This window comes from Silene latifolia, chromosome 4, assembly GCF_048544455.1.
Source record: "Silene latifolia isolate original U9 population chromosome 4, ASM4854445v1, whole genome shotgun sequence".
Taxonomy (NCBI): domain Eukaryota; kingdom Viridiplantae; phylum Streptophyta; class Magnoliopsida; order Caryophyllales; family Caryophyllaceae; genus Silene; species Silene latifolia.
This window is the reverse complement of record NC_133529.1, coordinates 13,483,554-13,592,689: the sequence shown is the minus strand read 5'-3', so window position 1 is coordinate 13,592,689 and position 109,136 is coordinate 13,483,554. Positions and strand designations below refer to the sequence as shown.

General features: G+C 39.5%; 5 protein-coding genes and 4 long non-coding RNA genes across 14 annotated transcripts in view; 5 read left to right on the top strand and 4 right to left on the bottom strand.

Annotated features, from left to right (window-relative positions):
- Positions 1-24,512: 24,512 nt before the first annotated feature.
- LOC141653028 (uncharacterized) lies at positions 24,513-34,119 on the top strand. The gene is made up of 6 exons (XR_012547304.1): positions 24,513-24,828; positions 30,085-30,222; positions 30,444-30,578; positions 30,969-31,047; positions 33,480-33,569; positions 33,641-34,119. It is a non-coding gene; the product is annotated as an uncharacterized LOC141653028 (long non-coding RNA).
- Positions 34,120-41,266: 7,147 nt separating this feature from the next.
- On the top strand, positions 41,267-50,340 carry LOC141653019 (uncharacterized). 6 transcript variants are annotated; one of them, XR_012547297.1, is made up of 6 exons: positions 41,267-41,582; positions 42,436-42,609; positions 46,419-46,620; positions 46,851-47,012; positions 48,309-48,396; positions 49,579-50,340. It is a non-coding gene; the product is annotated as an uncharacterized LOC141653019 (long non-coding RNA). The 6 variants fall into 6 exon arrangements; XR_012547296.1 differs by having other exon boundaries at positions 46,851-46,970; positions 49,587-50,337; XR_012547292.1 differs by having other exon boundaries at positions 46,851-46,970; positions 49,579-50,337.
- LOC141653018 (receptor-like protein 6) lies at positions 43,205-46,412 on the bottom strand. Its single transcript, XM_074460663.1, has one exon. It carries the CDS (start codon positions 46,324-46,326, stop codon positions 43,306-43,308), a length of 3,021 nt encoding a protein of 1,006 aa, XP_074316764.1. The 5' UTR covers positions 46,327-46,412; the 3' UTR covers positions 43,205-43,305.
- Positions 50,341-54,776: 4,436 nt separating the features above from the next.
- On the top strand, positions 54,777-55,397 carry LOC141651098 (uncharacterized). The gene has a single exon (XM_074458824.1). The coding sequence runs from the start codon at positions 54,777-54,779 to the stop codon at positions 55,395-55,397; it is 621 nt and encodes a 206-aa protein (XP_074314925.1).
- Positions 55,398-66,704: 11,307 nt separating this feature from the next.
- Positions 66,705-69,797, bottom strand: LOC141651097 (receptor-like protein 6). Its single transcript, XM_074458823.1, has one exon. The coding sequence runs from the start codon at positions 69,795-69,797 to the stop codon at positions 66,768-66,770; it is 3,030 nt and encodes a 1,009-aa protein (XP_074314924.1). The 3' UTR covers positions 66,705-66,767.
- A 1,982-nt stretch (positions 69,798-71,779) lies between these two features.
- On the bottom strand, positions 71,780-72,999 carry LOC141653017 (U11/U12 small nuclear ribonucleoprotein 31 kDa protein-like). Its single transcript, XM_074460662.1, has one exon. The coding sequence runs from the start codon at positions 72,699-72,701 to the stop codon at positions 71,943-71,945; it is 759 nt and encodes a 252-aa protein (XP_074316763.1). The 5' UTR covers positions 72,702-72,999; the 3' UTR covers positions 71,780-71,942.
- A 2,688-nt stretch (positions 73,000-75,687) lies between these two features.
- LOC141651096 (receptor-like protein 6) lies at positions 75,688-80,458 on the bottom strand. The gene is made up of 2 exons (XM_074458822.1): positions 77,878-80,458; positions 75,688-77,827 (listed from the first exon to the last, which is right to left on the bottom strand). The coding sequence occupies exons 1-2, from the start codon at positions 78,435-78,437 to the stop codon at positions 75,688-75,690; spliced, it is 2,700 nt and encodes an 899-aa protein (XP_074314923.1). The 5' UTR covers positions 78,438-80,458.
- A 4,763-nt stretch (positions 80,459-85,221) lies between these two features.
- On the top strand, positions 85,222-90,275 carry LOC141653027 (uncharacterized). The gene is made up of 2 exons (XR_012547303.1): positions 85,222-85,737; positions 89,758-90,275. It is a non-coding gene; the product is annotated as an uncharacterized LOC141653027 (long non-coding RNA).
- Positions 90,276-104,800: 14,525 nt separating this feature from the next.
- LOC141653026 (uncharacterized) overlaps positions 104,801-109,136 on the top strand; it is a 5,784-nt gene continuing 1,448 nt past the window's right edge. Inside the window, exons 1-3 of the long non-coding RNA XR_012547302.1 lie at positions 104,801-105,029; positions 105,617-105,807; positions 105,923-109,136. The exon at positions 105,923-109,136 is cut by the window's right edge and continues 540 nt beyond it. This is a non-coding gene — a long non-coding RNA (uncharacterized LOC141653026). The remainder of the gene's footprint in view (positions 105,030-105,616; positions 105,808-105,922) is intronic.

Genomic DNA, 109,136 nt, shown 5'->3' with positions numbered 1-109,136 from the left:
CGCCGGTTACTCATCGAAGAAGGTGTCTTTGCTACATTGCGATGGCGAGCAACAACAGACATAGGGAGATGATATCTGTAACCTTTTGTCTTTTGGCTTATCCTTGTAATTTCTTGTAATTCGTTGAACATTTTTAATAAGAGTTCGTTTCTTCTGCCTCCGGCCTGGCCGAGGTTTTCACCTCACTTCTTTTTCTTGCGCTAGTATTTGAGCGTCTCAATTGTACTTTAGCGTCTATGTCTTCGTCTGGGTTGTCTCCTTACGTCATTAACTGAGTGTCTCTTTTGTTTCCGCCTCGGCTTGGCCGAGACGGTCTAGAGTGCGTATCTCAATGTGTTAACGCTTCGAGGCATTTTGAACGCTTTGCGAGTATCACCGCGCTGGTCGTTGCCATCGAGGTGTCTCGCTTCCGGTGGTGATTGCCGCTCTTGTCGGTGTGTGTGATCGTGAGCCAAAGATTCTTCTTGTTATGGATCGCCGTGGCGTCTACCACTTGGAGTGATCATGCGACGGCGTCAAACCTCTTGGGGTGACCGTCGTGGCGTCTACTACTTGGGGTGATCGACGGCGCCCATTTCTTCATGGAGATCTGCCGTGGCGTCTACCACTTGGAGTGACTGCGACGGCGTCAAACCTCTTGGGGTGATCGCCGTGGCGTCTACTACTGGGGGTGATCGACGGCGCTATTTCTTCATGGAGATCGCCGTGGCGTCTACCACTTGGAGTGACTGCGACGGCGTCAAACCTCTTGGGGTGACTGCCGTGGCGTCTACTACTTGGGGTGACTGCGATGGCGCCCACTTCTTCATGGAGACTGCCGTGGCGTCTACCACTTGGAGTGACTGCGACGGCGTCAAAACCTCTTGGGGTGACTGTCGTGGCGTCTACTACTTGGGGTGACTGCGACGGCGCCTATTTCTTCATGGAGGCTGCCGCTCTTGTCGGTATGACAGTGTGAGCCGACATCTCGCATCGATAAAGACTACCGCTCTTGTCGGTATGACAAAGTGTGAGTCAAGCGTCTGCCGCTTCCTAGTGACTAGGGGAAAAATGAACATTTTGATGGAAGACTTGGACGATTTTTCATTAGGTAAAAACATGCGTCGGGGTGCCCACAGCTGTTTTGGACACCTCCGCCGCTACATAGAGTATTCCCGAGATTACCAGCGTCCTAATGGCCTATCAAAGGCACACCGTCCTAGTCAGCCGCTAGTTATATCCATGAGGTCGCCTTCCTGTTGTAAGGATAGACTTTTCCCTTTCTCTGATTTCTTTGCCACTTTGAGGGATTGCATGTCGCATCCTCCGGCGGCTATCCGGACGTTGACCACCTCGTCATTCTCGTCTTTGGAGACGAGCTTATGCGCTTCCCCGGTCCGAGACATACATCGTGTTAGGGCCCGGATGGACATCACCGTCGGCCCCTCACTCGGGTGACTCGGCCTATGAGAACGTTGTAGGCGGACGAGCCGTCGATGACCACGAACTCGGCTAGGACATTTTTAGCCGCATTCTTTTCGCCGAATGTCACCGGAGTCCGATTGATCCCAGTGGTACCAGGCCGGCCCCGAGAAGTCGTATAGTGGGTTGGTGCGCGCGGGGCTCAAGTCCTCGACTTTCGGCCGAGGCCGAGGAAGCACTCCCGAACATGATGTTCGTGTACGCGCCCGTGTCAATCGTGCACCTCTTGACTAGGTGGTTGGATATGTCCAAATTGACTACAAGTGGGTCGTTGTGAGGAGCGATGACTCCTTCGTAGTCCTTCCTTCCAATGGTTATATCGGGGATGTTGGAAGCGAGGATCGCTGTGTTGGGCACAAAGTTGATGGCCCGATATAGCTCGTTCAGTGCCGTTTGTGCCCATGAGCGACCCTCCGTTCTCGTTGCCCCGATGACAACATGGATCACTCCTATCCGTTCGAAGACGGATTTCTTACCCGAACCGTCGGCGTCGGTCTTTTTTGGCCTTTGGCAACGTACTTGCCGAGGCTCCCTTCCGATCGCTCTTCAATGGCATTCTTCGATGATGGCGATCGTTGGTTAGATGGCGGTGTGGCCGTGGTACTCACAAGATCGCTCGTGTCACCGTCACTTTTTGGCTTGGGGTCTCTCCCACTTCGGCCCTCGTTTTTGCTCAGGGCGAAGACCTCGGCGGCCGATACGACGAGAGGGGTTTTATCACTATACCGCCTCTCGTGGTACGTTCCCGAACTCCACCCGCGCCCGTCGAGTCCCGTTTCTGGCGGGCAGACTTGTCCGACCGTGACCTATTATTCTCACGGCGTCGTCATCATCGACCGTGACCCGTTCTCGTCACGGCGTCTTTCATCCGGTTGTCCTCCCGGCGCTCTTCTTCTCTCGTGTGCTCGGCCTCGCTGGGCCTACCCAGTCTTGTGATAGTCTTCTACCTTGATGGCCTGGTCGGCCATCCTCCTGGCGGCATCCAAGCTCGGGCCTCCGCACTTGATGAGCTCATTTTTTAAGTCTCCCCTCGGGAGGCCCTTCATCGCCGCGAAGGCCGCCGCCGGGATTAATTTCTCGAATCTGCCGGACCTTTCCATCGAACCTCTTCACATAGCTTCGTAGAGACTCGCCCCCCTCCTATTTGATAGTTAGGAGGTCCGATGTCTCCACGGCCCTTCTCTTGTTGCAAGAGTACTGGGCTAGAAAGGCGTCCCTTAGGTCGGCGTAATAGTATACCGAGCCGTCGGGAAGCCCTTTGTACCAACTTTGAGCCATCCCATGCAAAGTTGTTGGGAAAACTCGGCACTGCACCTCATCGGGCCGTTCCCATACCGACATGTAAGACTCGAAAGCCTCGGCGTGGTCTACCGGATCACTATCTCCTTTGTATGATAGGGGTGGCAACTTGAGCTTGGTTGGCACCGGACTTCTAGGACGTAGGCGTTGAGGGGTCACGACCACGTGTCGAACGACACGCGGCGATCGGCTCCTCGCATTCCTAATCCGGCTCCTCTCCTCGTAGCGGGAAGGACTCCTTCTTCGACTCGGACTTCTTCTCCAACTCGCCGAGCCTCGGACTCCTCTCCGGCTCCTTTGGGGTAAGCCTCGTTCGTCTTTGCCGCGGGGACGCCGTCCTCCCATGAGCGCGGAAGGACTTAGGTCTACCACGCCCACTTTGGGCTCCCCGCGACTTGGTCGGGTCGGCTTCTCCTAGTGCTCCGTTCAAATTTCTCGGAGTCACATTTTGGGCCCTGGTCTCTTGGACGGTTTCCGTCGCTCTTGTCGGCGTGACGGTGTGAAGGGCGTATTACTAATTAGGTCCAGGACCATTTTCGCTTTCTATGTCAACCACATGTCCCATGATGGTGACCTGGTTGGTGGGCAGCGGCGTGTCCGGTATTATTGGCATCCCGAACTCCGGTTGGATTACTCCGCCGGTGGAGGGCCGCACGACTCCGGTTGTTGAAGGTATCATCTTGGTAGAATGGGGTTTCGTCGGTCACGACTGCGTCTTGTTGTTTCGACATCTTCTTAGCTTTTTGGGTGGGTTTTTGTTGTTTTTTTTTTTGTTTGGGAATGAATGTGACTAGCTTCTAGTAGCGTTCCCCACGAGACGCGCCAATTGTTCCGGTGTAATTCCGGAGCGTATATTCGTTGCCACCCGTTGCTTGTAGAATGATGTCCTTGTTTGAATCTTTCTTGTCTTTATCGTTCCTCTCGGCCTCTCCTGCAACAATGAACGAACTGAGGGCTTGGCTTTGTGCCAAGCGTACTCACTCCGACGCTCAAGTCAGTAACTTAGGGGATAAGTTGTTCCTTGGCTAAATGTATATTGTAGAGAGAGAGGGAAGATTATACCAGATGAATAGTGTTTCTTAGGTTAAGTTGTGGATCCTTTCCTCAATGAAGGTTGAGGAGTATTTATAGACTTTCACCTTTTGTCACGTAGTGGCCAAGTGGCCAAGTGGCTAGCAGGTGGAAAGACTGATCTACCCCTCGGCCGAGGGACCTATGGCAGGCCGGCGGGCCCTGTTGACTCACCGCCGAGGGGTCTTGGATGTGAGTACGCGGGTATGTGTCCCGGCGGCAGGTTGCCATGCCGAGACCCAGGCCGACAGTAGATGGATGCGCATCGGCTAGGCTGCATAAGTCGTTGACTTGCTGTGGATATCTTTGACCTTGCTCAATATGTTGACTTGGTCAGCGGTGCAGAATATGCCCCATCAGTATTATAAAAAAAAACGTACGAATATTAATAAATAGTACTCCCTCCATTTAATCCCAAATACATTTTCATTTACACACTTGCCAAGTCACAAATTACAACGTAATATCTTTAAGTTTACATTATAAAAAATTTAAAAAATTGATACTCTCATTGTACTTTATAGGTGAATCAAATAAGATCCCGCATGACCATATTTTGTCTTACATATTGCAAGAAATCGTAAAGATTCTATTGTGTAAAAAAGAAATGTTGTATTTGGTCTTGAATCGAGGGAGTATAGTATTTGCTCATTATTATTAACCCGGTTTAGATGTCGAATTATGTGCGAAAAAGGTGGTGTATTTCTAAGTATGTTATTTGTCCCACATTGAAAAATATGTTCGTTTGGTGAATATATTACGTATAAATGTAACACCCCCATATTCAAAGGAGCCTTAACTAGGCCTTCCTTAGCATATAAGGGCGTTACCATCTCGGTTGCCCGAGGAAAGTAAATATCAAACGTCAATAAAAGAACTATTAAGTTATATTACAAGTGATTCAAACCAAAATACGGTACAAAGGTACAACTCAAAGACTACTCGCTACGACCATCATATCTCGTGAAGACTCATCCCTGCCCGGACCTCAGCTATCAACAACATCAACACCTGCTAAGACCGACTGCTCACCATAAGGGATCACGGCAGACACATAACAAACAAACAACCACACAAGGTCAGTACTGAGATAAAACAAGACAATGGCAACTGAAATCAACAATACAAACAATACTATTTGTCCCAACCATAATCACAACAATCCAACCAACTCTGTCACTGACTGTCCACTGGACCAGCCCTGCCAGTGGGGGACCGCAGCCGTACCCACCAAATCCCCGCTCATCAAATCGAGCGATAACCCTGTCCATTAATGTGCACATCCCCTTCCGTGGCGGGTTCCACGAAGGGCGAAACTAGGGCGTGAAGCCACTCCCGCAAGTGACCCCACTCAGCCGAGAACGCATCTCGAGAACCATCAACAACGATCACAACCATCACAATACAACAATTATAACAAACAACCAAACACAACACAGCCACAATATCCGACACACTAGACCATCTACAGAAACTGAGTAGGCGAACCTACCTTTAAGCAACCGCAACCAATCCACACCGACGTATAACATATCCAAATGACCAAGCAAAGCCTATAACCACCATACAAATATCTATTACTAACAAGCAAACCCTAACTATAGAGACAAAGGCACGGATGATGACTATGACATACCTATTAGGGAGAAACTCAGCAAAAGACCTCTACCTGACTCAAGAGACGCTCTCCCAAGGCACAAGGATCTTCACAAAGGTTTCCATGGAGGTTTTGAGGTGAAGGGAAGGGAAAGAGGCGACTGAAAGATAGGAGGAAAGTGGCGGAAGTGATTTGCGGATTTAACAAATCGCGATATAAAACCCTCGCTGAAAACCCGGCACTCGATCGAGTACCCAACATACTCGATCGAGTAACCCCCTACTCGATCGAGTAACCTAGCTACTCGATCGAGTAGCCTCTACTCTATCGAGTACCACTCCTAATACGCACCCCAAGATGGTTTTGGCATACCTTTCTAAGATTACTCCCGCTCCCAAGGACAGTCAATGGTGGTCAAAGGGTCCCTAAAAGGGCGGGTATTACAGTCTTCCCCCCTTAAAAAGAACTTCGTCCCCGAAGTTCAACTCACCTCTCCCGCTCATGACTCGGAACCAACATAATCTCACCAATCTTCCCGGTCAAACCATTACTCCTTGTAAACACCACTCCCCCCCCCCCCCCCCCCCCCATGTCATCATCATCACCGTCCACATCTATACCTATCGATTCTTGCCACTATCATGCAAGCTTTATCACAGTCAACCGTTATTTTATATATATAAAACATCCAACTCGCAATGCGAATCGCCACACACGATCTCCCAACATACAATAATTACTATCCAACCATCAATCTAGAACATGTCTCATATCAACTTTCATGTGGTACAACTAATGCCACCATGTTACTTGGCAACGCGACTCAAATACGATCACACTCACTTTTTAAAGAACTAAAGAAAGTAAGTCGTTATACTTCAAAAAAAAAAAATTTTTTTTTTTTTTGCAACCCATGAACACATGATACCAACAACATTATAACCAACTACCAACAACATTATAAACGAGCAAAACATTATTCAAAACAACCTTTTTATTTCGCGACATTACTCTTCCCCTCTAAAAAGGAACTTCGTCCCCGAAGTTCACCACCCAAATTTCAACGCATATTATTTATTATTTGCATCTTAATCATTAAAGAAAACCATATTATTTGTTGTGGACATTACTCGCTAATTATACACTCGTTAAGTTAGAAATCATACGCAAGTCACCGGAATAACTAGTTACCGTTGACAACACACGTTAAAATGGTATGCACAAACATAGGCGAAGTTACAATTCCGATAAATAGATCGTAAGGAGGCGTATGCAATATTAAAGTAACCCGAAATTATTACCGCTTCACTAATTGTGACAAATACGCTTATAACACTTCAATTATGACTTGTAACATATGAAATCAACGGTTCAAGGGTGTTACTACGCACTCACAACTACTTTAAACATTAAACTCGCAATTATAAAACAATTGAACATTTTTAATTTTCGAAAACCCCCTGTAACAGTGCTGCTCGATCGAGTATGAAACGGTACTCGATCGAGTGCCATGCTACTCGATCGAGTGTCTTGGCTACTCGATCGAGTAGCCCGAGTCCAGAATGCTTTCTTTCTTCCTTTCCTGCAGCTACTCGATAGAGTGTGGGGTACTCTGTCGAGTATCTGCAGGTCAAGTACCTTACATGACCCGTCATAGACCAACATATATAAACATGACTGTCACATAAATTGAGTCGGGATGACGCCCCGACTCTCAATCATCCTGCAAACGGTTAAAGTAGTTAATCCGGCCTTATGGCCTAACGATACAAGTTCATAAATAAAGTTTCAACTAAAACAACCGAAAATCTAACCACGCTACCAACAACAACTACTACTAACAATCATGAATGAAGGTAGAAACAAGGAGTATCACTCCTGCTGCTGCTGCTGCTGCTCCAACATCACCTCATCATCACCACCACCACCTCCAGCCATACCCGCACCTGATGAACCCACTCCCGCATCACCTCCTGCTCCTGCTCCCGGGCCCACGTACCATGGGGTCAAGCCACCGTAAGGGAAGGACCGAGGTGCCCCCACGTCGACCGATCCACCCCGTAGAATGGAAAACCCCGAGTAGTTCCCAACTCCACTCCACCAAACTGGATGCGGTCCCTCGGTCCCTATCCCCCGAGCGTACGCCATCTCGTGCATGTTCCGGAGTGTCAAGGTAGATGACACTCTCTCCGCCGAGAAATGCTAATCGGATCGCGTCTCCGGGGTGTCGAGGTAAGGGTAGCATGGGAAAGATCTGCTGCTTCTTGTGGTGCTACGGTGTGTGGCCTAGTCTCCGAGGCCCTCTCCCTCACTCGACGGGATCCCCTCACCACTCTGGGTCTCTCCACCACCTGAACTCCCGCATTCTCACCCTTCGTCGGCTCCGGCATCTCCTCGAGAATGGCGCCGTCGATGAGATAGGTCTGTAGCTGGCGGGGTCTATCATCATCCTCCTCCTCCTCGTCATCGGAGTCCACCGCCACTACTGTCGGCTCCAAGGGCTCCGTGGGTGGGAGGTGCTCAGGAGCTGGAATCTTCATCCAACTCATCCCATACACCCTCCATGCTAGGCTACCGTCAGCCAAGGTCCTCAACCATTTCAGGTCGAGATAGTATTCACGATCCATGGTAGGCACTGGGGTAGCTAGAGGCACGTACGCCGAAGAAGCCTCAAAGGAGGTTAGCTTTTCAACTAACCGAGTGGCAATAGCACCACAACTCAGGTACCGGGAAGGGGAAGAAGCCATCAAGGCAAGGGCAGCACAAACTATAGAAGGAGCATTAAAGACCACCTTCCTGGCCCGCTCCGGGTTGAGGTACGACATCAAAAGTAAAACCTCATGATTATTCAATTTACTGATATCCTTTCGGTCATAGAGGAGGTTCGAGAGAGAACGGAGAAAGACCCTCAAGGTAATATGCTGAACATCATTAATCAGCATGTTGCTCGAGGTGGGAGCTTGTTTCCCAGTCAAGCAAGGCATTAGGCGGCAGACGCCGCACTCAGCTGGAATGTCGGTGATGGAGTCCTTGGGAGGCTTGGCCAACCCAAGGTGAGAGGCAAACAGATCCATAGTCAACAGAAAACTGGTATTCATCAATCTAAACTCAACAGTCTGACCCGCTGGGTCATAGTTAAAAGAGCTCATGAACTCCAAGGTAAGAAAAGGGTAAGTATGCTTCCTCAGCCTATACAAACCCGTAAAACCCAGGGTCTCGAATATGTGACGGACATCCGTCTCTATCTCCAACTCCTCTAACACACTGGTGTATGTCTATACACTTTGTAGGTCTCATTTTGCGTTTTTGTAAGGCTACAAAACGCTCCCTTTGCTTGAAGTCAACAAAAACAACTGTAGGGTATTCGGGGACTGCGGGTACCACAGGTCCACTCCCCCCCCATCTCGGGTGGGTTACCCTCCCCGCTTACTTTGACGGAGTCCAAGGTTCGATCTCGGATCTCGCTTAAGGCATAAGTTCAAACAATTTGTATAAAACATGTAGGCATATACTTCATACAATTTGAGTTCTATATACTTAGCAAGTTCACTAACTCATCAACCAGTTCAATATTTGAAGCACATAAATCATGCCATTAAACTTAGATGCTCAGCTAGGTACACGCATTTCATCAATAGCTTCCTCCATTTTAACATATAGTCTCGGTTTGTAGCCACTTATAAACCGCAATTATGAAAATTTGGCATGTGAACATATATACTCAGCAATTCGAATATCCTAGCATGCTTCTAAAGGTCGTTCCATTTACATTGCTAATTACATGTTACTAATTCAAGAGAAAGAATAATTTATGGCATATCATCATCACTTTCATATTATGTTCAACAACTCAACTAGAATTTTCAGACGGTCTTTACAGCTGAGGCAATCTTGGCATATTTTCATCAAGCATCGTTTCTATTACCATACTGAAGTTTAACTTATACTTATAATGTCATTCACAACACCAATTTTTCAATTATAAATCACGAATTTCCATTTAAGGCACTTTTAAGACGGAGTTTTAAGGTAACTTTCTAAGGGTAAAATCATCAAAATCTATCCTCCAACATGATATAAACATTACTTAAGACTCAATTCTACCATCTAATCATTGTAAAACAACCAAAAATCGATTTCAATTTTGGAAACCCTAGAAATTTCGGGTTCAACCCTTGCAATTCCTAATCTAATCTACAGCAATTAGTCACCAACAAACATGGAAAGGAGGCATGTGAATCATATTTCAACCATCAAAAACAACAACTTACTAATGTGAACCGAAAATTTCAGATTTATTTCATCATTCTAACACATTCAAAGCAACAAATCACATAAATTAAGGAGAATAGCATACCTTGATTGATTAGCAAAGTAGAGAAACGAATTAAACAAGAAAATCAACCCCCAAGATTCACTACTAACCCAAGAGAAAGAGAGGTTTTGAGAGGAATTAGGATTAGCTAAGTCGAAATATAGAGGAAAGATGAGAAGAATGGGAAAGAAATAGGAAGAATAGGGGTTTTATGAAACCCGTAGGAATTACTGCACAGTAACCTACTCGATCGAGTGCCTGGGGTACTCGATCGAGTACCACCCTACTCGATCGAGTAGGAGCTAAATCGTCGAGTAACTGCAGGAATTTTCCCACATCCCGACATCATAGCTTCCTAATCAGATCGAGTGAGGTTCACTCGGTCAAGTAAGCACTCGCACTCGGTCAAGTATAGTTAAGTACTCGATCATAAGTACGAAGTGATTTGAAGATTCCTGCAAAAACAACACCGCGTGTCGATTCCAACTAAGTTCGGAATTCGGCACTCATTATCAAGTTCATTCACGCATTACTATTATTAACAAAGCCTACCATATTGTCAAACAAATGAAGTTTATTCCACTTACACTACACCCATTACCCTACTCGGTTTACCTGCTACCGAATCTTCCATAAACATAATCACGTCATCGTATTACATTTAAGCTTACTTTATATATTACTACCAAATTGAAACATTTAAATTAACATTAGTTCATTCTTTCATTTGACATGTCGCATAAATGCATACTTTTAAACAACTTATTCGATCATGTCTTACATTCTATCATAAGCAATTCACCTTGCACGAATCAAATATTACGCAGCGGAAAAATTTCAACTAAATAGCAAAGCTTATACATATTGCCATATACCGTGATTCGGATTATTACTCATCTATACTATAATTATCGTTATAGTCATCGCGGTAGGATTTATAATCTCACGTACAACTTCCGTCATCATTAATTTTATGGCAAACACCTACGTGTTCACTATTCATATTACACATTCGATTTCACACTTTCACGCATCTCCATGACGTATAATTTCGTCACATATCTCATAGCTATTACGTAAGCTCACCAACCATCCAAAGAACCCCACTAATCTCATTGACAATTACCATACACGGTCTAATATATCACTAATACACCCCTATCAATTCTAACAAAGACTTAACCGGAGGTAGCTCCGGCACAATTAACATACATAGCACACATAGACACACGGACTCCACATTCCCATCCCATGTGACTGGCTTAAGTGTCATGGGGCCAAGATTTTGAAATGAGGGCGCCTACTCACCCAAAATCTAGCATCAGCCGGGGCTCCCATTACACATACACCAGGTTCATTTTATTAGACTCCCTACGTTCATTATGTTCATTTGTTACAGGTTCCAAAATCGTCGCTCTGATACCACTTTGTAACACCCCCATATTCAAAGGAGCCTTAACTAGGCCTTCCTTAGCATATAAGGGCGTTACCATCTCGGTTGCCCGAGGAAAGTAAATATCAAACGTCAATAAAAGAACTATTAAGTTATATTACAAGTGATTCAAACCAAAATACGGTACAAAGGTACAACTCAAAGACTACTCGCTACGACCATCATATCTCGTGAAGACTCATCCCTGCCCGGACCTCAGCTATCAACAACATCAACACCTGCTAAGACCGACTGCTCACCATAAGGGATCACGGCAGACACATAACAAACAAACAACCACACAAGGTCAGTACTGAGATAAAACAAGACAATGGCAACTGAAATCAACAATACAAACAATACTATTTGTCCCAACCATAATCACAACAATCCAACCAACTCTGTCACTGACTGTCCACTGGACCAGCCCTGCCAGTGGGGGACCGCAGCCGTACCCACCAAATCCCCGCTCATCAAATCGAGCGATAACCCTGTCCATTAATGTGCACATCCCCTTCCGTGGCGGGTTCCACGAAGGGCGAAACTAGGGCGTGAAGCCACTCCCGCAAGTGACCCCACTCAGCCGAGAACGCATCTCGAGAACCATCAACAACGATCACAACCATCACAATACAACAATTATAACAAACAACCAAACACAACACAGCCACAATATCCGACACACTAGACCATCAACAGAAACTGAGTAGGTGAACCTACCTTTAAGCAACCGCAACCAATCCACGCCGACAGATAACATATCCAGCGACCAAGCAAAGCCTATAACCACCATACAAATATCTATTACTAACAAGCAAACCCTAACTATAGAGACAAAGGCACGGATGATGACTATGACATACCTATTAGGGAGAAACTCAGCAAAAGACCGCTACCCGACTCAAGAGACGCTCTCCCAAGGCACAAGGATCTTCACAAAGGTTTCCATGGAGGTTTTGAGGTGAAGGGAAGGGAAAGAGGCGACTGAAAGATAGGAGGAAAGTGGCGGAAGTGATTTGCGGATTTAACAAATCGCGATATAAAACCCTCGCTGAAAACCCGGCACTCGATCGAGTACCCAACATACTCGATCGAGTAACCCCCTACTCGATCGAGTAACCTAGCTACTCGATCGAGTAGCCTCTACTCTATCGAGTACCACTCCTAATACGCACCCCAAGATGGTTTTGGCATACCTTTCTAAGATTACTCCCGCTCCTAAGGACAGTCAATGGTGGTCAAAGGGTCCCTAAAAGGGCGGGTATTACAATAAATAATAGAATTGTCCCACATCGAAAGTTTAGCATAAGGTGGATGATCATATGATTATAAATAGAAGGCATCCTTAGAACCTAAATACCTACCCAAAACCTTCTGAGTCTCTTAAGCATTGTCTTGGAGAGCTCTTAAGAGTTTATATCATTATTTCCACGATATGATATATATTTTTTATATTATGTCCAAGTGATGTTTATAATTTTAATATAAAAACTTATACATCTCATTTAGCAAAAAAGCAACATATATTTTTTTTTTTTTTGAAAAAATTAAATAATTTGATTCGTGGTAAATAAATGTTAGCATTAGAATATAGTATCATATTATTTGCACATATTTTAATTACGATAAGAAGTTAAAAAAAGTACTATACAAATATTAATAAATAGTATAGTATTTGCTTATTATTATTAAACTGGGTTAGATGTCGAATTAGGTGCGAAAAAGATGGTATATTTCTAAGTATATTGTTTATCCCACATTGAAAAATAATGTAGATGTGGTAAATATACTACATATAAATAGTTGATCAATTGTCCCACATTAGAAGATTATCACGAGGTGAGGTATCACATGATTATATATAAATATGAGTCATATTTGAAACTTAGGGGTATAAACCTAAAATCTTTTGAATCGCTTAAAAATTATCTTAAAGAGTTCTTATAAGAGTTGTATTAATGGCAAACCTTAGTTACAACAATACCATACAAATATTAATCACGTAGATATTTATAAAAGCGATTATATGTTACTATATTAGTGATATTATAATGTTTATTTTAAGACAATCGATAGTATAATAACTTTATTTAAGACAAAATCATAATTAAAAAATAAAATGGGTGCTAAATATACATAAATTGGTTATTAATGTGTCATATAATGATAATCTCTGCAATAAAATAGAAAATTTATGAATTATAATACATTCAAGTGCTGCATAAAAAGATCTTGAATCCACAAACAAATCAATAATGAGCTTTTTTACTTTGATAAATAGTAGAATTAAATCTTTTTAACTTTCAAATATAGGTAATTATTATGCCTCATTACATTTGAGTAACTAAACAAAATCATAATTTAAACTGATGGGGCATATTCTGCACCGCTGACCAAGTCAACATATTGAGCAAGGTCAAAGATATCCACAGCAAGTCAACGACTTAGACAGTCTAGCCGATGCAGCCCATCGGCTGTCACACTGGTCTCGGACGGCAACCGGCCGGGGCACATATCCGCGTACTCATATCCAAGACCCCTCGGCCGGCCTGCCATAGGTCCATCGGCCGAGGGTAGAACGGTCTTTCCACCTGCTAGCCACTTGGCCACTTGGCCACTACGTGACAAAAGGTGAAAGTCTATAAATACTCCTCAACCCTCATTGAGGAAAGGATCCACAACTTAACCTAAATACACTATTCATCTGGTAATATCTTCCTTATTTCTCTACAATACCTACTTAGCCAAGTAACACAACTTAATCCTTTAAGTTTACTGACTTGAGCGTCGGAGTGAGTACGCTTGGCACAAAGCCAAGCCCTCAGTTCGTTCATTGTTGCAGGAGAGGCCGAGAGGAACGATTAAGGCAAGAAGGATTCAACTCAAGACATCATTCTACAAGCCACGGGTGGTAACAATACTTGCTCTGGAATTACACCCGGAACAATTGGCGCCGTCTGTGGGAAAGCATACTAAAAGCTAATCAAATCCCTTAAAAACACAAAAACAAAACCCACCCAAAAAGTTAAGAAGATGTCAAAACAGCAAGAGGTATTCGTGACTGACGAAACCGAACTCTACCAGGATGATACCGTCCACAAATCCGGAGTCGTGCAACCCTCCGCCGGTCAAGTAATTCAACCGGAGTACGGAATGCCAATAACACCAGATGCGCCGCTGCCCGCCAACCAGGTCACCATCATGGGACATGTGGTTGACGTGGCAAAACTAAAGCAACTCCTGGACCTCATTGGTAGTACGTCGGCTCACACTGTCACACCGACAAGAGCGGCGGAACCCGTCCAGGAGACCAGGGCCCAAAATGTGACTCCAAGAGACTTGAATGGAGCACTGGAAGAAGTTGGCCCTGTCAAGACACCGGAGGAGCCCAGAATGCTAGTGGTAGACCTAAGTCCTGACCGCACTCGCGGGAGGACAGCGTCGCCGCAGCACCCACGAGGCCCGCCCCGGAGGAATGAAAGAAGTCCGACTCATCAGAGTCGGAGAAGAAGAAGCCCGACTCGCCAGAGCCAGGGAAGAAGCCCTTCCCGCCACGGGGAGAGGAGCTAGACTAGGGATGTGAGGAGCCGATCGTCGCGTGCCGTTCGACACGTGGTCAGACAGCCCCTCAGCGACTACGTCCTAGAAATCCCGGTGCCAACTAAGCTAAAGTTGCCACCCATATCGTACTCAGGAGAAGGCGACCCAACCGACCACGCTGAGGCTTTCGAGTCTCACATGTCGGTATGAGAACAGCCTGATAAGGTCTGGTGCCGTGTCTTCCCAACGACCTTGCATGGGATGGCACAAAGTTGGTATAAAGGACTGCCCGACGGGTCGATATACGGGTATGGCGACCTGAGAGAAAGATTTTTGGCCCAATATTCCTGCAATAAGAGGAGGGCCGTCGAGACATCGGACCTCCTGACTATCAAGCAGGAGGGAGGCGAGACTCTCCGAAGCTACGTGAAGAGGTTCGACGCCAAGGTGCAGCAGGTTCGGGATCTGAACAGCGAACTGGCCGCCTTCGCGCTGATGAAAGTACTCCCAAGAGGGGACCTAAAAAATGAGCTCATCAAGTGCGGCGGCCAAAGACTAGACTCCGCCAGGAAAATGGTCGATCAAGCCATTAAGGTGGAGGACTACCACAAGACTGGTAGGCCCAGAGGCCGGCACTCGAAAGAGGAGCCGCCGGGAGGACGACCCGGATGAAAGACGCCGCGACAACAACGGGTCACGGTCCGATGAACGACGCCGTGACAATAATAGGTCACGGTCTGATAAATCTGCCAGGAAACAGGACTCGACGGGCGCCGGGTGGAGTTCGGGGACGTACCACCAGAGGCGGTATAATGATAAAACCCCTCTCGTCGTATCAGCCGCCGAGGTCTTCGCCCTGAGCAAAAACGAGGGCCAGAAGTGGGAAAGGCCCCCCAAGCCGAAGGGAGACGGTGACACGAGCCAGTACTGTGAGTACCACGGCCACACCGGTCCACCTTATCGACAATCCGCCGCATCTGAAGAATGCCATTGAAGAGCTGATCCGGAAGGGGAGCCTCGGCAAGTACGTTGCCAAAGGCCAAAAGACCGACGCCGGTAGTTCAGATAGGAAATCCGTCTTCGAACGGATAGGAGTGATCCATGTTGTCATCGGGGGTAACGAGAACGGAGGGTCCGCTCATGGGTACAAACGACACCTGAACGAGCTATATCAGGCCATCAACTTTGTGCCCAACACAGCGATCCCCGCTTCCAACATCCCCGATATGACTATTGGAAGGAAGGACTACGAGGGAGTCATCTCTCCTCACAGCGACCCACTTGTAGTCAATTTGGACATATCCAACCACCTGGTCAAGAGGTGCCTGATTGACACAGGTGCCTACACGAACATCATGTTCAGGGAGTGCTTCCTCAGCCTCGGTCTGAAAGTCAAGGACTTAAGCCCCTGCACCAGTCCACTGTACAGCTTCTCTGGGGCCGGCCTAGTACCACTCGGGTCAATCAGACTGCCGATGATGTTCGGCCAAGGGAATGCGGCCAAGAATGTCCTAGCTGAGTTCGTGGTCATTGACGGCTCGTCCGCCTACAACGTTCTCATAGGGCGAGTCACTCTGAGCGAGGCCGACGCAATAATGTCCATCCGGGCCTTAACACTGATGTATGTCTCGGACCGGGGGGAAGCGCATAAGCTCGTCTCCAAGGACGAAAAGGACGAGGTGGTCAACGTCCAGATAGTTGCCAGAGGATGCAACATGCAATCCCTCAAAGTGGCAAAGAAGTCAGAGAAAGGAAAAAGTCCATCCTTACAACAGGAGGGCGACCTCATGGATGCAACTAGCGGCTGACTGGGAAGGTGTGCCTTTGATGAGCCATTAGGACGCCGGTAATCTCGGGAAAACTATGTATAGCGGCGGAGGTGTCCAAGATAGCTGTGGGCACCCCAACGCATGTTTATACCTAATGAAAAATCGTCCAAGTTTTCCATCAAAGTGTCCATTTTCCCCCATAAGTCGCCAGCAATAAATAGACGCCGGCTCACACTGTCACGCCGACAAGAGCGGCAGTCATCATCAAGTAACAAACGCCAGCTCACACTGTCACACCGACAAGAGCGGTAGTCTCTATCAAGAAGCAGGCGCCGTCGCAGTCACCCCAAGTAGTAGACGCCACGGCAGTCACCCAAAGAGGTTTGACGCCGTCGCAGTCACTCCAAGTGGTAGACGCCACGGCAGTCTCCATCAAGAAGCAGGCGCCGTCGCAGTCACCCCAAGTAGTAGACGCCACGGCAGTCACCCAAAGAGGTTTGACGCCGTCGCAGTCACTCCAAGTGGTAGACGCCACGGCAGTCTCCATCAAGAAGCAGGCGCCGTCGCAGTCACCCCAAGTAGTAGACGCCACGGCAGTCACCCCAAGAGGCTCGACGCCGTCGCAGTCACTCCAAGTGGTAGACGCAACGGCAGTCGCTAACAGGAAGCAAACGCCGGCTCACACTGTCGCACCGACAAGAGCGGCGGTCACCATTGGGAGATAGACGCCACAGCGATCAAAATGCCTTAGAAGCGTTAAACACAGTTGAGATACGCGCTTTAGACTGCCTCGACCAAGCCGAGGCGGAAACAAAAGAGACACTCAATTAATAACGTAAGACAACTAAGACGAAGACAAGAAAAGACCTCGGCCAAGCCAGAGGCAAAGTGAAAACGTTAAATACAGTTGAGATGCTCAACTATTAGCACGAAAAGACAACTCAGAAAAAGGAATGAGGTAAAGACCTCGGCCAAGCCGGAAGCAAAATAAACGAGCTCTTATTGAAAAAGATAAGTTACAAGTGAAGAGGATACAGACGACGGCCGTCCCCATAGGGATAAGCCAAAACACAACCTACCAAAGTTGTACAAAATACAGGGAAAAGAAAAGCAAAAATTACAAATATGTCATTTAGAGCGCCAAAAGATGGCAGGGAGGAAGGGCTTAATAATTGGCTCCCGAACAGCTGAAGCTATCCGAGACGCCGGGTGAGTCTGGGGACAACCGCCCGTCTCCCTATGCTTGTTGCTGCTCACCATCAGCAGCGGCGGCCGCATCATCTTTAATGGGCGACCCGGCAGCTTCCTTAGCAGCCTCAGCTTCCGCGGCCTCAGCCTCAGCCTCAGCAACATCAGCTGCCCTCATCCTCTCGGCTTCCTCCTTGGCCGCCTTAGCCTTTTCAGCAAGGGTTGCTCTCTCCGCGGCCGCCTCTTTCTCTATCTTCACCCTCACCGCCTTCTTGGCCTTCTCCGCCACGGCCGCCTCCTTAGCTTCGAGCTTGTCGTCAAACAGCTCGTTAAATTTGTCCCACGGGAAGGAACCATCAAGAGGGAAGAGCTCCCCAATCACTTCCCTGGCAGCTCCTTCGGCCAGATCCCGGAATTCGGCACACATGTTAGGAAGCATGACGGTTTGGAGCATCTTAATGTCCTCCTCCTTTTGTCTAATGATGGCCTCCTTGCTCCGAACCACCTTCCCCTGGACCTGATGCATGTCCCGGAATTCGTTCCTCTGCTGGAAATAAAGGTCAGCGTGCCTCTGAACAAGGTCACACTTCTCCAGCAGCTTAGCAGCTTCAGCCGCCGCAGCCTCCGCCTTAGCCCTCTCAGCAAGGACCTCCTTTTCAGCATCCTCCCTGAGTTTTCTCTCAGCCAAGAGCGCCTTCTCAGCATCTCCCCTAAGCCTCTGCTCATTCAGGAGATCCAGCTTCACCTTCACAGCCACCTTCTTAGTGGCAGCGAGCTCAAAAGCGGATTGGGCCGCGGCCTTCTCCTGCTCTAGAATATGAGCACCGGCCAGCCCGTTCCACTTCGCCAGCCTCTTGATCAACCTCGCGCCTTCCGCCACAAGCTGGGAAGGGGAAGCCTTCTGGGATGAAGAGTTAGTGGTAACGTTTTGACCACCAGCCTGCAGTTGGGAAAAGGAAGCCTTCTGGGATGAAGAATCAATAGTGACGTTTTGATCACCAGCCTGCACAGGGTTCTCCACTTGCTGCTCAATAAAAGCGACGGCCGACAACGGTTGATCTACAAAATACAGTTAATGCATCAGTGTCCACATGCATAGACGTACCAAAAAGCCTCTCATCAGAAACGCCTAATGAACCGGCTAAACCTGAACCACAGGATAGATGTACCTTGCTTGGCTTTCTTGATTGGAGGGAGCATTTCCTCGCCGGCAGCAGTTTCAGCAGCAGCAGCAGAAGCATGAGCGGCAGGGGTAGGCTTTTTCCTCTTACGGACAAGGGGAGATCCCTCCGCATCGGAGTCCCCATCGGTAATATCAACGACTTCCACCGTCTCCTTCTGGACTGAAGGGATGAGAGGTGGAACTGCTGTCGACGTCGTCGCCGCCGAAGACTTTGTTTTCCGCGTTCGACGCGACATGTTACCAACAACCTCCGCCTGGGCCGCCACGACGTTCAAGCCTTTCAGCTGCTGATCCATGAGATCATTCGGCGACATCCTGCGGTCATGGGTTAGAGCCTTGGGATGCAAGTTAGCAACGGTTTTATCTTTGTGCAGCCCCATTCTCCGGAGGATATCCTCAGACAGGTCCGGTCCGAAGTGGTCTGCGAAAGAAACAAATCAAGAGTTAAGAAATAAATCGAAGTTCGAGAAACAGGAACATTGAAAGCGGTGATGGGCCTCATACCGACCCCACTCACCATGTGCTAGGGCCGGTATGAGGCCGACATAGCAGAGCGGCTCATCCTGAAGAATGATCTGCGTTGGGGGAATCCATCTTCTCGGCACCCCACCCTTGTCCGCCTCAAAAAGCCTCATCGCCAGCTTCTCATCCTCCTTAAGATAAACCCTGCTGACATCCATCTTGGGTTTTTTGTATGAGACCCATCTGTCACGCTCCGCCTTAGTCTCGCACCGCAAATTAACGTGGTGCTGGAAGGAGCAAGGCAGCGGATAGTCATCCGGCACTTTAACGTACACCCACCGATCTCTCCAGTCCTTGCAAGAAGTAAGTTTGTCAACAGAGACATAACCCTGCTCCATTTGCACACTGTACCATCCGACGCGGCCAGATATTGATGGCCGGAGATGATGAAGCCGGCGGAATAAATTCACCGTTGGGGCCTCTCCCTTGAAGAGACACAGCCAGACAAAACCGACTATGGTCCTCATAGCCAACGGGTGCAATTGGGCAACGGCAACGTTCATGGCTCTAATGATAGCCATAACGTACTCATTCAGCGGAAACCGGAGCCCGTACTCCAAGTGCCGCATGTATACGCCGATGTAGCCCGGTGGTGGGCAACAGACGGCCTGACCCTCCTCAGGGATAACAATTTTGTATCCCCTGCCAAAAAAGAAATGGCCCTCGAAAAATGTCTCGCCGGAACAACTGGCGAGCTTATGGGTCCAAGCACGGTCAAGGTGGACCTTACAGGCGTCGCCGTGATCCATAACGTACTGCCTCCCCTCATTAGGACGAGCCTTTTCAGCATCATCACCAAAGTCATCATCAACATCATCGTCGTCCTCCCATTCCTCCAAAATTTGAGGATCAACTTCAGGAGAAGGAGACCTAGGGCCCCCCGACGTCGGTTTACTAGTACCGGCATCAGCAGAAGACATGTTTACAGCAAAAACTTACAAAGTTAAAAAGTTGGAAAGTTTGTTTGTGTACCTTGAAGAAAAACACTCGCCGAAGTAACAACTCTGAAAATTGGAAGACAAGCTTTTGAAAGTTAGAGAGAAGAAAATTTTGGGGAATGAAATTGGTGGCCAATTTCACGGAATAACTGCCCTATTTATAGGGGAAAGCCCATGAAGAAGGACCAATCAGGGCACAGCCCATGAAACGTCAGCCAATCAGCGGACAGACACGTGTCGGGCATGCAACCACGGAATGTCAATCGTTGTAACAGTTGAACGTCAATCAACACAACAGTGACCAAACGTCTTCAACACGCCCATTCACATCTCTTCGCCTATTCATCTTCCTCAACAAGTTCCTAAGCATCTGCTCTCCGCCAGCCACATGATCAACCAAGCTAGGTAGCACCGGCCGGGGGCAATCAGAAACAACCGGCACTCTCAACCCTGGTCCCGGCCAGCGTCACTTCCTTTTCCACATCGGATGCCCTTTACACATCCATGTGGAGGGGGGATATGGTACGGCCTAAGCAGAACCAGGCCGAGGTAAAAGAAGCCGACGCAGCAGAAGGAGCCGATGCAGAAAAGTTTTTGCAAAATTACTTGCGCAGAATACACGCTCAAAATACATCGGAGCCCATACCACGGCATAGGCTACGCTTGGGGCAAATTGATGGGGCATATTCTGCACCGCTGACCAAGTCAACATATTGAGCAAGGTCAAAGATATCCACAGCAAGTCAACGACTTAGACAGTCTAGCCGATGCAGCCCATCGGCTGTCACACTGGTCTCGGACGGCAACCAGACCAGCGGGGCACATATCCGCGTACTCACATCCAAGACCCTCGGCCGGCCTGCCATAGGTCCATCGGCCGAGGGTAGAACGGTCTTTCCACCTGCTAGCCACTTGGCCACTTGGCCACTACGTGACAAAAGGTGAAAGTCTATAAATACTCCTCAACCCTCATTGAGGAAAGGATCCACAACTTAACCTAAATACACTATTCATCTGGTAATATCTTCCTTATTTCTCTACAATACCTACTTAGCCAAGTAACACAACTTAATCCTTTAAGTTTACTGACTTGAGCGTCGGAGTGAGTACGCTTGGCACAAAGCCAAGCCCTCAGTTCGTTCATTGTTGCAGGAGAGGCCGAGAGGAACGATTAAGGCAAGAAGGATTCAACTCAAGACATCATTCTACAAGCCACGGGTGGTAACAATACTTGCTCTGGAATTACACCCGGAACATAAACCATTAATCAAAATCGCACCAGAAAAAGAAAATATTTTCCATTTGTTTATACATTTTATTGCTCCCTCAATTACATCTTAAAAGCCGTGTTAGAAAAAAAATGTAATTTAAATCATATCATTTGTACATATTTTAATTATGACAAAAAATGGAAAAAAAACGTACGAATATAAATAGGTAGTATAATTTTTTCTCATTATTAAATCGAAATAGGAAGATGGTGTACTTTTTCGTGTGTTATTTGTCCCACATTGAAAAATAATGTAGGTGCGGTAAATATACTACATATAAATAGTTGAATTGTCCCACATCAGAAAATTATCATAAGGTGGGGTGATCTTAAAAATTAATTTAGGAAAGTATCATAAATAATATTTTTTGATGTAAAAAATAAAGTGGAGAATCATTTAATTATTATAATATTTATTTTCTATATTATATTCAATTGATGTTTATAATTTTTATATAAAAACTTTTACATTTCATTTGGCAAAAAAATATCGTTAAGAAAATTATGAATTAACATAATTTGATTCGTGGTAAAAATGATATCATTAGCGTATAGATTTCATATAATTTGTACATATAAAATTATGTACTTCTCAGTATGTTATATTTCCCACATTGAAAAATAATGTAGGATTATATAAAAATAATAGAATTGTCCCACATCAAAAGATTAACAATAAGATGTAGTGGTCTTATGATTATAAATATGAGGCATCCTTGGAACTTAGGTATCAACCTAGCATCTTTTGCGTCTCTTAAATAAGATGTTTTGACTTTTGATCATATTTAAATAAATGATTAGACATAAGATGTAATAAATATTAAGACCTTATAACCAATTTTTTTTACTAAGTTAATTATCCCGTTGCAACGCACGGGCATCCAAACTAGTAAGTACTATATTGGTCTGGTGGTTGAGAGGTCAATTATTTAATCATGAGGTCAAGCAAAAAATCAATATTTGTGCCTGCTGTGGGAATTGAACCTGGGATCCGCAAGTCACTAGCAAAGATTCTTACCAACTCTGCCACAATTGCTATGTGTATAAAATGAATGCTTAAAAATATAAATTTATGAAATATCATGGTGGGCACTTGTCCACCCGGACCCCCCTAGATCCGCCCTTGAGGGCAAAGGCAAGGGAGGGTAAGTATTTTACAGAAAACAAAAGTTGAAATTGAAAATTAATCAATGTGGTAACTCATTAATAAATTTCTTATATAATAGTGGTATTTCATTAATTGTTCATATTTCTCATTGTACATTAGTTTGAGGGAAAAAAAGTTGGAGTTGAAAATTAAACAATGTGCTAAAATGTATTTTACAGAAAATTTTCTTATACCACAAAAGTAATATGATTTCAATTTATAAATTCTCTCAATTTTTCTCTTTTGTCACACAAGTAATAATAGTGATTTACAGTTTTTTTTATACATAGTATCCTTCAAATCATTCTCAAATAATAACATTTAAGAGATTTAACAATTTATAATTTTTTATAAATTTTATTTATATTTTAATTAAAAATATTATAGTTTAAATTTTATTTAAAATAATATAATTTGATGAAGAATTTAATATATTTTAATTAAAAATATTGTAGTTTAAATTTTATTAAAAATAATATAATTTGATGAAGAATTTAATTTTAATGAAAATATAATAATTTAATGAAATAAATCATAATTATTAGTTTCCTTATTTTGTGAATGTTTAATTATAATTAGCTTCCTTATTTAAAAAGATACTTTTTGGAGAGAAAAAGTATGAGAATTCCTATTCTTTATTAGTAGATGGAGGATGTATGACGATGAAAGAGTATAAGTACGTAAATAAGCGCAAAAAATTATTAGAATCACGGTTTATAAAAATTGTGCCCCTCCAAATTAAAATTTCTACGTCGACCCTGTCTCTCGTCGTTTCCTTTCGCTACTGGTTGTCACATTATCAATATGTCGGACATAGATATACTGTCATTTACGGAATACGATTACATGTTTCATTGTTTCCAATTGAACTAAGCCGATCTCTCAAATCTATTTTTCCTGAAAATTCAGCTTGTCCGTGTGTATGAATTATGTGCTTGTGTCATTGTGTGTGACATTGACTTAAAATGTTCTCTAATGTGTTTGAAAGGGACCATAACATTTGTTGGGATTTAGTGAATGGCCTGGCGCTATCGGAATGTGTAAGGACTAAGGACGGGAAGACTTGATCGAAAGACTGAGACTTGACTCGGCTATTTGTACAAGGTTGAAAGAAACCCCATACATACAAAACCAAAGTTTGAACTCGCGGTTATTGTGGTATTGTTAAGATTTACGAGACAGGGTTTTTCACATCTCATGGAATAATCATACATTTATACTCACCTTGAATTTGGAATGAAGTTTGAACTAGATGATGAAAACTCGAAAAACTATCAAAAGTAATCAATGTTGAGGCTCGTCACTTTGTCATGGCGTAACCATTTACGTTTAAATAATAATCCGTAGATCATTTTGATAATTTGATCCCTCTTCCATATATTTACGTGTGCTCTAGCATTAGCTTTGAGTCTCGAAGGCTTCCGCCGATGCTGACCAATTCGTCAAATATTCACCGACTTTCCTACTGTTGAAAATAAAATTACAATTTTTCAAGGGTAGTTTGTAACGAAAATAAGACATACTCCATCATATGCTCCATCTCATTATGTTCAAATGACATAGTAATATTGAATCCAACTTAATCGGGAAATAAAATAATGATTTTACGTAAATTAAGTCAAGATAACATGAATTTGAATTATGTGAAGCTATAACAAGTAGTTACTTTAGAAATATATTTTAATACAAATATACAATTAACTCATAGTATTACGCTAATGCTTGTATAAAACCGTCTTATACAAGATTGCAAGGTAAAAGTGTAAAACTAATGCTACACCTTTGGGCTTTGAGGCCTTTGACACACATGAATCCCTGATCCATGCTCATTTTCCCGCCAATTTAGCCAGAATTTTCTCCCAAATCAATTTCTCCCGAATTCCAATTGACGTTCATTATCGTATACGGTTCTTCTATGCGTCTACGGTTATTTTTCCCGCCGATAGTCGGAATTTTCGCCCAAATCAATTTCTCCGCTCAACTCTTGGTGATTAATTAGGGTTCTGAACTCCAATTGATGTGCATTATCTGGGAAATGGATCCATCAAATTCGAAGAAATCAAAGATGAGTAACCACTGACGAATCAATTTCTCAGGTACTCCCGATTTTTCCCCCATTTCTCGTTTTAATTTATAACATTCAGCTGTTAATTGGTTATGATTTTGCATGTTTTACTGTGTAATTAGTATTTGGATGACTTTGTTAACTACGTATTTGTCGAGAACTATAGTAATATAATGCTTAAATTATGGATTAATTTTGAAGATAATGATGCCAAGTTGAGTGAGAAATTTATCGTTTATTATAGGATAATTGGTTCACTAAACTAATTGCGCTTTGATGCAGTTCTAAACACAATTTTCACTGTAGATCATTCGAAAATAACCTATTTGTATCGCGGGTAAGGTTGCCTACATCAAGCACTTCTTACCCCAAATTTGAGAGAACCTTGAGGTACAAGGGTAATGTTGTGGATTAAGAAATTGTGTATTCGAGGACGATATTTCTGAAATATGATCCTTGGAGAAACATTAGGGTTTGATGCACATATAGTGATAAGAAAAGAGGGAAAGAAAACATGCTTACGACCATTTTAACCTTCTATGACTGTACAAGAGACTAATAGGTTTCGGGTCTGGTCTTTTGGATGGTGAATTTCATCATGGTTGGGCCTTGTTCTTTTAGGTTTGATCGCCCTCTTTCAATCCTTAAACAAATGATTTGATCGCCCTCTTTCAATCCCTACATTTTCATCTCAAGATTTAAGGCTATTCCTTTCACACCGCTTGCAAATTCCACCATTTCTTCAGCTTGAATCTCGTTCAATCCATAAACAAATGATTTCTGTCGCAAAACAGTTAGAAAGAACATGATAATTGATGAAGTTTCATCAAACACACTTTTGCCTGTTACAAGTCACCAGCATTTCATGTCTTCACCAGCATTTTAATGTGATTCCTTTTCAATTTCAATTGCTCTGCACAAGAGCCATCCTCTCCAGGTAAGCCCAAATTCCGCACATTTAACTGTTAGTAACCCATACATTTGAAACGTATTTACTACTCGTATTAGATTAGTTTTTGTTTGCTTGATGATTTTTATCTGATTAGTGCAGAAAGTTGTGCTTTTTCATTGTATTTTAGCTTGTATATGATTGTTGGTTTTGCCTGAAATTGTATCAGTTTAATTCAGTCAGTGGATTTGTTAACTATATCTTCAATGTGAATTATGTTAATATGCTTATATCATGGATTAATTTTGAGGGTAACTGAACCAAATGAAGTGACAAATTGTATCTAATAGTCTAATTCTAATATAAGACTGTCACGATAAACTTAACGTGAGAGCTCCCACATGATTGATAATTATTTTCTTTTTATTCCATGTTCTTTTTTCTTTTTATCTGTTTCATGTGTGTAAGTAAGGGAATCTAACCACTAATAGCATGTTAATAACCATTTACTATGGTGGTTATGAATGTCATTCGTTTCATGATAACGACCATTTATTGCTCTCATTGAAATGAGCTTTTGATTCTTTCTAAGCTTTTCATACACTTTTATATAATGGAGAGAGAGAGAGAGATTTGGAGCGAGTTAGAATGAATCTCAGATACATTGTTTTCCTACCTTGAAGAGAAATTCTGAGCATACAGTTGAGTTCCAACTTCTTATGGTTGAGTACACAACTTTTAGGAATGTGCTATGTGTAACCTTCTGGAACGACGCCCATATCGATTTGTACCATAGTAAGGGGCGATTTTGTTTCTTATTCAGTGGCCATCATACCAGGACATAACATCTATTCTCTAAGTATATCTTCGTCCCTATACTGGCCTTATATTCCCACATTTATAGGTTTTGTTGCACATTATCTAAATTGGGACTGTCTCTCAGGAGACTTCCTTGAAATTGTATTTCCAAGGATGGTATTTATGACCTTAAGACAATAATGGCTTAAGTTGCTGTAAATTGACTAAAAAACTAGATACTTGGAGAAACATACGATTTTGTTTGTACAGAGTCATGAATTAGGAAATAATACATTAGAAGTATAATATTTGATAATATGGTGTACAAGAGGTAAAACATGAGAGACAATTTGCTTAACACATAACTAAAGCAGATTTAACTTCGACATTGCTGTCTTATTGCTCTCTTTGCTTTCCTCCTTGGTCTCTGTTGAAACGTCTCCATAAACCATTCATGGTACTTGTCAGTAATGTAGAGCTTCCCAATGACCATCCCAATTATAAATCCACTCACGCACCCACATAATCTAACTACCCAGCAAAATAATCTGGAATGCTCATTGCGCTCATCCTCTGTAATTGGCGGAGATTCCGGAGCTTCTGCATTGTTACATTTTTTAGATATTAGGTTTCCACACAGTCTTGAGTTTCCCACATAAGAGCCACTTAGGAAGGTGTCAAACTGGTTTCCTTGTGGTATGGGGCCTTCTAAATCGTTGTAGGAAACATCAAAGACCTCAAGAGATGTTAATTGAGGCAACTCCGGGGGGATGACTCCATTGAGCTTGTTCTGAGAAAGGTCCAAGGACTCGAGATCTATCATGTTGGCCACTGAATCTGGAATCCTGCCATCTAAATTGTTGTTCGATAAGTTGAGTGCTTGAAGCCCTTGGAGTTCGCAAATGACATCTGGAATCTGGCCTGTAAAGTTATTGCTGGAGAAATCAATTACTCTAAAGACTTCAAGTATCTCCGAGTAAAGTCTCTCATTACCTTTGCTTGTTATAGTTATCGAGTATTTAAGTGTCTCAAAAAATACAGCTCCTGCTTCATCTTCACCAGCCCCCACTACAAATATTATCCTTGTGCTATAAGAATCAGATTGTCCTTCCTTCACAGCCATCATGTTGCTCCAATTTCGAAGATATCTTGATGGTAAGTCACCGGTGTAAAAGTTGTGTGATAGATCAATGATGCGCAGACTACAAAACTGACAACCTAAATTTTTATTAGAGATGTTTCCATGAAAGTTGTTGTGGCTTAGAACCAAAACTTGTAAGTTGGGAAGGCTTCCTAACCATGATGGGAAAGTATCATTTATACGATTTTTTCCTACATCTAGAACCTCAAGCCTTGTACAATTTTCCAACGACCTTGGCAGGTCGCCTTCCAATTGATTTTCACTCAGGTTTATCATCTTTAAATTGCAGTTCGATGTGAAAGATATGGGCATACTGCCATGAAATTTATTCTCTCTCAAGTTCAAAACTCGTAATGAATTGCCAAGCTGCTCCCCTATGCAACGAGGGATCAGCTGCCTACTCAAGTTGTTGCTGGACAAATCCAGCATGATTAGAGATCTAGCCATGCATATTTGCTTCGGTATTACTCCTGAAAACAAATTGTTTGAAACATCGTAACTCTTTATGGACACCGGTGGGATAGGAAGTTCTCCTTCGAAATTATTACCCTTAATGTTAAATACTTCCAAGTTAGTCCAAGGGAGGGTTGTCACTGGTTGTTCAAAACCAGTCAAATTATTATCAGAAAGGTCAAAACTGAGGAGACTTTCTTTACTAATGTTCACAAACCATTGTGGAATATTACCCCTGATAAGGTTTTTTTCAAGTCTCAAATGCGCTAGATTTTGCTGATCTCGCAAGAATACTGGAAATTCAGTTAAGTTGCAAGATACTAGCCATAGGAGTTGTAGCTTGGAAAGAGATGAATTGGTCTGTGAATTTGGGGGAAATGTCAGGCTGGTACCAGATAAATCAAGATAACGAAGGTTTTTTAGACCAGAAAATATCTCAAAACTGCCTGACAAATTATTGTAAGACAGTACCAAACCTTGTAGATTTGTTAGTTGAGTAATCCAATGTGGTATTGGACCCTCCAACTGATTTCCTCCCAGTGCTAGAATCTGTAGTTGGGTTAGATTTCCTAACCACTTTGGAAGTAGACCCATTACTTGAGTACTGCTGAGATACAATTCACGAAGCTCAGTAAGGTTAGCGAACGAAGGTGGAATCTTAGCTGTTAGTGTCATTCCGCTGAGGCCAACAGCGGTTAATGTATGTAGCTTAGCTAAGTTTGAGATCAGTTGTCCAGGCTTAACATTGAGGTTCATGAGAAGTAGAGCTTGAAGATTTGTTAGATTTGATATAGAGGATGGGACGACACCACTAATATCATTGTCATCAAGGTACAAATGTGTGAGCTTTGTCAGGTTACCTAGAGAAGATGGGATAGATCCTGATATTTGGCAAAGGGATAATTCAAGAATTTCCAATTGAGCAAGTCTTCCAATTGAAGGAGGCAATTCTCCGGACAAAGATGTGCCAGATAGAATTATCCTTTTGAGAGGACTATGCCACTGAAACTCAGGAAGAGACCCGCCAATATCGCCATTGAAACTCAACGTGAGGGTTTCAAGCCGTGGCAAGTGAAAAAGATTTGGTGGAAGCTTACCATACAAATTACACTTATCAATGCTAATTACTGTTAAAGTGGTCAAGTTTTGGAGATTAACTGGCACTGTGGAGGACACATCAACATTTTTTAAATTGAGCTCTTGTAGACGAGTGAAATTTTGAATTAATTTTTCAAGAGAAGGATTTTGAAGTTTTAGCAATTGAGTCTCCGTCGAGTCCTCTCCAAGTTCTAGGACAGTGAGCTCAGGCAAATTTGATATCTCTGCTGGTACTTGCCCTCTAAATTTGGACTTGAAGAGCCTAAGGACTTGCAACTTAGAAAGTTGGTCGACCTCAGAAGGGATTCGAGAATAATTAAAGTTATTATAACTAAGGATAAGCTTTCTGAGATAGGCTAGGTTAAAGATGGTGCTGTTTGGAGGAAAAGTACCATAAAGACAACTGGCTGTGAGGTTAAGACCGATCACATGACCTGATTTCCCGTCGCACTCAACACCGGCCCATGAACAGCAATTTGCACTTTCACCTCCTACCCATGATTTCGTCTTTTCATACGGTATGATATTTGCATAGGTATTAGAAGAGTCAGGTTTACAGTTTATATGGAAACTGTTCTTGAACTGCAACAAGGCTAGCCGCTCTTGAGCAGGACAACCTGGCTGAAAAGAAGACAGAGAGTCAGAAAGTATGACATTAAAAGATACTACAAGTAGGCTAAACAAGTACAAGAAGTGATGCATTGATGCTGAATTTTATGTGCAAGTGTTTTCGCGTTTGTAAGTACAGTACTTCGGTTGATCTGCAGAGTTGAAAACTTGGGCTTGTTTGTAGGTAGTCCAAGCCCCAAGGTCAACCATTCATTAATGCCATCTGCCAACTGCTTTTTTTAATGTTTGCCTTGATTTGGGGTTGGAATTTTTGAAAGTGACAGTTTCCTTTGATGCAGTTTCAACAAAAAATCCATCTTCCGTCATCAGAAACCGCCTCTTTGTGTTACTGGCACAAAGGAAAGGTTGCATACATCCGACTGACCCATTCCCCCTTACCCGGCCCGGCAGTTCCATGAGCCTTTTAAGGTACTGAGGTAATGTTGTTCTATAGATTCATTTGTCTGTTTAAATTAATGTAAAATTAGAAGTTGATCGTGAGACAGGTGCCTTTTTGTTACAAGTAAGACTAGCTGATATTTATGGACTGATTGATAAAACCCAATAATAGTAGACAATTATTATATGCCAAGGATGTGACGGTCAGTTAACTATACTAGCTGATATTTATGGACTTATAATTTGTTAATCATGACAGGATTCTTCTCGTCCATTCACCATCTGGTATTAAATGAGATGGGGCACAAAAGTTGGTGAAACCGTAGACTTGACTATACTACTTTCACGGTGGCGGCTTGGTGAAACAGTGACTTGACTATACTACTTGACGAAGGTGGGACTGTTTCATACTTCAATAATGATTTCATACTGTATAGTCAGTTGTCAATTGACTCTTACTTATTCGGAACTTGGTCAGGGGCGGACCTAAGGAGGGGGGGCGGGGGACAGGTGCCAAATAATTTGTTGTTATTTTTCAGAAATAAATTTTTAAAAGTATCATGAATTGATAGTAAGTAACTGTGGCTCAGTTGGTAGATTAGTTGAGTTTTGACTATGGCGTACCAGGTTCACTTCTTGGTAACAAATAATTTGTTGTTATTTTTTTTTTTTACTATGGCGTCCTAGGTTCAATTCTTGGTAACAAATGGCGTCTCATGTTCAATTCTTGGTAACAAATAATTATAATTTGTTGTTATTTTTTTTTTTTACTATGGCGTCCCAGGTTCAATTCTTGGCGTCCCAGGTTCAATTCTATATAGCAAAAAATTGGTTGATACAAGGTTCAAACCCTAGACCTTCAGGTATTCTTATTATATCTTATACAAGCATTCTTAACCATTGAACCACCATCATTTGTTGTTGAATTAAATGCTAAGATATATTATATCTTATACAATAGATATTATTTGCGGGGAAGTGGTGATTGACCCCCATAACTTTCAATTGGAGTAATTTGGCCCCATAACTTACATAATAAGTGAAATTAAACCCATTTATCAAAGTCTCACGAGAAATTCAATTTATCATATCAAAAAAGTAAAAATGGTTATGTTTTTATGAAAAATACAAAAAAAAAGTTTACAAAAAAAATAAAAAAAATAGCATATATTAGATAGAAAAAATTAAAACTACTTTACAAAAATCAAACAATTTATTATTTTTATATAAAGTATATATTTTTCAACTACTTTTTACAATTTTTGTAAAAAAATTTCAATTGCAAAATATTTTTTCAACTTTTTTTTTACATACGTATGTAACTCGGTATGATTTTTGTTAAAAAAAACAATTAACAATATTATGTGAATTTTTTTTAAATGTTGAAAAATAGGAAAATTTGAATATTTTTTTGCCCTTTTATATATTTTTTGTCATGAAAATATTTTTCCGACCTCTGATTTTAACAAAACTACCTAAGAAAAATATTTTACAATTGAAATTTTTTTACAAAAATTGTCAAAAAAAAAAATTGAAAAATATGTACTTTATATAAAAATAATAAATTGTTTGATTTTTGTAAAGTATTTTAATTTTTTTTTATCTAATTATGCTTTTTTTAATTTACTTTTGTAAACTTTTATTTTGTATTTTTCATAAAAACATTAACCATTTTCACTTTTTTGATATGATAAATTGAATTTCTCGTGAGATTTTGATAGAGGGGTTTAATTTCACTTATTATGTAAGTTATGGGGCCAAATCACTCTAATTGAAAGTTATGGGGGTTAATTTCACAATTGCTCAAAATTATGGGGGTCAATCACCACTTTCCCGATATTATTTGTTCATGTAGAGTATTTTGAGAAAAATTCAAAATAAAATATTATTTATTGAAAAAAAGATATGTTAGGGCATCCACAAGACCACAATAGATGAACCTCTAAAGAGGGTTGTCACATGACACATTCTCATCAAATTAACAAACCCTTCCAATAACAAACCCATACATAACAATAGACAAACCTTTTCAAGGTTCATGTTATAGGACCCACTTCAAATTATTCATTTATTTTCTCTCATTTGTTGCGTACACTTTAGGGACCACCATTTGGCATGTCATCCCACAAACCTGTATACAAATATGTAACCATTCTTATTTATGAACCTCAACCCCCATTCCTGACAATAGAGAGGTTTGTCAACAAACCTCTAAAAAGTACACAAATCTTTGTTGACAAACCTTTGTCAACAAACCTTTGTTGACCAATTATTTTTCCATTGTTTTACTTATATACGAGTAGTAACTAATGTAGGAAAAGTAATTCCAAACTATGAAAATACTATCTCGAAGGGGAAGTTAATGTGTGAAAAAATTTCGGTGCCCCCGTACTAAATTTCTAGGTCCGCCACTGAACTTGGTTCCCTTGTTTGATGCTGAAGCATAAAAACTTTCTTAAAATAGCAGAGTCTAACATTTGACCACGCATTCCTATCAAATATCACTAATGGAGTATGAATAACATAGGATGAGGGTTAATGGCTTATTGAGATTGATTACTGGTATTAGTAGATGGTAAATGGAAATGCAGGCTATTATGAGTCATGCAAGAGTCGGGGGCAAGACATACCTACGACTATTTTAATCACAACTTTTTAAGGTCAAACTTTAAAAACTTTCCTTATTAATACATGCTTAAAATCGTAAAGAAAATAATATGATAACAAATTGAAGGGAAAGGGAGGAAACGGGTGGGAGAGATTTTATTTCTCTTGAGGCTTGTTTGGATTAGGGTTTTTTTGGAGAGAAACGAAGGGGGTAAGGGGAAAAACATTTTGTTTGGTTAGCAAAGTGTGACAGAAAATAGATGGGAAGGATTTAGAATGAGCAGTTTCTCTTTTCAAAGATAAATCGAAATCCCTCCCAAAGGATTTGGAGGGAAATTGTATTCTAGAACTTTTATACCTTTTCGGTTGTGCCCCATTCCCTTTTGCCTTCTCGTCCCTCCCTTTCCCTCTCTACTCTTAATACTCCATAAGTAGGACGGAGTATGCCATTTTGGAGTAGAAGATATTAAAGAAAATAAGGTATATAGTTCGTACTTAGTAGTCCACTTTGATTTTTATTCTTTTGTCGTGGCAGTGAGTAGCAACCTCTCGTCCTCTTCTTCCGCTACTGGTTGTTACATTGTCATCAACGTCGGAATAGATTTACTCTCATTTATGGAGTATGACTACATGTTTGTTTCCTCTTGAACTAAGCCGATTTCTCATATCTATTTTCCTGAAAATTCAGGCGCAAATTTCGTGGGGCAGTTGGAGCAACAATGTCAATGACTTGGCTACTTGGGTATGATTGATGTGGTTGTGTGCGCCAGTGTTAGAGGTTAGGTTAGAGCAATTTGTCAATTACTTCTTTTTCGGGGTAACATAAAATGTTCTACAAATGTGTTACAGGGACCATAAAATTTGCTGGGATTTTGTGGATGGCACTATCGATATGGTGTGACTATGTCGACCGGAAGACTTGATAAAACGACTGAAAGAAACTGCATGCATACATGACGAGCCCAACTTCTCTCCATTTCCTAAAAAGAAATGGAGAGGCAAGTTCCTATTAATGGTCCGGATCGCATCTTGGCAACATCTAACGGTTCTCAATTTACGTATAAAAGTAAAGGAAAAGTGGGAGTGTAAGGGATAATTATTATTAAAATAGATTGTGAGAGGAAATGGAGAGAAAGGAAATGGAGAGGATCCAAATCCATACATGACCAAAGTTTGATTTTGCGGATGTGGTAGTGTGAAGATTTACGAGACAGGGTTTTCCACGTCTTATGTAAATGCAGTCCTATTCACCTTGAATTTGGAACAAAGTTCGAACTAGATGGTGGAAACCCGAAAAACTATTAAAAGAAATCAATGTTAATTGCCAAGGATTGTCACTTTGTCATGGGATAACAAACTAACAATGTAGGTTTACATAATACTCGTAGATCACTTTGGTTACCTCTACCATATGCTTTCGTGAGCTACAACATTAGCTTAGAGTTTCAAAGGCTTTGGCCAATGGTGACCAAGCGGTCAAATATACACCGCCTTACCTATTGTTGGAAATAAAATGAAAATTTTCTCATTATATTCAAATGACATAATACTAATGCACCTTAATAAAAATGAGATGTACTATATCTCATTATACTCAAATGACATAATACTAAATCCACCTTAATCGGAAATAAAATAGGGTTATTTAACGAGAATACTCTAAACTATAAGGGTCCTTCTCAAAATACTTTATACTTTAATTTAACTAGAAATATAATGAACTATCTCACCCATTCCCACGGATTAGAATTAGCCTTTCTTTAACCTGATACAGCAGGTAAAAGTTATGGCGGGACCCTCTTCATTTTCTTTAAGACAGAACTCTTTCTTCCTTTTCAATTGAACTCCTTGTTCATAGTTTCATACACCAGTCAACTACATAATAATCCATGGGTTTACACCTTTAGATAGCATTCACTCACCAGATTTCTATCATCAAGGGAACCCCAGCTACATTCAGTGACAGGCCTTGGTCTTAGAAAGTGACGAAGAAAATTTAATTGTATCCATCTAATTTGTTCAATCTGTTATCTTCTTAATACTGAACTCCTCCTTCCCCCTTTCCACCCTTTGTCTTTGCAAGTTCTGGTTATCTACTTGATTCGCTAATTTTGCTAATCTCTCCTCTAGATCATACACTACTTAATAACATCCCAAGTCCCAACAACTTAACCAATTCAAATAAGTAGAACAAAATGATATGAAATGCGTGAATTTTAAAGTTGAGTTGCCTCAAATTTGTCTAACTTAAAAGTGGGTTTATAAATGATGGGTGCTTTCTAAGATGAGTTATTTGGTGAATAGATAAAGACCCAGTGAAATGAAAATGAAGAAAGAGGAGTTTTTTTCTTTGTTGATTTAAATGAGGTATGGAAGAAAATGGGGTTGTGACGAAATGAACTCATTTTTGTTAGTGTGAATAATTCATGTAATTTTAGCCAATTTATGAAGGTGTAACTTGTGAAATGAGCCAAGATCAATTGCAAAGAGAAAGGGTGTAAATTCACAGGTTGGAAATTGCAAAGACAAAGGGTAAATAATCAATTAAAGCATCTTATATCACTTGTATGAAATGAGCCAAGATAAATGGCAAAAATGGCAAAATTAAATTCAATATCGAAAATAAATGGATTGCTTTTTATAGAAACAGAAGGACAAATGAACTTTAGGCGAAGATAAACAATGGTGTTTAGTAGAAGATAGAAGGGTCAATGATGTTTAGGGGAAGAAAAACAAATGTAAAGGAAAAAGAAACCGGTTGAAGAGGTAGCACTTCCACCTGTTTCATTAAAAGAGAAGGGGTGTAAAAGGTGGGTGTATTGTTAGTTAAAGTAAACTATGGAGTATTTTGAGAAGGACTCTATTAGTTCAGAGTATTTTCATTAAATAACCCAATAAAATAATGGTTTTATGTAAATTAAGTTGAAACACCATGAATTGGAATTATGTAAAGTTGTAAAACACATTGCTCCATTCCAAAATTGATAGATCTTGCCATGGATGTAAGAGATCGGATTCCTCAAAGCTAAAGTGCAGTTTTATTAAACACCGGACTCTCCTTCCTAGAAAAATAGTGGGAATATATAAGTCGATCACATCTTTTACAGAATATATAAAAGTTACGTGCACAACCATGGGCATGGCGTTAAATCTAAGTAAACGAAATCCTAACCTTAATGATGTATTAACGGTCTCAATCAGAAGGATATTTTCGTCATAAGGTGCTCTACTTTACACATTAACTAGGTTTGGTGCCCGGCTACGCCCGGGCTACCTTTATTTAACATTTAAATTTTATTTTCTATGAAATATGATTTCTCTATATTTAGTTAACACATACATTTACAATTTATATATTGAAATTATGATAAGAGGTAAATTAATCAACAAATTATGAGACACGTTTACCTCTCCTACTATTAATATTATTACTTTCACTACATCCCCTTTTAATACTATTACGTTCACTACTTGTTCGGTTACTGTTGTTTGTTTTACTATTCCTGCTATTTTTACGGTTAACTCGTTAGTTTTGTCAAACTCGTATATTTAAATAAATTAATATTTTCTTAAAATCGAATTGTTAATCAATTTTTCATACTCTTTCCGTTGTTCCTTCTGTTACTTTCATTACATGTGTTGTGACTACTATTACTTTCACTTCTCCCGCCGTCATTATTTTTTCTTTTACTACTCCCGCATTTATTATTGTTAAATTCACTACTCCCGTTGCTGCTAGTATGACTTTCACTACTCCCGTTGCTATATATTATTGTTGCTTTTACTACCCACATGGAAGGTTACTATCATAATAGTTGATTATCTAGTTTTATTAGAGTTATATATTTAAATAAATCTGAAATATTAGATTAGAATATTATTTAAGAGCAATCATTATTATTTACTAATTAAATTACAAATCTAATGAATTATGGAATATTATATTTTTTGGAAATCTGAATTGATTTACTTACCTTTTAATAGTTTCCAAAATATAACATATACTTATATTATATTTATGTATGTTAAATAATTAACATATTTATACTAATTAATATCATATAAGTGGGGCCCGTTTATTTAAGGAAAATCGCCATAATCTAATATTCTCTAAATTTATACTTTTAACCAAAACTATATAATATTTACATTGAAGTCCCTTGTTCGTCGCCCATCACACTATTATTAGCGATTTAAAACTATATAATATAATTAATGTGTATAGATTTATTTAATTACATGGAAGTCCTTTGGTTTCTGGAATTAATATATAGTATTGATTGATATCGTTCTTTTTTGCCAACACGCTCTAAGATTCTATTATTGATATTGGAGATTAGAATTAACTTCTTTGCCACTATTTGAAATATTTGGATTTGTAGAAATAACTCTATTTTAAGTTTTTGTCGAGTATTTTTTATAAGCTGCGTGCCAACCTGGTATGCATGTTTTGCTATTGCGGCGCATGCGAGCGTATGAGTAAGAATAAAGTGGGAACGGCTATGAAACCGCAAGATGATCTTAGAGATAGGATTAAATGTTATTATCCAATCTTTCTTATTGGGAATGGTAATTCGTGTGATTATGAGAATCAAAGTGGACGCATGTTGGCTGGATAATCTTTGTGCTTCTTCGTGTTTAGTTGGAGTTTTTAGAATGGATTCAATCTATAGTGTTTGGTTGGAGGGTTTTTGATACAAATGCGGAAGCGAATAAAATAAAAAGACGATTTTTGTGCTAGGGATCGAACTCGTGACTCGTAAGACCAAGAGACAAGTTTGATTCCGTAGGGATATTTGACTAGAAGTCAGCCTAGACTTCGAGTCAATGGGATATTTGCCCGAAATAGACCTATATCTCGAACAATGGGTGCTTAAGTTAAAGACCTATTTAACTTAAATCAAAGATTTGAAGTACCGTCTCAAATCTGGAATTTCTGATCAACCTTGATCGTTTTTCTGGAATTTTTATTAACTTTCAATGATTTAGAATAACTACAACTCTAACTTAAATAGCCCTAATTTGCTTACAATAAAAGACTCCTAAATGAAATAGAAAACAATAAATTAATCTGACAACTAAAAGATAATAATCTAACTAATGAAATCTAATCTTTTGATTAGTTTTATTCCGTCCTAACTACTCATAATTGCATCAGCTACCACTAATTCAAACCCGTGTTCGATCCCTGGCACTGCACTAATTTTCTTCAAAATAGTGCCATCAGAATTGTATCATACTCCCTTTCTTCAAAAGAATCGTCCCGATTCTTAGAACCCTAGAATTCCCCTGGATCGAATACAATCCTAGCAAATTCAGATGCAAAATTGACTAAGAACATGAAGTTATTCGTGAAAATCATTGCTCTCCTTTTCAGCTTGTCGTCTTCAATGCAGCCTTCAAGCTTATCCATCTTTTCCCATATGAGCTCGTGCCTTCCACCCCACCACCCTCCTTGCACGAAATCAAGCTTTACTCTTTTTGAATCACCTATGTCAACTACAGGAATTCGGTTCTTAATATAATTATGCCCATCAGCATGACCAAATAATTTTCCATTGACGCACCCATTAACTAGATCTTGTTCTTGAAAAATAACATCACCATTAACCTCAATTGTCTCCTCATCATTATAATCATAAAAAATAGGAGGCAATTTCGGATCAAACTTAACCTTCTCCTCATAGTTGCTTTCAACTAAGAACACTTCGAACATGTTTAATTTTTTTTTTTTTTTTTTTTTTTTTTTTTTTGCGGATGAACAGTACCGCGCGAACGTGAACAGTAATTTTTTTTTTTTTTTTTTTTTTTTGCCAACCGTCACGCCTTGAGTAGCAAGTTACTACAACCTCGCTCCTGAGATGCAAAACCGATTAACCCTCAAACTACCTGCTTGAGTTTAACCCTTGAATTCCAATCGCAATCAGAAATTCAACTAATAACTTGGCTTTGACATGCGTAGGACCGTCTAGATTTGAGGAAATCAAGAGCCGAAGCTCTGATACCATATGATACAAATGCGGAAGCGAATAAAATAAAAAGACGATTTTTGTGCTAGGGATCGAACTCGTGACTCGTAAGACCAAGAGACAAGTTTGATTCCGTAGGGATATTTGACTAGAAGTCAGCCTAGACTTCGAGTCAATGGGATATTTGCCCGAAATAGACCTATATCTCGAACAATGGGTGCTTAAGTTAAAGACCTATTTAACTTAAATCAAAGATTTGAAGTACCGTCTCAAATCTGGAATTTCTGATCAACCTTGATCGTTTTTCTGGAATTTTTATTAACTTTCAATGATTTAGAATAACTACAACTCTAACTTAAATAGCCCTAATTTGCTTACAATAAAAGACTCCTAAATGAAATAGAAAACAATAAATTAATCTGACAACTAAAAGATAATAATCTAACTAATGAAATCTAATCTTTTGATTAGTTTTATTCCGTCCTAACTACTCCTAATTGCATCAGCTACCACTAATTCAAACCCGTGTTCGATCCCTGGCACTGCCATCAGAATTGTATCAGTTTTGGAATGGAGTTAGATACCAAGTGAATTCTAACTTCATTTCAATCCCTTTGAATCTCATACTTATGTATACACCCAAGTTTCTAAGGGGGTATTTGGTTGGAGCTTTTGGAATGGATTGGAATGGATTCAGGCCATTCCAATGTTTGGTTGGAGCATTTTGGAATGGAGTTAGATACCTGATGGATTCTAACTCCATTTGCAACCCCTTGGAATCTCATACCCTATCTCCCCAAGTTTCCAACTCCATTCCACCCACATTATTATTCCCATACCCGGATTGAAACCAAACAACTTTAAACATGTATGGGGTTCTAACTCCATACCCCCTTGGAGTTAGAATCCATTCAATTCCATACCTAATGTTTGAACCAAACGCCCCCTAAATCCATTCCACATATTATTATACTCAATCCATTACAAGATCGAACCAAATTCTTATGAGTAAGTATGGGGTTTTAACTCCATACCTCTATGGTATCACAATCCATTCCGATACTTTGAACCAAACGACCCCTAAATTAATGGCTGAATCAATTCTTCAAGCCAAAGCACTGAGTATTCGAGAAGTCCCTGCGTGGGCCGCCTCTAATCATGGGTTTTTTCATGTGATATCTCCTCAGATTGCTCACAATTTCTCTTTCAAATTGCAGGAATCGAGAAGGTCTATCATCTAATCGCAGGATTGTTGGAGGTTATTATTGTTTGGGTTTTTTCATCTGTGCCCCTTAAGTTTTCACTTTTCCAACTGTACCCATGCGTGGCAAAGTACTAACCGTGCCTCTGAACTTTGTTAGTTATTCTCATCCATGACTAAAGTAGCCAAAACCGTCACTTTTGCCGTTAAGTGTCAACATCTTCATAACATCTCTCCCTTTCCCTTCCTCTTCTTCTCTTTTTCTAACTCCTCGCCCCTCTTTCTCCCAGTAACAAAACACCCTCAGTCTAACCAACACTTGACTCGTATTTCTGCTCTGTCGGTTTTGTTATTTGAATTGGCTTATTCTGCTAGAGGAGTACTCGGGTTAGGGAGGAATCAGGTTGGTTTTGTTGAACAACTTTCTCATACTTTTGGATTTTTTAAGAAATTCTCTATTTGTTTGTCTTCTTCTTAAAATTATGGTATGGTTTTATTTGGAGAAAATTGACAATTGAGGTTTCTGAATCCATGATTTATACCCCAAATTTAATGGGTAATAATAATAATGGAGATTCTTACCACATCAAACTCAAATCAGTAAATGATAAGGTTATGTGTGTGGGAATTTTGGATAGAGGAGATGAATTAAAAGCTTTAAATGTGTTTGGTACTCATCAATTGGAGGATCATTTGATTGATTTTGATTTGGGAACTTTAACGATTGGTTTTAAGTTTTAACGGTAAAAGTGACGGCTTTGGCTACTTTAGTCACGGATGAAAATAATTAATAAAGTTCAAGGGCACAGTTAATATTTTGCCATACGCAGGGGTACAGTTGGGAAAAGTGAAAACTTCAGGGGCACAGATGGGAAAAACCTTTGTTGTTTTGTTATCTTTTTTCATTGTTTATATTTTAATTTCGTACTAAAAACCTTAATAAACATGCTCATAGTTTAGTTAATAGGGTTATGAGAATGTAATTATTTTTTCCAAAGTTGTCAAAAAAAAAAAAGATATGTCCATATCCCTTTGGCTTCGTCGTCCATTCTCATTTTCACATTAAGTCCCATATGAAACATCAGTACCCTTGTGACGGGTTTAATATTACGCATATGAATAAATAAGATAAAAATTAAAGTACTAGTAAATAACAAATATTTGTCTTTATTTACCCTTTATTATATGAGTTTTATTTGACCCGTCACAAACTTATGACGAATATGGTCCGTCGCAAATAAGAATCTGTGATGAAACATTATAGTAACATGAAATAAACCGACCAAATGCAAAAAAAAAAAAAAAAAAGTCCTAATTTCCCTTTTGAGTTAACACGAGAGTTTTCGCCCGCCGAAAATTTGTATAAACATTATAGTAACCGTTTTTTTTTTTTTTTTTTCAATTTGTGTTTCTCCTTTAAACTTACATGGTTGTGTGCGGATTAATTAATTTTCCTGCCGATATAGTGAGAGTTTTCGCCCAAATCAATTTCTCCGCGCAACTCTTGTCTTGATGATTAATTAGGGTTCTGAACTCCAATTGATGTACATTATCTGGGCAATGGATCCATCAAATTCGAAGAAATCAAAGATGAGTAACCACCGGCGATTCAATTACTCAGGTACTCCCGATTTTTTCCCCATTTCTCGTTTTAATTTAAAACATACCGCTGTTAATTGATTATGATTTTGCATGTTTTACTGTGTAATTAGTATTTGGATTACTTTGTTAACTAGGTCTTTTTCGAAAATTTATAGTAATATATGCTTAAATTATGGATTAATTTTGAGGATAATGATGCCAAGTTGAGTGAGAAATTTATCTTTTATTATGGAATGAATCAAAATTGTTCACTATCCCGCTTCTTTTTATTACGAAGTAGCAGTTGTTCGATGTAGTTCTAAACACAAATGATTCTCAGATACATTCGTTTCCTACCTTAAAGAGAAATTTTGAGCATACTGTCGTCAACCGTAGCATGTTAGCGCCAACGGGTAATGGTATAAGGGGAACTCGAATTTTTTTTCGAAAATTCTAAGTAAAACTTTTGAGATTTCTATCCGCCAGCAGGGGCGAGCGCCCCTGCTAGCGCCCCCCCCCCCCCGACTGTCGAGTTCCAACTCCTTATGATTGAGCACACAACCTTTAGGAATGTGCTATGTATGACCTTGGGGGACGACACATATCAAATTGTACCATAGTAAGGGGCGATTTCGTTTCTCATTCAGGACAAAACATTTATTCTCTAAGTATATATCTTCGTCCCCATACTAGCCTTATATTTCCAATATTTATAGGTTTTGTTGCACAATATCTTAGAGTTACGACTATTTTAACCTTGTATGATGAATAGCTGATACTCTCTTCGGGCCAGGATTTTTAGATGGTGAATTTCATCAGGGTGGATTCTTGTTCTTTTAGATTCAATTTGTTTCGATATTTATTACAGTTCATTTCAACTCAAATGTTTTCAGGTCGAAAAACAGTCTACCGTATGAAAGAACATGACACTTGATGAAGTTTCATCGAAGACACTTTTGCCTTTGACAAGTAACCAGCATTTCATGTCTTCACCAGCATTTTAATTGGGTTCCTTGAAGTGATCCTTCCCAACTCCAATTCCTGTGCAAAAGTACTGTCCTCTCCAGGTAAACCCAAATTTATTGTTACCCACAATTGGCTGTTAATAGCTCATGCGATTACAACTTTTTTACTATTAGATTAGTTTTTGTTTTGCTTGGTGATTTCTATGTGATTAGTGCAGAAAGTTGTGATTTTTCTTTACAAATTTATTGTTACCCACAACTGCCTGAAATTGTATCAGTTGAAATCAGTCGTGGATTTGTAAGTTATGTCTTCACTGAGCTGAGAATTATGGTGATATGCATATATTATGGATTAATGGTGAGGGGTAAATGTACCAAGCGGAGTGACAAATTGTACACTAGTTCTTATATGAAACAGTTTTATGATAAACTTGGCATGAGATCTTGCACAGTATGGGTAATTTTTTTAATACCTAGTTTTTCTTTTTGTTTGTTTCCAGTGTGTTATGTTATGTTGCACATTATTTTAAAGTGAGACGGTCACTTAGGAGATTTCTTTGAAATCGTATTTCCAAGAATGGTGTTTATGACCCTATGTTGCTGTAAATTGTCTAAAAAGATATGTTACTTGAGAAACGTTTGCGTTTGAGAGCACAGAGTGATGAATAAGGAAAAGAAGACATTCCTGTATTCCAGATTACAACTAGAAGTATATCTTATTTTATAATATGGTGTATAAAAGGTAAACAAGAGAGACAACATGCTTAAAACAAAAATAAAGGCATTAGACTTGCAGATTCAGCGTCGACTTTGCTGACTTGTTCCTCTCTTTACTTTCCTCTTTGGCCTCTGTTGGAACTTCACCATGAACCATTCATGGTACTTGTCAGTAATGTATAGCTTCCCAATAACAATACCAATTATAAATCCGCTCACACACCCACATGATCTAACTACCCAGTCAACTAATCTGGAGTGCTCATTGCCCTTGTCGTCTGTCACTGGCGGGGATTCCGAAGCTTCTGCATTGTTACATTTTTTAGATATTAGGTTTCCACAAAGTCTTGAGTTTCCCACATAAGAGCCACTTAGGAAGGTGTCAAACTGGTTTCCTTGTGGTATGGGACCTTCTAAATCGTTGTAGGAAACATCAAAGACCTCAAGAGATGTTAATTGAGCCAACTCAGGCGGGATTACTCCATAGAAAGTATTTCGAGAAAGGTCCAAGGACTCGAGATCTATCATGTTAGCCAGCGAGGCCGGAATTCTGCCATCTAAATTGTTGTTTGATAAGTTGAGTGCTTGAAGCCCTTTGAGTTCGCCAATGGCATCTGGAATCTTGCCTGTGAAGTTATTGCTGGAGAAGTCGATGACTCTAAAGACTTTAAGTATCTGCGAGTAAAGTCTCTCAGTGCCTTTGCTTGTTATCGTGATTGAGTATTCAAATGTCTCAAAAAATACAGATCCCTCTTCATCTTCACCTGCCCCCACTACAAAAGTAATCCTTGTATTATATGAATCTGATTGTCCTTCCTTGACAGCTTTCATGTTGCTCCAATTTTGAAGATATCTCGATGGTAAGTCACCAGTGTAAAAGTTGTCTGATAGATCAATTATACGTAGATTACAAAACTGACAACCTAAATCTTGATCAGATATGCTTCCATGAAAATTGTTATGGCTCAGAACCAAAACCTGTAAGTTGGGGAGACTTCCTAACCATGATGGGAAAGTATCATTTATACGATTTTTTCCTATATCAAGAACCTCAAGCTTTGAACAATTCTCCAATGACCTTGGCACGTCACCTTCCAATTGATTTTCACTCAGGTTTATCATCTTTACATTGCAGTGCGATGTGAAAGATGTGGGGATACTGCCATGGAAGTTATTTCCTCTCAAGTTCAAAACTTGTAATGAATTGCCAAGCTGATCTCCTATGCAATGAGGGATCAGCTGGCTACTGAAGTTGTTGCGGGACAAATCCAGCATGAGTAGTGATGTAGCCATGCATATTTGTTTCGGTATTACTCCTGAAAACAAATTGCTTGAGACATCGTAACTCTTTATAGACACTGGGGGAATAGGAAGTTCTCCTTGGAAGTTATTACCCTCAATGTCAAATATTTCCAAGCGAGACCATGGGAGGGTTGTCGTTGGTTGTTCAAAACCAGTCAAATTATTATGAGCTAGCTGAAAACTCAGGAGACTTTCTTTAGTTGTGTTCACAAACCATTGTGGGATGCTACCCTTGATAAGGTTTTGTTCAAGCCGCAAATGCTCTAGTTTCTGTTGATGTCGCAAGACTACTGGGAATTCTGTTAAGTTGCAACCCATAAGCCACAAGAGTCGTAGCTTGGAAAGAGATGGATGGGTCTGTGAAGTGGGGGGAAACGTTAGGTTGGTACCTGTTAAAATCAGGTAACGGAGGTTTTCTAAACCTGAAAATGTCTCAAAGTTGGCAGACAAGCTACTGTAAATCAATGCCAGACCTTGTAGATTTTTTAGTTGTGTAAACCATGGTGGTATTAGACCCAAAAACTGACTTCCCCCTAAGTGCAGAATCTCTAGTTGGGTTAGATTTCCTAACCACTGTGGAAGTTGACCCACTACTTGAGTATCACTGAGATATAATTCACGGAGCTGCGTAAGGTTGGCGAAAGGTTGGACCTCAGCTCTTAATGTCATTCCATTGAGGCCAACATCGGTCAATTTATGTAGCTTGGCTAAATTTGAGATCAGTTGTCCTGGCTCAACACTGTCATACATGAGAAATAGAGCTTCCAGATTTGTTAGATTTGATAGAGACGGTGGGACGACGCCAGTTAAATCAGTATTAGCAAGGTACAAATGTGAGAGCTTTGTCAGGTTACCTACAGAAGATGGGATAGATCCTGATATTGGACAAAGGGATAATTCAAGCATTTCGAGTTGAGCAAGTCTTCCAATTGAAGGAGGCAATTCTCCGGACAACGATGTGCCCGATAGAAAAATCCCTTTGAGAGGACTATGCCACGGAAACTCGGGAAATGACCCGCCAATATCGCCATTGAAACTCAATCTGAGGGTCTCAAGATGTGGCAAGTGAAAAAGATTTGGTGGAAGCTTACCATGCAAATTACAGTTATCAATGCTAATCTGTTTTAAAGTGGTCAAGTTTTGGAGATTAACTGGCACTGTGGAGGACACATCAACATTTTTTAAATCGAGCTCTTGTAGACGAGTGAAATTTTGAATTAATTTTTCAAGAGAAGGATTTTGAAGTTTTAGCAATTGAGTCTCCGTCGAGTCCTCTCCAAGTTCTAGGACAGCAAGCTCGGACAAATTTGAAATTTGTGCTGGTATTTGCCCACTAAATTTGGACTTGAAGAGCCTAAGGACTTGCAACTTAGAAAGTTGGTCGACCTTAGAAGGGATTCGAGAATAATTAAAGTTATTATAACTAAGGATAAGCTTTCTGAGATAGGCTAGGTTAAAGATGGCGCTGTTTGGAGGAAAAGTACCAGAGAGACAACTGGCTGTGAGGTTAAGACCGATCACATGACCTGAGTTCCTGTCGCACTCCACCCCGTCCCATGAACAGCAATTTGCACTCTCACCTCCTACCCATGATTTCGTCTTTTCATATGGTATGATATTTGCATAGGTATTAGAAGAGTCGCGTTTACAGTTTATATGGAAACTGTTCTTGAACTGCAACAAGGCTAGACGCTCTTGAGCATGACAGGGTGGCTGAAAAGAAGAGAGAGAGTTAGACTCTATTACTATGACATTAAGAGATATTACAAGTAGGCTAAACAAGCACAAGAAGTGATGCATTGATGCTGATTTTTGTGTGCAAATTTTTTCTTGTTTGTAAGTACAGTACTTTGGTTGATATGCAGAGTTGAAAACTTGGGCTTGTTTTGTAGGTACCCAAACCACAAGGGTCAACCAAGTCAACGTCGTTATGTCTATTTTTGTCCATTCACTGATGCTATTTGCCAACTTCTTTGTTTAATGCTTGCCTAGATTTGGGAAACCACCTCTTTGTGTTACGGGCACAAAGGGAAAAATTGCATACATCCGACTCCCCCTTATCCTGCAGTTTGCGTGAGCCCTTAAGTTACTGAGGTAATGTTTTTCTACAGACTCATTTGTTGTTTAATGGTTCATATTCATTGATGTTAAATTTTACTAGCAAAATCTCATTTGTGATGCGGCACAAGTTTGTGACATCTCACAACCGCTTAAAATTTTGTGAAAACGGAAAGGTGATTGTGAGAGACTGAGAGGTCACAATCGTCACAAGAGAACTGCTGATATTTATGTACTGATTCAACTCAATTTGTTTTATCTTGTAGCTATTTGAATTGCCTTCCCCTTATGACAGGATTCTTCTCCTCCATTCACCATCTGGTATTAAGTGTGATGGGGCACAACCAAAAAACAAAACTTGGTGAAACAGTAGACTTGACTAAAAGGTGGACTATTTCGTACTTCAATATCAACTTCATACTTGTATAGTAAGTTGTCAATTGAGACTCATTTATTCGGATTCACGTATATCACCTAGGTTGCACGGACACTCCTCCTAATCGGCGTTCCCGTGTTGGACACGACACTCGTCGGACACACGTCAAAACGTGTCGAACACTTGTAAAGCCGTGTGGCCCGTGTCTAACTTTCATCTTTTATTTCGACACGTGTCCATGGTATTTTGAGCCGTGTCCTTGGTATTTGGACACACCTGGCCTCCAAACGGAATCAAGTTGAATTTAAGTTAAATGGCGAGAATTGTTATATGGTTAAATTTGGTGGGGAAATAAGTGATAGATGAACCAACTCAACCAAAACCTTAAGGTGATGGTTGAGGCCCAACTATTATAATTATTCCTATTACCCTCCCTCACTCAAATGCCCATTGGGCTTGAAGAGTGGTTGGTTTGCACCGGCTCCCCCGTACCGTGTGCTGGGTTTCCACTTCGAGTTTTTGAGGAGTTTTGAGGTTGCCAGGATTTGAACCCGTGACCTTCGGTCACACTGGCTCTGATACCATGATAGATGAACCAACTCAACCAAAACCTTAAGGTGATGGTTGAGGCCCAACTATTATAATTATTTCTATTAATAAGTTGAATTGGAGACAAATGATGTTATTTAGACTAGTAATGAGATGTCGAAATAGATTGATTATAAGTTGGTTTTGGTTTTGGAAATAAGAATGAGTTATAATTAACGTAATTTTTACTTTTACTTATTTAAATTTAATATTCAATATTTTTCAAAAATAAAATCACACATATATAACTATAGAATATATATTTTATTAAATTTAAATGCCGTGTCCTGTGTCCTAAATTTCATGGGATGCCGTGTCACGTGTCCGTGTCCGTGTCCGTGTCCGTGTCCGTTTTGGTGCAACCTAGTATATCACTTGGTTACCTTGTGTTAAGAACTATTTTCAAAACAGCGGAGTCTAAAGTTTAAACATGCATCAGTATCAAATACTGCTAATGGAGTATGAATAACATAGGAGTGGATGGTAAATGGAAATGCAGACTATTATGAGTCATTCAAAAGTCCGGAGTCTCTTACGACTTTTTTATCCTTCTATGATTGTACATGAGAGCTGCTACACTTTACGTATTGGTTTTTTTTTTTTTTCTTTTTTAACTTTTTAAGGTCAAACTTTACAAACTCACTATTAATATATGCTTAAAATTGTAAAGAAAAATAATCTGATTCAAAAATGACGGTGTCTAGCACTTGGATATATACTCATGTCGAATATCTCTAAATTCTGAGTATATGAATTGCAGGTGATTCGGTCTTGAAGTCTGATTACTGGGAACATTTTGACGTGCTATCATCACTAGTCTCTTGTGTCATGACTATGAGTCACTCAACGTATGACTTTTCTCGTGATTATTTTATTTCCCATGTTTTGTTTTGAATAGTCAAAGGTACAGGACACATTAGCGTGTGTTAGGATAGCAAAAATAGAGGAAAAGGGAGGGGAGGGAGAACGAGGGAAGGGAAAAGGGAGGGAAGTGAAGGGGAGGGGGAATGGGGTATGAGTGTTTGAATACAATTTTCCTCCAAGTCTTTCTTATTGTGGAGAGATTTGATTTGCCTCGGAGGGGGAAAATGGATCCCTCCAAATTCCTCCCCCTCCATTTCCCTCCACCCCTATTTGCTATCCAAACAAGGGATTTTAAATCCCCTACTTTCGCTCCCTTTCCTTTCCCTCCAAATCCCTTTGTCTAAATACACCCTTGGGGTGATTTTTGATTGAGGAATGTGGAGGGGAAGGAATGAAGGACTTTGGAGGCAAATAAATGAGATATTTAGGGTGGAGGGATTCGGAAGAGGAAAAGAATGGATTGGTTGGCTCAAACCGCTCAATAGAAGCAGAGGGATTATTTGAAAGAAAAAAAAAAATGGGTCGAGAAATATTTCTCCGACAAATAAAAGATTTGGAGGGAAAACTCCAACTTCCCATTATCCCCCCTGACCCCCTCCCTTTCTTTTCCCCTGCCTCTCCTTCTTTTTTCCCTCCATTTATAATATCCAAAGTATGCCTTGTTTGGATTAGAGGTTTTGGAGGGAAACAAAGGGGGAAAAAAACTTTTGTTTGGTTAGCAAAGTGCGACGGAAAATAGAGGGGAAGTGATTTGGAGTGAGCAATTTCCCTTTCTAAAGGCAAATCGAAATCCCTTCGAATAGATTTAGAAGGAAATTATATCTTAAAACCTTTACGCCAATTTTGGTTGTACCCTATTGGCCTATTCCCCTAAGCTTTCTCGTCCCTCCTTTTCCCTCTCTACTCTTATACTCCGTATTATTTATTATTTTTCGTAAGTAATGTCATTTTGGAAGTAGAAGATATTAAAGATAAGGTTTACTTTTGTAATCCACTTTGATTTTTATCTTTTTTGTCGGGGTAGTGAGTTGCGACTTCTCATCCTCTCCTTCTGCTACTGGTTGTTACATTGTCATCATAGGTATACACATTTCCGGAGTATGAGTACATGTCTGTTTCCTATTGAACTAAACCGATTTATCGTATCTATTATCCTGAAAATTCAGCTATACAGGCGCAAATTTCTTGAGGCAGTTGGAGCAACAATGTCAATAACTTGGCTACTGTATGATAGATGTGCTTGTGTTGACTGACAAGTGACAACGATAGAGGTTTGGTAAGAGCAATTAGTCAATTACTCATTTTTTGGGTAACATAATTTTTTTAGCAAATGTTTTAAAGGGATCATAAATGATAATGTTTGCTGGGATTTTGTGGATGGCGCTATCGGTAATTCGGTATGTTGTGAGAACGGGAAGACTTGATCAAACGACAAAGACTTGACTCGGCTATTTGTCAGAGGCTGGAAGAAACCTCATACATATAAGACCAAAGTTTGAACTTGCGTATGTGGGAGACTGGGAGTGCTAATATTTACGACAGAGGGTTTTCCACGTCTTATGTAAATGCAGTCGTATTCACCTAGAAATTGGACCAAAGTTTGAACTTGATGGTGGAAACCCGGAAAGTTGGCAAAAGAAATCAACGCCAAGGCTTGTCACGTCGTCATGGCGGATCCGTGTAGGCTTACATAATAGATCATGTTGATCAGCTCTACCATATATTTACGTGAGCTACCTTATTAGCTTTGAGTCTCAATGGATTCGGTCGATGGTAATGAAGCGGTCAAATATACACCGCCTTACCTACTATTAAAAATGAGACATGCTATATCTCATTATATTCAAATGACATAATGAGCATGTTTGGCCTCGATTCTCAAAAATTAGTTTTTGCTTTTCAAGTTTAATTTTCCAAAAGTGTTTTTCAAAAGCAGAAATAACAAATTGTTGCTTCTATTTTTATGAGCAAAAATATGGATTTTTAGCTTTTGAGAATTTTTTGTTTAACTTCTAGAAAATAGTATGTTTGGCCAAAAAGTGTTTTTGGGCTTTCAAGCTAGGTCAAATACACACATAATACTGAATTCTTAATCAGAAAATAAAATAATGGTTTTATGTAAATTAAGTTAAGACATGAACTGGAATTATGTAAAGCGGTAAAATGCATTGTTCGATTCCAAAATCGATCTTGCCATGGATCTAAGAGATCGGATTCCTCAAAGCCTAAAGTGCAGTTTATTAAACATCGGACTCTCCTTCCTTAAAAATAACGGTAATATATTTAAGTCGATAAGATCTATTACATAATATACAAAAGTTACATGCACAACCATGACGTTAAATCTAAGTAAACGAAAATCCTAACCTTAACAATATACTAACGTCTCAATCAGAAAAACATGTCTGTCATGTGCTAGCTTTTCCATTTTAATTTTAAGAAGGATATGTCTATCATAAGGTAAAACAATAAAGAAAGGTTTAGGTTCCGATTTTCTCCATCAAGCTAGCTACGCACTCAATAAGTTGGTTGATATTAAATTAAGTAACTGAATTAAAGACTAACTAAATCTGTTAAATTAAGTAACAAGTAATAGAAATAGTGGTTTAAAAAATAAACAAAGGATTAGGGTTCAATTTTCTCCACCAACACAACTTATTTACGCTCATAAATCTCGTTTACAAGTTGTAAAATAACAAGTTAAGGGGAAGTCGTCTCTAAGGTACCAAACACCTCGCTCCATGGTCCATGAATGGTGACTAGTGGTCCCAAGTACCTCCCTCCCGGAGTCCCGGGTACGTAATTGGTATCCTTGAACAAAACCGGAATCCATTCCCCTAATCCCGTGGTATCTTAATAATGGTCAAGGACTCAAGGTCATTAAGTCCACGATAAATTCCCAATTGTCCTTCCACTCCCTTGGTAAAGGTCCCAATCGATAGAGCTAAAAGCACCCTCATAGAGTTCTCACTCTCGTGTTCAACTCGAATAGGTAGGTTAGTCCAAATAGGATAAGTCGGTTTTTAACCTAATCAATTTTCATTGATGGTCAAGGTCCAAGGGTCAAGGAATCAATAAAAACTCATTAAGAACATAAACAAGTCAAACCCTTTAGCTAATCCCAGCTAATTGACCAGCAACTTGTTAATTATAGAATTCAATCAAGTAAACCGGTAAAGGATTAATCGAACCCTATTGAAAAACACAAATTCTCATTTGTGACGGTATATTCGTCGTAAGCTTGCGACGGGTCAAATATTACCCATGTGGGGTAGATAAGACAAAAGCAGAATGCCTAGGGAGTAACAATCTGTTTTGTCTTATCTACCCATATAGGTATTACTTGACCCGTCGCAAGCTTGTGACGGACAAGACTTGTTGGAAAAAAAAACCTACAACCAAGCATAAATGAATTAAAACTAAACATATTATCCATTACCTTAATCACGACATTAAACATGTAAACATACAACGAAGATTAAAACTTTAAACTAAACTAATGATAAACTAAATAAACATAACGATAACGTAAATCACAAAAACTGAGACCACTTTATTGTACTCCTTTATGTATTTATTCATACCTCTTTTACTAATGATTGTGTCTCAAAATGTAACTTCAGTTTGGTACATGTTTTTAGAACAATCGTATCTATTAGATCATATTTTGTATCCATATTCACCTTGAGAAACCGTCTTCCACTAATTTAGTGGGAGACATAACATGAAAAATATAAATTAAATAATTTCCTCCTCTATCATATGAGACCGTTTCCCTAAAGTTTTTGTAAAACGATAGAACAAGGGTAAATTATGACTATAACAAAAAACCAAGTTCAATCAGACCAAATTTATAGCACAAATTCTCAGTTGTAGATGGTCACTATTCACCCGACTCTTTCTTAGAGAGAAAAAATTCTTAGAGAGAGAAAATTCTTTCTTTTCTTTTCCAATCACCAAAGTGCAACTATGGAGGATCTCCCGCCGGAGACCTCCCTTTCACCCATGTCCACATTAGGCAGGAACACTGCAAGTGCAATTCCAACGCCAATGAACCAAAAAAATGCAAAGAGGAAAACGATGCACATCGATGAATTCCGTACTTCCCCTGGTTTGGACTCCTCACGTCAAGTGGTTCCAGTTGAAATGGGGGAGAAAAAAGCAAGCAATAGTCCTCAGAATCATAATGCTCTAACCTATAGGCAAATGGTTCAAGGATTTTTCTCTGGACATAACGATATCGAGGATCTCTCAATAGAGGAATTTGACTCAGACTCAGATGATGATATGGAACCTAATGAAGATGATGAAGATACTCTGTGCCCCAAGATTTGTCTCACAAAGGCAGAAAAAGAAGTCCTTCGCAAACCTTGGCGACATTCCCTAATCATAAAAATGTTCGATAAAGAGATAGGTTACAATTCGCTGATGAGAAAGTTGCAAGCTAAATGGTCCATTAAAGGTAAACTCACTCTTACTGATTTAACTGGATCATATTATGTTGCCCGATTCTCGTCAAAACAAGACTACGAATTTGTCATCACTCAAGGCCCTTGGATGATAGATGACCATTATCTCACTATTAGACGATGGGTGCCAAATTTTGTGCCTTCTGAAGACAGAATTAGAACTTTGACGGCTTGGGTTCGTATACCTAATCTGCCAGTCGAATATTTTAATGAAATGTTCCTAAAGAAAATTGGGTCAAAAATAGGTAAGGTAGTTCGTATAGACAAGAATACAGCTTCTGCGGAAAGAGGACAATTTACTAGACTCAGTGTAGAGGTTGACATATCAAAGCCTCTCCTCTCCAAATTCCGTCTGTATGGCAAAGTCTACGGCATTCAATACGAAGGTCTTAAACTAATATGTTTTAAGTGTGGTAAACTAGGCCACACATCAGAGAATTGTCAGAAGGATACATCCGGGGATTCAGTTAACTATGGGGATAAAGAGAAGCAACAGTCTGCAGATAATCAAACTCTACCTACGGCAGGGTCTTTAGAAGCGGGTCTTCGACCCGAAGAGGAAGATGACTTCGGGGCTTGGATGATGGTGAAAAAACCACCCCGTAGAAAGGCAGAAGCAATACCGAGTAAACCTATTTTCAACTTTGGTCAATCTTCCAAATCCCAAGGATCCAGATTTGATATTCTTGCCGAGAATAACGCAACTGATTCTCCTTATTCGGCTAATTTTAATTCAACTAATATAGGAAATAATAATTCTAATATTTTGCCAAAACCAATTCCCACAAATAAAGCCAATCAAAAAATCTCCACAAATAATAAAAATTCTAACAAACAAATATCTTCAAATCTTTCCAAAAAAAATCCCAACAAATATACTCCTAAGAATAAAAATATTCAATCATCTAATTCCTTCCAAAATCATAATAACTCTACAATCGTCCTACAAGATATCACCAACAGACCTTCAACCTCCAAAATATCCAGTACCAACCTCGATAAAAACTTGTTCTCTGGAGCGGAAACAGGGACTCAGAATACTCTGTTTTGCGCTCCCCAAAGTCAGACTATAACCAATGTACACGAGTCCTCACCCGTACTTCTCTTATCTAGACCGCCCCCTACCACAACCACGATGCCTATCTCAGAACCCCCAGATAGAAGTGGTTCCACCCTCCCAGCAAGTGAAGATAGCTACGACACCGGAGATGCCGGCCCCGTACTTAGCAGTGATGGTGTCGGAGTGTCCAATAATGGACGTCAAGATCGAGCTAGCGAAGGACAATCCTTCGAATCTAATGATGGAACTGTCGATACCGTGGAGTATTGACAATATTCTCAAGCTAGTAAGTCGCGCCTATCTAATATCTTTAAACTATCTACCGGATTTTATGAATACACAAATCCCAAATTTGTCTCCTAACCTACCCCATATCAGTTTTATGATATGGAATGTCCAAGGAACTGGTAATAAGAACAAAATTAATGCTATTAAGGAAGTCGTCCACACTTACAAACCGACTGTTCTTGCTTTAGTTGAAACCCATATGGGTGGTGATCATGCTATAAAACTAGGATCAATCCTCGGTTTTTATGGTCACTCAAGAGTTAATGCTATCGGATTCAGTGGTGGTATTTGGGTATACTGGAATACCGCCATTGTCTCAGTTAACCCAGTATACGAGCACCATCAATTCATTACCTTCGAAATTTCGCGGAATGGTGAATTCCCTTGGTTCTTCTCTGCCGTTTATGCTAGCCCAGACCCGACAAATAGAAGAGAACTTTAGTCCGAACTAGAAAACTTTGCGAGAACTAATAATCAGCCGTGGCTCTTAGCCGGTGACTTTAATGAAACAAGGTATCTTTCGGAACGTCATGGTGGTGATAGTAACATGGCGAGACGGTGCGAGAATTTTAATAACTGGATAGAGAATTGCGAACTTATTGAATTAGCATTCACGGGCTCTTCCCATACGTGGGCACGGGGTAATTCAGTTGAAACGAGGCAAAGTGCACGTCTGGACAGAGCACTGTGTAATACAAATTGGGGAACTCTTTTCGAGAATGCTATGGTCCGTCATTTGCCTGCAGTTCAGTCTGATCATTGTCCTCTATTCATCTCTCCGAATGGGTTTGTCCCAATGAACAATTTAAATCGCCCTTTTCGCTTCCAAGCATGTTGGCTCTCCCACGAAAAATTCAAAGAATTTGTCTCTGAAAACTGGCCATCAGACGGAATTTTTCCAGCAAGACTTCAAGCCTTCTCGCAGAAATTGCAGATTTGGAATGAGCAGGTATTCGGAAATATTTTCAGGAAGAAGAAAGAATTATTTGCCAGAATAGGAGGATGTCACAGAGAGTTGTCTTTAGCAAGAAGCAGTAATCTAATTAAATTAGAGGCAAAACTTCGTAAGGAATTGGACGAGGTGCTAGCACATGAAGAGCTCCTTTGGTATCAAAAATCAAGACTTGAGTTTATTAAAGACGGAGACCGAAATACGGATTTATTTTAAGTTAGTACTCTTGTGAGAAGATGACGCAATCGTATCACTTCTCTAAAAAAGGCTGATGGGGAATAGACTAATAAGTAATAATCCTATGGAGGTAAAAAACATTCTGGTCGAGTTTTATAAGCAATTATACTCTGATGATTATCCATCATTAGCCGAATACAGCCTGCCTTGGGACCTTTTCCAAGCCTTTAATAAAAAAGATTGGAACTGGTTAACTCGTCCATATACTATTGCAGAAATCGAAGGAGTTATAAATAATATGGGTTCGTTAAAATCTCCGGGTCCAGACGGTTTTCAAGCCCTCTTCTATCGGAAAAACTGGGCTATGATCGAAAGCTCTCTTTGTTCTATGGTCATCAGAGCACTTGAAGGAAAAGGTATACCCTCTGAATTTAATGACACTCATTTGGTTCTTATCCCTAAAGTTGATGCCCCTGAATACGCGTCTCAATTCCGACCCATTAGTTTATGTAACGTCGCGTATAAAATTATAAGTAAAACTTTAGCAAATCGAATCAAAAAGGTCTTACCCCACGTCATATCTGAGACGCAGAGTGGGTTCGTCCCGGGTAGGCAAATAACGGACAATATAGTGGTGTTCCAAGAGGCTATTCATTCAATGCGTAAAAAGAAGGGAAAGCAGGGGTTCATGGCCATAAAAATAGACCTAGAAAAAGCCTACGATAGGCTGATATGGGACTTTATTAGAGCCACAATGAATGATATGCAATTTCCTATTCTACTCGTCGATGTCGTGATGGAATGTGTGACCTCCACGAGAATGCAAATTCTCTGGAATGGGGAAGCTACAGAGCAGTTTATTCCAACGAGAGGGGTGCGTCAAGGGGACCCTTTATCATCATATCTTTTTGTTATGTGCCTCGAAAAATTACAACAGGCCATAGACCTCGAGGTAATAAATAAAAATTGGAGACCTATTACCTTGGGTCGAGACGGTCCGTCTATTACAAATCTTTTCTTCGCGGATGATATGGTTATTTTTGGAGAAGCAAATGTAGAACAAGTTCTGGTGATCCGTCATGTTATAAATAATTTTTGTCAGGCCTCGGGTGAAAAGGTAAGTGAAGCTAAATCCCGAGTCTTTTATTCCATCAATACAGACGAAACGACTCGACAAGCAGTGACTCAAGCTCTTGGGTTTGAGGAAACAGAGGACCTCGGCACCTACCTTGGTATGCCTACAATTAATGGTAGGGTGACCCGTCATACATTCGCTCACCTAGAAGAAAAAATGAACAAGAGGCTAGCGGGTTGGGCGACGAAAAGATTATCTTTAGCTGGAAGGGAGACCCTTGTCAAGTCTACCCTGACTACCTTAGCCAACTACAGTATGCAAACCGCAAAGATTCCTAAGTCTGTCTGTGATACCATGGATAAAAAATCTCGTCGATTCTTATGGGGAGGAGATGAAGATAAAAAATCCATTCATCTTATTAATTGGGAGACGGTTCAACAGCCAAAATCGAGAGGGGGCCTAGGGATAACTTCGGCCAGGCAAGCAAATGCGGCCTTTCTTACAAAGCTAGGTTGGAGAGTCCTAGCTGAACCGTCGAGCTTATGGTCAAGGGTCCTCAGAGCGAAGTATTGTAATAACCGCCTAGACATTGATATCTTTCAACCAAAGCGTAATATGTCGAATGTTTGGGCAGGGATTTCGTCTCAGGCAAGAACAATTGTTAGGGGCACAGCTACCGCAGTTGGGAATGGAAGACGTACTCTTTTTTGGGACCACGCGTGGGTAGATGGTACCCGGTTGTCTGATTTTAATATCGCCCCTATACCGGATTCCATGCTTGGGGACACTGTAAGTGATATGTGGTGTGAAGAAAATGGGTGGAAATGGGACCGGTTTGCTGATTTTTTTACCGCAGGTACAGCTCCAACGAATTGCATCTATCTCTCTTATAAATGATCCGGATTTGGAAGATACGTTTTATTGGCAAGGTACGACTTCGGGAAAGTTCTCTATTAAATCGGCTTTGGGCTACCTTCGGGACTTGGATACCACTGATGACCCGGAACCTATAATTTGGAAAACTATTTGGAGACTTCCCGTCCAACAAAGGATTTGTATGTTCCTTTGGCTAGCTGCTTATGGGCGATTATTAGTGAATGTTAATCGAGTCAAACGTAATATGGGAAATGATCCCATGTGTCCTCGGTGTGGTGCATATGAAGAAACAGCCGAGCATCTCTTACGCTCCTGCTACATCTCTCGTCAAATTTGGAACATGGTTGGAGTGCCGTCCTCAAACAATTTCTTCTACTCGTCACCTTTTTCCGAATGGCTCACGAAATGTGCCACCAACGAGGTTGATTCGATTGAAGCGAATTGGCCGATTTACTTCGCGGTCACTTGTTGGTGGATTTGGAAATGGCGGAACAATATTGTTTTTGGCCAGCGAAAATCCTCTAGACCCACGCGCTTTCCTCCATCAACAATTCAAGGTAACTAAGCAAGCATTTGATCGTTTTGATATTCTTACACCCCAACCTATAAATCGTAGACAAGAGATTTTTGTTCGTTGGACACCTCCCCCTCATGGATGGTATAAATTAAACACTGATGGAGCCTCTAAGGGTAATCCTAGTCCAGCAGGAGGTGGTGGCGTTTTCCAAGATGAGACGGGTAATTTTGTTAATGCTTATTTTTTCTCTTGTGGGGAGTGCACGTCTATGAAAGCGGAATTACTTGCCCTGTTAGCTGGGTTGGAAAAGGCAAGATCAATGCATATAAATAAACTAATTATCCATATGGATAATTCCCCTTGTGTTAGTATTATTAATGAAGAGCAGCTGGTGAATAATGGTCTGAAGTTCATAGTCAAAAGATGCAGGGACTTAATCAGAGATACTCAATGGATGGTCAAACTAGAGCATACCTATAGAGAGGCAAACAGAGCTGCAGATTTACTAGCTAATAGAGGAATTTCCTCTAGTACTATCCCTATGATTTTAGATACTCCTTTTTATGATTTACGTACAATCCTACGGGAGGATATTTTCGGGGCTGCTTTTTCCCGTGTAATAGCTAACAATTAAGTTTCGGGGCTTGCCCCTCATTTGCACCAAAAAAAAAAACAAAATATGTAAGTAGACAGTATAAATGGGTGGAAAATAGATATCTCCACTTACATTTCATTTTGTGAGAGATAATGACCGTCTACAATGAGACAGACAATTAAAGAGAGTAATTAATTGTCTGATTCTATACATAATTATAACAATTCAAGTAGAGGAACTGAAAATTAAAGAGAGTAATTAATTGATGTTGGTGTTGTCGTCGTCGTCGTAGTCACCGTCGCCGCTGTCAAATGTTTAAGGGAATGTTAAATTGAGAATTCAGGTGAGTGCAGTGAATCATTATGGTTGATAAGGGTCAGGATTAGGATGTTAATGATAAAAGGATAGTTTCGTAAGGGTGTTCATTGAAGAAGGGTAATTTTGTACTTTATACGGGCGACATTAGTAATTTTCGGGCGTCAAAAAGAAAAAGTGTTTTATAAAGCCGTCTTACATGAGAGTGGCGAGACTGCGTGTAAACCGGTTTTCTGTAGCCGCTTTCTCAATTTTTTATTTATTTTTCCTGCTGAGGTCTATGATTATTTTTCCCGCCGATATAGTTGGGAATTTTCCCCCAAATCAATTTCTCCGCGCAACTTATGACGATTAATTAGGGTTCTGAAGTCCAATTGACGTGCATTATCTCATCTGGGCAATGGTTTCCATCAAATTAGAAAAAAATTAAAGATGATTAGCGACCGACGAGTCAATTTCTCAGGTACTTGTTGGAAATATAGGGGCTTTTATTGCCTTTGGAGTGTTTCCAATTGTCCCACATTGGTGAGGAAAAGGAAGTTTTATGGGTTTATATATACCCACCCTCCTTACCATATCACTAGTGGGTCATGGGAGGCTTTTGTGGAAGCTTTGCGAGGTGCTTAATTCAGGCTCGACACGCGCACATACACAGTGTTCGAGCCCGGCCCGGATCCGGATTCGGGATTCGGGATTCGGATTCGGGATTTGGCAATGCGCTGCGGGTCCAGGTGCCTATCTTTTTGGGCCGGAGCCGAGTTATGAATTGGGTGTTTTTTTGTTGTTAGTTGTGTTGAATAAGTCGATCAACCTTTATTAGTGGGGAGAGTCTTTCTCCCACTAACTCGGATTTGAGGCACGCCAGAGCCGGTTTTGGCTCCCGTAATCGCTCCCGGCTTGCTATAAATTCGAGTCTTCAGCAGCTTCTAAATCACACAAAAACTCAACTCTCTTCTCTCTCGTCTTCTCTCGCTCTCTCATAAAATTCGGGTACCGATATTTTCTTCGTTCCAAGTCTCACGCCCGAGTGGGCGGAATCTGCGTGGGGACCGTAGTGTTAACCTTGGGGAACTACCGGCACTAGCCGATCGCCACCACGGTCGTTCGGAGAAATAGTTTTCAAGGCAGTGGTTTATACACGGCACTACATTCGGGTTTTTCTCATCGCTTATTTTTCCGTCTTCGATCGGTATTTCCTTTCTCCTTCCGTTTCGCATTGTTTCGAATAACAATTTGAAAACTATTTAGTTCTTTGTAACTATGTCTCGTTATGTCGAAAATTGCTCCCGAATTGGCGAAATTGGAGTCGTTAGACGGTCCACAATTATAAGCGTTGGTCCCGAAACTTTTGATGTATTTTGAGCGATTAGAAATTGATTATGTTTTACTTAATGACCCGCCTAAACCTATCACCCCTACGATGTTGAGACGACCCCTCCCGCCGCAAAAGATGTTAAGTCTAATGAAGAGGACATTGCGAAATTTGTAAAAGATAACAAAATCGCTAGGTGGCATATTCTCGAATAATATGACTAACACCCTTTTCGACTTATTTGTTGTGAATAAGTCTGCTAAGTTTATTTGGGAGTCTTTAGAAACTAAGTATGGGGGTAACGATGATCTTTGGGAAAAAGAAGTATGTTGTGGGAAAATGGTTGGGATTTCGGATGGTCGACGGAAATCTATCATGGATCAAGTCCATGTCTATGAAAACTTATGTGCTGATGTTGTGAATGAGGGCATGAAACTTGATGATATTTTCGTAGCTAATGTTCTCGCTAGAGAAATTCCCTCCCTCCCTGGTCCGATTACACGAAACCAACTTAAGCACAAAAAGAAAGACCCGTCCCTTAAAGAACTTATAGGACATATGAGGACCGAGGAGGCTAATCGCCTTAAAGACCTTCCCCGCTAGTCAATCTGTGACTCGTTCTCGCCGTTGGTCTTTGTTAAAGCTAATTTGGTTGAGTCCGTGGTCCGTCTAATGCTGAGAATTATAAGGGTAAGGGTAAGGCCAAGGTTGGTCAGGGTAAGAACCAGGGTCCTGCTAAGAAGAATGGTCCAGGGAAGCATACCAAACCGGTTCCTAAGATTCGAAAAGTCGCTAAGGGTCCTATTGTCTCGCTATGTGTGCGGAAAAGTCGGTCACAAAGCCTACCAATGTTCTCGAGAAGAAATCTGCTGAGGCCAATGTTGTGTGATCGATGATGTTATTGCAAATGGGTTGTGGAAGCTAATCCGGTGGGTAATGTTCTTGAATGGGTCTTGGATACTGGAGCTTCGAGACACCTCTGTGCTGATAGGGGTTTATTTGCTGAGTTCGAGGAAGTTGCTGATGGGGAATGCGTCTACATGGGTAATTCTTCATCTGCAAAGATCACAGGCAAAGGCAAGATCTTTCTCAAACTCACCTCGGGGAAAACACTTGCTCTCAGCAATGTTTTATTTGTACCCTCATTGCGTCGAAACCTTGTGTCTGGTGCCTTATTAAACAAAGCTGGTTTGAAACTTGTTTTTGAGGCCGACAAGGTGGTAATGTCGCGTAATGGGAATTTGTGGGCAAGGGTTATCTTTCCGGGGTCTTTTTGTATTGAACTCGATTCTCGCTATTAATAATATTGCATCTTCTTCGCTTATATCGCTTGAGTCTATTGATATTTGGCATGGTAGGTTAGGTCATGTGAATGTGGATTATATTAAAAAACTTAGAACTATGAGTTTAATTCCGAGTTTGACGAGTCAAGAATTCTCTAAATGTGCTAGTTGTGTTGAGGCTAAGTTTACAAAGAAGCCTAGTAAACCTGTGACTACTAGGAACACGAGTCTTCTTGAGTTAATTCACACCGACCTAGCCGACTTCAAAAATGTTGCAAGTAGAGGTGGCAAGAATTATTATGTTACGTTTATAGATGATTGTTCTAGATACACCCGTGTCTATTTGCTTAAGACTAAAGATGAAGTTGAACACTCTTTTATAAACTTTAAGAATGAAGTTGAGAACCAACTTGACAGAAAATTAAAAGGGTAAGATCTCGATAGAGGTGGTGAGTATAAATCCGCTTATCTAGCCGACTTTTGTCTTTAAACGGTTTAATACATGAGACTAGTCCACCTTATTTACCCCAATCCAATGGTGTAGCTCAACGTAAAAATAGAACCTTAAAAGAAATGATGAATGCTATGCTTTTAAGTTCTGGCCTATCTGACGACATGTGGGGGAAGCAATACTTTCTGCTTGTCACATTCTTAACCGTGTACCTCATAAGAAAATTGACAAGACCCCCTATGAGATTTGGAAGGGCTATCCTCCTAACCTAAGTTACCTTAGAGTGTGGGGGTGTTTGGCTAAAGTGGGCTTACCTGATTTTAGGAGACCTACCGTTGGACCTAAGACCTATGATTGTGTGTTTATAGGTTATGCTCAAAATAGCTCTGCTTATAGATTTATGTCTTTGAGTGACCGTTCTATATCCGAGGCTAGAGATGCCGAATTCTTTGAGCATGTTTTTCCCTTTCGTAAAACTCGTTGTACCATCTCCTAGTTTATCTGTTGCATCTCATGATTTGTCTTCACATGCTAGTAGTAGTAGCACTTCTATTGATGTTTCTGTTGAACCTAGAAGAAGTAAAAGACCTAGATGCCCAAAGAACTTTGGTGATGATTATGATACAACTATGTTGTCCGAACTAGGATACACTTGTTTGTGCTAGTGATGAGTTTGTTTCAGCCTTTTTTAATAGAAGATGACCCAAAACTTATAGTGAGGCAATGAAATCCATTGATGCTAATTTTTGGAAAGATGCTATTAAAAGTGAACTTGACTCTATTGTGTCAAATCGTACTTGGGAGTCGATCGATTTACCTAAAGGTAGTAAACCCATTACGAGTAAATGGATCTTTAAAAAGAAAATGAGACCGACGGTACAAATAGAGAGGTTCAAAGCTAGACTTGTAGTTAGAGGCTTTACACAAAAGAAGGGTATTGATTATTTTGATACTTACTCTCCTGTGACCAAAATTTCGACTATTAGGACTCTTGTCGCCTTAGCTGCTATTCATAACCTAGTTATACATCAGATGGATGTTAAAACCGCCTTTTTGAATGGTGAACTAAGGGAAGAGATCTATATGTCTCAACCTGAAGGTTTTGTGATTGAGGGTCAAGAGAGTAAAGTGTGTAAACCGAACAAGTCACTCTATGGATCAAACAAGCACCTAAACAATGGTATGAGAAATTTAACAACACTTTGATAAGTAATGGCTATGTGGTTAACAATTCCGATTCATGTGTTTATTCAAAAGTAATAGAATCTGATTGTGTGCTTATATGCCTTTATGTTGATGACATGTTAATACTTGGTAATAATTTAGAGGTGATAATTAGAACCAAAGATTTTTTGTCATCACATTTTGAGATGAAGGACTTAGGAGAAGTCCGATGTTATCTTAGGAGTTAAGGTCATCCGAAACCCCAATGGAATTTGTCTAAGTCAATCTCATTATGTTGAAAAAGTGTTGAGAAAGTTTAACCGCTTTGATGATGTGCTCGCTAGAACACCCTATGATCCTAGTGTACACTTGTGTAAAAACTTGGGCAAGAGCGTTTCCCAAGAAGAGTATGCTAAAATCCTAGGTAGTGTGATGTTTTTAATGAACTCGTACTCGACCGGATATTGCTTATGCGTTAGTAGATCGAGTCGTTATACACATAACCCTAGTAATGAACACTGGAATGCTCTTCGTCGTTTACTAAAGTACTTAAAAGGAACAAAGAGACTTATGTTTGCATTATAGTAAATTTCTGTTGTGTTAGAGGGATATTGTGATGCGAATGGTTGCGGTGTAACGATGAGATCTGTTCTACTAGTGGTTATGTCTTTACCATGGGTGGAGGTGCTATATCGTGGAAGTCTTCTAAACAGACTTGTATTGCACGCTCTACCATGGAATCTCGAGTTCATAGCTCTTGAGTTGGCGGACAAGAGGTCAATGGTTGAGAAACCTTTAGTCGATATACCAAGATGGGGCGGACGGCTAACACCGGTCTCCCTACACCGTGACTCGCAGTCGCTATTGGTGTTGCAAAAGAATAGTGTCTAATTCAAAGAAGAGACACATTCGAATAAGGCATGTCTTTGCAGCTAGACAACTCCAAGACAATGGAGTGATTGCTTTGGACTATGTGAAGTCCGAAAACAATCTTGCCGATCCCTTTACTAAAGGGTCAAGGCTAGAGACTAGTCGTTGATACGTCGAGGGGAATGGGGCTTAAGTCCTTAGGTCAAGAGTGAGACTTGACTAAGTCTAAAGCTTCTATTCCTATGGCGTTGTATGATTCATAGCCTTAATGGTGGTGCTTTTGAGACGCACTTGATGGATCATACACCAGGTTGGACTTAGGTCCTTAATGACTCACGTGAGAAGTCTTTGTTGAGAAGCACTTGAGCCACCTATGCAGGTGTGATGATCACAAGACTATGAGAAGTCATGTGAACATGTCTGCCAATACCAAGTTAAACGCATTACTCTAAAAGAGCGCGTTGCACTTTCGCTAACGATCTTAATCAAGGTATGATATGTGTTGTGGGGGTATCGATCAAGCTCGGCTAGAATTCAAATCGCAAGATATTCTCTCGCATTGTAAGTAAGTTGTTTCCTCATTTCACTAAAGTGTCAATTCAAATCGAAAGATATTGATACCTAAGTATCCAATCCTTCCTTTACCCAGAATTTCTTTCTCTGTCTCTCCTGCGCCCCTAGTGGGGGATTGTTGGAAATATAGGGGCTTTTATTGCCTTTGGAGTGTTTCCAATTGTCCCACATTGGTGAGGAAAAGGAAGTTTTATGGGTTTATATATACCCACCCTCCTTACCATATCACTAGTGGGTCATGGGAGGCTTTTGTGGAAGCTTTGCGAGGTGCTTATCACTCGACACGCGCAAGGCGTGCCGAGCCCGGGCCCGGCCCGGATTCGGGATTCGGGATTCGGGATTCGGGATTCGGGATTCGGGATTCGGGATTTGGCAATCGCCTGCGGCGGGCTGTGCCTATCTTTTTGGGCCGGAGCCGAGTTATGAATTGGGCTGTTTTTTTGTTGTTAGTTGTGTTGAATAAGTCAGTCAACCTGACTGTTAGTGGGGAGAGTCTTTCTCCCACTAACTCGGATTTGAGGCACAGCTTCAGAGTCGGTTTTGGCTCTCAGAATCGCTTCCCCGCTTGCTATAAATTCGAGTCTTCAGCAGCTTCTAAATCACACAAAAACTCAACTCTCTTCTCTCTCGTCTTCTCTGCTCTCTCATAAAATTCTGGGTACTGATATTTTCTTCGTTCCAAGTCTCACAGTTCCGAGTGGGCGGAACTGCGTGGGGACTGTAGTGTTAACCTTGGGGAACTACCGGCACTAGCTGATCGCCACCACGGTCGTACCGGAGAAATAGTTTTCAAGGCAGTGGTTTATACACGGCACTACATTCGGGTTTTTCTCATCGCTTATTTTTCCGTCTTCGACTGGTATTTCCTTTCTCCTTCCGTTTCTGCATTGTTTCGAATAACAGTACTCCCGATTTTTTCCCCATTTCTCGTTTTGAACTTGAAACATTCAGCTGTTAATTGGTAATGATTTTTTTTTTTTTTTTTTTTTACTGTGTAATTAGTATTTTTGTGCTTGATGATTTCTCTTCTGTCTGATTAGCGCAGGAAATTGTGAATTTTCATTGCGTTTTTAGATTACATAAATTTGTTAATTACGTCTTTACCGAGAATTATGGATTAATTTTGAGGCTAATGATGCCAACTTGAGTGAGAAATTTCTCGTTCATTATAGAATAAAGCAAAATGGTTCACTAACCCGCTTCTGTTTATTATGGAGTAGCAGTTGTTCGATGCAGTTTTAAACACAATTTTCATTCTAGATCATTCGAAAATGAGCTATTTGTGTTTTGTGTACAAGGGTAATGTTGTGGAGTAAGAATTTTTGTTTTCGAGGACGATATTTATGAAATATGATACATGGAGAAACATTAGATTTGATGCACATAGTGATGAACAAGGGAAAGAAGACCTCCTTAGTCCTTATGGCTATTTTAACCTTCAATGAGTGTAGATGAGATGAATAGACGACATTGTCTTTGGGCCGGTCTTTTTAGATGATGAATTTCATCATGGCTGTGCCTCATTCTTTCAGACTTAATTGTTTTGGTTATTTATTACAGTTTAGTTCAATTCAAATGGTTTCAGTTGCAAAGCAGTCTGAAAGAACTTGACCACTTGATGAAGTTTCATCGAACACAGATTTGACTATGACAAGTAACCAGCATTTAATTTCTTCACTAGCATTTTAATTGGGTTCCTTGAAGTGATCCTTCCCAACTCCAATGCTATGCACAAGGGTTTTCCTTTCCAGGTAAGCCCAAGTTTAATGTTACCGCACATTGAGCATTGAAACGTATTTACTATTGGATTAGTTTTTGTTTGCTTGATGATTTCTATCTGGTTAGCACAGAAAAATGTGATTGTTGGTTTGGCCTGAAATTGTATCAGTTGAATTCTTTGACTGGAGAATAATCGTAATATGCTTATATCATGGATTAACTCTGAGGGTAACTGGACCAAGTGGAATGACAAATTGTACACTAATTCTTATATAAGATGGTCTCACGATAAACTTAACTCGAGAGCTCTCATAATATATGTTATGTTGCACATTATCTTAGTGTGAAACAGTCTCTTAAGAGACTTCCTTGAAATTTTATTTCCTTGAATGGTATATATGACCTTAAGTTGCTGTAAATTGACTAAAAAAAAGTTACTTGGAGAAACTTTGGGTTTGATATATAGTACAAACTACGAAGAGATGAATAAGGGAAATAATACACTAGAAGTATACTTTATTTGATAACATGATAAATAAAAGGTAACATATGAGAGACATCTTGCTTAACACATAACTAAAGCCTTTAAACAAAAGCATATTCAACTTTGACGTTGCTGTCTTATTGCTCTCTTCACTTTCCTCCTTGGCCTCAACCATTCATATGGTACTGGTCAGTAATGTAGAGCTTTCCATTGCTCTCTTTACTTTCCTCCTTGGCCTCTGTTGAAACGTCACCATGAACCATTCATGGTATTTGTCAGTAATGTACAGCTTCCCAATTACAATGCCAATTATAATTCCGCTCACACACCCACATGATCTAACTACCCAGTCAACTAATCTGGAGTGTTCATTGCTCTCCTCCTTTGTCATTGGCCTAGATTCCGGAACTTCTGCATTGTTACATTTTTTAGATATTAGGTTTCCACATAGTCTTGAGTTTCCCACATAAGAGCCACTTAGGAAGGTGTCAAACTGGTTTCCTTGTGGTATGGGGCCTTCTAAGTCATTATAGGAAACATCAAACACCTCAAGAGATGTTAATTGAGCCAACGCTGGGGGAATTACTCCGTAGAGAATGTTCCGAGAAAGGTCCAAGGACTCGAGATCTATCATGTTAGCCACTGAGGCCGGAATTCTGCCATCTAAATTGTTGTTGGATAAGTTGAGTGCTTGAAGCCCTTTGAGTTCGCCAATGACATCTGGTATCTTGCCTGTGAAGTTATTGCTGGAGAAGTCGATGACTCTAAAGACTTCAAGTATCTTTGAGTAAAGTCTCTCACTGCCTTTGCTTGTTATCGTGATCGAGTATTCAAATTGCTCAAAAAATACAGATCCTTCGTCATCTTCACCCGCCCCCACTACAAAAGTAATCCTTGTGCTATATGAATCAGATTGTCCTTCCTTAACAGCCATCATGTTGGTCCAATTTCGAAGATATCTCGATGGTAGTTCACCAGTGTAAAAGTTGTGTGATAGATCAACGATACGCAGACTACAAAACCGACAACCTAAATCTTGATCAGATATGCTTCCATGAAAGTTGTTATGGCTCAGAACCAAAACCTGTAAGTTGGGGAGACTTCCTAACCATGATGGGAAAGTATCATTTATACGATTGTTTCCTATATCGAGAACCTCAAGCCTTGTACAATTCTCCAATGACTTTGGCAGGTTGCCTTCCAATTGATTTTCACTCAGGTTTATCATCTTTACATTGCAGTGCGATGTGAAAGATGTGGGGATACTGCCATGGAAATTATTTCCTCTCAAGTTCAAAACTTGTAATGAATTGCTAAGCTGATCTCCTATGCAATGAGGGATCAACTGGCTGCTCAAGTTGTTGCTGGACAAATCCAGCTTGATTAGAGATGTAGCCATGCATATTGCTTTCGGTATTACTCCTGAAAACAAATTGCTTGAGACATCGTAACTCTTTATAGACACCGGTGGAATAGGAAGTTCTCCTTGGAAGTTATTACCCTTAATGTCAAATATTTCCAAGCGAGTCCATGGGAGGGTTGTCATTGGTTGTTCAAAACCAGTCAAATTATTATGAGCTAGCTGAAAACTCAGGAGACTTTCTTTAGTTGTGTTCACAAACCATTGTGGGATGCTACCCTTGATAAGGTTTTGCTCAAGCCGCAAATGTTCTAGTGTCTGTTGATGTCGCAAGACTAGTGGGAATTCTGTTAAGTTGCAACCCATAAGCCACAAGAGTCGTAGCTTGGAAAGAGATGAATTGGTCTGTGAAGTGGGGGGAAACGTTAGGTTGGTACCTGCTAAAATCAGGTAACGGAGGTTTTCTAAACCGGAAAATGTCTCAAAGTTGGCAGACAAACTACTGTAAATCAATGCCAGTCCTTGTAGATTTGTTAGCTGTGTAAACCATTGTGGTATTTGACCCAAAAACTGATTTCCCCCTAGCTGCAGAATCTCTAATTGGGTTAGATTTCCTAACCACTGTGGAAGTAAACCCACGACATGAGTGTCACTGAGATATAATTCACGGAGCTGAGTAAGGTTGGCGAAAGGTTGGACCTCAGCTCTTAATGTCATTCCATTGAGGCCAACTTGGGTCAATTTATGTAGCTTGGCTAAATTCGAGATCAGTTGGCCTGGCTCAACACTGTCATACATGAGAAATAGAGCTTCGAGATTTGTTAGATTTGATAGAGACGGTGGGACGACGCCAGTTAAATCAGTATTAGCAAGGTACAAATGTGTGAGCTTTGTCAGGTTACCTAGAGAAGATGGGATAGATCCTGATATTGGACAAAGGGATAATTCAAGATTTTCCAGTTGAGCAAGTCTTCCAATTGAAGGAGGCAATTCTCCGGACAACGATGTGCCCGATAGAAAAATCCCTTTGAGAGGACTATGCCATGGAAACTCGGGAAAAGACCCACCAATATCGCCATTGAAACTCAATCTGAGGGTCTCAAGATGTGGCATGTGAAATAGATTTGGTGGAAGCTTACCATGCAAATTACAGTTATCAATGCTAATTACTTTTAAAGTGGTCAAGTTTTGGAGATTAAGTGGCACTGTGGAGGACACATCAACATTTTTTAAATCGAGCTCTTCGAGATGAGTGAAATTTTGAATTAATTTTTCAAGAGAAGGATTTTGAAGTTTTAGCAATTGAGTCTCCGTCGAGTCCTCTCCAAGTTCTAGGGCAGTGAGCTCGGACAAATTTGAAATTTCTGCTGGTATTTGCCCACTAAATTTGGACTTGAAAAGCCTAAGGACTTGCAACTTAGAAAGTTGCTCGACCTCAGAAGGGATTCGGGAATAATTGAAGTTATTATAACTAAGGATAAGTTTTCTGAGATAGGCTAGGTTAAAGATGGCGCTGTTTGGAGGAAAAGTACCAGAAAGACAACTGGCTGTGAGGTTAAGACCGATCACATGACCTGATATCCTGTCGCACTCAACACCATCCCATGAACAGCAATTTGCACTTTCACCTCCTACCCATGATTTTGTCTTTTCATACGGTATGATAGTTGCATAGGTATTAGAAGAGTCGCGTTTACAGTTTATATGGAAACTGTTCTTGAACTGCAACAAGGCTAGCCGCTCTTGATCAGGACAGAATGGCTGACAAGCAGACAGAGTGTTAGAATGTATTATTATGACATTTAAACATACAAGTAGGCTAAAGAAGTGTAAGAAGTGATGCATGTTGCTGAGTTTTTTTCTGCAATTTTTTTCGTGTTTGTAATTTTAAGTACTTCCGTTGATATGCAATTATGCAGAAATGAAAATTTTGACTTGTCATTTAGGTACCCAAGCAATCGAAGCCCCAAGAGTCAACCAAGTCGATGTCCTTATGTCTTTTTCTCATTCATTCACTAATGCAATCTGCCACCTTCTAGATGAGTAAATTAAAGACCTTTCATGATAAAACTATGCTTATCTTTCGCATACATGACTTATTTTCTGTACATGTCAGGATATGAGTTATTTTAATCTAACCGTCGTGTTTTAATTAATTAGCACATATCACATGGTTATTTTAAATCAATATATTACTCCCTCTGTCCCGGTCATTTGTTGTCATTTTCCATTTTGGGATGTCTCAGTCATTTGTTGTCCTTTCTATTTTAAGAATGAACTTGTTGAGTAATTTGATCCTCCACACACAAACTTGTTGAGTAATTTGATCCTCCACACACAATTTGTTCCACTTGTCATTTAGTAATTGGTCATCTCCTCTTTTCTTGGTCTTTGTGCCAAAACCAAAGGACAATAAATAACCGTGACGGAGGGAGTATAAATCAATATATGAGTTATTTTAGTCTCCAAGTTTTTGAAACTATCTAAATTAATCAATATATTTAAACAACCTAAATTATTTAATCAATATTAAGATATGCTATTTAATTAGGTTTTCACATTCTATTCAAAGTTGCTTTGAAATTCTATTCAAAGTTACAAATAATTGATTAACTTAAAACGATCTAGAAAGTATTATTTGTGGATGAATCAACATTGACTTCCAAGTTCCAATGTAATATACTCTGCATCCGCAAAGCCGCAAAAGATAATGATGTAATGATGTACCATCTTAACCTACTAATTAAATTAATCTAACAAGTTATTAAAAGGCAAGACAAATAATATCAAAAAGTTTATTTATACATACATGATTGTATTTGACTAAAATCTCAATGTGGTTTCGGGTTAATTAGAAGTAAGACACTTCCCTATATTATCACGAGCAGACCAAAAGAGAAGTAGCGTAAGAGGAGGAGGCTACATTGATTTTGTGTTAAAGGGGTGGTTGAGCGAGGGGGAGCTTCTTAATTATGACAAAAGACCAAGAAGAGCAATGAAAATGAGTAGAAAAAAAAAAACATTTGATCCCCTTTCTTCCCCTAGGAATCTCTCCGTCAAAAGATCTTCCTCTTTCACGCCCTTCATTCAAAATCACAATTACTATCCTACAACTAGTTGTATAATAGCTATGTACAACCGCGTCAAAGTTATCGAGCTCTCACACATAGTCGTTGAGTTATTTTACAGGTAATTGAGCTATTTTACGGAGTTATTGAGCTTAATAATTATTTTGTTAAGCTCAACAACTTTGTATCATAACTCGATAATTTTGTTAATAGAGCTCGACAATTTTGTAACAAAGTTCAACAACACTGAATAAGTTGTATATACAACCGGTTGTATAATATGGGCCTTCATTCAAAATCCCTCCATCCTAAAAAAGAGGTTGGGCTTCACAATGGTAAAATCCATCACTAAAACTTGGTATATAAAATGTTGGTGCTAAACGTCGTCGACACATCACTAAATATCGTCGACAATATTTAATAAACTTCCAATTTTAACCCTTTCATAAGCATTCACTTAGTCTCTCAACATCTCCCCAAAATCGATAACCATCACATCGACAAACTATACAAATCAAATGACAAATTAATGTAATCAAACAACTCGATTCTTTCCAATAGTGTCGAGGCATTCGATTATATCAAACGATTCAAAATGAAAACCATTTAAACTAATCGAAATAACGAATTATTAACAACGGTTTAACCCGGAAATTTTGGAAAAAAAAAATCAAACGAAAAATCCATTTACAAATTGAAAATCTATGTGAACCAAACAATTTCGTGAATAATAACACACTAATCGTCAACATTTCAATCTTCAAGTAACCAGTAACTATAGGCTTTAATTGACAAGTAGCAAATGCAATTCGAACATCAAAACAGGCAGAAAGGCGATTATCAATACAAAATGTTGAATTCCAATTGTCAATATACCTAATAACCAGCAAATTTGTGAACAATTAATTAATTAATTAATTAATTAATCATCCTCACCACTCTCATCGCTAAAATAAGTGGCCTTCTTAATCTTCTTCCTTTTCCTATTCTTATCTTGAACCTCGTCATCTTTCATTAGCAATCTCTGATCAGCACCATTATCAACAACAGACGCCCAATTATCCTCATCAAACACACTTGTATCCTCATCCTCATCGTCATCGCCATCGCCGTCACCAGCAGCATCTTTGACGTTATTAGATCCCTTCACGAACCTCCGCCCCTTTTTAGGGACAGGTGGTGGGTCCCTCTTTCCAAGCTGATTTCGGGGACACTCGTAGCTCAAATGCCCCTCCTCGCCGCACTCATAACACCTCGACTTATCCTTATACACACGCCGCCGAATAAACTCAGCCGCGCGACCGTTATCTGCGGCGATCGATGCGGTGATTGTTCGGCCGTTGAGGAGCTTCCCGTTCATCTGTTTGGCAGAGGAAACGGCGTCGTTACGAGAGACGAATAACACGAAGGCAACACCGCGGCTGCGACGCGTAGATCGATCCTTGAGGACGGTGACGCGGGCGACCTTGCCGAAGGTGGAGAAGATAGTGAAGAGATCTGAATTTGTGAGGTTGAAGTCAAGATTGCTGACGTAGACGGTGGATTTAGATGGGGCTAAGGTGTTTCGTGGTGGCGCGTGGTGGTTGGTGGTGGTGTGTGATGATGATGATGATAATGATGGATTTGATGGGGTCGCATAACGGTAGTACAACGTCTCGTCTTCATCGCTATCGCTTCTCATCCTTGCTTTTAGGGTTACCCTCTCCCCTTTGTATTTCAAGTGGTTTTGGCCTTTTGGGTAGTGTTAGTTTGTTGGTGATGGAGTTTAATAGGATGAACGAATGAGGATCAAGGTCTAATGGTTTTAACTTTTTTTATTCATTTTACACTTGATTAACCGGTAACAGGTTACCGAATGTTTATTATGAAATTAATTGAAGTTGGGATTATTATAAGAATAGCCTCTATAGTTTGGATTATTCTTGTCAAATAACCATTTTTTTTAATCTAAAGAGGGATTAATTATAAAAAAAAAAAGGAAAAATTACAAATAATCAACCTGTATTTATATTTTTTTACAAATACCACCACGTATTTGTGTTTTTACAAATAAACCCCAAAATTCAATGTATATTCCCAATAATCATCGTATATTTAACCTGAACATCGCTTTTCTTTAAAAAAAAAAAAATTGAGTATAAGAAAGTCATTGTTAATTCGTGCACGGGGTCTAACACTAAGTTGACCAAAGTCACAAAATGATTAAAGAAAAAAAATCTAAGTAATTCAAGAAGAGTTGGAATAATTGAGATTTTGAAAGAGTCTAGATTGTGGGTGCTCGTAGATTGATGACAAAACATGTCACAAGAAGGCAAAATAGGCAAACTCTGTAATACCCTAGAGTTTTAGATAGTGCACTCCGCCGAGTTCGGTAAAAATAAGTTAAGTTAAGTTCAGGAAAAATAAGTTTTGAAAAGTTAAGCAAAAATAGGTTAAGTTCAACAAAGATAAGTTAAGTTCGCAAAGTTTACTTTAGCAGATATAGTTACGTTCAGCAAAATGAGTTAAGTTAACAAAAATAAGGCCAAAAAAGCCCCAAGTCTCATGTGGAAAAATATCATACTAACATGAAATAAACCAACTAAATTCAATTATACAAATCTTTCTTACTAGTAAGAGAATAAAAATTCTCAATAGTCTTCCTTTCAAAAGAAATCTGGCTAAATAGGGAAACAAAACTCTATTTTTATCAAATTATTATCTTTTAATTAAGCTATAATCTTTAATATTTTTTTAACTAAATAATAATAATATTTTAATTGAAATAGAAAAAAAATGGTATAAATCTAAAATTCGTATTTGAAAACCCGATAAATTGATATTATTAGTTTCGTATAAAAAAACTTAACACGTACTTAATTCGTATAAAATTTTTATGAACTGATATTATTAATTCCATGACAAAAAAAATCTTTAAAATTATTTGAGAAAATTTATAAATTGAAATCATTAATTTTGTGGTATAATATTTCATTAAAATGCACATTTCATGACGTACTCAATTCTTTTAATTAGTTTTCCATTTCAAATATTTATGCTCATATTAAAATATAAAATAATATATCAATTTTAAATTTATAAATAATAGTCGTACATTATAAATCAAAGAATCTATAAATATCCCACATTAGTTCCTTCTATATAAAAGCCGTCTTATACAAGTGTGTGTAAAACGGGTTTTCGATAACCGCTTTACAATTTTTGTCTCTTTTGTAACACGGTTGTATGCGTCTGATTATTTTTCCCGCCGATATAGTCAGAAATTTCGCCCAAATCGATTTCTCCGCTCAACTCTTGATGATTAATTAGGGTTCGGAACTCCAATTGATGTGCATTATCTGGGCAATGGATCCATCTAATTCGAAGAAATCAAAGATGAGCAACCACTGACGAGTGACGAATCAATTTCTCAGGTACTCTCGATTTTTCCCCCATTTCTCGTTTTAATTTAAAACATTCAGCTGTTAATTGGTTATGATTTTGCTTTTTTTTTTTTTTTTTTTTTTTTTTTTTTTTTTTTTTTTTTTTTTTTTTACTGTGTAATTAGTATTTGTTTGAGTTTCTTAACCACGTCTTTACCGAGAATTATAGTACTCCATATATACTTAAATTATGGATTAATTTTGAGGATAATCATGCGAAGTTGAGTGAGAAATTTATGGTTTATTATGGAATAAATCAAAATGGTTCACTAACCCGCTTCTTTTTATTACGGAGTAGCAGTCGTTCGATGCAGTTCTAAACACAAATTTGTGTCGCGGGTAAGGTTGCGTACAAATGTAATGTCGTGGAGCAAGAAATTGTGTATTCGAGGATGATATTTGTGAAATATGATTGTATGGGACACTGGAAGACCTCCTTACGACTATTTTAACCGTCTATGATTGTAAATGAGATGAATAGATGATGTTGTCTTTGGGCCGGTCTTTTTTGATGATGAATTTCACCATGGTGGTGCCTTGTCCTTTCAGACTCGATTTATTTTGTTATTTATTACAGTTTAGTTCAATTCAAATGATTTCAGTTGCAAAGCAGTCTCAAGGAACACGCTTTTGCCTATGACAAGTAACCAGCAGTTTAATTAGGTTCCTTGAAGTGATCCGTCCCAACTTCAATGCTATGCAGGTAAACCCACGTTTAATGTTATCGCACATTGAGCTGTTAATAGCTCATACGATTGAAATTTATTTGCTATTAGATGAGTTTTTATTTGCTTCATGATTTCTATCTGATTACCGTGATTAATGCAGATAATTGTGATTGTTGGGTTTGCCTGAAATTGTTTTAATTGAATTCAGTCAGTGGAGAATTGTACACTAGTTCTTATATAAGACGGTCTCACAATAAACATAACTCGAGAGCTCTCACATGATAGATAATTTACTTTTCATTTCATGTTTTTCTTTTTGTCTGTTTCTAGTGTGTTACTCCATATGTTATGTTGCACATTATTTCCTAGGGTGGTATTTATGACCTTAAGTTGCTGTAAATTGACTCAAAAAAAGTTACTTGGAGAAACTTTCGGGTTTGATAGTAAAAACGAATGAATAAGGGAAACAATACATTAAAATTTAGAAGTATACTTTGTATGATAACATGATGCATAAAAGGTAACATATGATAGACTTCTTGCATAACACATAACTAAAGACGTTAAACAAGCAGATTCAACGTCTAGCTTGCTGTCTTAGCCTCTGTTGAAATGCATCCATAAACCATTCATGGTACTTGTCAGTTATGTAGAGCTTTCCAATGACAATGCCAATTATGAATCCGCTTGCACATCCGCAGGATCTTACTATCCAGTCAACTAATCTGGAATGCTCATTGCTCTCGTCCTTTGTCATTGGCGGGAATTCCAAAGCTTCTGCATTGTTACATGTTTTAGATATTAGGTTTCCACACAGTCTCGAGTTTCCCACATAAGAGCCGCTTAAGAAGGTGTTAAACTGGTTTCCTTGTGGTATAGGACCTTCTAAATCGTTGTAGGAAACATCAAAGACCTCAAGAGATGTTAATTGCGCCAACTCTAGGGAGATTACTCCGTAGAGAATGTTCCGAGAAAGGTCCAAGGACTCGAGATCTAACATGTTAGCCACTGAGGTCGGAATCCTGCCATCTAGATTGTTGTTTGATAAGTTGAGTGCTTGCAGCCCTTTTAGTTCCCCAATGACATCTGGAATCTTGCCTGTGAAGTTATTGCTAGAAAAGTCGATGACTCTAAAGACTTCAAGTATCTTTGAGTAAAGTCGCTCCTTGCCTTTGCTTGTTATAGTCATCGAGTATTGAATTGTCTCAAAAAATACAGATCCCTCTTCATCTTCACCCACCCCCACTACAAAAGTAATCCTTGTACTATATGAATCAGTTTGTCCCTCTTTCACAGCCATCATGTTGCTCCAATTTCGAAGATATCTCGATGGTAATTTACCAGTGTAAAAGTTGTGTGATAGATCAATGATGCGCAGATTACAAAACGGACAGCCTAAATCTTGATCAGAGATGTTTCCATGAAAATTGTTATGGCTTAGAACCAAAACTTGTAAGTTGGGGAGACTTCCTAACCATGACGGGAAAGTATCATTCATACGATTTTTTCCTATATCGAGAACCTCAAGCCTTGTACAATTTTCCAACGACCTTGGCAGGTCGCCTTCCAATTGATTTTCACTCAGGTTTATCATCTTTAAATTGCAGTTCGATGTGAAAGATATGGGCATACTTCCATGGAATTTATTCTCTCTCAAGTTCAAAACTCGTAATGAACTGCCAAGCTGCTCCCCTATGCAATGAGGGATCAGCTGCCTACTCAAGTTGTTGCTGGACAAATCCAGCATGATTAAAGATCTAGCCATGCATACTTGTTTTGGTATTACTCCTGAAAATAGATTGTTTGAGACATCGTAGCTCTTTATAGACACTGGTGGGATAGGAAGTTCTCCTTGGAAGTTATTACCCTTAATGTCAAATACTTCCAAACGAGTCCATGGGAGGGTAGTCACTGGTTGTTCAAAACCAGTTAAATTATTATGGGCAAGCTCAAAACTGAGGAGACTTTCTTTACTTGTGTTCACAAACCATTGTGGAATGCTACCCTTGATAAAGTTTTTTTCAATCCGCAAATGCTCTAGTTTCTTCTGATCTCGCAAGAATCCTGGGAATTCTGTTAAGTTGCAAGATTCTAGAAATAGGAGTTGTAGGTTGAGAAGAGATGAATTGGTCTGTGAAGTGGGGGGAAACGTTAGGTTAGTACCTGATAAAGCTAGAAAGCGGAGGTTTTCTAAACCATAAAATGTCTCAAAGTTGCCAAACAGGTTATTGTAAAGCAGGGCCAGACCTTGTAGATTTTTTAGTCGAGTAAACCAATGTGGTATCTGACCCTCCAACTGATTTCCTCCTAGTTGTAGAATCTCTAACTGGGTTAGATTCGCTATCCAGTGTGGAAGTAGACCCGTTACTTGAGTATTGGAGAGAAATAATACACGAAGTGCTGTGAGGTTGGCGAAAGAAGGTGGGATCTTATCTCCTAGTGCCATTCCGCTGAGGCCAACGGAGGTTAATGTATGTAGCTTAGCCAAGTTTGAGATCAGTTGTCCAGGCATAACATTGAGGTTCATGAGAAATAGAGACTGAAGATTTGTTAGATTTGATATAGAGGATGGGACGACACCGCTAATATCATTGTCATCAAGGTACAAATGTGAGAGCTTTGTCAGGTTACCTAGAGAAGATGGGATATATCCTGATAATTGACATTGGGATAATTCTAGTGTTTCCAGTTGAGCAAGTCTTCCAATTGAAGGGGGACTATGAAATTGAAACTCCGGAAGAGACCCACCAATATCGCCATTGAAACTCAATCTGAGGGTCTCAAGATGTGGCAAATGAAAAAGATTTGGTGGAAGGTTACCATGCAAATTACAGTTGTCAATGCTATCTGTTTTAAAGTCGTCAAGTTTTGGAGGCTGACTGGCACAGAGGAGGACGCATCAATATTTTTTAAATCGAGCTCTTGGAGATGAGTGAGATTTTGTATTAACTTGTCAAGGGAAGGTTTTTGAAGTTTTAGCAATTTATTTTCCATTGAATCCTCTCCAAGTTCTAGGACAGTGAGCGCGGACAACTTTGAAAGTTCTGCTGGTATTTGCCCACTAAATTTGGACTTAAATAGCCGAAGGACTTGCAACTTAGAAAGTTTGTTGAGCTCGGAAGGGATTTGAGAATATTTGAAGTTGTTATAACTAAGGACGAGTTTTGTGAGAAAGGCTAGGTTAAAGATGGTGCTGTTTGGAGGAAAAGTACCGGAAAGGCAACTGGCTGTGAGGTCAAGACCGATCACATGACCCGATTTCCTGTTGCATTCCACACCATCCCATGAACAGCAATCCACACTTGCCCCTCCTACCCATGATTTCATCTTTTCATAAGGTATGATACCTGCATAGCTATAAGAAGAGTCACGTGAACAGTTAGTTAATATGGATACTGTTCTTGAACTGCATCAAGGCTAGGGCTTGTCGCTTAACACTTTGTCATGGCGTAACCGTGTAGGTTTCCATAATTGATCATTTTTATCAACTCTAACATATATCTACGTTAGCGACATCATTTGTTGAGTCTCAAAGGATTCGGCCGACGGTGACCAAGCGGTCAAATATACACCACCTTACCTACTATTGAAAATAAAAAATGAGAATTTCCTCAGGGTAGTTCATAACGAAAAACGAAAATGAGACATGCTAGATCTCATTATACACAAAATCTCATTGATGACGACACGTATCCGTCACTTTGGAGTGACGAATATCATTTCCTCTCACAAATGACCCAAATAGAGGAGAGAGGGAAGCACATGGGGTGCCCCCACCTTGTCCCCCCTATCCGTTTTGTAAGTGGTATTACCCGTTACTTGCTCCGACCCGTTTTCAGCAAGACTAACTACTCATTATATTCAAATAACAATGTGAACTGGAATTATGTAAAGCTATAAAACACGTTGCACGATTCTAAAACCAATATTGCCATGGATCTAAGAGATCGGATCCCTTGAAGCCTAAAGTGCAGTTTATCTAAACACACGACTCTCCTTCCCATAAAAGTAACGAGAATCGAAGATGTCTTAGTCTAGTGGTTCAGACAGAGGTATTGTGGACAATAGGTCTCGAGTTCGAATCCCCCCTCTCCTCTATTGTAATGCGACTAAGTGCGCGCTTCAATTGACCAAAAAAAAATGATATTCTACGGTGTACCCTCGAGTTTTTCGGTATTCTATGGTGTATCCCTATATTTTTGAAATTTTATGGTGTACTCCTGAACTCTATACATTAGTCTATACCATGACCTTATTTATTGTCTTTTCTAACTTAATTTCTTAATTGACCTATTAAATCGTTTATTTACCATTCCAATTACTCGATAACTTACGTATTTACTTCTTAGTTCGCCGAATTACCTATTATCCCACCAAATAGTATACGAATCTAACTTAAAGTTCATCAATTCTCCATTATCATGTCATGAATCATAACGGATGTTTTAATAGTAGTTTGTGCTTATTAAAGTTAATTTGTGATGTTTCTCATGTAGAATGGTGATACAACAATAATACGTCAAAATAAAGGTCAAAGTACGGTTGTTTGATAGTGATCAAGTTAATTCAGAGTTAAACGAGGCCATGATGGAGAAATAGGTAAGGACTCTAGGGGTACAATGTAGAATATAAAAAAAAAGAGGGGTACAACATAGAAAACCAAAAAACTCAAAGGTACACCGTAGAATATCCCCCCCAAAAAAAAAAGTAACGAAAATATATTAAATTCGATAGGATAGGATCTACAACAGAATATATACTCCGTAAAAGTTAGATGCGCATTGCACAGCCATCACATTAAATCCAAGTAAACAAAAATACTATCGGCCTCAATCAAAAGAATATGTCTCGCATAAGGTGCTACTTTACCGGTTAAAATAGTCTTGCTGAAGACGGGTCTGAGTAAGTGACGGGTAATGTCACTCACAAAACGGATAGAGGGGACAAGGTGGGGGCACCCCATGTGCTTCCCTCTCTCCTCTATTTGGGTCATTTGTGAGAAAAAATGGTATCCGTCACTCCAAAGTGACGGATACGTGCCGTCTTCAATGAGATTTTGTGTAAAAAGAATATGTCCACCATTCGGTAAAACTAATGCTACCCCTTTGGCTTCGACACCACGTCATTATACTAACACCAAATAAACCAACCAAATTCAACTACACAAAATCTCACATTATAGATGACACATATCCGTCTATAACTAAAGACGGGTCAAATACAATGTCACACTAGTTTTATGCCCGTGCAAATTTGCACAAGATTGAATTATTTTATAATTTGGCAAAATGCACAAGTATTGGAGGAAAAAAAGGCATGATGCAATAGTGTCACGGTCCGGTACTTTTGCCGACCCTTGCTCGTCTCAAGGCAAGATGCAAGCGACAAGGATCTTCGGACTAGTGATGGATCCCTCACTAACACGATACTCGGGTCTCGGCAACACTCGACAAGAATGTAAGCGAGAGCGTTAGGCTCTAGTGTTTGTCAGGCACTAGGCACTCGTAATCGGTCTCGGGGGTGTGAGTCAGGATCCTAGTGTCGATCCCACGAACACGGCTTGTTAGTAAAGTGAAGGCTAAGAGTCGTTCACAACAAAGCAACAACAAGCAATACGAAGGCACAAGGTAGGAAGCAGATTTTCATTCACTAGTACTCCCTAAAGAGGGAAATATGATAGTTACATCCTGGTAGCAGGAAACATTGATTTTACAAATTTAGTTCAGAATAGCGATATACCTATTTATGGAAAGAAAACTATTCTAACTATGCTAAACTAGGAAAGTATTTACTACAAATATACAAAGGAAATGAAATTACATAAGCATGAATAAAACTAAGGGTTCGAAGTGTGCGGATCGTCACACTCTCCCCCACCTAACTGTTGCCGCCCCGCAACACAAAAATCTTGAATGGTGCTTCGAGACATCCTCGGTGAGCTCGACGTCCATGCAGTGTTGGGGTTTGTCTTGTACAACTCGGCTTGAATCTGCGCTTCGTCCCACACAATGACTGGCCTCTTCGTCCCTTCAAGGATAGGCTGGAGGTTCTTGACATAAAAGCTGCCGAACATCATGTTATCCAAGTCCACCACGTACTCCTTATCTTTCGGGAAAGTCTACTTTGCCGCTGCTTGAAAGGATCTCTCTCGGGCTTTCTCCAAGTACTGGCTCCAACGGACCTTCATCTTGTCTCTCGTCACTTCAGCACCTGCATTCAAGGAATTGTGAGATCTCCAGGACGCCGAATCAGCATTTCGGCGCGCCCCCGATGGTACGAGGCCTTATCTCTTGGGTCGACTGACCCGCAAACCACGACGTCGATTCAGCACATCGACGCGGCCCCCTGATGGTACGAGGCCTACTTCTTTGGGCATCTCGGCCCTCATTGTCTACTCCTCGGTGAGGGGGTAGACTGTTCTTTCGTCCCCCATGCCACTTAGCATCGTAGTTAGCCTGGGTCTTGTTCGCCCTCGGCTCCACCGAACCTTTAGGCATTCTCCAAGGTCGCATCCCTTGTTTCGGCGTCGGTATCACCCTTATAGCCGAAATTCGATGCTGCCCCTTGTCTTCGTCGCTGTCTACCGTCTTCACTACGATAGACCCCATTAGTAGCATCGATCCGTCACTCGGTTTCAATACCACCAATGCTTTCTGAAAGAACTGCATCCCGAGTACTAACTTGAAGTCATCCAGCGGAACGGTGGTGAAGTCAAGCTCCCCTGCCCACTGCCCACTCACCCACTTGGACCGCGACCTTCTTAGCTACTCCTTGGACGCGTCTCAATTTCCCATTGACCGGTTTTAGGCAGCTGTTATCATCCCGCAGAACTAGCCCCAACCGATCAGCTTCCTCTTTCGTAACAAAGTTGTGGGAGGCGCCCGAGTCGATCAAGGCTCGTGCTTGCTTTCCATTCACCATCAAGTCCACGTACATGAGCCCGTTGGATTTCTTGGCGGAGGAATCTTCGTACTTCCCCATCGCGCTGATCCTTTGAAGTGAGCCCATCCGTGGTTGGTCTTCCCCATCACTCGAGTCTTCGTTACACTCTTGGTGATAGTCGGCCAACGCCCCATCAAGACGTTCTTGAGCCTCTTTCGGCATCTTCTTGAACATGGCATTGAACTCCGCTTTGTTCGGACAATCCGTCATCTTGTGAGGACCCTTGCACACAAAACACGCGAACGGTCTCTTCGTTGTGGAAGCAGTAAAGTTTCCCGCCTTCGAAGACGAGCTTGAGGGCGAGTTTGTAGTGCTCGCCGATTGGGTTTGACTTCCTTGTGAGCGGAACCGACTGTTCCGAACTGAAATGGCGCTGTTTTGTGGCCTTTGTCCATTGTACCCACTTTGTGATACACCAGTATTCCCCGTTGGTACCACAACTCTTGGTGCCTCTCGCTCCCCGTGAAAGTCGAGCAGGCGCTCCGCAGCCGATATGGCCGAAGACAGAGTTTTGGGATTCTGCCTCATGACCTCCTGTTGTGCCCACCTCTTCAACCCATCAATGAATTCGAAGTCCTGTCCGTCTCGGACATTTCGGTAATCTCGAGCATGCACGCTGAGAATTCCCTCACATATTCCCGGATTGATTGGTGTGCTTGATTTCCTTCAACTTCTTCCGAGCAACAAACTCCGTGTTCTCGGGGTAGAAGTGATCCTTCAAGATCCTCTTGAAGTCGGCCCACGATGTCACCGTAATCGTGCCCTCATCGATTTCCTTGTACCTAGCCCTCCACCACATCTTGGCATCGTCGACTAGATACATGCTTGCCGTGACAACTTCCGCGTCTTCGTCGAGCCCACTTACTCGGAAGTATTGCTCCATATCGAAGATAAAGTTATCGACCGCTTTCGAATCCCTCGCCCCATCGTAGGCACGAGGTGGAGGTGCCTTCACCTTATGGCTCCCCACGTATTTCCGTCATCATTGGCCACCGCTTTCATGAGCGTGGCGCAAGTGTTCTCTAACATCTCGACCTTTCGATGCAGATGATTGATCTCTTCCTCCCGATCATCGGGGATCGCACCACTGATCGCTTGGATGCGGGTGTTCATCCCGTCCACCTTCGTCTCAAGGTCACAAACCGTCTTTTGCAACTCCTCGAGGCTCGCGGCCATCCGCATAACGATGTCCTCGAGTTTGGGAAGCTTGACGTCGATTGCGTCCTCTAAGGCATCCACTCGGTCCTCGATTGTTTCGCCCATTTTCTCGATCTCGATGAACAAATGCGGCGTACAGAAACCCGTCCGAAGACCGGGCTCTGATACCAAATGTCACGGTCCGGTACTTTTGCCGGATCGTGGCGCGCACCCTTGCCCGTCTCAAGGCAAGATGCAAGCGACAAGGATCTTCGGACTAGTGATGGATCGCTCACTAGCACGATACTCGGGTCTCGGCAACACTCGACAAGAATGTAAGCGAGAGCGTTAGGCTCTAGTGTTTGTCAGGCATTAGGCACTCGTAATCGGTCTCGGGGGTGTGAGTCGGGATCCTAGTGTCGATCCCACAAACACGGCTTGTTAGTAAAGTGAAGGCTAAGAGTCGTTCACAACAAAGCAACAACAAGCAATACGAAGGCACAAGGTAGGAAACAGATTTTCATTCACTAGTACTCCCTAAAGAGGGAAATATGATAGTTACATCCTGGTAGCAGGAAACATTGATTTTACAAGTTTAGTTCAGAATAGCGATATACCTATTTATGGAAAGAAAACTATTCTAACTATGTTAAACTAGGAAAGTATTTACTATAAATATACAAAGGAAATGAAATTACATAAGCATGAATAAAACTCTAAGGGTTCGAAGTGTGCGGATCGTCACAAATAGCATGAGACAATACAAGATACACAATACTTCGTATCAATTACAACATAAATATTCAATAAATAGAAGCCAACGAAAAACTAACAGCGTCTTACAAAAATCGTTCCAAATTTATTTTATTTTCGAATCATTAATGTTATAAAAAATTATCATTATTTTATTAATCTTTTAATATGTATTTTTGTAAATTTCAACGAATAAACAAACCATCGAAATAAATATTTTATAAAAGTACATAGTATAGAAATATAAGAAATTAAATAAATATGTGACTAATTTAATGACAAATCAATACTATATATTAATTCCAGAAACCAAGGGACTTCAATGTAATTAAATAAATCTATACAAATTAATTATACTATATAGTTTTTAATCAATAGCACTGTGCGATGGACCTGAACAAGGGACTTCAATGTAAATATTATATAGTTCTGGTTGAAGTATAAATTTAGAGAACACCGGAATATGGTGATTTTCCTTAAAATAAACATGCCCCACTTATGGTATTAATTAATATAAAGATGTTAATTATTTTAACATAAATAAATATAATATAAGTATATTATATTTTGGAAACTATTATAAAGTACATAAATCAAGCTATATTTCCAAAAAATATAATATTTTATAATTATTTCGACTTAATTAATTTAATGCATATATGTAATATATTTAATATTTAATGCATATATGTAATATATTTATTTCGAGTAGTGAGAGTAATAAAAGTAACCTTGGATATAGTAATCACTCATTGGATACTTAAAGAGTAAAAGTAATTCTGTTAGTAGTGAAAAGAATTGTCGTAACACTGGATATAGTAATCACTCATTTGAATAGTCAAAGTAACAATATTAGCAGCGAGCGGGAATAGTGAAAGTAACAGAAGTAACAACGGGAGTAGTGAAATTATCAATATTAATGTACAAGTAGTGAAAGTAACAAAAGCTAGGTAACAATAATTACGACGGGAGTAGTGAAGGACTGAAAGTAAAAGTAATAATAAAGAATGTAATAAAAATAATAATTCTAAGAACAAAATGAAGTATATATATATGAAAAATTAGCTAAGCAATCGATTTAAGTAAAATATTAATAGCGGAAGTAGTGAATTTGTCTCATAATTTATTTCATTGTAAGTTTAAGATATACTCCGTATCATAGAAAATATATTTATGAGTTATGGAACTTTAAAATAATTTTAGATAATTAAAAATATATTTTAATGTTAAATATAGATAGCCCGGGCGAAGCCGGACACCCATACTAGTAAAACCTATACTCCAAAATATTATTGCACTCTACATAGAAATAAAAATTATTGATGACAATTGGGTTCCACCATCATTATAAGAAAAGTTTCTTTTCCTTAAACTCAGAAGCCAATAGAAAATCTTAAAAAAACTTAACTTTTATACTAAGGGATTTCTAATAGGACAAACAACAAGTGAAGTGGTGTGGGCAAAAAATGTCACGACTTTCAAGCTATTTAACTCGTCTTTAGTTATAGACGTATATATCCGTCTATTGCAAGACTACTTGATTCAACCGGGTTTTCAATTTTTGTTTCTCCTTTAAACTAAGACGGTTGTGTGCGTATTAATTATTTTTCCCGCTGAGGTCTATGATTATTTTTCCCGCCGATATTATATTGTCGGTGTTTTCGCCCAAATCAATTTCTCCGCCCAAACATTAATTAGGGTTCTGAATTCCAATTGATGTGCATTATCTGGGCAATGGATCCATCAAATTCGAAGAAATCAAAGACGAGTAACCACTGACGAGTCAATTTCTCAGGTACTCCCGATTTTTTCCCCATTTCTCGTTATAATTTAAAACATTCAATTGTTAATTAGTTATGATTTAGCATGTTTTACTGTGTAATTAGTATTTGGATTATGTTAATATGCTTAAATAATGGATTAATTTTGAGGATAGTGTGGCCAAGTTGAGTGAGAAATATGCTTAGATATGATTGTTGATTTTGCCTGAAATTGTATCAATTCAGTTCAGTCAGTGGAGAATTATGGTAATATGCTTATATCATGGATTAACTCTGAGGGTAACTGGACCAAGTGGAATGACAAATTGTACACTAATTCTTATATAAGACGGTCTCACGATAAACTTAACTCGAGAGCTCTCATGATATATGTTATGTTGCACATTATCTTAGTGTGAGACAGTCTCTTAAGAGACTTCCTTGAAATTTTATTTCCTAGAGAATGGTATTTATGACCTTAAGTTGCTCTAAATTGGCTCACAAAAAAAAGTTACTTGGAGAAACATTCGGGTTTGATAGTACAAACTACAAAATGATGAATAAGGGAAATAATACATTAGAAGTATACTTTACTTGATATCATATGATGAGAGACTTCTTGCTTAACACATAACTAAATAAAAGGTAACATATGAGAGACTTCTTGATTAACACATAACTAAAGGCTTTAAAAAAGCATATTCAACTGCGACGTTGCCGTCTTTTTGCTCTCTTCACTTTCCTCGTTGGCCGCTGTTGAAACGTCTCCATAAACCATTCATGATACTTGTCAGTAATGTAGAGCTTCCCAATGACTATACCAATTACAAATCCGCTCACACACCCACATGATCTAACTACCCAGTCAACTAGTCTGGAATACTCATTTCCCTTGTCCTTTTTCATCTGTGGGGATTCCAGAGCTTCTGCATTTTTACATTTTTTTGATATGAGGTTTCCACACAGTCTCGAGTTTCCCAAGTAAGAGCTACTTAGGAAGGTGTCAAACTGGTTTCCTTGTGGTATGGGACCTTCTAAATCATTGTAGGAAACATCAAAGACCTCAAGAGATGTTATTTGAGCCAACTCTGGGGGGATGACTCCGTAGAGCTTGTTCTGAGAAAGGTCCAAGGACTCAAGATCTATCATGTTAGCCAATGAGGCCGGAATCCCGCCACCTAGATTGTTGTTCGATAAGTTTAGTGCTTGCAGCCCTTTGAGATCGCCAATGACATCTGGAATCTTGCCGGTGAATTTATTGCTGGAGAAGTCGATGACTCTAAAGACTTCAAGTATCTTTGAGTAAAGTCGCTCGTTGCCTTTGCTTGTTATAGTCATCGAGTATTCAAATTTCTCTACAAATATAGCACCTTCTTCATCTTCACCTACCCTCACTGCAAATATAATCCTTGTATTATATGAATTAGATTGTCCTTCTTTCACACCCATCATGTTGCTCCAATTACGAAGATAACTCCATGGTAAGTCTCCGGTATAAAAGTTGTGTGATAGGTCAATGATGCGCAGACTACTAAATTGGCGACCTAAATTTTGATCAGAGATGCTTCCATGAAAGTTGTTATGGCTCAGAACCAAAACTTCCATGCTGGGGAGACCTCCTAACCAAGATGGAAAAGTATCATTTATACGATTTTTTCCTATATCGAGAACCTCAAGCCTTGTACAATTCTCCAATGATCTTGGCACGTCACCTTCCAATTGATTTTCACTCAGGTTTATCATCTTTACATTGCAGTGCGATGTGAAGGATGTGGGAATACTGCTATGGAAATTATTTCCTCTCAAGCTCAAAACTTGTAAGGAATTGGCAAGCTGATCTCCTATGCAACGAGGGATCAGCTGGCTACTCAAGTTGTTGTTGGACAAATCCAGCATGATTAGAGATGTAGCCATGCATATCTGTTTCGGTAATACTCCTGAAAACAAATTGCTTGAGACATCGTAACTCTTTATAGACACTGGTGGGATAGGAAGTTCTCCTTGGAAGTTATTACCCTTAATGTCAAAGACTTCCAAGTGAGTCCATGGGAGGACTGTCACTGGTTGTTCAAAACCAGTCAAATTGTTATTAGCAAGCTCAAATCTCAGGAGACTTTCTTTACTTGTGTTCACAAACCATTGTGGAATATTCCCCTTAATAAAGTTTTGCTCGAGCCGCAAATGCTCTAGCTTTTGCTGATCTCGCAAGAATATTGGAAATTCAGTTAATCTGCAAGATACTAGCCATAGAAGCTGTAGCTGAGAAAGAGATGAATTGGTCCTTGAAGTGGGGGAAAATGTCAGGCTGGTACCAGATAAATCAAGATACTTGAGATTTTCTAAACCAGAAAATGTCTCAAAGTTGCCAAACAAGTTATTGTAAGCCAGTACTAAACCTTGTAAATTTGTTAGTTGAGTAATCCAATGCGGTATTGGACCCTCCAACTGATTTCCTCCCAGTCCTAGAATCTCTAGTTTGGTTAGATTTCCTAACCACTTTGGAAGTTGACCCACTACTTGAGTATTGCTGAGAAGTAATTCACGAAGCTCAGTAAGGTTGGCGAAAGAAAGTGGTATCTTAGATCTTAATGTCATTCCACTGAAGCCAACTTCGGTCAATGTATGTAGCTTAGCTAAGTTTGAGATCAGTTGTCCAGGCTTAGCATTGAGGTCCATGAGAAATAGAGCTTGAAGATTTGTTAGATTTGATATAGAGGGTGGGACGACCCCGCTAATATCATTGTCATCAAGCAACAAACGAGAGAGCTTTGTCAGGTTACCTAGAGAGGATGGGATAGATCCTGATATTTGACAAAGGGATAATTCAAGAATTTCCAATTGAGCAAGTCGTCCAATTGAAGGAGGCAATTCTCCGGACAACGATGTGGCAGTTAGTAAAATCCTTTTGAGAGGACTATGCCACTTAAACTCAGGAAGAGACCCACCAATATCGTTTAAACTCAATCTGAGGGTCTCAAGATGTGGCAAATGAGAAAGATTTGGTGGAAGGTTACCATGCAAATTACAGTTGTCAATGCTAATCTGTTTTAAAGTCGTCAAGTTTTGGAGGCTGACTGGCACAGAGGAGGACGCATCAATATTTTTTAAATCGAGCTCTTGGAGATGAGTGAGATTTTGTATTAACTTGTCAAGGGAAGGTTTTTGAAGTTTTAGCAATTTATTTTCCATTGAATCCTCTCCAAGTTCTAGGACAGTGAGCGCGGACAACTTTGAAATTTCTGCTGGTATTTGCCCACTAAATTTAGACTTGAATAGCCTGAGGACTTGCAACTTAGAAAGTTGGTCTATCTCAGAAGGGATTCGAGAATATTTGAAGTTGTTATAACTAAGGATAAGTTTTGTGAGAAAGGCGAGGTTAAAGATGGTGCTGTTTGGAGGAAATGTACCGTAAAGGCAACTGGCTGTGAGGTCAAGACCGATCACATGACCCGATTTCCTGTTGCATTCCACACCGTCCCATGAACAGCAATCCACACTTTGCCCTCCTACCCATGATTTCATCTTTTCATAAGGTATGATACCTGCATAGCTATAAGAAGAGTCACGTGAACAGTTTATATGGATACTGTTCTTGAACTGCATCAAGGCTAACCGCTCTTGATCAGGACAGGGTGGCTGAAAAGAAGACAGAGAGTTGGAATGTATTATTATGACATTAAAAGAGACTACAAGTAGGCTAAACAAGTACAAGTGATGCATTGATGCTGATTTTTATGTGCAATTTTTTTTCGTGTTTTTAGTTATACTTCGATTGATATGCAGAGATGAGAACTTGGGCTGGTTTTATAGGTATCCAAGGTTCAACCAAGTTAATGTCATTATCTGCCAACTTCTTTGTTTATTGTTTGCTTTGTTTTGAGGTTAGTAGCAGAAGGGGAAGGTTGTATATATTCGACCCCGTATATCCTACAATTGCGGGAGCCCTTGTGACACTCGGATAACGTTCTTGTATAGGGCTCTTCGTCTTTTTAATGGTCCATACTCCTTGATGTTAAATTTTATGTACTGATTCATTTATACTTGTTATCTTATAGCTACTTGGATCGCCTTCCCCTTGTCGTGATTGGATTCTTCTACTCCATTCACCATGTAGTATGAAGTGAGAGATGGGGCAGAAGACTTGGTGGATCGATTTCATACTTCAATATCGATAACATACTGGTATTATTGGTTGTCAATTGACTCTATTTATTCGGATTTACGTATATCACTTGGTTACTTACGTTAATTGTAACCTGATCATAAGAACTTTCTCAAAACAGCGTAGTCTAACGCATAAACTCGCAATCGTATGAAATGCCACTAATGGAGTGGAGTATGAATAACATATGATTGAGTTATGGAGACTAATTACTGGAATTATGGAGATGCAGACTATTTTGAGTCACTCAAGAAGTCAAGAGTCGAGAGTCAAGACACACGACTATTTTAACCTTCTAGGCTTCTATGATTGTACATGAGATCGATAGCCGGTAATCTTTTGTTACGTTAATTAATTACTCAACGTACAACTTTTTTCGTGTTTATTATAGTATTTCCCAAGTTTTACTTTCCTGAAAATTTAGCTAGACAGACGCAAATTTCTTGAGGCAGTTAGAGCGACAATGACTTGGCTACTTGTGTTGTGTATGATAGATTTGGTTGTGTCATTGTGTGTGACATAGAGATCGATACCCATGATTTCATCTTTTCATCCGGTATGATAAGTGCATCAAGGCTAACCGCTCTTTTCGTGTAGCTAAATAAGGTAACAAGTAAAAAAAATTCATTACATTATTATCTTTTCAATTAATATATATATATATATATTTTTTTTTTTTTGATGACGAGGAGGTTGGATCCTCCCTGATCGCGACCCCACCCCTAAGCGCCCGTCTATGTGAGTTCTTTCCCGCGGGGATTATTCCCTCTCCGGGCGTCAGGTCATCGAACCCAGGACCTTGCAATTCCTCCTTAGGAGGCTTTGAGGTTACCCTGGAATTCCACTAGACTCACACATCTTGGGTATTCAATTAATATATTCTTATAATTAAATTCTAATCTTTTTAATTAAAATTTATATTTATGATTTTTTCACTGAAATCCGTAATTTATTATGCAATCATTTCCATTTACATAAATATTATTTTTCATCAGTTACACTCTAAAATTACGCAAACCTGCTTCTTATGCAGTCTTTAACATAATTATTGTCATCACTTACACCCTAAAATTACGTAAATCTGTTTCTTATATTATCCTTCATCGGTTACACACTAAATATGGTGTATATTTTAAAGGACGTAACAATTTTTATGTTTTTTTTAATTAAAAATAAAAAAATATTAGTCTAATTATTCGTAAATTGTCATTTTAAGTGCGTGGTATACTGTTTTTACCTCTTATTGTTATAAGGTTTATACGCATTTTAATTAGATTTTACATTTTTACATCACTTAATTGTAATTTAATGTCATAAATTAGTTTCAAGCAATGATATTAAAGAACTATGAAGGATCTAATAACATTGATAGAGTATGTTGATGATAGTTGTAACAGAGAAAAGGAAATTGTAGATAGAAGGAAAATAGAATGTTTGTATTCAATGAATGATTGTGTATCTTACAATGATATGATATGTTTGTTTATATAGTATTGATTCCACCGACATATGGTGTAACAACCTTATAACAAACTCCAACTGTAAAAATAACCGCCTAACTAACTATTTGTTACTTATATTCTAACACCCCCCCTCAAGTTGGAGGGTGTTCTTAACATCCCCAACTTGTGTTGAAGAACAGTATGTTGAGGGCCACCGAGTGCTTTAGTTAGGATATCAGCTGGTTGCTGCAATGTAGGAATATAGGACATACTGACTAACCCCTCTAACAGTTTCTCGCGAACAAAGTGGCAGTCGAGGTCAATATGCTTGGTCCTCTCATGGAAAATCGGGTTTACGCTATGTGAATAGCGACCGGCTATCACATTTGACATGTATTGGTTTGATGTTTGATACCTCAAGTTCATTTAGAGCCTCACGAGCCATGCTAGTTCACCGTAAGCCTTCTCAAGGATCGATATTCGCCTCGGAGAGAGACAGAGAAACTGCTCATTGCTTCTTTGACTTCCGGATAACAAGTCGCCTCCCATAAACACTAAGAAACCACTAACGATCTCCTTGATGTGGACAAGCGACCCGATCTGCGTCACAATAACCTTCAAGAGCAAAAGATCGAGTCTTGTTCGGGAGGATTCCCCGAGCGTGTTCTCCGCAATGTATTTTAAGACATGTATGGCAAAGATTCCAATGTTGAACCCGTGGTGATGACATAAATTGACTTAACAACTGTATGGCAAATGCAATATCAGGCCTTGTGTTCACAAGATAATTCATTTTACCCACCAATCTTTTATAGTCTGCAGGATTGGTAAGTAGTTCTCCTGTTATTGTATCAAGCTTCATAGTACTGTCTAAGGGACTAGTGACAGTTCTGCAATTCTCACAGTCAAATTCTTTGATGAGCTCCTTGGCAAACTTGGTTTGAGTAACGGCCAAGCCTGTAGGTACGTAGTTGAGTGAATTCTAAACCCAAGAAGTAGTTAATTGTTCCCAGGTCCTTAATTTTAAATGTGCTATCCAAAAATTCTTTTAGGCTATTGATTTCCTCCACATCATCACCAACCAGTAGCACATCATCTACATATACTGCTATAAAGACCACCTTTCCATTGTGTTGCTTCTTGAATAAAGAGTAATCATTCAAAGACTGTTTGTAGTCCTTTGATCTTAATGTTTGACTTAATTTAGCATTCCATTGTCTGGATGCTTGTTTTAATCCATAGAGGGATTTCTGTAGTTTGCATACAAGGTTCTTGCCTTTAACATCCAGTCCAGGAGGAATACTCATGTATACTTCTTCATCAAGGTCACCGTGCAAAAATGCATTGTTCACATCTAGTTGAGACATTGTCCAACCCTTTTTGACAGCTACTGCAATAAGACTCCTGATGGTTGTCATTTTGACCACTGGAGAAAACGTTTCTGTGTAGTCTATGCCCTCCTTTTGGGTATATCCTTTGACAACTAATCGAGCCTTATATCTTTCAAGACTCCCATCTGCTTTATGCTTGACTTTAAACACCCATTTGCAAGCAATAGATTTCTTTCCAGACGGTAAAGGAACAATTGACCAAGTGTTGTTGGCATCTAAAGCTCTAAACTCAGCTTTAATGGCTTCTTGCCATTCAGGATAAACAGAGGCCTCTTTATAGGTTTTAGGCTCTTGTACAGGAAGTATTGTGCTTGCACTTGGTGAAATGTTAGTAGTAACAGAACAGTAAGCAGAAATGATATTGGTATCACAGACAGAGGTCAATGTAGTACAGCATTCAACAGGAAATATAGCATTACAGTTTCTTTTGTTCAAAGGGCAGACATAATCTTGTAAATATGATGGTGTTCTAGAAACCCTAGTTGACTGTCTTGCTTGAGTTGAAGTACTAGCAGATTCTCTAGTCATATTATTAGTATTGCAAATGCTATCATTGTTAGGAATAATGTCATTGGAATGATTAATAGCAGGTATGCTAGCAGTATCAGTAATGTCAGGAACATAATTTTCAGTGACAGCTAGAGGAATGAAAGTGTTTGGTTTATCAGATATGTATGGAAAGACATTCTCATGAAAAACTGTATCTCTGGAAATTATAATAGTTTTGGTTTCAATATTTAATAATTTGTAAGCTTTCTTACCTAAGGGGTATCCAAGAAACACACAAGGAAAAGCTCTTGGGGCAAATTTATCTCTACCTGGCTTAGGAGAGGAAGCATAAACTAGACAGCCAAAACTTCTCATGTGACTAAGGTCAGGGGCCTTACCAAACAAAAGCTGATAAGGAGATAAATTTTGAAGCAATTTAGTGGGTATTCTGTTAATGATGTAAGTACTAGTCAATATGCAATCACCCCAATACTGAATGGGCAAGTTAGACTGAATTCTCAAAGCTCTTGCAGTTTCTAAGAGATGTTTGTGCTTTCTCTCTACTACCCCATTCTGTTGAGGTGTGTGAAAACATGAGGTTTGATGAATAATACCATTGTCAACAAAAAATTGTGATGTAGCAATACTACTGCCTAATTCAAGGGCATTATCTGACCTTAAGATCTTAACTTTCTTATCAAACTGTGTTTCAATCATTTTTATAAATGCTTTAATGAAAGAAAATGCACTGCTTTTGTTGGTTAGAAGATGTGTCCATGTGCACCTTGTAAAATCATCAACAATGGTCAAGAAATATTTGTAGCCATTGTAAGTAGGGGTGTTATATGGTCCCTAAAGATCAATGTGTATTAATTCAAAAGGAACAAGAGAGAAAGATGAACTGATAGGAAAAGACATTCTATGTTGTCTTGCTTTTGCACATGTTGAACAAATGGATAGATCCTTTTCATATTTATTAAAATCAGTACACAATTTCAATTGTTTCAACTTGTAAATTGGTAAATGTCCTAATCTGCTATGCCAGATATTACAAGATACATTGAGAGCAGCAGAATTTAAACTAGCAGACTGGTTGTCAAATTTATTAAGCAAGGAATCATCAAGTTCTGATTGGAGCAAGTACAAGTCATGATAATTTCTACCAAGGACCAAGGGCTTCTTGGAAGAGTCCTGCAAATAGCAAATGGCATGTGTAAAACTCACCTCTGTGCCTAATTGTTTGGCTAATTTACTAATAGATAAGAGGTTGAATTTAAAGCTAGGAACATATAACACATTATGCAGGCATAGAGTTGATGCAATTTGAACTGTTCCCATAGTATCAATTTTCACAACTTGACCATTAGGTAATGACACAGTATACGGGTTAGCTATTGCATGAAAATCACAGAAAAGAGCTTTATTAGAGCAGAAATGGTCACTAGCACCACTGTCTAAGATCCATGAATTAAAATAAACTGAAGTTTTAGGATCAGAATAGATGTTACCAGCAAAATTAGCAGCAGTTGCAGTGACTTCGTCAGAAGCAAAAGTGTCATTTGTCAGGGATTGTCCAACAGCAGCATCACCTGGTGCAGAAGAAGAAGGACCTTGATCATAAAACGCATTCCCTGCAAATTTTCTGTTCCTGTTCTGAAGATGACGACAATTCTCAACATTGTGATTCTTTCTCTTGTAGTAAACACAGAACATAGGCTTATCAGAATTAGTGAACTCATTGCCAGCTGGGTTTTTCCCTTTGTACTGATTAGCATTATTCCCTGAACCAGGTGCAAAATTGTTCCTGAAATTGCTGTTGTTGGTTTTGTAGTTATTCCCAGAAATACCAGAAGAATGAGGATGCTTGTTAAAAGAGGAATTTCCTCTATACCCCATATTTTGAGCAACCATTGCAGCAGAATCAGCCTGAATGTTGACAGTGTTGTGTAATTCTCGTTGTCTTTCTTCTTGGAGCAAATTGTTGTAGATGACTGCTATTTTTGGAAGAGGGTTCTGCATCAAGATTGTGCCCCGAACAACCGCATAGGTTTCATTCAAGCCCATTAAGAATTCAACAGCTTTCTTGTCTTCTTGGAATTTGATTTGTTTCTCTTTGGCTCCACAAGTGCAATTACAGCTACACTTGGGGTTCATGCCTATGCCATTAATCTCGTCCCAAATTGACTTAAGCTTTGTGAAATAAGTAACAATATTGTCATTTCCCTGAGAAAAATCTGATAATTTCTTGTGGACACCATAGAGTTGGGCACCATTGGACTGACTGAACCGTTCTTCAAGCTCTTCCCAGGCTTCTTGAGCAGTGGCACTGTAAAGAATGGAATCCCCTATTTCTGGAGAAACTGAATTGATAATCCAGGAAAAAACGATGTCGTTGCAACGTTGCCAGTTTCTTGCAGTAGCATCAGTGGCAGCAGGTTGAAGAAGAGAACCGTCAATGAACCCAATTTTGTTTTTAGCAGAAAGAGCAATGAGCATAGATCTTCGCCAATTACCAAAGTTTGTGCCATCAAAAGGCGTGGCAACGAGCTTGACACCAGTAAGATCAGTTGAATGAATATAAAGAGGATTATCAATGTTGATCACAGGTGCGGTTTCTTGATTGGCAGACATGATGATTTGTATAGAAATGAAAGAAGTAACTAGGATAAATGCAGCGGAAAAGAATGGTGAAGTAACAGAAAGAGGATCAAAAGAAGTATGAACCTTAATCTGATACCATGAAGAACTATGAAGGATCTAATAACATTGATAGAGTATGTTGATGATAGTTGTAACAGAGAAAAGGAAATTGTAGATAGAAGGAAAATAGAATGTTTGTATTCAATGAATGATTGTGTATCTTACAATGATATGATATGTTTGTTTATATAGTATTGATTCCACCGACATATGGTGTAACAACCTTATAACAAACTCCAACTGTAAAAATAACCGCCTAACTAACTATTTGTTACTTATATTCTAACAGATATAGCATTATAGAGTTAATTTTTATAGTAAAGTAAAAATGGTTTAAGACAAAAATAACTTAACTTAAAATGTCTTTTGATGGTAATAAACTTTTATTTTCTACCTCTTACTAAGATTATATTAGTACATTACTGTAGCACGGGGATCTACACTAGTTATTCTTCAAGAGATGAAAACTTGGGTTGGTTTTATAGGTACCCAAGGTTCAATCAAGTCAATGTCGTTATCTACCAGCTTCTTTGTTTTGGGTTAGAACTGATGGGCTTACCGCCTACATAAGGGTATGTGAGATAGTGGTATCGGAAATGGCTACCACCTAGAGACGCCCTGTCATTGTCATTACGGAAATGCAGACTATTACGAGTCACTCAACGAATCCGGAGTCGAGACTGACTTGTGACTATTTTAAACTTCCGTAGGTCTCTGACATGTACGTGAATTTTGTATTGGTGGGTTTTTTTTTTCCTTTTTGACTTTTTCCAGTTAAATTGTTTAGACACTAAAATCTGATTACTTTTTTACCATGAAACTTATGAGTCTCCCAACGTGCGACTTTTGTTTTGAATTGTCAAATCTCGTGTTTTTAGATTGAGAGAGCAATCCGTTTCATTATAGACGGACACTATCCGTTTAAAGCTGTAGACGGATAGTAGTTATCTCATAAAATGCAAGTGGAGGGCAAGTGAGGGTATCCATTTCCCACTTGCACTATCCATTCTCATTTTGTGAGAGAGACACTATTTGTTTACACTTTTAGACGGATAGTGTCCGTCTAAAAGTGATAATTTGTGTTGAGAGACATTGAGGAAAATGTATAAAGGAATTTTTAAAGGCAAGTAAATTTCTTTGTTTGTTTAGATAAATGGGGGCGGAGAGGAAAAAAATGGAGAAAAGGGGCAATTAGTCAATTACCTCTTTTTTTTTTTCATTGGTCTTGCTTAGACGGCCATTTTGGTCTCAAGCAATAAGACGGGAAATTGTAACCATTTTACAGTCACAATGTGACCACCATTAAAAAACAAGTTACCCTAAGTGGTAACACTGGCTATATTATTATGGTTACATTTAACCATAAAATTGTCACATATGCTCGTCTGAAGCTTCAGACGAAAAGTGACCGTTTGAAATAAGAATTTGTGCTTTTTTTTAGGTAACATAAAATGCTTAGCAAAGGCAGCTAGTCTTGCTATAGACGGATAGATCCGTCTATAGTTAAAGACGGGTCAAATAACTTGAAAGTGGTGACATTTTTTGCCCCCACCACCCTACTTGTTACTTGTTCTATTAGAAATGTGGTATTGTATTTGACCCGTCTTTAGTCTCTTAAATCAACATTCTTTTTAATTTCTAGTTCCAGCAGGACCATTACAGCAATCGGAATTTCCAAGTTACATCAATTTTTTGATGACTAGCTATTTACAATTACTAGTTGGTTGCACTTGCATAAAGCGCGCGGTACCCCAAGATATTTTAATCTACGACGTTTCACTTGCATTGATGCGTTTTACCTTGCGCTCATTAATTTGTGTAAACATTTTAATAACTGTATTTAGCGCAATTATTTTGCTTAGGGCTATTTTGCTGGCTAAAAGATAACTTTAGCATGATCAATATATAGTGAATGGTCTCTTGGCCTATGTTCAGTTTAATTTACTATACATTGAACAGTTGTAGTTTTTACATATAACTAGTGCTTTTAATTTAAACTGACATTTCAACTGTTTACGTTTCACCTGCACTAAATCGTTTGTTAGGGAACTTGTTTGTTCGATTTTACAGTTTGAGTATTGAATATAGGTGTTCACTGAATTGCTTAGAAATTTACTTGAACATCATATTGGGATTGAATATCATTTAGCATTGTAGGTGTAAGACAATCTGCAATGCGTATTGCTAAATACCCATTTGAAACGGCATATAATTTAGGGATGTTTGAAATAAGAAACCCTTCAGCTTATAATCATAACTTACAGATTACGTGTTCTTGCCATAATACTTTTTGGGTAAGATGGCATAACAAAGTGGTTTTAATTTGTTACATACTACTAACCATTGCCTAGTTCAGTAATAGCCTACTGAATTTATCCCATAGTAGTCTACGTGCAACTTCTGTTTGCGTACTTATACCTTAAACATGCGGGTGTTGCATGTCAAAATGTGTACTGGGAGCATAAGTTTTTCAAAAGTTTTCCAGCAGGCCTTCAAAGCTCCACTTTAGGTTCGAGACACTTGTTTGAGATACCACTCTAGTACCTTGTGCCCTTGAGAGAGAATTTTTCGGCGCCACCTCGATGTAAATTGGAGTACTTCTAATCTGATTTTCAACTTGGCCAAGGTAGTCTTCTCTTTCCTGCATTCAAAATGATTCATATGGATGATTAGTCAGATATTATATTTCTTACGTAGTCTGGTAAGTGCGGTGCTAAGGGTGACAAGCGTGAAAAGGCACGAGGGCTGTTTATACGTGCCTCAATTGATGCACTTTTTGAAATAGGCACTGTGTTTAGGGTAGAATTAGAAGGATTTGTTAGGCAAACTTGCTTCAAATGTTATGGCCATCCTGCACTTATAATTGCCCTACTCCATTAGATTTAATAGTTTGTTCGGATAACATTTTTTTGGTTTAGGGATTCTTTACCTAGGAGTTGAAATAGCATTTTCTGTGAAACAGTCGGTGCATGTATACACAACCTCAATGTCTTCATTGTTCCCTGTTCCGCAGTCGCTGCAACCCAGATATAAGCGTAGTCTTGTATGGTCAAATTCTTTCAGTTGTACTTGCAACCAGTGGCGTTCTTCCTGTAGAGTGTTTTGAACCTGTCAATTGCAATGAACATTTGCAATTATCTATAGCACCCAGCTATCAGCCGGTACTTCGCACGCAATTTTTTGGTAATAAGATGGACACTTACTTCTTTAGGAGGGTTTGTATGGTAGTTAATATGCGCTGCGTTTGTGGACGACGCACTTCACAGATTTGTTGGTTCTTTGCAGTGAGTAGATCTATATTTGCCTCTCCCCAGTAACATTTTCTTGTTTAACTCAGATTATTTTGGTGCAATGCAAGTACGAAATGAGTGATTGAATTTTTACCAAGCACGCAGTGAAGCAGCATCCTCCCCTTGTGGATATAAGTTGATAAATGTTAAATAGGTTGTGAAGCAGCATCCTCCCCTTGCGGGTGACACTAACCATACAATTATTTCTAGGACCACCTAATACTTAGCCGGTCCCTAAAATCCATTGGCAGCCTCGCTGCTTTGCATTGCTCCAGCGACGCCTGATGATTCACGCAGACCAGTACCTGAACTGGGATTCATTGCAAAAGCCCTTGGTTTTTTTTGGGGGGGTGGTGGTGGTAAAGTTAAACCTGAGCAAATACCATATGAGGGTCCTTCAAGGGTGTGGTAGCTATTAGCAATAAAGAGAGGCACTTATTCTAAATCAGCGGGTAGACAAATGTGGCGTTCTCTGGCAAATAATACCTACGCCTCTGAAACCCACACTGAATCTGTGAACACTTCATCCTATTGAAGTTGGCATCCTTCACAGAGAACCCATAAAGGTTTTGAAAGAAGTGGATCGCTTTCTTGGCCAAGCTATGCCTTGCTTTGTCTACAGTGGAACAACTATCTCCGATAAAATACCTCTCTCTGGATGCGTGGTCAGGCCAGGTAACTGTAAAACAACAAACATAGCGACCATCTGCCTGGGTTATGAAGTCCACTTCATCAGCAGTTACTTTGTACGCCACCACCACCTGAAGCCAAATGGCCCACAGATCTGCACTGACCATCTTAGGTAGGGAAGCAGGCAGAGTGACCTTTTTCTTTTTGTAGATCCCCAGCTTACCATAGGATTTGGGTTGCTCTATAGACTCCAACACTGTGCTCTTCTCCATAAAGAACTGACAACAAGACTTATACATGTTCCTCATTTCTAAATTGATGTATTTAATGATGACCTGATTTTTCTGAACAAGAAAATTCACTGCCTGCTCAGCTGCCTGCTCCTCGGATTCAGCAAGGTCCCTTCCTGGTTCCCCTCAAACAAACATGAGTTGGGCCCAAGGTCTCTAGCCAGCACCAAATTAGCCTTGGTCCTGGTTAAGTTGGCCTGGCTGTATATCGGATGTGCCCACTTTAGTGCCTTAGTTACATCATACAATAGTCCGCGGAAGGAAATCTTGAACTCTCTTTTATCACTTGCCATCTGAAACTCAACCTGTGAACCGAACAAATTAAAAGACTGCCCACAACGAACCAATTGTCTGCGCTGCCAACATCTAGTGAATGCTACTTTCTTGGAGCTTAAAAGAATGAGCAACTGAAGTATAAATATAAATACAACTGGACATGAACAGTTGCCATCACTATACAAGACCACAATGACTCACTCTTTCAACTGGCCCAAGTTGCTAGCCAGCTGCCCCCATTTCTATCTACCCCTCCCCCTCCCCTTCCCCTCTTTTCTTCACGGAGGAAAGTAGTTGGCACCAAATCCGACAACGTTTATCCACCTGCCTAAATGGCATCTCCAACCATTCAGGCCATCAGAAGATAAATAACTTCATATTCTAGGAGGCACTCCAATTTCCAGGGGACGAAAGCGCAGCTTGAGCGCATGACCGCAGACTGTAAGGCAACAAAGCTCCACGCACCAAGCAAAAAACACCACTGCACCATTAATGAACCTGGTTCTCTATTCCTGTGGTTTCGTACAACTGCGTGCCTTCATCCACACAACTATGAAACACCACAATCCTAAAAGGATGTATTTTTTCAACAAATAGGCTTGCAAGACTGCTTCCCTATACTGAGTATTTACTCACTCCCTAACAATGACCAAACCAGACCATAAAACGCCACACATTTTTCAAACCACAGATCCAATAAACAAGTCACGTCCTGAAGCACTATCGCTTGTAAAGCTACACACCCAAATCCAACATCAAAATTCAGTGGAACAACACGTGAAAGGTGTGGTACTTTGACTATAGGACACCCTACATCGCAAGAACAATAAACATCCAACGTACTTGAAACCACAATTAAACTAACCATACAACTGACAACCAACCAAGTATAACTGCCCTTTTACACTTCCTGGCAAAATTAAAGTTAACAAACCACAAATCGAAATAAACCACCATAATATAACGACCATCCCCAATTGTATATAGACAATGCACAAAATCTCATTGAAGACGGCACGTATCCGTCACTTTGGAGTGACGGATACCATTTTCTCTCATAATTGACCCAAATAGAGGAGAGAGGGAAGCACATGGGGGTGCCCCCACCTTGTCCCCCCTATCCGTTTTGTGAGTGACATTACCCGTCACTTGCTCCGACCCGTCTTCAACAAGACTAATTGTAGACAATGTCGGACACTTTTTTTGAACCCCTAAACCTATCCAAGTAATAAAAATATGATATACACCGCCAATATCAAAACAACAAGACGCCCTCCAAAACTCACACACCTAAAAATACAAGTAGCAGTTAACAAGTGACAATCATCGCATATTAAAAAAATTAACAGCAATCCTTGTTTGACAAAAATATGCTACATCGCCAATATCAAAACAGCAAGACGCCCTCCAAAAACTCACACACCTAAAAATACAAGTAGGAGTTAACAAGTGACAATCATCGCATATAAAAAAATTGAACAGCGGCCCTTGTTTTATCTCTGCCCTGAGCTGCACTAAGTGTTGTTCCACCATCGACTGCGAGGCATACACCCAAAAAATCAAATTACGGCCGACAAAAGCAAGTAAAAGGATTAGGGTTAAAGCCTTAGATAAAATTGGACCTCGGGCTTGTGGAGGAATGAACTGTTTTTTTTTTACTGTCCCAAGTAGACATTATATATAGCTGCCTAGACAACACACCTTCTTACAAGTACTATTCATGTAGTGTACACTTACATCACCACACCCTACCTCCTTGCTTAATTTACATGGTCAAAGGTCACCTCACCTTACATTTCTAGCTCTACTACAAGGCACCACTTAACCAAAACCCCACTCTAATCCACACAAACAATTATAATATAACAAGTACCAATATAAGGTACCAATAAACTAAAAACCCCTAAGCTAAACAAGCTACACTGAAAACTACATAGCTCTAAATTTAACAATTACATAAACCATATCTCTGACCACTGGTCATTGCCTTTTTCCAACAAATAACAAGTACCTAAACCATATCTGTAATCTACCATTGCACGTTTAAGTACTGCCTATACCTCACTAAAATCACCCAAAAATTATGTGTAATCATTCCTTACCTACAAACCTATACAAAACTTTATAAGTGACTAATTGTAAACTCTAATCCATAAAACCCCTAAACCCAACACAAATTCAAGGCGCCAAACCAAACACAAATTCTAATTCAGTATAAACACAACATTTCTGATAAAACTTAATTCACAAAAGTGGTTTAAACTGCTCTACCTCTAAACGACACTTAAAATTAATTTCAGTGTCATTAATCAAAATAAAATGACCGCACACAAATTCAAGGCACCAAACCAATCACAAATTCATAGAATTTAATCCACAAAACTGGTATTAAATGTTGTAGCTCTAAACGGCAATTTATTTATGTGTCATTATTAAAGCACCAATATGTAGTTAATTCAAAAGTTAATTATCGGCACACATATCATTAATTAATCCAAAGGCACATAATATAGTTTTTCAGGGCAAAATTATACGTAAAACGCAAAATTATCTCCGAACCTTCCAGTCGATCCCAAACTTGACATGCAAAATATGGGGAAGTACGGACACTGTGGATACCGTGGGTCGTGAAAAATGGCGCCATCAAGATGGTGTTGTTGAAAGGAGCCCATCAAAGGTGATGGTAATGAAGATAATGTAGTTTTACTTTGTTAGCATCTAAGGTGTGACGGTGGGGTATGAATGACGAGGCAAGGGAGTGGCTTGTAGATGATGGAGAGTTAGAGAGATTGAGATAAACATGCGACGCTGAAGTATTAGCAAAGGCCCACTATGCCATGATGAGGGTAATTCATAACTCATTGAAAAAAAGAGCCCAAAACCGCACAAAACATCCAAAATGACCCGCTAAGGAGGTACTATTCATTAGGCAAGTTACTATTCATCAATGAATAGTAACATGGGTGCTCTCACATTTTTTAAAGGTGTTAGATTAGATACTTAATATGTACAATATATGAGATATTGGTGAGAAATTAGCAATCCGGCGAGATTTTGACCGAAAAAGTAAAAGGGGGCTTGATTTCACTTTAGAGCAAAGTTAAGGGGTTGTTTACACCAAATTAAAGTTCACAAAATCTCATTGAAGACGGCACATATCCGTCACTCCAGAGTGACGGATACCATTTCCTCTCACAAATGACCCAAATAGAGGAGAGAGAGAAGCGGCGTGGGGTGCCCCCACCTTGTCCCCCCATATCCGTTTTGTGAGTGACATTACATCCGTCACTTGCTCCGACCCGTCTTGACAAGACTAATTGATTAAAGTTAGGGGTTATTCTCACATTGATGCAAACTTAAGGGGTTACTTTACCACTTCCCCGATTTACTAAACTTCTAGAACTCAAAAAATATACAAAAACTCAAAAAAAGTCATTAAGTATCTTATCTTTATTAATTCAGAAGACAATACTTTATTCAGGACGTGCCACATCATTAATACAACTTTTTTTTTTTTTGAAATTCATGTTATGGTGGGACCCGTTAATGTGCAAAGTATATATTTCTTCAGAATTCCGCCAATACAAACATGCGACAAATTCCGTCTAAGCACAAATCCAATGAAATAATACTATGAAATAATTTTATACATTTCGAATAAATGAAAGTGATGGCATATAAGCGGTATGAATTACAAATCGGAATAAATGAAACTAATTACAAATTATAGAATTTACATAATTATAAAAAAAATTAAATAACAATAAAATTACATAATTACGAGAAGGATTTATATTTAATTACGGGATTGAATTACATATAATGCGAATAAATTACATGCATAATTTTTTAAAACTAGATAGTACGATATATTTAAAAAAAACATGACGGAGTATTTACTTACAGTAAAAAAATTCGGCAACTTAACTACCAGCCGCGCACATCGAAAATGGTAGGTGACAATGATAGGCTACCGAGTAAATTTACTCTTCAACACGCGTTTCAAGCATTTCCAGGGTCACACGAAAAGAAAGCTTGAAAATTCTAATTTGTGATTCAGATATGTGTACTTCTACTACGACTACTAATGTAGTCTATCATGAAATTTTTCAATTTTTAGAATAATTTGCATTAAAGTAGATTATTAAATTATATTTTTTTTCGAGGTGTAAAGTTTTTTTATGTATGCAACTTTTATGTACAATAGTATATTACGTTATTTCCTCTTAAACCATTGCATTTGAGCACGTATTCGCTGATTTAGACAAACTACATAATTACAATAGAAATGCAAATAAAAAAATTTCATCCAAAAACATTAATACCGGCTCAAATACATACCCGTGCAATTTTGCACGGATTTAAAACTAGTGAGATATTATATCTGATGTACACTCCTTTTTTTCGGTTATGTGTAATCGTGTTTTTTTCAATTTTTGTTTCTCCTTTAAAGTAACACGGTTGGATGCGTATTAATTATTTTTCCCGCCGATGTTATATTGTCGGTATTTTCGCCCAAATCAATTTCTCCGCCCAAACTCTTCATGATTTGTTAGGGTTCTGAATTCCAATTGATGTGCATTATCTGGGCAATGGATCCATCTAATTCGAAGAAATCAAAGATGAGTGAGTAACCACCTGCGAGTCAATTTCTCAGGTACTCCAGATTTTTTCCCCAATTCTCTTTTTAATTTAAAACATTCAGTTGTTAATTAGTTATGATTTTGCATGTTTTACTTTGTAATAATTAGTATTTGGATTATGTTAATATGCTTAAATTATGGATTAATTTTGAGTATTGTGTGGCCAATTTAAGTGAGAGATTTATCGTTTATTATGGAGTAGCAGTCGTTCGATACAGTTCTATACACAATTTTCATTCTAGATCGTTCGAAAATAAGCTATTTGTGTTGCGGGTAAGGTTGCGTACATCAAGCACTTCTTACACCGAATTTGAGAAAACCTTGACGTAAAAGGGTAATGTTGTGGAGTAAGAAATTGTGTTTTCAAGGATGATATTGATATTTATGAAATATGATACCTGGAGAAACATTAGATTTGAATTTTGATGCACATAGTGATGAATAAGGGAAAGAAGACCTCTCCTTACGGCTATTTTAACCTTCAATGATTGTGCATGAGATTAATGATGATATTGTCTTTGGCCCGGTCTTTTAGATGATGAATTTCATTATGGCGGTGCCTCATTCTTTGAGACTTGATTTGTTTTGTTATTTATTACAGTTTAGTTCAATTCAAATGGTTTCAATTGCAAAGCAGTCCCAAAGAACTTGACCACTTGATGAAGTTATATCGAACATAGATTTGCCCATGACAAGTAACCAGCATTTCATGTCTTCACCAGTATTTTAATTGGGTTCCTTGAAGTGACCCTTCCCAGCTCCAATGCTATGCAGAAGAGTTTTCCTTTCCAGGTAAGCCAAGTTTAATGTTATCGCACGTTGAGCTGTTAATAGCTCATGCGATTGAAACGTATTTACTATTAGATTAGTTTTTGTTTGCTTGATGATTTCTATCTGATTACTGCAGAAAAATGTGATTGGTAGTTTTGCCTGAAAGGCTGAAATTGTATCAATTCAGTTCAGTCAGTGGAGAATTATGGTAATATGCTCATATCATGGATTAACTCTGAGGGTAACTGGAGTACTAGACCAAGTGGAGTGAGTAGTGACAAATTGTACACTAATCTTATACTCCATAAGGCAGTCTCATGATAAACTTAACTGTAGAGCTACACAATATATGTTATGTTGCACATTATCTTAGTGTGAGACAGTCTCTTAAGAGACTTTCTTGAAATTTTATTTTCTAGAGAATGGTATTTATGACCTTAAGTTGCTCTAAATTGGCTAAAAAAAAGTTACTTGGAGAAACATTTGGGTTTGATAGTACAAACTACAAAGTGATGAATAAGGGAAATAATACATTAGAAGTATACTTTACTTGATATCATATGATGAGCGACTTCTTGCTTAACACATAACTAAATAAAAGGTAACATATGAGAGACTTCTTGCTTAACACATAACTAAAGGTTTTAAAAAAGCATATTCAACAGCTGACGTTGCCGTCTTTTTGCTCTCTTCACTTTCCTCCTTGGCCTCTGTTGAAATGTCTCCATAAACCATTCATGATACTTGTCGATAATGTAGAGCTTCCCAATGACTATACCAATTACAAATCCGCTCACCCACCCACATGATCTAACTACCCAGTCAACTAGTCTGGAGTACTCATTGCCCTTGTTCTTTGTCATCTGTGGGGATTCCAGAGCTTCGGCATTTTTACATTTTTTTGATATGAGGTTTCCACACAGTCTCGAGTTTCCCAAATAAGAGCTACTTAGGAAGGTGTCAAACTGGTTACCTTGTGGTATGGGACCTTCTAAATCATTGTAGGAAACATCAAATACCTCAAGAGATGTTATTTGAGCCAACTCTGGGGGGATGACTCCGTAGAGCTTGTTCCGAGAAAGGTCCAAGGACTCAAGATCTATCATGTTAGCCACTGAGGTCGGAATCCTGCCATCTAGATTGTTGTTCGATAAGTTGAGTGCTTGCAGACCTTTGAGTTCCCCAATGACATCTGGAATCTTGCCTGTGAAGTTATTGCTGGAGAAGTCGATGACTCGAAAGACTTCAAGTATCTTTGAGTAAAGTCGCTCCTTGCCTTTGCTTGTTATAGTCATCGAGTATTGAATTGTCTCAAAAATTACAGATCCCTCTTCATCTTCACCCACCCCCACTACAAAAGTAATCCTTGTACTATATGAATCAGTTTGTCCCTCTTTCACAGCCATCATGTTGCTCCAATTTCGAAGATATCTCGATGGTAATTTACCAGTGTAAAAGTTGTGTGATAGATCAATGATGCGCAGATTACAAAACGGACAGCCTAAATCTTGATCAGAGATGTTTCCATGAAAATTGTTATGGCTTAGAACCAGAACTTGTAAGTTGGGGAGACTTCCTAACCATGACGGGAAAGTATCATTCATACGATTTTTTCCTATATCGAGAACCTCAAGCCTTGTACAATTCTCCAACGACCTTGGCAGGTCGCCTTCCAATTGATTTTCACTCAGGTTTATCATCTTTAAATTGCAGTTCGATGTGAAAGATATGGGCATACTTCCATGGAATTTATTCTCTCTCAAGTTCAAAACTCGTAATGAACTGCCAAGCTGTTCCCCTATGCAATGAGGGATCAGCTGCCTACTCAAGTTGTTGCTGGACAAATCCAGCATGATTAAAGATCTAGCCATGCATAATTGTTTTGGTATTACTCCTGAAAACAGATTGTTTGAGACATCGTAGCTCTTTATAGACACTGGTGGGATAGGAAGTTCTCCTTGGAAGTTATTACCCCCAATGTCAAATACTTCCAAACGAGTCCATGGGAGGGTAGTCACTGGTTGTTCAAAACCAGTTAAATTATTATGAGCAAGCTCAAAACTGAGGAGACTTTCTTTACTTGTGTTCACAAACCATTGTGGAATGCTACCCTTGATAAAGTTTTTTTCAATCCGCAAATGCTCTAGTTTCTTCTGATCTCGCAAGAATCCTGGGAATTCTGTTAAGTTGCAAGATTCTAGAAATAGGAGTTGTAGGTTGAGAAGAGATGAATTGGTCTGTGAAGTGGGGGGAAACGTTAGGTTAGTACCTGATAAACCTAGAAAGCGGAGGTTTTCTAAACCATAAAATGTCTCAAAGTTGCCAAACAGGTTATTGTAAAGCAGTGCCAGACCTTGTAGATTTTTTAGCTGAGTAAACCAATGTGGTATCTGACCCTCCAACTGATTTCCTCCTAGTTGTAGAATCTCTAACTGGGTTAGGTTCGCTATCCAGTGTGGAAGTAGACCCGTTACTTGAGTATTGGAGAGAAATAATTCACGAAGTGCTGTGAGGTTGGCGAAAGAAGGTGGGATCTTATCTCCTAGTGCCATTCCGCTGAGGCCAACGGAGGTTAATGTATGTAGCTTAGCCAAGTTTGAGATCAGTTGTCCAGGCTTAACATTGAGATTCATGAGAAATAGTGCTTCAAGATTTGTTAGATTTGATATAGAGGGTGGGACGACACCGCTAATATCATTGTCATCAAGGTACAAATGTGAGAGCTTTGTCAGGTTACCTAGAGAAGATGGGATATATCCTGATAATTGACATAGGGATAATTCTAGTGTTTCCAATTGAGCAAGTTTTCCAATTGAAGGGGGTAAACCCCCGGACAACGATGTGCCAGATAAAAAAATCCTTTTGAGAGGACTATGAAATTGAAACTCCGGAAGAGACCCACCAATATCGCCATTGAAACTCAATCTGAGGGTCTCAAGATGTGGCAAATGAAAAAGATTTGGTGGAAGGTTACCATGCAAATTACAGTTGTCAATGCTAATCTGTTTTAAAGTCGTCAAGTTTTGGAGGCTGATTGGCACAGAGGAGGACACATCAATATTTTTTAAATCGAGCTCTTGGAGATGAGTGAGATTTTGTATTAACTTGTCAAGGGAAGGTTTTTGAAGTTTTAGCAATTTATTTTCCATTGAATCCTCTCCAAGTTCTAGGACAGTGAGCGCGGACAACTTTGAAATTTCTGCTGGTATTTGCCCACTAAATTTAGACTTGAATAGCCTGAGGACTTGCAACTTAGAAAGTTGGTCTATCTCAGAAGGGATTCGAGAATATTTGAAGTTGTTATAACTAAGGATAAGTTTTGTGAGAAAGGCGAGGTTAAAGATGGTGCT

Coding starts and splice junctions, on each gene's coding strand:
- LOC141653018 (XM_074460663.1), bottom strand. CDS start 46,326: ATGCATCACTTCTTGTGCTTGTTTAGCCTACTTGTAATATCTCTTAAT.
- LOC141651097 (XM_074458823.1), bottom strand. CDS start 69,797: ATGCATCACTTCTTACACTTCTTTAGCCTACTTGTATGTTTAAATGTC.
- LOC141651096 (XM_074458822.1), bottom strand. CDS start 78,437: ATGAAATCATGGGTAGGAGGGGCAAGTGTGGATTGCTGTTCATGGGAT. Junction 77,828..77,877: donor ATCTTGAGACCCTCAGATTG/AGTTTCAATGGC, acceptor TCAATTTCATAG/TCCCCCTTCAATTGGAAGAC.
- LOC141651098 (XM_074458824.1), top strand. CDS start 54,777: ATGGCGAGACGGTGCGAGAATTTTAATAACTGGATAGAGAATTGCGAA.
- LOC141653017 (XM_074460662.1), bottom strand. CDS start 72,701: ATGAGAAGCGATAGCGATGAAGACGAGACGTTGTACTACCGTTATGCG.